This window comes from Rhinoderma darwinii, unplaced genomic scaffold (genome assembly GCF_050947455.1).
Source record: "Rhinoderma darwinii isolate aRhiDar2 unplaced genomic scaffold, aRhiDar2.hap1 Scaffold_4293, whole genome shotgun sequence".
NCBI lineage: Eukaryota > Metazoa > Chordata > Amphibia > Anura > Rhinodermatidae > Rhinoderma > Rhinoderma darwinii.
The window spans coordinates 1-109,609 of record NW_027463813.1 but is presented as its reverse complement, the minus strand read 5'-3'; the positions used below and the strand labels follow the sequence as shown (position 1 = coordinate 109,609).

General features: G+C 42.0%; 1 protein-coding gene across 1 annotated transcript; it reads right to left on the bottom strand.

The window, feature by feature from the left end:
* Positions 1 to 29,495: 29,495 nt before the first annotated feature.
* Positions 29,496 to 94,679, bottom strand: LOC142711562 (uncharacterized; the record flags this gene model as incomplete). The annotated part of the gene is made up of 5 exons (XM_075848587.1): positions 29,496 to 29,672; positions 30,673 to 30,888; positions 40,604 to 40,651; positions 69,420 to 69,650; positions 94,563 to 94,679. Coding segments are annotated over 5 exons (789 nt in total), but the record flags the coding sequence as incomplete, so codon positions are not given.
* Positions 94,680 to 109,609: the final 14,930 nt, after the last annotated feature.

The window sequence follows — 109,609 nt, the reverse complement described above, 5'->3', positions numbered from 1 at the left end:
TGTGTATAATGAGTAGAGTAGAAGCAGCAGGGTATATGTGTATAATGAGTAGAGTAGAAGCAGCAGGGTATATGTGTATAATGAGTAGAGTAGAAGCAGCAGGGTATATGTGTATAATGAGTAGAATAGAAGCAGCAGGGTATATGTGTATAATGAGTAGAGTAGAAGCAGCAGGGTATATGTGTATAATGAGTAGAGTAGAAGCAGCAGGGTATATGTGTATAATGAGTAGAATAGAAGCAGCAGGGTATATGTGTATAATGAGTAGAGTAGAAGCAGCAGGATATATGTGTATAATGAGTAGAGTAGAAGCAGCAGGGTATATGTGTATAATGAGTAGAATAGAAGCAGCAGGATATATGTGTATAATGAGTAGAGTAGAAGCAGCAGGATATATGTGTATAATGAGTATAGTAGAAGCAGCAGGGTATATGTGTATAATGAGTAGAATAGAAGCAGCAGGGTATATGTGTATAATGAGTAGAGTAGAAGCAGCAGGATATATGTGTATAATGAGTATAGTAGAAGCAGCAGGATATATGTGTATAATGAGTAGAATAGAAGCAGCAGGGTATATGTGTATAATGAGTAGAGTAGAAGCAGCAGGGTATATGTGTATAATGAGTAGAATAGAAGCAGCAGGGTATATGTGTATAATGAGTAGAGTAGAAGCAGCAGGGTATATGTGTATAATGAGTAGAATAGAAGCAGCAGGATATATGTGTATAATGAGTAGAGTAGAAGCAGCAGGGTATATGTGTATAATGAGTAGAATAGAAGCAGCAGGGTATATGTGTATAATGAGTAGAGTAGAAGCAGCAGGGTATATGTGTATAATGAGTAGAATAGAAGCAGCAGGATATATGTGTATAATGAGTAGAGTAGAAGCAGCAGGGTATATGTGTATAATGAGTAGAGTAGAAGCAGCAGGGTATATGTGTATAATGAGTAGAATAGAAGCAGCAGGATATATGTGTATAATGAGTAGAGTAGAAGCAGCAGGGTATATGTGTATAATGAGTAGAGTAGAAGCAGCAGGATATATGTGTATAATGAGTAGAGTAGAAGCAGCAGGGTATATGTGTATAATGAGTAGAGTAGAAGCAGCAGGGTATATGTGTATAATGAGTAGAGTAGAAGCAGCAGGATATATGTGTATAATGAGTAGAGTAGAAGCAGCAGGATATATGTGTATAATGAGTAGAATAGAAGCAGCAGGGTATATGTGTATAATGAGTAGAATAGAAGCAGCAGGGTATATGTGTATAATGAGTAGAGTAGAAGCAGCAGGGTATATGTGTATAATGAGTAGAGTAGAAGCAGCAGGGTATATGTGTATAATGAGTAGAGTAGAAGCAGCAGGATATATGTGTATAATGAGTAGAATAGAAGCAGCAGGATATATGTGTATAATGAGTAGAATAGAAGCAGCAGGATATATGTGTATAATGAGTAGAAGCAGCAGGGTATATGTGTATAATGAGTAGAATAGAAGCAGCAGGGTATATGTGTATAATGAGTAGAATAGAAGCAGCAGGGTATATGTGTATAATGAGTAGAGTAGAAGCAGCAGGGTATATGTGTATAATGAGTAGAATAGAAGCAGCAGGATATATGTGTATAATGAGTAGAATAGAAGCAGCAGGGTATATGTGTATAATGAGTAGAGTAGAAGCAGCAGGATATATGTGTATAATGAGTAGAGTAGAAGCAGCAGGGTATATGTGTATAATGAGTAGAGTAGAAGCAGCAGGGTATATGTGTATAATGAGTAGAATAGAAGCAGCAGGGTATATGTGTATAATGAGTAGAGTAGAAGCAGCAGGGTATATGTGTATAATGAGTAGAGTAGAAGCAGCAGGGTATATGTGTATAATGAGTAGAGTAGAAGCAGCAGGATATATGTGTATAATGAGTAGAGTAGAAGCAGCAGGGTATATGTGTATAATGAGTAGAATAGAAGCAGCAGGGTATATGTGTATAATGAGTAGAATAGAAGCAGCAGGATATATGTGTATAATGAGTAGAATAGAAGCAGCAGGGTATATGTGTATAATGAGTAGAGTAGAAGCAGCAGGATATATGTGTATAATGAGTAGAGTAGAAGCAGCAGGGTATATGTGTATAATGAGTAGAATAGAAGCAGCAGGGTATATGTGTATAATGAGTAGAGTAGAAGCAGCAGGATATATGTGTATAATGAGTAGAGTAGAAGCAGCAGGGTATATGTGTATAATGAGTAGAGTAGAAGCAGCAGGGTATATGTGTATAATGAGTAGAGTAGAAGCAGCAGGGTATATGTGTATAATGAGTAGAATAGAAGCAGCAGGATATATGTGTATAATGAGTAGAGTAGAAGCAGCAGGGTATATGTGTATAATGAGTAGAGTAGAAGCAGCAGGGTATATGTGTATAATGAGTAGAAGCAGCAGGGTATATGTGTATAATGAGTAGAATAGAAGCAGCAGGGTATATGTGTATAATGAGTAGAATAGAAGCAGCAGGATATATGTGTATAATGAGTAGAATAGAAGCAGCAGGATATATGTGTATAATGAGTAGAATAGAAGCAGCAGGGTATATGTGTATAATGAGTAGAATAGAAGCAGCAGGATATATGTGTATAATGAGTAGAATAGAAGCAGCAGGGTATATGTGTATAATGAGTAGAGTAGAAGCAGCAGGGTATATGTGTATAATGAGTAGAGTAGAAGCAGCAGGGTATATGTGTATAATGAGTAGAATAGAAGCAGCAGGGTATATGTGTATAATGAGTAGAGTAGAAGCAGCAGGGTATATGTGTATAATGAGTAGAGTAGAAGCAGCAGGGTATATGTGTATAATGAGTAGAATAGAAGCAGCAGGGTATATGTGTATAATGAGTAGAGTAGAAGCAGCAGGATATATGTGTATAATGAGTAGAAGCAGCAGGGTATATGTGTATAATGAGTAGAGTAGAAGCAGCAGGGTATATGTGTATAATGAGTAGAGTAGAAGCAGCAGGATATATGTGTATAATGAGTAGAGTAGAAGCAGCAGGGTATATGTGTATAATGAGTAGAATAGAAGCAGCAGGATATATGTGTATAATGAGTAGAGTAGAAGCAGCAGGATATATGTGTATAATGAGTAGAGTAGAAGCAGCAGGATATATGTGTATAATGAGTAGAGTAGAAGCAGCAGGGTATATGTGTATAATGAGTAGAGTAGAAGCAGCAGGGTATATGTGTATAATGAGTAGAGTAGAAGCAGCAGGATATATGTGTATAATGAGTAGAATAGAAGCAGCAGGGTATATGTGTATAATGAGTAGAAGCAGCAGGGTATATGTGTATAATGAGTAGAGTAGAAGCAGCAGGGTATATGTGTATAATGAGTAGAGTAGAAGCAGCAGGGTATATGTGTATAATGAGTAGAAGCAGCAGGGTATATGTGTATAATGAGTAGAGTAGAAGCAGCAGGGTATATGTGTATAATGAGTAGAGTAGAAGCAGCAGGATATATGTGTATAATGAGTAGAAGCAGCAGGGTATATGTGTATAATGAGTAGAATAGAAGCAGCAGGGTATATGTGTATAATGAGTAGAGTAGAAGCAGCAGGGTATATGTGTATAATGAGTAGAGTAGAAGCAGCAGGGTATATGTGTATAATGAGTAGAGTAGAAGCAGCAGGGTATATGTGTATAATGAGTAGAGTAGAAGCAGCAGGGTATATGTGTATAATGAGTAGAATAGAAGCAGCAGGGTATATGTGTATAATGAGTAGAGTAGAAGCAGCAGGGTATATGTGTATAATGAGTAGAGTAGAAGCAGCAGGATATATGTGTATAATGAGTAGAGTAGAAGCAGCAGGGTATATGTGTATAATGAGTAGAGTAGAAGCAGCAGGATATATGTGTATAATGAGTAGAATAGAAGCAGCAGGATATATGTGTATAATGAGTAGAGTAGAAGCAGCAGGATATATGTGTATAATGAGTAGAGTAGAAGCAGCAGGGTATATGTGTATAATGAGTAGAGTAGAAGCAGCAGGATATATGTGTATAATGAGTAGAATAGAAGCAGCAGGGTATATGTGTATAATGAGTAGAATAGAAGCAGCAGGGTATATGTGTATAATGAGTAGAGTAGAAGCAGCAGGGTATATGTGTATAATGAGTAGAGTAGAAGCAGCAGGGTATATGTGTATAATGAGTAGAGTAGAAGCAGCAGGGTATATGTGTATAATGAGTAGAGTAGAAGCAGCAGGATATATGTGTATAATGAGTAGAGTAGAAGCAGCAGGATATATGTGTATAATGAGTAGAATAGAAGCAGCAGGGTATATGTGTATAATGAGTAGAGTAGAAGCAGCAGGGTATATGTGTATAATGAGTAGAGTAGAAGCAGCAGGATATATGTGTATAATGAGTAGAGTAGAAGCAGCAGGGTATATGTGTATAATGAGTAGAGTAGAAGCAGCAGGATATATGTGTATAATGAGTAGAATAGAAGCAGCAGGGTATATGTGTATAATGAGTAGAGTAGAAGCAGCAGGGTATATGTGTATAATGAGTAGAGTAGAAGCAGCAGGGTATATGTGTATAATGAGTAGAGTAGAAGCAGCAGGATATATGTGTATAATGAGTAGAGTAGAAGCAGCAGGGTATATGTGTATAATGAGTAGAATAGAAGCAGCAGGATATATGTGTATAATGAGTAGAGTAGAAGCAGCAGGGTATGTGTGTATAATGAGTAGAGTAGAAGCAGCAGGGTATATGTGTATAATGAGTAGAATAGAAGCAGCAGGGTATATGTGTATAATGAGTAGAGTAGAAGCAGCAGGGTATATGTGTATAATGAGTAGAGTAGAAGCAGCAGGGTATATGTGTATAATGAGTAGAATAGAAGCAGCAGGGTATATGTGTATAATGAGTAGAATAGAAGCAGCAGGGTATATGTGTATAATGAGTAGAGTAGAAGCAGCAGGGTATATGTGTATAATGAGTAGAGTAGAAGCAGCAGGGTATATGTGTATAATGAGTAGAGTAGAAGCAGCAGGGTATATGTGTATAATGAGTAGAGTAGAAGCAGCAGGGTATATGTGTATAATGAGTAGAATAGAAGCAGCAGGGTATATGTGTATAATGAGTAGAGTAGAAGCAGCAGGATATATGTGTATAATGAGTAGAGTAGAAGCAGCAGGGTATATGTGTATAATGAGTAGAGTAGAAGCAGCAGGGTATGTGTGTATAATGAGTAGAGTAGAAGCAGCAGGGTATATGTGTATAATGAGTAGAATAGAAGCAGCAGGGTATATGTGTATAATGAGTAGAATAGAAGCAGCAGGGTATATGTGTATAATGAGTAGAGTAGAAGCAGCAGGATATATGTGTATAATGAGTAGAGTAGAAGCAGCAGGATATATGTGTATAATGAGTAGAGTAGAAGCAGCAGGGTATATGTGTATAATGAGTAGAATAGAAGCAGCAGGGTATATGTGTATAATGAGTAGAGTAGAAGCAGCAGGATATATGTGTATAATGAGTAGAGTAGAAGCAGCAGGGTATATGTGTATAATGAGTAGAGTAGAAGCAGCAGGGTATATGTGTATAATGAGTAGAAGCAGCAGGATATATGTGTATAATGAGTAGAGTAGAAGCAGCAGGATATATGTGTATAATGAGTAGAGTAGAAGCAGCAGGGTATATGTGTATAATGAGTAGAATAGAAGCAGCAGGGTATATGTGTATAATGAGTAGAGTAGAAGCAGCAGGGTATATGTGTATAATGAGTAGAATAGAAGCAGCAGGGTATATGTGTATAATGAGTAGAATAGAAGCAGCAGGGTATATGTGTATAATGAGTAGAGTAGAAGCAGCAGGGTATATGTGTATAATGAGTAGAATAGAAGCAGCAGGATATATGTGTATAATGAGTAGAATAGAAGCAGCAGGGTATATGTGTATAATGAGTAGAATAGAAGCAGCAGGGTATATGTGTATAATGAGTAGAGTAGAAGCAGCAGGGTATATGTGTATAATGAGTAGAGTAGAAGCAGCAGGGTATATGTGTATAATGAGTAGAGTAGAAGCAGCAGGGTATATGTGTATAATGAGTAGAATAGAAGCAGCAGGATATATGTGTATAATGAGTAGAAGCAGCAGGGTATATGTGTATAATGAGTAGAGTAGAAGCAGCAGGGTATATGTGTATAATGAGTAGAGTAGAAGCAGCAGGGTATATGTGTATAATGAGTAGAGTAGAAGCAGCAGGATATATGTGTATAATGAGTAGAATAGAAGCAGCAGGGTATATGTGTATAATGAGTAGAGTAGAAGCAGCAGGGTATATGTGTATAATGAGTAGAGTAGAAGCAGCAGGGTATATGTGTATAATGAGTAGAGTAGAAGCAGCAGGATATATGTGTATAATGAGTAGAATAGAAGCAGCAGGATATATGTGTATAATGAGTAGAGTAGAAGCAGCAGGGTATATGTGTATAATGAGTAGAGTAGAAGCAGCAGGATATATGTGTATAATGAGTAGAGTAGAAGCAGCAGGGTATATGTGTATAATGAGTAGAATAGAAGCAGCAGGATATATGTGTATAATGAGTAGAATAGAAGCAGCAGGGTATATGTGTATAATGAGTAGAGTAGAAGCAGCAGGATATATGTGTATAATGAGTAGAGTAGAAGCAGCAGGGTATATGTGTATAATGAGTAGAGTAGAAGCAGCAGGATATATGTGTATAATGAGTAGAGTAGAAGCAGCAGGGTATATGTGTATAATGAGTAGAGTAGAAGCAGCAGGGTATATGTGTATAATGAGTAGAGTAGAAGCAGCAGGATATATGTGTATAATGAGTAGAATAGAAGCAGCAGGATATATGTGTATAATGAGTAGAGTAGAAGCAGCAGGGTATATGTGTATAATGAGTAGAAGCAGCAGGGTATATGTGTATAATGAGTAGAAGCAGCAGGGTATATGTGTATAATGAGTAGAATAGAAGCAGCAGGATATATGTGTATAATGAGTAGAGTAGAAGCAGCAGGGTATATGTGTATAATGAGTAGAGTAGAAGCAGCAGGATATATGTGTATAATGAGTAGAGTAGAAGCAGCAGGATATATGTGTATAATGAGTAGAATAGAAGCAGCAGGGTATATGTGTATAATGAGTAGAGTAGAAGCAGCAGGGTATATGTGTATAATGAGTAGAGTAGAAGCAGCAGGGTATATGTGTATAATGAGTAGAGTAGAAGCAGCAGGATATATGTGTATAATGAGTAGAATAGAAGCAGCAGGGTATATGTGTATAATGAGTAGAGTAGAAGCAGCAGGGTATATGTGTATAATGAGTAGAGTAGAAGCAGCAGGGTATATGTGTATAATGAGTAGAGTAGAAGCAGCAGGATATATGTGTATAATGAGTAGAGTAGAAGCAGCAGGGTATATGTGTATAATGAGTAGAGTAGAAGCAGCAGGATATATGTGTATAATGAGTAGAGTAGAAGCAGCAGGGTATATGTGTATAATGAGTAGAATAGAAGCAGCAGGGTATATGTGTATAATGAGTAGAGTAGAAGCAGCAGGGTATATGTGTATAATGAGTAGAATAGAAGCAGCAGGGTATATGTGTATAATGAGTAGAGTAGAAGCAGCAGGGTATATGTGTATAATGAGTAGAGTAGAAGCAGCAGGGTATATGTGTATAATGAGTAGAATAGAAGCAGCAGGGTATATGTGTATAATGAGTAGAGTAGAAGCAGCAGGGTATATGTGTATAATGAGTAGAGTAGAAGCAGCAGGGTATATGTGTATAATGAGTAGAGTAGAAGCAGCAGGATATATGTGTATAATGAGTAGAATAGAAGCAGCAGGGTATATGTGTATAATGAGTAGAGTAGAAGCAGCAGGATATATGTGTATAATGAGTAGAGTAGAAGCAGCAGGGTATATGTGTATAATGAGTAGAGTAGAAGCAGCAGGATATATGTGTATAATGAGTAGAGTAGAAGCAGCAGGGTATATGTGTATAATGAGTAGAGTAGAAGCAGCAGGATATATGTGTATAATGAGTAGAATAGAAGCAGCAGGATATATGTGTATAATGAGTAGAGTAGAAGCAGCAGGGTATATGTGTATAATGAGTAGAAGCAGCAGGGTATATGTGTATAATGAGTAGAAGCAGCAGGGTATATGTGTATAATGAGTAGAGTAGAAGCAGCAGGGTATATGTGTATAATGAGTAGAGTAGAAGCAGCAGGATATATGTGTATAATGAGTAGAGTAGAAGCAGCAGGGTATATGTGTATAATGAGTAGAGTAGAAGCAGCAGGGTATATGTGTATAATGAGTAGAATAGAAGCAGCAGGGTATATGTGTATAATGAGTAGAAGCAGCAGGGTATATGTGTATAATGAGTAGAATAGAAGCAGCAGGGTATATGTGTATAATGAGTAGAGTAGAAGCAGCAGGGTATATGTGTATAATGAATAGAGTAGAAGCAGCAGGGTATATGTGTATAATGAGTATAATAGAAGTAGCAGGATATATGTGTATAATGAGTAGAGTAGAAGCAGCAGGGTATATGTGTATAATGAGTAGAATAGAAGCAGCAGGATATATGTGTATAATGAGTAGAGTAGAAGCAGCAGGATATATGTGTATAATGAGTAGAATAGAAGCAGCAGGATATATGTGTATAATGAGTAGAGTAGAAGCAGCAGGGTATATGTGTATAATGAGTAGAGTAGAAGCAGCAGGATATATGTGTATAATGAGTAGAGTAGAAGCAGCAGGATATATGTGTATAATGAGTAGAGTAGAAGCAGCAGGATATATGTGTATAATGAGTAGAGTAGAAGCAGCAGGGTATATGTGTATAATGAGTAGAGTAGAAGCAGCAGGGTATATGTGTATAATGAGTAGAATAGAAGCAGCAGGATATATGTGTATAATGAGTAGAGTAGAAGCAGCAGGATATATGTGTATAATGAGTAGAGTAGAAGCAGCAGGGTATATGTGTATAATGAGTAGAGTAGAAGCAGCAGGGTATATGTGTATAATGAGTAGAGTAGAAGCAGCAGGATATATGTGTATAATGAGTAGAGTAGAAGCAGCAGGGTATATGTGTATAATGAGTAGAGTAGAAGCAGCAGGATATATGTGTATAATGAGTAGAGTAGAAGCAGCAGGGTATATGTGTATAATGAGTAGAATAGAAGCAGCAGGATATATGTGTATAATGAGTAGAATAGAAGCAGCAGGGTATATGTGTATAATGAGTAGAGTAGAAGCAGCAGGATATATGTGTATAATGAGTAGAGTAGAAGCAGCAGGGTATATGTGTATAATGAGTAGAGTAGAAGCAGCAGGGTATATGTGTATAATGAGTAGAGTAGAAGCAGCAGGATATATGTGTATAATGAGTAGAATAGAAGCAGCAGGATATATGTGTATAATGAGTAGAGTAGAAGCAGCAGGGTATATGTGTATAATGAGTAGAAGCAGCAGGGTATATGTGTATAATGAGTAGAATAGAAGCAGCAGGATATATGTGTATAATGAGTAGAATAGAAGCAGCAGGGTATATGTGTATAATGAGTAGAGTAGAAGCAGCAGGGTATATGTGTATAATGAGTAGAGTAGAAGCAGCAGGATATATGTGTATAATGAGTAGAGTAGAAGCAGCAGGGTATATGTGTATAATGAGTAGAGTAGAAGCAGCAGGGTATATGTGTATAATGAGTAGAATAGAAGCAGCAGGGTATATGTGTATAATGAGTAGAAGCAGCAGGGTATATGTGTATAATGAGTAGAATAGAAGCAGCAGGGTATATGTGTATAATGAGTAGAGTAGAAGCAGCAGGGTATATGTGTATAATGAGTAGAAGCAGCAGGGTATATGTGTATAATGAGTATAATAGAAGTAGCAGGATATATGTGTATAATGAGTAGAGTAGAAGCAGCAGGGTATATGTGTATAATGAGTAGAATAGAAGCAGCAGGATATATGTGTATAATGAGTAGAGTAGAAGCAGCAGGATATATGTGTATAATGAGTAGAATAGAAGCAGCAGGATATATGTGTATAATGAGTAGAGTAGAAGCAGCAGGGTATATGTGTATAATGAGTAGAGTAGAAGCAGCAGGATATATGTGTATAATGAGTAGAGTAGAAGCAGCAGGATATATGTGTATAATGAGTAAAGTAGAAGCAGCAGGATATATGTGTATAATGAGTAGAGTAGAAGCAGCAGGGTATATGTGTATAATGAGTAGAGTAGAAGCAGCAGGGTATATGTGTATAATGAGTAGAATAGAAGCAGCAGGATATATGTGTATAATGAGTAGAGTAGAAGCAGCAGGATATATGTGTATAATGAGTAGAGTAGAAGCAGCAGGGTATATGTGTATAATGAGTAGAGTAGAAGCAGCAGGGTATATGTGTATAATGAGTAGAGTAGAAGCAGCAGGGTATATGTGTATAATGAGTAGAATAGAAGCAGCAGGATATATGTGTATAATGAGTAAAGTAGAAGCAGCAGGATATATGTGTATAATGAGTAGAATAGAAGCAGCAGGATATATGTGTATAATGAGTAGAGTAGAAGCAGCAGGATATATGTGTATAATGAGTAGAATAGAAGCAGCAGGGTATATGTGTATAATGAGTAGAGTAGAAGCAGCAGGGTATATGTGTATAATGAGTAGAATAGAAGCAGCAGGATATATGTGTATAATGAGTAAAGTAGAAGCAGCAGGATATATGTGTATAATGAGTAGAATAGAAGCAGCAGGATATATGTGTATAATGAGTAGAGTAGAAGCAGCAGGATATATGTGTATAATGAGTAGAATAGAAGCAGCAGGGTATATGTGTATAATGAGTAGAGTAGAAGCAGCAGGGTATATGTGTATAATGAGTAGAGTAGAAGCAGCAGGATATATGTGTATAATGAGTAGAATAGAAGCAGCAGGGTATATGTGTATAATGAGTAGAGTAGAAGCAGCAGGGTATATGTGTATAATGAGTAGAATAGAAGCAGCAGGGTATATGTGTATAATGAGTAGAGTAGAAGCAGCAGGGTATATGTGTATAATGAGTAGAGTAGAAGCAGCAGGGTATATGTGTATAATGAGTAGAATAGAAGCAGCAGGGTATATGTGTATAATGAGTAGAATAGAAGCAGCAGGGTATATGTGTATAATGAGTAGAGTAGAAGCAGCAGGATATATGTGTATAATGAGTAGAGTAGAAGCAGCAGGGTATATGTGTATAATGAGTAGAGTAGAAGCAGCAGGGTATATGTGTATAATGAGTAGAATAGAAGCAGCAGGGTATATGTGTATAATGAGTAGAGTAGAAGCAGCAGGGTATATGTGTATAATGAGTAGAGTAGAAGCAGCAGGGTATATGTGTATAATGAGTAGAGTAGAAGCAGCAGGGTATATGTGTATAATGAGTAGAGTAGAAGCAGCAGGGTATATGTGTATAATGAGTAGAATAGAAGCAGCAGGGTATATGTGTATAATGAGTAGAGTAGAAGCAGCAGGGTATATGTGTATAATGAGTAGAGTAGAAGCAGCAGGGTATATGTGTATAATGAGTAGAGTAGAAGCAGCAGGATATATGTGTATAATGAGTAGAGTAGAAGCAGCAGGGTATATGTGTATAATGAGTAGAGTAGAAGCAGCAGGGTATATGTGTATAATGAGTAGAATAGAAGCAGCAGGATATATGTGTATAATGAGTAGAGTAGAAGCAGCAGGGTATATGTGTATAATGAGTAGAGTAGAAGCAGCAGGATATATGTGTATAATGAGTAGAGTAGAAGCAGCAGGATATATGTGTATAATGAGTAGAGTAGAAGCAGCAGGGTATATGTGTATAATGAGTAGAGTAGAAGCAGCAGGATATATGTGTATAATGAGTAGAGTAGAAGCAGCAGGGTATATGTGTATAATGAGTAGAGTAGAAGCAGCAGGATATATGTGTATAATGAGTAGAGTAGAAGCAGCAGGATATATGTGTATAATGAGTAGAATAGAAGCAGCAGGGTATATGTGTATAATGAGTAGAGTAGAAGCAGCAGGGTATATGTGTATAATGAGTAGAGTAGAAGCAGCAGGGTATATGTGTATAATGAGTAGAGTAGAAGCAGCAGGGTATATGTGTATAATGAGTAGAATAGAAGCAGCAGGGTATATGTGTATAATGAGTAGAGTAGAAGCAGCAGGATATATGTGTATAATGAGTAGAAGCAGCAGGATATATGTGTATAATGAGTAGAATAGAAGCAGCAGGGTATATGTGTATAATGAGTAGAGTAGAAGCAGCAGGATATATGTGTATAATGAATAGAGTAGAAGCAGCAGGATATATGTGTATAATGAGTAGAAGCAGCAGGGTATATGTGTATAATGAGTAGAGTAGAAGCAGCAGGATATATGTGTATAATGAGTAGAGTAGAAGCAGCAGGATATATGTGTATAATGAGTAGAATAGAAGCAGCAGGGTATATGTGTATAATGAGTAGAATAGAAGCAGCAGGGTATATGTGTATAATGAGTAGAATAGAAGCAGCAGGGTATATGTGTATAATGAGTAGAGTAGAAGCAGCAGGGTATATGTGTATAATGAGTAGAGTAGAAGCAGCAGGGTATATGTGTATAATGAGTAGAGTAGAAGCAGCAGGGTATATGTGTATAATGAGTAGAATAGAAGCAGCAGGGTATATGTGTATAATGAGTAGAGTAGAAGCAGCAGGATATATGTGTATAATGAGTAGAGTAGAAGCAGCAGGGTATATGTGTATAATGAGTAGAGTAGAAGCAGCAGGATATATGTGTATAATGAGTAGAGTAGAAGCAGCAGGATATATGTGTATAATGAGTAGAGTAGAAGCAGCAGGATATATGTGTATAATGAGTAGAGTAGAAGCAGCAGGGTATATGTGTATAATGAGTAGAGTAGAAGCAGCAGGGTATATGTGTATAATGAGTAGAGTAGAAGCAGCAGGGTATATGTGTATAATGAGTAGAGTAGAAGCAGCAGGATATATGTGTATAATGAGTAGAATAGAAGCAGCAGGGTATATGTGTATAATGAGTAGAGTAGAAGCAGCAGGGTATATGTGTATAATGAGTAGAGTAGAAGCAGCAGGGTATATGTGTATAATGAGTAGAATAGAAGCAGCAGGATATATGTGTATAATGAGTAGAGTAGAAGCAGCAGGGTATATGTGTATAATGAGTAGAGTAGAAGCAGCAGGGTATGTGTGTATAATGAGTAGAATAGAAGCAGCAGGGTATATGTGTATAATGAGTAGAGTAGAAGCAGCAGGGTATATGTGTATAATGAGTAGAGTAGAAGCAGCAGGGTATATGTGTATAATGAGTAGAATAGAAGCAGCAGGGTATATGTGTATAATGAGTAGAGTAGAAGCAGCAGGGTATATGTGTATAATGAGTAGAGTAGAAGCAGCAGGGTATATGTGTATAATGAGTAGAATAGAAGCAGCAGGATATATGTGTATAATGAGTAGAATAGAAGCAGCAGGATATATGTGTATAATGAGTAGAGTAGAAGCAGCAGGGTATATGTGTATAATGAGTAGAAGCAGCAGGGTATATGTGTATAATGAGTAGAAGCAGCAGGATATATGTGTATAATGAGTAGAATAGAAGCAGCAGGATATATGTGTATAATGAGTAGAATAGAAGCAGCAGGGTATATGTGTATAATGAGTAGAAGCAGCAGGGTATATGTGTATAATGAGTAGAGTAGAAGCAGCAGGGTATATGTGTATAATGAGTAGAGTAGAAGCAGCAGGGTATATGTGTATAATGAGTAGAGTAGAAGCAGCAGGATATATGTGTATAATGAGTAGAGTAGAAGCAGCAGGATATATGTGTATAATGAGTAGAATAGAAGCAGCAGGGTATATGTGTATAATGAGTAGAATAGAAGCAGCAGGGTATATGTGTATAATGAGTAGAGTAGAAGCAGCAGGGTATATGTGTATAATGAGTAGAGTAGAAGCAGCAGGGTATATGTGTATAATGAGTAGAGTAGAAGCAGCAGGGTATATGTGTATAATGAGTAGAGTAGAAGCAGCAGGGTATATGTGTATAATGAGTAGAGTAGAAGCAGCAGGATATATGTGTATAATGAGTAGAGTAGAAGCAGCAGGATATATGTGTATAATGAGTAGAGTAGAAGCAGCAGGGTATATGTGTATAATGAGTAGAGTAGAAGCAGCAGGGTATATGTGTATAATGAGTAGAATAGAAGCAGCAGGGTATATGTGTATAATGAGTAGAGTAGAAGCAGCAGGATATATGTGTATAATGAGTAGAGTAGAAGCAGCAGGATATATGTGTATAATGAGTAGAATAGAAGCAGCAGGATATATGTGTATAATGAGTAGAGTAGAAGCAGCAGGATATATGTGTATAATGAGTAGAGTAGAAGCAGCAGGGTATATGTGTATAATGAGTAGAGTAGAAGCAGCAGGATATATGTGTATAATGAGTAGAGTAGAAGCAGCAGGGTATATGTGTATAATGAGTAGAGTAGAAGCAGCAGGGTATATGTGTATAATGAGTAGAATAGAAGCAGCAGGATATATGTGTATAATGAGTAGAGTAGAAGCAGCAGGATATATGTGTATAATGAGTAGAGTAGAAGCAGCAGGATATATGTGTATAATGAGTAGAGTAGAAGCAGCAGGATATATGTGTATAATGAGTAGAGTAGAAGCAGCAGGATATATGTGTATAATGAGTAGAGTAGAAGCAGCAGGATATATGTGTATAATGAGTAGAGTAGAAGCAGCAGGGTATATGTGTATAATGAGTAGAGTAGAAGCAGCAGGGTATATGTGTATAATGAGTAGAGTAGAAGCAGCAGGATATATGTGTATAATGAGTAGAGTAGAAGCAGCAGGGTATATGTGTATAATGAGTAGAGTAGAAGCAGCAGGATATATGTGTATAATGAGTAGAGTAGAAGCAGCAGGGTATATGTGTATAATGAGTAGAATAGAAGCAGCAGGATATATGTGTATAATGAGTAGAATAGAAGCAGCAGGATATATGTGTATAATGAGTAGAATAGAAGCAGCAGGGTATATGTGTATAATGAGTAGAGTAGAAGCAGCAGGGTATATGTGTATAATGAGTAGAATAGAAGCAGCAGGGTATATGTGTATAATGAGTAGAGTAGAAGCAGCAGGGTATATGTGTATAATGAGTAGAATAGAAGCAGCAGGGTATATGTGTATAATGAGTAGAATAGAAGCAGCAGGGTATATGTGTATAATGAGTAGAGTAGAAGCAGCAGGATATATGTGTATAATGAGTAGAGTAGAAGCAGCAGGGTATATGTGTATAATGAGTAGAGTAGAAGCAGCAGGGTATATGTGTATAATGAGTAGAGTAGAAGCAGCAGGGTATATGTGTATAATGAGTAGAATAGAAGCAGCAGGGTATATGTGTATAATGAGTAGAATAGAAGCAGCAGGGTATATGTGTATAATGAGTAGAATAGAAGCAGCAGGATATATGTGTATAATGAGTAGAGTAGAAGCAGCAGGGTATATGTGTATAATGAGTAGAGTAGAAGCAGCAGGGTATATGTGTATAATGAGTAGAATAGAAGCAGCAGGATATATGTGTATAATGAGTAGAGTAGAAGCAGCAGGGTATATGTGTATAATGAGTAGAATAGAAGCAGCAGGGTATATGTGTATAATGAGTAGAGTAGAAGCAGCAGGGTATATGTGTATAATGAGTAGAGTAGAAGCAGCAGGGTATATGTGTATAATGAGTAGAATAGAAGCAGCAGGATATATGTGTATAATGAGTAGAATAGAAGCAGCAGGATATATGTGTATAATGAGTAGAGTAGAAGCAGCAGGGTATATGTGTATAATGAGTAGAGTAGAAGCAGCAGGGTATATGTGTATAATGAGTAGAGTAGAAGCAGCAGGGTATATGTGTATAATGAGTAGAATAGAAGCAGCAGGGTATATGTGTATAATGAGTAGAGTAGAAGCAGCAGGGTATATGTGTATAATGAGTAGAGTAGAAGCAGCAGGGTATATGTGTATAATGAGTAGAGTAGAAGCAGCAGGGTATATGTGTATAATGAGTAGAGTAGAAGCAGCAGGGTATATGTGTATAATGAGTAGAATAGAAGCAGCAGGGTATATGTGTATAATGAGTAGAGTAGAAGCAGCAGGGTATATGTGTATAATGAGTAGAGTAGAAGCAGCAGGGTATATGTGTATAATGAGTAGAGTAGAAGCAGCAGGGTATATGTGTATAATGAGTAGAGTAGAAGCAGCAGGATATATGTGTATAATGAGTAGAGTAGAAGCAGCAGGGTATATGTGTATAATGAGTAGAAGCAGCAGGGTATATGTGTATAATGAGTAGAGTAGAAGCAGCAGGGTATATGTGTATAATGAGTAGAGTAGAAGCAGCAGGATATATGTGTATAATGAGTAGAGTAGAAGCAGCAGGATATATGTGTATAATGAGTAGAGTAGAAGCAGCAGGATATATGTGTATAATGAGTAGAGTAGAAGCAGCAGGGTATATGTGTATAATGAGTAGAGTAGAAGCAGCAGGGTATATGTGTATAATGAGTAGAGTAGAAGCAGCAGGGTATATGTGTATAATGAGTAGAATAGAAGCAGCAGGATATATGTGTATAATGAGTAGAGTAGAAGCAGCAGGATATATGTGTATAATGAGTAGAGTAGAAGCAGCAGGGTATATGTGTATAATGAGTAGAAGCAGCAGGATATATGTGTATAATGAGTAGAGTAGAAGCAGCAGGGTATATGTGTATAATGAGTAGAGTAGAAGCAGCAGGATATATGTGTATAATGAGTAGAGTAGAAGCAGCAGGGTATATGTGTATAATGAGTAGAATAGAAGCAGCAGGGTATATGTGTATAATGAGTAGAGTAGAAGCAGCAGGGTATATGTGTATAATGAGTAGAATAGAAGCAGCAGGGTATATGTGTATAATGAGTAGAATAGAAGCAGCAGGATATATGTGTATAATGAGTAGAGTAGAAGCAGCAGGGTATATGTGTATAATGAGTAGAGTAGAAGCAGCAGGGTATATGTGTATAATGAGTAGAAGCAGCAGGGTATATGTGTATAATGAGTAGAGTAGAAGCAGCAGGGTATATGTGTATAATGAGTAGAGTAGAAGCAGCAGGATATATGTGTATAATGAGTAGAAGCAGCAGGGTATATGTGTATAATGAGTAGAGTAGAAGCAGCAGGGTATATGTGTATAATGAGTAGAGTAGAAGCAGCAGGATATATGTGTATAATGAGTAGAATAGAAGCAGCAGGGTATATGTGTATAATGAGTAGAAGCAGCAGGGTATATGTGTATAATGAGTAGAATAGAAGCAGCAGGGTATATGTGTATAATGAGTAGAGTAGAAGCAGCAGGGTATATGTGTATAATGAGTAGAGTAGAAGCAGCAGGGTATATGTGTATAATGAGTAGAGTAGAAGCAGCAGGGTATATGTGTATAATGAGTAGAGTAGAAGCAGCAGGGTATATGTGTATAATGAGTAGAGTAGAAGCAGCAGGATATATGTGTATAATGAGTAGAGTAGAAGCAGCAGGATATATGTGTATAATGAGTAGAGTAGAAGCAGCAGGGTATATGTGTATAATGAGTAGAGTAGAAGCAGCAGGGTATATGTGTATAATGAGTAGAATAGAAGCAGCAGGATATATGTGTATAATGAGTAGAGTAGAAGCAGCAGGATATATGTGTATAATGAGTAGAGTAGAAGCAGCAGGGTATATGTGTATAATGAGTAGAGTAGAAGCAGCAGGGTATATGTGTATAATGAGTAGAGTAGAAGCAGCAGGATATATGTGTATAATGAGTAGAGTAGAAGCAGCAGGGTATATGTGTATAATGAGTAGAGTAGAAGCAGCAGGATATATGTGTATAATGAGTAGAGTAGAAGCAGCAGGGTATATGTGTATAATGAGTAGAATAGAAGCAGCAGGATATATGTGTATAATGAGTAGAATAGAAGCAGCAGGGTATATGTGTATAATGAGTAGAGTAGAAGCAGCAGGATATATGTGTATAATGAGTAGAGTAGAAGCAGCAGGGTATATGTGTATAATGAGTAGAGTAGAAGCAGCAGGGTATATGTGTATAATGAGTAGAGTAGAAGCAGCAGGATATATGTGTATAATGAGTAGAATAGAAGCAGCAGGATATATGTGTATAATGAGTAGAGTAGAAGCAGCAGGGTATATGTGTATAATGAGTAGAAGCAGCAGGGTATATGTGTATAATGGGAGTAGAAGCAGCAGGATATATGTGTATAATGAGTAGAATAGAAGCAGCAGGATATATGTGTATAATGAGTAGAATAGAAGCAGCAGGGTATATGTGTATAATGAGTAGAGTAGAAGCAGCAGGATATATGTGTATAATGAGTAGAGTAGAAGCAGCAGGGTATATGTGTATAATGAGTAGAGTAGAAGCAGCAGGGTATATGTGTATAATGAGTAGAATAGAAGCAGCAGGGTATATGTGTATAATGAGTAGAAGCAGCAGGGTATATGTGTATAATGAGTAGAATAGAAGCAGCAGGGTATATGTGTATAATGAGTAGAGTAGAAGCAGCAGGGTATATGTGTATAATGAGTAGAAGCAGCAGGGTATATGTGTATAATGAGTATAATAGAAGTAGCAGGATATATGTGTATAATGAGTAGAGTAGAAGCAGCAGGGTATATGTGTATAATGAGTAGAATAGAAGCAGCAGGATATATGTGTATAATGAGTAGAGTAGAAGCAGCAGGATATATGTGTATAATGAGTAGAATAGAAGCAGCAGGATATATGTGTATAATGAGTAGAGTAGAAGCAGCAGGGTATATGTGTATAATGAGTAGAGTAGAAGCAGCAGGATATATGTGTATAATGAGTAGAGTAGAAGCAGCAGGATATATGTGTATAATGAGTAAAGTAGAAGCAGCAGGATATATGTGTATAATGAGTAGAGTAGAAGCAGCAGGGTATATGTGTATAATGAGTAGAGTAGAAGCAGCAGGGTATATGTGTATAATGAGTAGAATAGAAGCAGCAGGATATATGTGTATAATGAGTAGAGTAGAAGCAGCAGGATATATGTGTATAATGAGTAGAGTAGAAGCAGCAGGGTATATGTGTATAATGAGTAGAGTAGAAGCAGCAGGGTATATGTGTATAATGAGTAGAGTAGAAGCAGCAGGGTATATGTGTATAATGAGTAGAATAGAAGCAGCAGGATATATGTGTATAATGAGTAAAGTAGAAGCAGCAGGATATATGTGTATAATGAGTAGAATAGAAGCAGCAGGATATATGTGTATAATGAGTAGAGTAGAAGCAGCAGGATATATGTGTATAATGAGTAGAATAGAAGCAGCAGGGTATATGTGTATAATGAGTAGAATAGAAGCAGCAGGATATATGTGTATAATGAGTAGAATAGAAGCAGCAGGGTATATGTGTATAATGAGTAGAGTAGAAGCAGCAGGGTATATGTGTATAATGAGTAGAATAGAAGCAGCAGGGTATATGTGTATAATGAGTAGAGTAGAAGCAGCAGGGTATATGTGTATAATGAGTAGAGTAGAAGCAGCAGGGTATATGTGTATAATGAGTAGAATAGAAGCAGCAGGGTATATGTGTATAATGAGTAGAATAGAAGCAGCAGGGTATATGTGTATAATGAGTAGAGTAGAAGCAGCAGGATATATGTGTATAATGAGTAGAGTAGAAGCAGCAGGGTATATGTGTATAATGAGTAGAGTAGAAGCAGCAGGGTATATGTGTATAATGAGTAGAATAGAAGCAGCAGGGTATATGTGTATAATGAGTAGAGTAGAAGCAGCAGGGTATATGTGTATAATGAGTAGAGTAGAAGCAGCAGGGTATATGTGTATAATGAGTAGAGTAGAAGCAGCAGGGTATATGTGTATAATGAGTAGAGTAGAAGCAGCAGGGTATATGTGTATAATGAGTAGAGTAGAAGCAGCAGGGTATATGTGTATAATGAGTAGAATAGAAGCAGCAGGGTATATGTGTATAATGAGTAGAGTAGAAGCAGCAGGGTATATGTGTATAATGAGTAGAGTAGAAGCAGCAGGGTATATGTGTATAATGAGTAGAGTAGAAGCAGCAGGATATATGTGTATAATGAGTAGAGTAGAAGCAGCAGGGTATATGTGTATAATGAGTAGAGTAGAAGCAGCAGGGTATATGTGTATAATGAGTAGAATAGAAGCAGCAGGATATATGTGTATAATGAGTAGAGTAGAAGCAGCAGGGTATATGTGTATAATGAGTAGAGTAGAAGCAGCAGGATATATGTGTATAATGAGTAGAGTAGAAGCAGCAGGATATATGTGTATAATGAGTAGAGTAGAAGCAGCAGGGTATATGTGTATAATGAGTAGAGTAGAAGCAGCAGGATATATGTGTATAATGAGTAGAGTAGAAGCAGCAGGGTATATGTGTATAATGAGTAGAGTAGAAGCAGCAGGATATATGTGTATAATGAGTAGAGTAGAAGCAGCAGGATATATGTGTATAATGAGTAGAATAGAAGCAGCAGGGTATATGTGTATAATGAGTAGAGTAGAAGCAGCAGGGTATATGTGTATAATGAGTAGAGTAGAAGCAGCAGGGTATATGTGTATAATGAGTAGAGTAGAAGCAGCAGGGTATATGTGTATAATGAGTAGAATAGAAGCAGCAGGGTATATGTGTATAATGAGTAGAGTAGAAGCAGCAGGGTATATGTGTATAATGAGTAGAGTAGAAGCAGCAGGGTATATGTGTATAATGAGTAGAAGCAGCAGGATATATGTGTATAATGAGTAGAATAGAAGCAGCAGGGTATATGTGTATAATGAGTAGAGTAGAAGCAGCAGGGTATATGTGTATAATGAGTAGAGTAGAAGCAGCAGGGTATATGTGTATAATGAGTAGAGTAGAAGCAGCAGGATATATGTGTATAATGAGTAGAATAGAAGCAGCAGGGTATATGTGTATAATGAGTAGAGTAGAAGCAGCAGGGTATATGTGTATAATGAGTAGAAGCAGCAGGGTATATGTGTATAATGAGTAGAGTAGAAGCAGCAGGGTATATGTGTATAATGAGTAGAATAGAAGCAGCAGGATATATGTGTATAATGAGTAGAGTAGAAGCAGCAGGGTATATGTGTATAATGAGTAGAATAGAAGCAGCAGGGTATATGTGTATAATGAGTAGAGTAGAAGCAGCAGGATATATGTGTATAATGAGTAGAATAGAAGCAGCAGGGTATATGTGTATAATGAGTAGAGTAGAAGCAGCAGGGTATATGTGTATAATGAGTAGAGTAGAAGCAGCAGGATATATGTGTATAATGAGTAGAATAGAAGCAGCAGGATATATGTGTATAATGAGTAGAGTAGAAGCAGCAGGGTATATGTGTATAATGAGTAGAAGCAGCAGGGTATATGTGTATAATGAGTAGAGTAGAAGCAGCAGGGTATATGTGTATAATGAGTAGAATAGAAGCAGCAGGATATATGTGTATAATGAGTAGAGTAGAAGCAGCAGGATATATGTGTATAATGAGTAGAGTAGAAGCAGCAGGGTATATGTGTATAATGAGTAGAATAGAAGCAGCAGGGTATATGTGTATAATGAGTAGAGTAGAAGCAGCAGGGTATATGTGTATAATGAGTAGAATAGAAGCAGCAGGATATATGTGTATAATGAGTAGAATAGAAGCAGCAGGATATATGTGTATAATGAGTAGAATAGAAGCAGCAGGGTATATGTGTATAATGAGTAGAGTAGAAGCAGCAGGATATATGTGTATAATGAGTAGAATAGAAGCAGCAGGGTATATGTGTATAATGAGTAGAATAGAAGCAGCAGGATATATGTGTATAATGAGTAGAATAGAAGCAGCAGGATATATGTGTATAATGAGTAGAGTAGAAGCAGCAGGGTATATGTGTATAATGAGTAGAGTAGAAGCAGCAGGGTATATGTGTATAATGAGTAGAGTAGAAGCAGCAGGGTATATGTGTATAATGAGTAGAGTAGAAGCAGCAGGGTATATGGGTATATTCCACTGATTCACCACTCTTACAGTAAAGAACCAGCTCTTGATGTTGGTTATTCCACACATTTACAGTTCTTATGGTAAAGCACCAGCTCCTGAGGTCGGCTATTCCACAGATTCAACGTTCTCACAGTAAAGAACCAGCTCCAGGGGTCGGCTATTCCACAGACTCACTGCTCCAACAGTAAAGAACCAGCCCTTGAGGTCGGCTATTCCACACACTCACAGTTCTTATAGTAAAGAACCTGCTCCTGAGGTCTACTACTCCACAGATTCACAGCTGTTACAGTAAACAACCAGCTCCTGAAGCTGGCTATTTCACAGATTCATAGCTCTTACAGTAAAGAACCAGCTCCTGAGGTCGGCTATTCCACAGATTCACTGCTCTTACAGTAAAGAACCAGCTCCTGAGGTCGGCTATTCCGCTGATTACCGCTCTTACAGTAAAGAACCAGCTCCTGGGGTCGGCTATTCCACAATTCACCGATGTTACAGTAAAGAACCAGCTCCTGAGAACGGCTATTCCACAATTCACTGCTCTTACAGTAAAGAACCAGCTCTTGATGTCGGTTATTCCACACATTTACAGTTCTTATGGTAAAGAACCAGCTCCTGAGGTCGGCTATTCCACAGATTCACAGCTCTTACAGTAAAGAACCAGTTACGGAGGTCGGCTATTCCACAGATTCACCGCTCTTACAGCAAAGAAAACTTGTCGCCTCTGGAGATTGAACCTTTTTTCGTCCAGACGGAGGGAGCGCCCCCTTGCTTTTTGAGGGGGTTTTACAAGGATCAGGTACTCATTACATTTCCTGTATGGGGCCCTCGTATATTTATATAGGGTCCTCATGTCCCCCCCCTCAGTCATCTCTTCTCATGGATAAATCTTTTTCATACTTTTCATCTTTCCTCTTCTCTGAGATTCTCTGCGTCTCTTATTAGTTTTACTTCTTTGTATTTTTCCTCCTTTCTATGAACTGGAGTCCTGAACTGACCTGTATATTGTAGATGAGGGGTCACTAATGCTTTATATAGAGGTAATATTATACCCCCCCCCCCCCCCCGAGCCCAGAACTGACCTGTATATTGTAGATGAGGAGTCACTAATGCTTTATATAGAGGTAATATTATATCCCCCCCCCGAGCCCAGAACTGACCTGTATATCGTAGATGAGGAGTCACTAATGCTTTATATAGAGGTAATATTATATCCCCCCCCCCGAGCCCAGAACTGACCTGTATATCGTAGATGAGGAGTCACTAATGCTTTATATAGAGGTAATATTATATCCCCCCCCCCCCCCCGAGCCCAGAACTGACCTGTATATTATAGATGAGGAGTCACTAATGCTTTATATAGAGGTAATATTATATCCCCCCCCCCCCCGGAGCCCAGAACTGACCTGTATATCGTAGATGAGGCGGCACTAATGCTTTATATAGAGGTAATATTATATCCCCCCCCCCCCGAGCCCAGAACTGACCTGTATATTGTAGATGAGGAGTCACTAATGCTTTATATAGAGGTAATATTATATCCCCCCCCCCCCGAGCCCAGAACTGACCTGTATATCGTAGATGAGGAGTCACTAATGCTTTATATAGAGGTAATATTATATCCCCCCCCCCAGAGCCCAGAACTGACCTGTATATTGTAGATGAGGAGTCACTAATGCTTTATATAGAGGTAATATTATATCCCCCCCCCCCCCCCGAGCCCAGAACTGACCTGTATATTGTAGATGAGGGGTCACTAATGCTTTATATAGAGGTAATATTATATCCCCCCCCCAGAGTCCAGAACTGACCTGTATATCGTAGATGAGGAGTCACTAATGCTTTATATAGAGGTAATATTATATCCCCCCCCCCCCAGAGTCCAGAACTGACCTGTATATCGTAGATGAGGAGTCACTAATGCTTTATATAGAGGTAATATTATATCCCCCCCCCCCCCGAGCCCAGAACTGACCTGTATATTGTAGATGAGGAGTCACTAATGCTTTATATAGAGGTAATATTATATCCCCCCCCCGAGCCCAGAACTGACCTGTATATTGTAGATGAGGAGTCACTAATGCTTTATATAAAGGTAATATTATATCCCCCCCCCCTGAGCCCAGAACTGACCTGTATATTGTAGATGAGGAGTCACTACTGCTTTATATAGAGGTAATATTATATCCCCCCCCCCCCCCCCGAGCACAGAACTGACCTGTATATTGTAGATGAGGGGTCACTAATGCTTTATATAGAGGTAATATTATATCCCCCCCCCCCAGAGTCCAGAACTGACCTGTATATTGTAGATGAGGAGTCACTAATGCTTTATAAAGAGGTCATATTATATCCCTGCCCCCGAGTCCCGGACTTTATAATACACCACAATATCCTGCCAGCCTTACAAGCAGCTCATTGACATTGTGCTGCAGTCGATGATCTACAAGTACAACCAGATCCTTCTCAACAAGTGACTCTCCCAGTGTAGCTCCTCTAGGACATATGATCATGCAGATTATTACTCCCAGTGTAGCTCCTCTAGGACATATGATCATGCAGATAATTACTCCCAGTATAGCTCCCCTAGGACATTTGATGCTGCCGATTATTACTCCCAGTGTAGCTCCCCCTAGGACATATGATCCTGCAGATTATTACTCCCAGTGTAGCTCCTCTAGGACATATGATCTTGCAGATTATTACTCCCAGTATAGCTCCTCTAGGACATATGATCCTGCAGATTATTACTCCCAGTACAGCTCCTCTAGGACATATAATCCTGCAGATTATTACTCCCAGTGCAGCTCCTCTAGGACATATGATCCTGCAGATTATTACTCCCAGTATAGCTCCTCTAGGACATATGATCCTGCAGATTATTACTCCCAGTGTAGCTCCTCTAGGACATATGATCCTGCAGACTATTACTCCCAGTGTAGCTCCTCTAGGACATATGATCCTGCAGACTATTACTCCCAGTGTAGCTCCTCTAGGACATATGATCCTGCAGATTATTACTCCCAGTGTAGCTCCTCTAGGACATATGATCCTGCAGATTATTACTCCCAGTGTAGCTCCTCTAGGATTTATGATTCTGCAGATTATTACTCCCAGTATAGCTCCTCTAGTTCATATGATCCTGCAGATTATTACTCCCAGTGTAGCTCCTCTAGGACATATGATCCTGCAGATTATTACTCCCAGTATAGCTCCTCTAGGACAATTGATCCTGCAGATTATTACTCCCAGTGCAGCTCCTCTAGGACATATGATCCTGCAGATTATTACTCCCAGTATAGCTCCTCTAGGACATATGATCCTGCAGACTATTACTCCCAGTGTAGCTCCTCTAGGACATATGATCCTGCAGACTATTACTCCCAGTGTAGCTCCTCTAGGACATATGATCCTGCAGACTATTACTCCCAGTGTAGCTCCTCTAGGACATATGATCCTGCAGATTATTACTCCCAGTGTAGCTCCTCTAGGACATATGATCCCACAGATAATTACTCCCAGTGTAACTCCTCTAGGATTTATGATTCTGCAGATTATTACTCCCAGTGTAGCTCCTCTAGGATTTATGATTCTGCAGATTATTACTCCCAGTGTAGCTCCTCTAGGACATATGATCCTGCAGATTATTACTCCCAGTGTAGCTCCTCTAGGACATATGATCATGCAGATTATTTCTCCCAGTGTAGCTCCTCTAGGATTTATGATTCTGCAGATTATTACTCCCAGTGTAGCTCCTCTAGGACATATGATCCTGCAGATTATTACTCCCGGTATAGGTTCTCTAGGACATATAATCCTGCAGATTATTACTCCCAGTGTAGCTCCTCTAGGATTTATGATTCTGCAGATTATTACTCCCAGTGTAGCTCCTCTAGGACATATGATCCTGCAGATTATTACTCCCGGTATAGCTTCTCTAGGACATATGATCCTGCAGATTATTACTCCCAGTGTAGCTCCTCTAGGACACATGATCCTGCAGATTATTACTCCCAGTGTAGCTCCTCTAGGACATATGATCCTGCAGATTATTACTCCCAGTATAGCTTCTCTAGGACATATGATCCTGCAGATTATTACTCCCAGTGTAGCTCCTCTAGGACATATGATCCTGCAGATTATTAATCCCAGTATAGCTTCTCTAGGACATATGATCCTGCAGATTATTACTCCCAGTGTAGCTCCTCTAGGACATATGATCATGCAGATTATTACTCCCAGTGTAGCTCCTCTAGGACATATGATCCTGCAGATTATTACTCCCAGTGTAGCTCCTCTAGGACATATGATCCTGCAGATAATTACTCCCAGTGTAACTCCTCTAGGATTTATGATTCTGAAGATTATTACTCCCAGTGTAGCTCCTCTAGGATTTATGATTCTGCAGATTATTACACCCAGTGTAGCTCCTCTAGGATTTATGATTCTGCAGATTATTACTCCCAGTGTAGCTCCTCTAGGACATATGATCCTGCAGATTATTACTCCCAGTGTAGCTCCTCTAGGACATATGATCCTGTAGATTATTACTCCCAGTGTAGCTCCTCTAGGATTTATGATTCTGGAGATTATTACTCCCAGTGTAGCTCCTCTAGGACATATGATCCTGCAGATTATTACTCCCGGTATAGCTTCTCTAGGACATATAATCCTGCAGATTATTACTCCCAGTGTAGCTCCTCTAGGATTTATGATTCTGCAGATTATTACTCCCAGTGTAGCTCCTCTAGGACATATGATCCTGCAGATTATTACTCCCGGTATAGCTTCTCTAGGACATATGATCCTGCAGATTATTACTCCCAGTGTAGCTCCTCTAGGACACATGATCCTGCAGATTATTACTCCCAGTGTAGCTCCTCTAGGACATATGATCCTGCAGATTATTACTCCCAGTATAGCTTCTCTAGGACATATGATCCTGCAGATTATTACTCCCAGTGTAGCTCCTCTAGGACATATGATCCTGCAGACTATTACTCCCAGTGTAGCTCCTCTAGGACATATGATCCTGAAGATTATTACTCCCAGTATAGCTCTTCTAGGACATATGATCCTGCAGATTATTACTCCCAGTGTAGCTCCTCTAGGACATATGATCCTGCAGATTATTACTCCCAGTGTAGCTCCTCTAGGACATATGATCCTGCAGATTATTACTCCCAGTGTAGCCCCTCTAGGACATATGATCCTGGAGATTATTATCCAAGTATAGCTCCTCTAGGACATATGATCCTGCAGATTATTACTCCCAGTGTAGCTCCTCTAGGACATATGTTCCTGCAGATTATTACTCCCAGTGTAGCTCCTCTAGGACATATGATCCTGCAGATTATTACTCCTAGTATAGCTCCTCTAGGACATATAGTCCTGCAGATTATTACTCCCAGTATAGCTCCTTTAGGACATATGATCCTGAAGATTATTACTCCCTGTATAGCTCCTCTAGGACACATGATCCTGCAGATTATTACTCCCAGTATAGCTCTTCCAGGAAATTTCTTCCTGCAGATTATTACTCCCAGTGCAGCTCCTCTAGGACATATGATCCTGCAGATTATTACTCCCAGTATAGCTCCTCTAGGACATATGATGCTGCAGATTATTACTCCAAGTGTAGCTCCTCTCGGACATATGATCCTGAAGATTATTACTCCCAGTGTAGCTCCTCTAGGACATATGATCCTGCAGATTATTACTCCCAGTATAGCTCCTCTAGGACATATGACTCTGCAGATTATTACTCCCAGTGTATCTCCTCTAGGACATATGATCCTGCAGACTATTACTCCCAGTGTAGCTGCTTTAGGACATATGATCCTGCAGACTATTACTCCCAGTGTAGCTCCTCTAGGACATATGATCCTGCAGATTATTACTCCCAGTGTAGCTCCTCTAGGACATATGATTCTGCAGATTATTACTCCCAGTGTAGCCCCTCTAGGACATATGATCCTGGAGATTATTACTCCAAGTATGTCTCCTCTAGGACATATGATCCTGCAGATTATTACTCCCAGTGTAGCTCCTCTAGGACATATGTTCCTGCAGATTATTACTCCCAGTGTAGCTCCTCTAGGACATATGATCCTGCAGATTATTACTCCTAGTATAGCTCCTCTAGGACATATGATCCTGCAGATTATTACTCCCAGTATAGCTCCTCTAGGACATATGATGCCTGCAGATTATTACTCCCAGTGTAGCTCCCCTAGGACATATGATGCTGCAGATTATTACTCCCAGTGTAGCGCCCCTAGGACATATGATGCTGCAGATTATTACTCCCAGTGTAGCACCCCTAGGACATATGATGCCTGCAGATTATTACTCCCAGTGTAGCTCCTCCTAGGACATGTGATGCTGCAGATTATTACTCCCAGTGTAGCTCCTCCTAGGACATGTGATGCTGCAGATTATTACTCCCAGTGTAGCTCCTCCTAGGACATATGATGCTGCAGATTATTACTCCCAGTGTAGCTCCCCCTAGGACATATGATGCTGCAGATTATTACTCCCAGTGTAGCGCCCCTAGGAAATATGATGCTGCAGATTATTACTCCCAGTGTAGCGCCCCTAGGACATATGATGCTGCAGATTATTACTCCCAGTATAGCTCCTCTAGGACATATGATGCTGCAGATTATTACTCCCAGTGTAGCTCCTCTAGGACATATGATGCTGAAGATTATTACTCCCAGTGTAGCTCCCGTAGGACATATGATGCTGCAGATTATTACTCCCAGTGTAGCTCCTCTAGGACATATGATGCCTGCAGATTATTACTCCCAGATGAAGAACTTTACATTCATCCATATTACGTGTTTGGGCATCCACTTGGCAAATGATATTCAGAGTGTCTAAGTCATTGTGTAATTTATAAACTATACTACACAGCTTGAGGTCATCAGAACTACATCTCCAAACCTGCGCAGCAATAATGGATAAGGTGAATAATAATAGTGGCCCCAGCACTGAACCCTGGGGTCACCACTTATAATCGGGGACCGTTCAGAGTAGGAATCATTGACAACTCTCTGGATACGTCCCTAAACCAATTTTAAATCCAATTACAAACTCTACTTTTGAAATTTATAGAACTTAATTTACCCATTAGGCATCTTAGGCGCCTAAAAAAGATAAACTATTAAGATATAAGAGATGAGGGCTAGTGGGTTTGGGTTAGAATTGGGGTATGAGGTCTAGGGTATAGAGGTCAGAGTTCGTTGGTTCGGGTTATGATGTAAGGTAGAAGAGGTCAGAATGAATGGATATGATTAGAATATAGAAGGGTTAATAATAAGAGGGTCGTTTACCTTCAGGTTGGCTCCACGGTTTATGGCTTCTCGGAGGGTGTGGAATACTCGTTGAGGATTTTTCAGGTGTCCTTGTTGGTGCAGAGTTTGGAGAGCACATAGAAGATGGGAGCACATCGGCTGCTCAGCCTGGAGAAATGCCGACAACAGGCGCGACTCAAACTCAGAGTATTGCGCCTGCAGCGAGAGAGACGAGGAGGACTGAATGCATGGTGTAAACTCTGCCTCACTATTACAACAAATTGACATCTGTACGGAAGCCCCGACCTTCTGAGCATAATTATGGGTAAAATAGGGACATATCAGAAAAAGAGGGACATGTCATCAGACACATCAATACAGAGCAGGGAAAAATAAGGCAAGAACACCTAAAAAGAGGTAAAACATAGAGAAAAGTAGAAGGTCCCGATGCTGGTAGAATGGTGGTGCCCAGTGGCCGCAGGTAATCTCCAATGTTACATACAAGGAAATCACGAGCCCAAATATTCTTGTGTATGTTACCCTACAATAGTTTACTGCAGTATGGCGGGTCACACAACCAACAATGTCCAGGAGGACGGAAACGTTGCCTTGTAATCTCATATAGGAGTGGATTTGCCTTCAACTTTGATGCTCTAAATAAAAACCATAAGATTACACAAGAATGATATCCTCATATAAACATGGACAACAATGTAACCCAACCTAATACACCTTCTACTCCAACTCCTTCATCTGTGTGTCGTGGGCACTCTTGGATATAGAATTAGGGCAGAGCAGATGGCGTTCACCTCTGAGAGGAGGAGGAGGAGGAGGAGGAAGAGGAAGAAGAAGAAGAGGAAGATAAGTAAAGGAAGCCACCACTTTCTAGAACTGTGTAGCCTTGTGTACTCATGGATACCAGCCATGAGTAAGGACACTGATAGTGTTTGGCATTGGCACATACTATTTGAAACCACCTCGCTACTGCGTCTCTTCATATTTTATCTATTTTTCTATGATAATAAAAGTCGGAACATGGATTCCTTTTTAAACCACCAAACAGTGCTGGATCAAGTCTTCTTTTTCTAGAATTGTGTACGTCAAGCTTTCCTCATGATCAAAAACCTATTGCACTGACTCATAGAACGCAGACATTGGCAGAAATAACATGAACATAATGAATACTGCGGTCAACGTCCAGAGGTGGCTCAGGTACCTCAACTCCGGGGACAACAACGGAGAACCAACTCTGTTCTTGGAACTGCAGAATGAATGCCGGGATCTCTGGGACCTCCGCGCTCCCCGTGCTCTCCATAGGCAGCTCTTCTTCCTTGCATGTTGCTGATGGAGTAGCCCACGGCTTGTCCAAAATGTCTGGAAGTAGAGAGAGTGGAGGAGGTGGTGGAGGAAGATGCACGGACACGGCAGGTTTCTGAAAAATCAAATAAAAAAATGTTGTTACATGAAACAAGTGAAGGATTTGAGAAGATGATTGTGACCTCAAGATCATATATTAATATGAATACAAGAAGGAACAGTTATCAAGTCAGCTAAAAGTATTCAATAAAAGAAGAAGTGAGGCACAACTGTCAACGTCACTGCTGGAGCCTGAAAACCTGACGTACATAAGATCAGACCTGGAAACCCAGGACTCGGAGAGGAAGAAGAAGAAGAAATGTCCAGCAAAAGACACTGAAGCCCTGGGGTCAGCAGTATATAGAGTGTACACTAGACCGCAGATCACCTGAGTGATCAATATCCAGGGAGTAACCGTTCCAGTCCTAAGTACGAGAGGTCACACCTGGAATAACATCAATGCACCCCAAAACTTCCTGATCTTTAGACTTAGATAAAAAGAACATAGTGGAGATGATCAGCATCACATTTCATGCATCAAGAGAACAAATCTCAGTTGTTATCACTAAAAAACACCCAAATGATCGAAAACTGAAAAAGAAGGAATTCTACTCACGCTATTCTTCTTTCCTGGTCGTCCGACGCAGCAGCACAGAAACAAATGGGTTCATTCCCCACTGCTGGCAGGACAGGTGACAAGAAACAATCACATTCTAATTGGGCAGACTATATCCTGGAACCTAAATCCCCTTCCTTGAGTCCTTCAGAAGAACAGCAGAACATAAGTAAACCAAAAGAATACAATGGGAGAGCACAAATAAAGCTGCGCTGCTGCCTGGACCACAGGAAAGAAGAATAACGTACGTATAATTCCATCTTTCCCTGGTCGTCCTGCGCAGCAGCACAGAAACAAATGGGATATAGCGAGATCATACGGGTGCGCAAGATGAAGTTAAAACTGTGCGTCCAAAGGCGGCTTCCTCCGAGACCCCTATGTCCAGTCTATGGCGCTTCGTGAAGGGGCTCGGGTGAGACCACGAGGCTGTGAACGGATCCTCTCTAACGGAAATCTTCCTCTCTCCGCCCACGAAGCTGCCATAGCCCGCGTTGAATGAGCACAAATTCTTTCTGGAGGCGGCTCTCCTCCTAATTTACAGCAAAGGATAATAGTCTCTCTTAGCCGTCTGGCTAGCGTAGCTTTAGACAAATCCTTTCTTCTTTGGGAGGAACATAACAAGTAGATTTTCCACTTTCCTAAAGGATCTGGTCACTTCACATATCGTTGCGGTGCTCCACCTACGTCCAGGCTGGGTAGATTCTGAACTGAAGCTTCCGGGTCTTCAGTCAAGAACGATGGTAAACATATTTCTTGATTAATATTTGCCAATGACGGTTTCTGCGGCCGAAAGGTTTATAGAGTTCTTAGTACTACTCTACCTGGACAAAAAGTAAAATACGGTCCTTTACATGCCAAAGCTTGGATGTCGCTTATTCCTTTCAGATGTAATTGCGGTCAGAAATAACGCCTTGTATGTTGTTCGCATCTTCAGATCCAGATCCTGTAAATTAACAAAATGAGGTCTTGTAATCGCTCTTACGACCAGTGGACGGTGCCAACTAGGCTATGGCTCTAAAACCCTTGGTCTGAGCCTCCTAGTCGCGCTCATGAATCTCTTCACCGGCGATTTTTTTGTCCCAAGATTTTCCGCACCAAGCTGACAACGCTGATATCTGAACTGCTGGGAGCTTGGCTTTAACCCTAGGTCAAATCCAGTCTGAAGAAACGAAAGAATATCAGCAACCGAAGGCTCCTGCTTGGTCTTCCCCTGATTTACCCTCCATTTCTTGAAGGTTTCCACCACTCTTTTGTAGATCTTGGTAGTCACATGTCCTCTGGACAGCATCACGGTTCCTATCACGGAGGCTGGTAAACCGAATTCATTTAATATGGGCTACTCAACTTCCAGGCATAGTCTCTCCTATACCAACAGGTCTGCCCGGTGAGGTCGTTTTCAAACATTGCACCGGGACGTCTGGTTTAATCTGGGAAATTACACCTGTCCTGGCCAAAAAGGTCTGATTGCTATTACAGAGGATTGATCTTGCCGTATCTTTGTTAGCACCCTCCTTATCATAGGGATTTTTGGAAAGATGTATACCAACCTGAAGGTCCATCTGATTGAAAAGGCATCTAGTGCTAGCGGTTTGTCGTGGCGAAACAGGGAACAGAAAACTGGGCATTTCCTGAGGGCATCAGATCTATCACTGGACTCCCCATTTTCCAAACCATTTGGTTGAAATCTTCTGGGCTCAGTTCCCATTCCCCAGGAATAGCTTGGTGACGACTGAGTCTGTCTGCCCAGAAATTGTTGACACCTGATGTGGATCGCCACTAGATCTTGCACATGGATTTCTGCCCATTTCATGATCCGTGCTGTCTCTTCCTGTAATAAGATGGCTCTAGTGCCACCCTATTGGTTCAGATAATTGACTGTTACGATATTGTTCAACTGAACTTTCACTGCTCTGCCTTCTAATAAGGGCTGGAAATGCCTTAACACGTTTGAGACTGCTAACAGCTCTTTTTGCTTTGAAGATAGGCATTTCTCCTGGGGGTTCCAATGACCCTGTGTCCTTTGACCCAGTACGTGGGCTCCCCATCCAGTCCTGGAAGCATCGGTTGTCAAAATCGTCCACCTCAGTGACTTTATTGATCTGTCATTCACCGAGCTCAGCCACCATCTTAAAACCTCCCTGGTCGTGGAAGGTATAACCATGATCTCTTCTAGAGAGCCTATGGATCTGTTCAACAGAGATAGTCGATCCTGCTGGAGATCCCTCATGTGCCCTCTGGCCCATGGGATCGCTTCTACTGCTGAAGCCATAAACCCTAGAGTTCTCATAACCTTGCGAAATGAAAACCACTTTGATTAGCATCAAGTCTGCTATATGGGTGGACAAATTCTGATGTCTCTCCTTCGAGGGAGCAACCGCCATCTCTATGCAATCCAGGATGAATCCTAAAACCCGGCACCTCTGTGCAGGAATTAAATTGGACTTCTTTCTGTTTATGAGACAGCCTAAGTTGACTAAAAATGCTATCACTTCCTGAAGGTGAATCTGCATTAGACTTGCTGTCTTGGCTATCAAGAGCCAGTCGTCCAGTTATGGTACTATCATTATGCCTCTTGTTCTCAGATTCACCATCATGGCCACTACCACCTTTGTGAAGATCCACGTGGCTGAAGATATGCCGAATGGTAGGTTTGTGAACTGGAAGTGTTTCATGACCCCTTCTTCCGGGAAGATAACTCTTAAAAATTTTCTCCAGGACCTCTTCATGGGAATGTGAAGATATGCCTCGCTTATCTCCAATGTGGTCATGAAATCTTCCTCTAGCAAAGCTATTGCCAAATTTATAGTCTCCATATGAAAGTGTTCAGGTTCCTCAAGTCTAATACGAAACTTCCCATCCGGTTTGGGAACAGAAATAGTGGAGAGTAAACTACTCTGCCTCTTGAAGCTTGCGGGACTTCCTCCAATACTCATTTGTGGATGAATTTGTTGATAGAGATTTTGAGAACCACCTTTGCCTTGCAATCTGAGGAAAAATAAGTGACCTGAAACCTTGGTTGAGGAAGGAATTGAAAATCTATTGTGTAGCCTTCTGAAACGAACCCCACTATCCAGGGATCCAAGCCTTGATCCCACCAGACTTAGGTGAAGACTAGAAGTCTTCCCCACTGGTGGGAGACTGGCGTCAGAATCTGTAGGAAGATGAAGATTAATTCGATGTTCCTCTTCCTCGAGACCTACGAAAAGTTCCTCTCTGGGAAATCGGGCCTCTTTCTTCAAAACATAAATTTTCTCTGAGGTTCCCAGAACCTGCCGCTGAACCTCTGCGAGTGAATCTTCTTCTTGGCCTCTTAAAAAAAAAAAAAGAAGGAGAGACTTCCCCTTCTTATCCGAGAGTCTATCCAGGAGTTAGTCTAATTCCTCTCCAAAAAGCCTCCCAGGCTTATATTCCATCGCGCATTATGCGTTCTTGGACTTCCAGTCCGCAACCCAAGGTTTGAGCCATATGGCCCTTCGGCCGGCCACAGACCACGGCATATTTCTTGCCGCTAATCTTATCAATTGGCCAGAGGCGTCAGTAAGAATGTCCGTGGCTAAAGACATGTACCTGAAAGCCTTCAAGAGATCGTCCCTCTGGACTTCGTCTTGTATGTCATCCTGTAGCTGCGCTATCCAACTCTTAAGGCTTTTAATTACTGCTGAACTGGCAATCGCTACCTTGGACTGTGCCACTCCTGAATCATAGGACTTCCTAAAGGCTGAGTCGGCTTTACAATCAAGGGACTCTCTAAGGCTTGCCCCATCCTCTATGGGCACTAGGGTACGGGTGGATAACTCTCTAATCCTCCGGTTCATCTACCCTGACTGGCCGAATCAGTCTGTTTATCTTTTCAATAGCGAACAGAGCCTCCATTGGATCTTCCACTCCCTCTGATGCCGACATGTACACCTCATCCAATACCTGTAGGTCCCCATAGGATAACACAGACGCGTCTCCTCTAGGAGTTCTAGGGTTGAACATCCGATTAGATGACGATTGAGATTGTGAGGCTCCTAGCTCTCTCACAGACTTGGCCACACTCTTTTATGAAAGCTTTCATCTCTCGCGACATCACAGTTGTAGTCCCAGCTTCCTTTTGTAGACAGTCTCTACATAATTTCTCCTGGCAACCATCAGGTAATGGAGTATTACAGTCGCAGCTCTTAAAAGATGATATCTCCTTGAGTCTTCTGAACCTCGACTGGACATCTGATAAAAAAAGAAAAGAATTGAATGTAATACTAGACTACAATACAGAAAATGGGACCACCGCTCCTTGGCAAATTTACTTTAGAAGGGCAAGCAGACAACCCTGCAGCCTATGCGGAAAAAAGCTCTTCACAGGTAGCAATAGACCTCAAACTGAAGCCTTAAATACTCCAGGGGGGAAAAAAACACTCCCAGTGGGAAGATCCTCCTGGAAGGTGACTCCCCTCTCCAGAAACCACCTACCATAGGGAAAATGTAATCCTCTTCCAAGGAATAGAGGAGCTACCAATAGAAAACGTTTCAATTATAGTCTATTTCTTCCCTGCAGAGAGTAGGGAACATACACCAAAAAGATGGCGGCACCCAAGACGCTACCGGACGAAGCCAGAGGCGGCCGACGTCACACACAGCTCCGCCCTTAGCACAGAGCTGACCAATCACGCGGCAGTCAGCGGAACAGGAAGATTAGCCTGGGCTGAGCTGCAAAGCCCGGCTGCAAATCTCCCACATGAAAATGCTACCAATCGAGCTGTCAAACAACAGAAGCTGCGGCCCAGAAGTGTCTAAAAAACTGGAGGAAAAAACGACCCAGCTGTTTGTTGCTGACAGGAAGCCAGAAATAAATGTAAACATTAATTATTCTGAAAAAAGGAACCTGGGAAGGAAAAAAATGGCTTCAACCAGGTAAAAGACAACTTCACCTGCCAGTACCAACGGTAGGAAAAAAAGAGTCAAGGAGGTGGGATTTAGGTGGGGGCTGATGGTCATTACTGTGAGTGGGGGGCTGATGGTCATTACTGTGAGTGGGGGGCTGATGGTTATTACTGTGAGGGGGGCTGATGGTTATTACTGTGAGTGGGGGGCTGATGGTTATTACTGTGAGTGGGGGGCTGATGGTCATTACTGTGAGTGGGGGGCTGATGGTTATTACTGTGAGTGGGGGGCTGATGGTCATTACTGTGAGTGGGGGGCTGATGGTCATTACTGTGAGTGGGGGGCTGATGGTCATTACTGTGAGTGGGGGGCTGATGGTTATTACTGTGAGGGGGGCTGATGGTTATTACTGTGAGTGGGGGGCTGATGGTTATTACTGTGAGTGGGGGGCTGATGGTCATTACTGTGAGTGGGGGGCTGATGGTTATTACTGTGAGTGGGGGGCTGATGGTCATTACTGTGAGTGGGGGGCTGATGGTCATTACTGTGAGTGGGGGGCTGAAGGTTATTACTGTGAGGGGGGCTGATGGTTATTACTGTGAGTGGGGGGCTGATGGTTATTACTGTGAGTGGGGGGCTGATGGTCATTACTGTGAGTGGGGGGCTGATGGTTATTACTGTGAGTGGGGGGCTGATGGTCATTACTGTGAGTGGGGGGCTGATGGTCATTACTGTGAGTGGGGGGCTGATGGTCATTACTGTGAGTGGTGGGCTGATGGTTATTACTATGAGTGGGGGCTGATGGTCATTACTGTGAGTGGGGGGCTGATGGTCATTATTGTGAGTGAGGGGCTGATGGCCATTACTGTGAGTGGGGGCTGATGGTTATTACTATGAGTGGGGGGCTGATGGTCATTACTGTGTGTGGGGGGCTGATGGTTATTACTGTGAGTGGGGGGCTGATGGTCATTACTGTGAGTGGGGGGCTGATGGTCATTACTGTGAGTGGGGGGCTGATGGTTATTTCCCTGTGAGTGGGGGGCTGATGGTCATTACTGTGAGTGGGGGGCTGATGGTTATTTCCCTGTGAGTGGGGGGCTGATGGTCATTACTGTGAGTGGGGGACTGATGGTTATTACTGTGAGTGGGGGGCTGATGGTCATTACTGTGAGTGGGGGGCTGATGGTTATTACTATGAGTGGGGGGCTGATGGTCATTACTGTGAGTGGGGGGCTGATGGTTATTACTGTGAGTGGGGGGCTGATGGTTATTACTGTGAGTGGGGGGCTGATGGTTATTACTGTGAGTGGGGGCTGATGGTCATTACTGTGAGTGGGGGGCTGATGGTCATTACTGTGAGTGGGGGGCTGATGGTTTTTTCCCTGTGAGTGGGGGGGCTGATGGTCATTACTGTGAGTGGGGGGCTGATGGTTATTTCCCTGTGAGTGGGGGGCTGATGGTCATTACTGTGAGTGGGGGGCTGATGGTTATTACTGTGAGTGGGGGGCTGATGGTCATTACTGTGAGTGGGGGGCTGATGGTTATTACTATGAGTGGGGGGCTGATGGTCATTACTGTGAGTGGGGGGCTGATGGTTATTACTGTGAGTGGGGGCTGATGGTTATTACTGTGAGTGGGGGCTGATGGTCATTACTGTGAGTGGGGGCTGATGGTTATTACTGTGAGTGGGGGGGGGCTGATGGTCATTACGGTGAGTGGGGGGCTGATGGCCATTACTGTGAGTGGGGGGCTGATGGTCATTACTGTGAGTGGGGGCTGATGGTTATTACTGTGAGTGGGGGGGGGCTGATGGTCATTACTGTGAGTGGGGGCTGATGGTTATTACTGTGAGTGGGGGGGGGCTGATGGTCATTACGGTGAGTGGGGGGCTGATGGCCATTACTGTGAGTGGGGGGCTGATGGTCATTACTGTGAGTGGGGAGCTGATGGTTATTACTGTGAGTGGGGGCTGATGGTCATTACTGTGAGTGGGGGCTGATGGTTATTACTGTGAGTGGGGGGGGGCTGATGGTCATTACGGTGAGTGGGGGGCTGATGGCAGTAAATTCCTGTGTCGCTCGTTTCTTTTGCTGTGGTTTTTGCTTCAACGTCTTTAAAAAAATACACAAAAAATAAAAGGTCCCACAACGCTGTCAGATGCTGAAGGAATTTTGAGGCAGATTTTTTCTGTCTTGCAAGAAACGCAGTGTGAACAGACCCTACGAGTGCAGTGCTTGTCTTTAGCCGTTTTCTGTTTTTCTGGAAACAATTTTTGCTCGGGGTCCTGAGGAAATGTTATTTTTCCAGTGCTGCCTCGAGTCCGAAAAGGTTGGGAAACTCTGTACTAGGCCACAGGATCATGCCGGCCGACGCAAGGATCCCCGGGTGGAGCAGCTCATTTCGTCGTGGGAACGGGGCCGAGGTGAGTACAATTTTAGTTTTGTTTGGGGGCACTGTCTACAAGGGGGAGTGTGGGGGCAGTATAGCATTGTCTACAAGGGGGAGTGTGGGGGCAGTATAGCATTGTCTACAAGGGGGAGTGTGGGGGCAGTATAGCATTGTCTACAAGGGGGAGTGTGGGGGCAGTATAGCATTGTCTACAAGGGGGAGTGTGGGGGCAGTATAGCATTGTCTACAAGGGGGAGTGTGGGGCAGTATAGCATTGTCTACAAGGGGGAGTGTGGGGGCAGTATAGCATTGTCTACAAGGGGGAGTGTGGGGCAGTATAGCATTGTCTACAAGGGGGAGTGTGGGGGCAGTATAGCATTGTCTACAAGGGGGAGTGTGGGGGCAGTATAGCATTGTCTACAAGGGGGAGTGTGGGGCAGTATAGCATTGTCTACAAGGGGGAGTGGGGGGGGGCTGTATAGCATTGTCTACAAGGGGGAGTGTGGGGGCAGTATAGCATTGTCTACAAGGGGGAGTATGGGGGCTGTATAGCATTGTCTACAAGGGGGAGTGTGGGGGCTGTATAGCATTGTCTACAAGGGGGAGTGTGGGGGCTGTATAGCATTGTCTACAAGGAGGAGTGGGGGGGCTGTATAGCATTCTACAAGGAGGAGCTTTGTGTGGAAGCCAGGGGAGGGGGCAATATACTGTGTAGGGGAACTACAGGGGGCAATATACTGTGTGGGCACAATTAGAGGATACAATTCTGTGTCCTTGAAGGGGTTATAATATATTATTATTATTATTACTATACTGTATGGGGGCACTAAAGGGGCATTATACCGTGGGGAGGCATTATCCTTTTTTACGGGGCATTTCTTTAAGATAGGGTGGGGCGCCGAAAGATAATTTCGCACAGGACGCCATCTATCCTAAGGCCGGCCCTGTACCAGCGATGTGGAGGCAGAGTCATGGAGCAAAGAATGGAATAAAGTGACCCACAATCCAGTGAGGGATCCCCTGCATCCGCACTACGACATTACACATCCCCAAGGGTTTCCACTTGCTACATCCACGTATGTTGTGCTGCTGACGGGACTAAAGTACAACAGATTTACACTCTTAATCCAAATATATATATATACACACACACACACACACACACACACACACACACACACTACACACACACATTACACACACACACACACATTACACACACACACATTTCACACACACACATTTCACACACACACACACACTACACTCACATTACACACACACATTACAGACACATTACACACACGCACACATTACAGACACATTACACTCACATTACACACACACACACACACACACACACACACACACACACACACACACACTACACACACATTTCACACACACACACACACACACACACTACACACACACACACACACACACACACACACACACACACACAGTGTTTCCCTGTATACTTAATAACATATATAACACATGAATGATTGATTATAGAGAGAAAAATATTTTGCAAATTGATGCGTTTACCTAATAAATGAAATGTGATGCTACTTTTGTTCTGCACACAACGGTTCCTAGGAATTCTACTCATTCTGCAAATACAACACCTCAGGTTGCCGGACTGATGAAAATGTAATTTACTAATTGGGTGAAATTGTTTACCGATCTTTGAATCTAAAATCAGCAGCTTCATTATGGGGATACTCTGCAGTAAAGGGACCCCAGTGATGTCCCCACTACAGGCACATGACACAAGAGATCCAATAAGTGACAGTCTCGCACTCTCGGATCACGGTCTCCATAGGTCATGTGACTGGGGGGCTTGTGCTGAGAGGAGTTTCGCACACGAGGATAAGGACTCACGGTTTCACCACAGAGCGGCGGTTTTCCTTCCGATTACCTTTGCTTGAATTGGGTGCAGCCTTGGAATCCGAGACTCACTGGTTTTCTACAACAGAAAGAAATGGTCTATTGAGAGTAAAGTATGTGCCATGATCCGCACACACGGTACAGGCAGGGGTAATGGGAGCGTCTATGGGGGGCTATACTGCGGGTCCGGAGTCTTCCGTCTGCTTCACGGGTTGGACGATTAGTGAGCGACTCTTCTGGGTCAATGTCTGTGAATGGGAAGGATGGGGCTTGGGTTGAGCAGTGATTAGTCATAGAGACACGACAAGACTGAACTTACAGGAAGAAAAGGGGCCACACGGTCACATTTATTACTTGAAAATAACTGGATAAGAAACCTGTTGTCTGTCAGTGAATGAAACAGGCTGGAGGGTGAAGTGTAAACACCGGATTCATCTACTCCCTGCCAACTGCACAGTCCTGTCTACAGTACCCACAAGTTCCAGCACCCTATCTCTGCTGTGTGTCAGTGTATGGAACAGACTGGAGGATGAAGATTACATAGCAGTAAATAATCAAATAATGGATAACAAGCAAAGATTAATGAGAAACCGGTCGTTACTAACCAACGTGCTCGGTTATTATGAGGAGGTAAATGTAAAGGATCTGCCAGGCACTACGTCTGTGGTTACTCCCAGGATTAATCAATCGACACCTGAGGCCGGACCTCTTAGATTGACTCCGGCTCCCACCAATCAGGGTGGCAGGCTCAGGAGTGGGAGAGCCTATCGCGGCCTGGTCAGTCGGAGTTAGCTCCGCCCCCTGTCCATTTATACCTGCCGTTTTCTCTTCCTCATTGCTTGTGATTCTTCCTGGTTTCCTGGCTCTGCTACTGCCTTGCTTCAGCCTTGCTACAGCTTCCGCTTATCCTGCTTCGCTCTGCCCCCGGCTTGCTTCCTGCTCCTTGCTCTGCGTTCGTATACTTCGTGACATCCTGATCCTGACTGGCTCGTTCACCACTCTGGTTTCCTCACGGTGTTCCGTGGGCTACTGCCCCTTCCCTTGCTTGTTCCCTGTTTGTATTCCCGTGCACTTAGTCAGCGTAGGGACCGCCGCCCAGTTGTACCCCGTCGCCTAGGGCGGGTCGTTGCAAGTAGGCAGGGACAGGGCGGTGGGTAGATTAGGGCTCAGTTGTCCCCTTCCCCTCCTTCCTGCCATAACAGTAAATCTGGATGTTGGTCATGCGGCTGATGTATCTGAGCTTTGCAAAAGTATTTTATACTGTTTCACACAGCAGTTTAGTCCTGAAGCTACAAAGGAACGAATTGGGGGACCAGGTGGGTAAAGAATTTGTTAAAAGGAAAGAAGAAAAAGAGATATTATAATAATATATACTAGAAATGGACAGATGTCAGCAGTGGGGTACCATAAAGAACTGTACTGGGAGCAGTGGAGACTACAATGATCTGTACTCGGAGCAGTGGAGACTACAAGGATCTGTACTCGGAGCAGTGGAGACTACAAGGATCTGTACTGGGAGCAGTGGAGACTACAAGGATCTGTACTGGGAGCAGTGGAGACTACAAGGATCTGTACTGGGAGAAGTGGAGATTACAAGGATCTGTACTGGGAGCAGTGGAGACTACAAGGATCTGTACTGGGAGCAGTGGAGACTACAAGGATCTGTACTGGGAGCAGTGGAGACTACAAGGATCTGTACTGGGAGCAGTGGAGACTACAAGGATCTGTACTGGGAGCAGTGGAGACTACAAGGATCTGTACTGGGAGCAGTGGAGACTACAAGGATCTGTACTGGGAGCAGTGGAGATTACAAGGATCTGTACTGGGAGCAGTGGAGACTACAAGGATCTGTACTCGGAGCAGTGGAGACTACAAGGATCTGTACTGGGAGCAGTGGAGATTACAATAATCTGTACTGGGAGAAGTGGAGACTACAAGGATCTGTACTGGGAGCAGTGGAGACTACAAGGATCTGTACTCGGAGCAGTGGAGACTACAAGGATCTGTACTGAGAGCAGTGGAGACTACAAGGATCTGTACAGGGAGCAGTGGAGACTACAATAATCTGTACGGGGAGCAGTGGAGACTACAAGGATCTGTACTGGGAGCAGTGGAGATTACAATAATCTGTACTGGGAGAAGTGGAGACTACAAGGATCTGTACTGGGAGGAGTGGAGATTACAAGGATCTGTACTGGGGGCAGTGGAGACTACAAGGATCTGTACTCGGAGCAGTGGAGACTACAAGGATCTGTACTGAGAGCAGTGGAGACTACAAGGATCTGTACAGGGAGCAGTGGAGACTACAAGGATCTGTACTCGGAGCAGTGGAGATTACAAGGATCAGTACTGGGAGCAGTGGAGACTACAAGGATCTGTACTGGGAGCAGTGGAGATTACAAGGATCCGTACTGGGAGCAGTGGAGACTACAAGGATCTGTACTGGGAGCAGGGGAGACTACAATAATCTGTACGGGGAGCAGTGGAGATTACAAGGATCTGTACTGGGAGCAGTGGAGATTACAAGGATCTGTACTGGGAGCAGTGGAGATTACAAGGATCTGTACTGGGAGCAGTGGAGATTTCAAGGATCTGTACTGGGAGCAGTGGAGACTACAAGGATCTGTACTGGCAGCAGTGGAGACTACAAGGATCTGTACTGGGAGCAGTGGAGACTACAAGGATCTGTACTGGGAGCAGTGGAGACTACAAGGATCTGTACTGGGAGCAGTGGAGAATACAAGGATCTGTACTGGGAGCAGTGGAGACTACAAGGATCTGTACTGGGAGTAGTGGAGACTACAAGGATCTGTACTGGGAGCAGTGGAGATTACAAGGATCTGTACTGGGAGCAGTGGAGACTACAAGGATCTGTACTGGGAGCAGTGGAGATTACAAGGATCTGTACTGGGAGCAGTGGAGACTACAAGGATCTGTACTGGGAGCAGTGGAGACTACAAGGATCTGTACTGGGAGCAGTGGAGACTACAATGACCTGTACTGGGAGCAGTGGAGACTACAAGGATCTGTACTGGGAGCAGTGGAGATTACAAGGATCTGTACTGGGAGCAGTGGAGATTACAAGGATCTGTTCAGGGAGCAGTGGAGACTACAAGGATCTGTACTCGGAGCAGTGGAGACAACAAGGATCTGTACTGGGAGCAGTGGAGATTACAAGGATCTGTACTGGGAGCAGTGGAGATTACAAGGATCTGTACTGGGAGCAGTGGAGATTACAAGGATCTGTTCAGGGAGCAGTGGAGACTACAAGGATCTGTACTCGGAGCAGTGGAGACAACAAGGATCTGTACTGGGAGCAGTCGAGATTACAAGGATCTGTACTGGGAGCAGTGGAGATTACAAGGATCTGTACTGGGAGCAGTGGAGATTACAAGGATCTGTACTGGGAGCAGCAGAGATTACAAGGATCTGTACTGGGAGCAGTGGAGACTACAAGGATCTGTACTGGGTGCAGTGGAGACTACAAGGATCAGTACTGGGAGCAGTGGATACTACAAGGATCTGTACTGAGAGCAGTGGGGACTACAAGGATCTGTACTGGGAGCAGTGGAGACTACGAGGATCTGTACTGGGAGCAGTGGAGACTACAAGGATCTGTACTGGGAGCAGTGGAGACTACAAGGATCTGTACTGGGAGCAGTGGAGACTACAAGGATCTGTACTGGGAGCAGTGGAGATTACAAGGATCTGTACTGGGAGCAGTGGAGACCACAAGGATCTGTACTGGGAGCAGTGGAGACTACAAGGATCTGTACTGGGAGCAGTGGAGACTACAAGGATCAGTACTGGGAGCAGTGGACACTACAAGGATCTGTACTGGGAGCAGTGGAGACTACAATGATCTGTACTGGGAGCAGTAGAGATTACAAGTATCTGTACTGGGAGCAGTGGAGATTACAAGGATCTGTACTGGGTGCAGTGGAGACTACAAGGATCTGTACTGGGAGCAGTGGAGACTACAAGGATCTGTACTGGGAGCAGTGGAGACTACAAGGATCTGTACTGGGAGCAGTGGAGACTACAAGGATCTGTACTGGGAGCAGTGGAGACTACAAGGATCTGTACTGGGAGCAGTGGAGACTACAAGGATCTGTACTGGGAGCAGTGGAGATTACAAGGATCTGTACTGGGAGCAGTGGAGACTACAAGGATCTGTACTCGGAGCAGTGGAGACTACAAGGATCTGTACTGGGAGCAGTGGAGATTACAATAATCTGTACTGGGAGAAGTGGAGACTACAAGGATCTGTACTGGGAGCAGTGGAGACTACAAGGATCTGTACTCGGAGCAGTGGAGACTACAAGGATCTGTACTGAGAGCAGTGGAGACTACAAGGATCTGTACAGGGAGCAGTGGAGACTACAATAATCTGTACGGGGAGCAGTGGAGACTACAAGGATCTGTACTGGGAGCAGTGGAGATTACAATAATCTGTACTGGGAGAAGTGGAGACTACAAGGATCTGTACTGGGAGGAGTGGAGATTACAAGGATCTGTACTGGGGGCAGTGGAGACTACAAGGATCTGTACTCGGAGCAGTGGAGACTACAAGGATCTGTACTGAGAGCAGTGGAGACTACAAGGATCTGTACAGGGAGCAGTGGAGACTACAAGGATCTGTACTCGGAGCAGTGGAGATTACAAGGATCAGTACTGGGAGCAGTGGAGACTACAAGGATCTGTACTGGGAGCAGTGGAGATTACAAGGATCCGTACTGGGAGCAGTGGAGACTACAAGGATCTGTACTGGGAGCAGGGGAGACTACAATAATCTGTACGGGGAGCAGTGGAGATTACAAGGATCTGTACTGGGAGCAGTGGAGATTACAAGGATCTGTACTGGGAGCAGTGGAGATTACAAGGATCTGTACTGGGAGCAGTGGAGATTTCAAGGATCTGTACTGGGAGCAGTGGAGACTACAAGGATCTGTACTGGCAGCAGTGGAGACTACAAGGATCTGTACTGGGAGCAGTGGAGACTACAAGGATCTGTACTGGGAGCAGTGGAGACTACAAGGATCTGTACTGGGAGCAGTGGAGAATACAAGGATCTGTACTGGGAGCAGTGGAGACTACAAGGATCTGTACTGGGAGTAGTGGAGACTACAAGGATCTGTACTGGGAGCAGTGGAGATTACAAGGATCTGTACTGGGAGCAGTGGAGACTACAAGGATCTGTACTGGGAGCAGTGGAGATTACAAGGATCTGTACTGGGAGCAGTGGAGACTACAAGGATCTGTACTGGGAGCAGTGGAGACTACAAGGATCTGTACTGGGAGCAGTGGAGACTACAATGACCTGTACTGGGAGCAGTGGAGACTACAAGGATCTGTACTGGGAGCAGTGGAGATTACAAGGATCTGTACTGGGAGCAGTGGAGATTACAAGGATCTGTTCAGGGAGCAGTGGAGACTACAAGGATCTGTACTCGGAGCAGTGGAGACAACAAGGATCTGTACTGGGAGCAGTGGAGATTACAAGGATCTGTACTGGGAGCAGTGGAGATTACAAGGATCTGTACTGGGAGCAGTGGAGATTACAAGGATCTGTTCAGGGAGCAGTGGAGACTACAAGGATCTGTACTCGGAGCAGTGGAGACAACAAGGATCTGTACTGGGAGCAGTCGAGATTACAAGGATCTGTACTGGGAGCAGTGGAGATTACAAGGATCTGTACTGGGAGCAGTGGAGATTACAAGGATCTGTACTGGGAGCAGTAGAGATTACAAGGATCTGTACTGGGAGCAGTGGAGACTACAAGGATCTGTACTGGGTGCAGTGGAGACTACAAGGATCAGTACTGGGTGCAGTGGAGACTACAAGGATCAGTACTGAGAGCAGTGGGGACTACAAGGATCTGTACTGGGAGCAGTGGAGACTACGAGGATCTGTACTGGGAGCAGTGGAGACTACAAGGATCTGTACTGGGAGCAGTGGAGACTACAAGGATCTGTACTGGGAGCAGTGGAGACTACAAGGATCTGTACTGGGAGCAGTGGAGATTACAAGGATCTGTACTGGGAGCAGTGGAGACCACAAGGATCTGTACTGGGAGCAGTGGAGACTACAAGGATCTGTACTGGGAGCAGTGGAGACTACAAGGATCAGTACTGGGAGCAGTGGACACTACAAGGATCTGTACTGGGAGCAGTGGAGACTACAATGATCTGTACTGGGAGCAGTAGAGATTACAAGTATCTGTACTGGGAGCAGTGGAGATTACAAGGATCTGTACTGGGTGCAGTGGAGACTACAAGGATCTGTACTGGGAGCAGTGGAGACTACAAGGATCTGTACTGGGAGCAGTGGAGACTACAAGGATCTGTACTGGGAGCAGTGGAGACTACAAGGATCTGTACTGGGAGCAGTGGAGATTACAAGGATCTGTACTGGGAGCAGTGGAGACTACAAGGATCTGTACTCGGAGCAGTGGAGACTACAAGGATCTGTACTGGGAGCAGTGGAGATTACAATAATCTGTACTGGGAGAAGTGGAGACTACAAGGATCTGTACTGGGAGCAGTAGAGACTACAAGGATCTGTACTGGGAGGAGTGGAGATTACAAGGATCTGTACTGGGAGCAGTGGAGACTACAAGGATCTGTACTGGGAGCAGTGGAGACTACAAGGATCTGTACTGAGAGCAGTGGAGACTACAAGGATCTGTACAGGGAGCAGTGGAGACTACAAGGATCTGTACTCGGAGCAGTGGAGATTACAAGGATCAGTACTGGGAGCAGTGGAGACTACAAGGATCTGTACTGGGAGCAGTGGAGATTACAAGGATCAGTACTGGGAGCAGTGGAGACTACAAGGATCTGTACTGGGAGCAGGGGAGACTACAATAATCTGTACGGGGAGCAGTGGAGACTACAAGGATCTGTACTGGGAGCAGTGGAGATTACAATAATCTGTACTGGGAGAAGTGGAGACTACAAGGATCTGTACTGGGAGCAGTGGAGACTACAAGGATCTGTACTGGGAGGAGTGGAGATTACAAGGATCTGTACTGGGGGCAGTGGAGACTACAAGGATCTGTACTCGGAGCAGTGGAGACTACAAGGATCTGTACTGAGAGCAGTGGAGACTACAAGGATCTGTACAGGGAGCAGTGGAGACTACAAGGATCTGTACTCGGAGCAGTGGAGATTACAAGGATCAGTACTGGGAGCAGTGGAGACTACAAGGATCTGTACTGGGAGCAGTGGAGATTACAAGGATCTGTACTGGGAGCAGTGGAGATTACAAGGATCTGTACTGGGAGCAGTGGAGATTTCAAGGATCTGTACTGGGAGCAGTGGAGACTACAAGGATCTGTACTGGCAGCAGTGGAGACTACAAGGATCTGTACTGGGAGCAGTGGAGACTACAAGGATCTGTACTGGGAGCAGTGGAGATTACAAGGATCTGTACTGGGAGCAGTGGAGACTACAAGGATCTGTACTGGGAGCAGTGGAGAATACAAGGATCTGTACTGGGAGCAGTGGAGACTACAAGGATCTGTACTGGGAGTAGTGGAGACTACAAGGATCTGTACTGGGAGCAGTGGAGATTACAAGGATCTGTACTGGGAGCAGTGGAGACTACAAGGATCTGTACTGGGAGCAGTGGAGATTACAAGGATCTGTACTGGGAGCAGTGGAGACTACAAGGATCTGTACTGGGAGCAGTGGAGACTACAAGGATCTGTACTGGGAGCAGTGGAGACTACAATGACCTGTACTGGGAGCAGTGGAGACTACAAGGATCTGTACTGGGAGCAGTGGAGATTACAAGGATCTCTACTGGGAGCAGTGGAGATTACAAGGATCTGTTCAGGGAGCAGTGGAGACTACAAGGATCTGTACTCGGAGCAGTGGAGACAACAAGGATCTGTACTGGGAGCAGTGGAGATTACAAGGATCTGTACTGGGAGCAGTGGAGATTACAAGGATCTGTACTGGGAGCAGTGGAGATTACAAGGATCTGTTCAGGGAGCAGTGGAGACTACAAGGATCTGTACTCGGAGCAGTGGAGACAACAAGGATCTGTACTGGGAGCAGTGGAGATTACAAGGATCTGTACTGGGAGCAGTGGAGATTACAAGGATCTGTACTGGGAGCAGTGGAGATTACAAGGATCTGTACTGGGAGCAGTAGAGATTACAAGGATCTGTACTGGGAGCAGTGGAGACTACAAGGATCTGTACTGGGTGCAGTGGAGACTACAAGGATCAGTACTGGGAGCAGTGGATACTACAAGGATCTGTACTGAGAGCAGTGGGGACTACAAGGATCTGTACTGGGAGCAGTGGAGACTACGAGGATCTGTACTGGGAGCAGTGGAAACTACAAGGATCTGTACTGGGAGCAGTGGAGACTACAAGGATCTGTACTGGGAGCAGTGGAGATTACAAGGATCTGTACTGGGAGCAGTGGAGACCACAAGGATCTGTACTGGGAGCAGTGGAGACTACAAGGATCTGTACTGGGAGCAGTGGAGACTACAAGGATCAGTACTGGGAGCAGTGGACACTACAAGGATCTGTACTGGGAGCAGTGGAGACTACAATGATCTGTACTGGGAGCAGTAGAGATTACAAGTATCTGTACTGGGAGCAGTGGAGATTACAAGGATCTGTACTGGGTGCAGTGGAGACTACAAGGATCTGTACTGGGAGCAGTGGAGACTACAAGGATCTGTACTGGGAGCAGTGAAGACTACAAGGATCTGTACTGGGAGCAGTGGAGATTACAAGGATCTGTACTGGGAGCAGTGGAGACAACAAGGATCTGTACTCGGAGCAGTGGAGACTACAAGGATCTGTACTGGGAGCAGTGGAGACTACAAGGATCTGTACTGGGAGCAGTGGAGACTACAAGGATCTGTACTGGGAGCAGTGGAGACTACAAGGATCTGTACTGGGAGCAGTGGAGACTACAAGGATCTGTAACGGGAGCAGTGGAGATTACAAGGATCTGTACTGGGTGCAGTGGAGACTACAAGGATCTGTACAGGGAGAAGTGGAGACTACAAGGATCTGTACTGGGAGCAGTGGAGACTACAAGGATCTGTACTGGGAGCAGTGGAGACTACAAGGATCTGTACTGGGAGCAGTGGAGACTACAATTACCTGTACTGGGAGCAGTGGAGACTACAAGGTTACTATAGCCTTAGAGGACATTCACTACATGTGGAGTGAAGGCTTTTCAGACATCAGTATAGTAAATGGTTCTTTACAGTAAGAGTAGTTTAACTATGGAATGCCGACCCCAAGAGGTAGTAATGGCAGATACTAGGTCAGCATTCAAATAAAGCCTAGATGACAAATGACGCAGAGGCTTTTCATTTATCTAGCAATGAATGACATATAATTGATGTGGGAAGGGTTACACTTGATGGATCGGAGTCTTCTTTTGACCCAAGTAACTATGTGACTTTAAACGCAGGGATAGAGCTGGTGATCAGAGATGTGAGCGTTTATCAGGCCTTAGCCATGGTGGGGTGTACAGGCTTTAAAGGACGGGTCTCGAGAAAAAAATATTTTTTAGATCAATTTGCTTTTAGTGTTTTATTAAAAAATGTTTTATTTATTTGTGTGTTTGTGTTTTACTTTTTTCTATTTTTGCACTTTTTCTTGTCTATGGAGGCTGCCATTTTTTCTTCCATCTCTGTATGTGTCGATTAACGACACATACAGACATGGAATACGGCACATACAGCCCCATAGAGAATTCAAACGGGGCCCGTTCCATTCACTATAGCGTACGCCGTCTGTGTGGGAACGGTGAATGCGCCGCTCCCACACAGTCCAAATTGAAGGTCTTCGGCCGAGCGACGTCCGCCGCCATTTTCTTGTGGACCGGAAGCCGCGGCCGGACAGTAAGATTACTACTTCCGGTCGCGGCTTCCGGACTTGTGTTCTAAAGCAAGCACTTGGAGTGGAGGGAGCGGACGGACCGAAGGGAGCGGCGGCGGCAGGAGCAGGTAAGTTATTTCTGTGTATGTACGTGTTTTACTGTGTGTTTACTAGTGTATGTTAACCTACTAGACTGTGTGTTAGCTCAAAAAATGGCGGCACACAGTGTAGGAGGTTTGACCGTTCAATCCCCTCGTTTTTTCCCGGCAGTAGCCAGGATAAAGGAGGGGGGTCCTGAGAGCTCACTAGAGCGAGTGAGTCTTGTCAAATTTTGCAGCATAAAGCAATGTGGTTGCTTTACCACATGCCAATGCTGCAATTTTGGGTATTGCTCCCTCTAGTGACCAGCACTGGGAAATGTTGTAAATTAGAATCTAATTTATAATATTTCCTGACTCGTGAAAAAATTTAAAAAATTAGAACAATGTTTAATCATTTATACACTAACTGTTTAACTAAAAAAAAATAAAAAAAAATTTTCTACCGACACATTCCCTTTAAGAACTCACACACGTGGTCTGCTCCCTGCCGATAATGACAACAACAGACCCCACATTAACTGAATCTGCGGGGGTCTCAGCTTCTGGTCCTATACCAATCACAATGTTTCAAATTGACAAGCCATAATTGGTGAAAAGAAAACAAACCTTAAACTGTGTATGTATGTACTGTGTGTGTATGTATGTATGTATGTATGTATGTATGTATGTACTGTGTGTGTATGTATGTATGTATGTATGTATGTATGTATGTATGTATGTATGTGTGTATGTATGTACTGTGTATGTATGTGTAAAGGATCTGCCAGGCACAACTTCTGTGTATACGCCCATAGATAATCAGTCTGCACCTGCTTCTATGTCTGTGAGACTGACTCCATCTACCACCACTCAGGATGGCAGGCTTAGGAGTGGGAGAGCCTATCACAGCCTGGCCAGACGGAGCTAGCTCCCGCCCTCTGTCTATTTATACCTGCCTTTCTTGTTCCTCCTTTTCTTGTGATTCTTCTCGTGTGGTTTCCTGGCCCAGCTACAGCTTCTAACTATTTGATAATGCTCCATACTGACCCTGGCTTGCTGACTACTCTCCTGCTCTGCGTTTGGTGCCTCGTTCCCTCCTGGTTTGACTCGGCTCGTTCACCAATCTTGTTGCTCACGGTGTTGCCGTGGGCAACTGCCCCATTTCCCTTGGCTTTGTGTACCCTTGTCTGTTTGTCTCGTGCACTTGCTGAGCGTGGGGACCGCCGCCCAGTTGTACCCCGTCGCCTAGGGCGGGTCGTTGCAAGTAGGCAGGGACAGAGTGGCGGGTAGATTAGGGCTCACTTGTCCGTTTCCCTACCCCCATCATTACATAATGTATGTATGTATGTATGTATGTATGTATGTATGTATGTACTAATGTGTGTGTGTGTGTGTGTGTATGTATGTATGTATGTATGTATGTATGTACTGTGTGTGCATGTACTGTTTGTGTGTGTGTGTGTGTGTGTGTGTATGTATGTACTATGTATGTTTGTATGTATGTAAGTACTGTGTATGTATGTACTGTGTGTGTGTGTGTGTGTGTGTGTGTGTGTGTGTGTGTGTGTGTGTGTGTGTGTATGTATGTATCTATGTACTGTGTATGTATGTACTGTGTATGTATGTATGTACTTGGTATGTATCTATGTATGCACTATGTATGTATGTACTATGTATGTATGTAGTGTGCGTGTGTATGTATGTATGTATGTATGTACTGTGTGTGTATGTACTGTTTGTGTGTGTGTGTGTGTGTGTGTGTGTGTGTGTATGTATGTACTATGTATGTTTGTATGTATGTAAGTACTGTGTATGTATGTACTGTGTGTGTGTGTGTGTGTGTGTGTGTGTGTGTATGTATGTATCTATGTACTGTGTATGTATGTACTGTGTATGTATGTATGTACTTGGTATGTATCTATGTATGTACTATGTATGTATGTACTGTGTGTGTGTATGTATGTATGTATGTATGTATGTACTATGTATGTATGTAGTGTGCGTGTGTATGTATGTATGTATGTATGTAGTGTGTGTGTGTGTGTATGTATGTATGTATGTATGTAGTGTGTGTGTGTGTATGTATGTATGTATGTAGTGTGTGTGTGTGTGTGTGTGTGTGTGTATGTATGTAGTGTGTGTGTGTATGTATGTATGTATGTATGTACTGTGTGTGTATGTATGTTTGTGTATATGTGTGTATGTATGTATGTATATATATATATATATATATATATATATATATATATATACACTACCGTTCAAAAGTTTGGGGTCACCCAGACAATTTAGTGTTTTCCATGAAGTCTCACACTTCTATTTATCAAATGAGTTGCAAAATGACTAGAAAATATAGTCCAGACATTGACAAGGTTAGAAATAATAATTTTCTCCTTCAGACTTTGCTTTGGTCGCTCCATTTGCAGCAATTCCAGCATTGCAGACCTTTGGCATTCGAGCTGTTAATTTGCTGAGGGAATCGGGAGACATTTCCCCCCATGCTTCCAGAAGCCCCTCCCACAAGTTGGATTGGCTTGATGGGCACTTCTTGCGTACCATACGGTCAAGCTCCTCCCACAACAGCTCTATGGGGTTGAGATCTGGTGACTGCGCTGGCCACTCCATTACAGATAGAATACCGGCTGCCGGCTTCTTCCCTAAATAGTTCTTGCATCATTTGGAGGTGCTTTGGGTCATTGTCCTGTTGTAGGATGAAATTGGCTCCAATCAAGCGCTGTCCACAGGGTATGGCATGGCGTTGCGGAGTGATCGCCTTCCTTATTCACAATCCCTTTTACCTTGTACAAATCTCCCCCTTTACCCCAGACCATCACATGACCTCCACCATGCTTGACAGATGGCGTCAGGCACTCTTCCAGCATCTTTTCAGTTGTTCTGCGTCTCACAAATGTTCTTCTGTGTGATCCAAACACCTCAAACTTCCATTCGTCCGTCCATAACACTTTTTTCCAATCTTCCTCTGTCCAATGTCTGAGCTTTTGCCCATATTAATCTTTTCCTTTTATTAGCCAGTCTCACATATGGCTTTTTCTTTGCCACTCTGCCCTGAAGGCCAGCATCCCGGAGTCGCCTCTTCACTGTAGACGTTGACACTGGCGTTTTGCGGGTACTATTTAATGAAGCTGCCAGTTGAGGCCCTGTGAGGTGTCTATTTCTAAAACTAGAGACTCTAATGTACTTGTCTTGTTGCTCAGTTGTGCAGCGGGGCCTCCCACTTCTCTTTCTACTCTGGTTAGAGCCTGTGTGTGCGGTCCTCTGAAGGGAGTAGTACACACAGTTGTAGCAAATCTTCAGTTTCTTGGCAATTTCTCGCATGGAATAGCCTTCATTTCTAAGAACAAGAATAGACTGTCGAGTTTCACATGAAAGCTCTCTTTTTCTAGCCATTTTGAGAGTTTAATCGAACCCACAAATGTAATGCTCCAGATTCTCAACTAGCTCAAAGGAAGGTCAGCAAAACTGTTTACAGCGGTGCTAACATAATTGCACAAGGGTTTTCAAGTGTTTTCTAATCATCCATTAGCCTTCTAACACAGTTAGCAAACACAATGTACCATTAGAACACTGGAGTGATGGTTGCTGGAAATGGGCCTCTATACACCTATGTAGATATTGCATTAAAGACCAGACGTTTGCAGCTAGAATAGTCATTTACCACATTAACAATGTATAGAGTGGATTTCTGATTAATGTCATGTTATCTTCATTGAAAAAAACTGTGCTTTTCTTAAGGACATTTCTAAGTCACCCTAAACTTTTGAACGGTAGTGTATGTATGTAATGTGTATGTATGTACTGTGTATGTATGTACTGTGTATGTATGTACTGTGTATGTATGTACTGTGTATGTATGTACTGTGTGTGTGTATGTATGTACTATGTATGTACTATGTATGTATGTACTGTGTGTATGTATGTACTGTGTATGTATGTATGTATGTACTGTGTATGTATGCATGTATGTACTATATGTATGTATTTATGTACTATGTATGTATGTATGTATGTATGTATGTACTGTGTGTGTATGTATGTATGTATGTATGTATGTGTGTATGTATGTACTGTGTATGTATGTATGTACTGTGTATGTATGTACTGTGTATGTGTGTATGTATGTACTGTGTATGTATGTATGTATCTATCTACTGTGTATGTATGTACTGTGTATGTATGTATGTATGTATGTATGTATGTACTATGTATGTATGTACTGTGTATGTATGTACTATGTATGTACTGTGTATGTATGTACTGTGTATGTATATACTGTGTATGTGTGTGTGTATGAATGTACTGTGTATGTATGTACTGTGTATGTATGTATGTATGTATGTATGTATGTACTATGTATGTATGTATGTATGTACACTACCGTTCAAAAGTTTAGGGTCAGTTTTTTTCAATGAAGATAACATGAAATGAATCAGAAATCCACTCTATACATTGTTAATGTGCTAAATGACTATTCTAGCTGCAAACATCTGGTTTTTAATGCAATATCTACATATGTGTATAGAGGCCCATTTCCAGCAACCATCACTCCAGTGTTCTAATGGTACATTGTGTTTGCTGACTGTGTTAGACGGCTAATAGATGATTAGAAAACACTTGAAAACCCTTGTGCAATTATGTTAGCACCGCTGTAAACAGTTTTGCTGTTTAGAGGAGCTATAAAACTGACCTTCCTTTGAGCTAGTTGAGAATCTGGAGCATTACATTTGTGGGTTCGATTAAACTCTCAAAATGGCTAGAAAAAGAGAGCTTTCATGTGAAACTCGACAGTCTATTCTTGTTCTTAGAAATTAAGGCTATTCCATGCGAGAAATTGCCAAGAAACTGAAGATTTCCTACAACGGTGTGTACTACTCCCTTCAGAGGACAGCACACACAGGCTCTAACCAGAGTAGAAAGAGAAGTGGGAGGCCCCGCTGCACAACTGAGCAACAAAACAAGTACATTAGAGTCTCTAGTGTGAGAAATAGACGCCTCACAGGTCCTCAACTGGCAGCTTCATTAAATAGTACCCACAAAACGCCAGTGTCAACATCTACAGTGAAGAGGCGACTCCGGGATGCTGGCCTTCAGGGCAGAGTGGCAAAGAAAGCGCCATATGTGAGACTGGCTAATAAAAGGGAAAGATTAATATGGGCAAAAGCCACAGACATTGGACAGAGGAAGATTGGAAAAAAGTGTTATGGACGGACGAATGGAAGTTTGAGGTGTTTGGATCACACAGAAGAACATTTGTGAGACGCAGAACAACTGAAAAGATGCTGGAAGAGTGCCTGACGCCATCTGTCAAGCATGGTGGAGGTCATGTGATGGTCTGGGGTAAAGTGGGAGATTTGTACAAGGTAAAAGGGATTGTGAATAAGGAAGGCGATCACTCCGCAACGCCATGCCATACCCTGTGGACAGCGCTTGATTGGAGCCAATTTCATCCTACAACAGGGCAATGACCCAAAGCACCTCCAAATGATGCAAGAACTATTTAGGGAAGAAGCCGGCAGCCGGTATTCTATCTGTAATGGAGTGGCCAGCGCAGTCACCAGATCTCAACCCCATAGAGCTGTTGTGGGAGGAGCTTGACCGTATGGTGCGCAAGAAGTGCCCATCAAGCCAATCCAACTTGTGGGAGGGGCTTCTGGAAGCATGGGGGGAAATGTCTCCCGATGACCTCAGCAAATTAACAGCTCGAATGCCAAAGGTCTGCAATGCTGGAATTGATGCAAATGGAGCGACGAAAGCAAAGTCTGAAGGAGAAAATTATTATTTCTAACCTTGTCAATGTCTAGACTGGATTTTCTAGTCATTTTGCAACTCATTTGATAAATACAAGTGTGAGTTTTCATGGAAAACACAAAATTGTCTGGGTGACCCCAAACTTTTGAACGGTAGTGTATGTATGTATGTATGTATGTATGTATGTATGTACTGTGTGTGTGTGTGTGTGTGTGTGTGTGTGTGTGTGTGTGCACTATGTATGTACTGTGTATGTACTGTGTATGTATGTATGTACTATGTATGTACTGTGTATGTATATACTATGTATGTATGTATGTATGTACTGTGTATGTATGTATTTACTGTGTGTGTATGTATGTACTGTGTATGTATGTACTGTGTATGTATGTATGTATGTATGTACTGTGTATGTATGTATGTACTGTGTATTTGTGTATGTATGTACTGTGTATGTGTGTATGTATGTACTGTGTATGTATGTACTGTGTATGTATGTATGTATGTATGTATGTATGTATGTATGTATCTATTGTTATGGAATAAATATATGTATAATGTATCTGGGACCTCAATGAGTGCAATGGTGAAGAGAAGAACATGTATTAGAATATATGTTGGGTATTATTGAAAGGTAATGGAATAGATTTGCAGACATTCTGTAGATAGTAGAAATTGGGGCCCGTACAAGGACTTACCAGACACAAAGGAGTCTGTTTATATGATGTTTGAGTTCTGTGCATACAGCCAAGATAGATAAGGACCAGACACCAGATTAACAACTAGATGTAAGAGATAAGAACTATGTACATAGAGACATAAATCACGAGGGAAGAAACCACAAGAATGTAAATGATTCATGTGTGTCTGCACGTAGTTATGTGATATTTGTACTATATAAACTCTGTGTCTCTGCAAATAAAGTCAGAAGGATTTTTACTTTGAGAAACGTCTCAGTGTGTCTTTGCTTCTCCGAGCTCGCACCCCCCCCCCACCTGATTTGAACCTGCATGGAGATCAAGGCGTAACGTGACCTCATTGCGATCACAGAAATTGGCGCCCGAACCAGGGACTTGACCAGAAGGACGGCACCCCACCTAGGGGATCTCCCGGGACTAGAGTGGCGACCACCCGGACGAAGGAACGTGCAGACCACTGCTGCAGCAAGGTAAGAAGACTTAATTCTTACAAACTCTGCTCTGCACCTTCCTGTCTGGTAGGTCACCTTCCCGGTAGTACTCCTGAGGGATAGAGGGGCCACATGAGGGTGTTTTTAGTGTAAAAATCTGGTCAAGTCTATATGTAATCCTACCCTCAGGATAAAGTGCCTGATCTCCATGACAGTATTTGTATGAATGTTGTAGAAACCCAGTTTTGTGTCACAAATGCATTTTAGAATAAGGAAATTGTTTTTTGGAAAAAAACTTCCGATAATCCGGCAAATTACCAGAAACATGTGTACATGCTTCAGGTGACTATGGGGATTATGATAGGCTAAATTTTAGCCCGGAAATCGAAAATTTTGTGCAATCTGATAATCCGGCAAAATACCGAAAATGTGTGTACAGCATTGAGGTACTTGCGGGGATTATCATGCACTGATTTTCAGCTCAAAATTCCAGAATTTTCTGCAATCCGATAATCCGGCATGTCAAATGAACAGCTTGATTTTACGTTTGCCTTATTATTTGGATCAGGAATATTTGTCATATTACTGTTATGGTGTGGAGGATATCTCCTTCAGTGGTGTTTAAAGTGAATAAGAAGAAAGTAAGCTAGTTATAAAAGGAATTTAATTCTCTGGCCAGAGTAGAAGAAGGTTTAAAAGGGTTTTGAGGGGATAAGTAACTGTATAAAATAGGTGAGAAAGGTAGTGTGGGACTTTCCCTAACAGCCAATAGCCATAGTGTTTGTTAGTGAAGATAAAAACTGAGAGAGAAGGGTAAGAGTCCCCTCCATCATAGCAGGGCTATGGGAAACAGTCACGGCAAACGAGAGTTTGAGGTATGGCATATGGGTGAGCAAGCACCTGTTAAAAGGGTGTAAGCTTACTAGGGGATCGTAAATCCAGAAATTCACCTATCAGGAAAACTACCCCCTACATAACTTAGGGTCTGCCTATAGGCGACCACTTATAACTAGACAATGGGGAACTGGTGTCCCTATTAAAGGAACAGTGTCATCACAAATATTTTATTAATATGTTAAAGATGTTAGTGCCTTAATATAAACGTTTATTTTCATTTGTGTGTTTGTGTTTTACTGTTTCTTTTTTTCACACTTTTTTTTCCCTATGGGGGCTGCCATTTTTTGTTCCATTTCTGTGTGTGTCGATTAACGACACACACAGACATGGAATACGGCAGCCACAGTCCCATAGGGACTGCGAACGGCTCCCGTCCCATTGACTGCCGTGTACGGCGTCTGTGTGGGAACTGCGCATGCGCCGCTCCCACACAGTCCTATTCGAAATTGGCGCCGTCCGGCGCCATTTTCCTGTGGACCGGAAGTCGCGGCCGGACAGTAATATTACTACTTCCGGTCGCGGCTTCCGGACAAGTGCACATGGAACAGCGGCAGCAAAGGGAGCGGACGGGCCGCGGCGGCAGGAGCAGGTAAGCGATTTCAATGTATGTTAGTGTTTGTGTGTGTTTACTACTGCATGTAAACCTACTACACTGTGGGTTACCTCAAAAAATGGCGACGCACAGTGTAGCAGGTTAAACCTTTCAAACCCCTCGTTTATCCCGGCACTAGCCAGGATAAAGGAGGGGGGGATGCTGAGCGCTCACTAGAGCGATAGCTTTTAACCCAATGTTGCAATGCTGCAATTTTGGGAACTAGCTCCAAACAGCTCCATCTAGTGACCAAAAATGGGTAGTATTATAAATTTGAAAAAATTTATAATATTTCCTGACTCGCGAAAAAAATAAAAAAAATTTGAACAATGTTTTATCACCCACACACTAAATGTTTAAATTTTAAAAAAAAAACATGTTTTTGGGGCGACACCATGCCTTTAAGTACGGAGACTAGAAACTGTCTAAAACAGATGAGAATGGAATTCGTCTGTCAGCTAAAATCTGTAACAGGAGTAAGTACGGAAACTAGAAACTGTATAAAACAGATGAGAATGGAATTCATCTGTCAGTAGCTAGAATCTGTAACAAGAGTATGAGATGAGCACCCCAAAGGACAAACCGCCAAACAGGTAGTAGCAGAAAGAGAAGGTAAAAAGGCAACGCAGGGAACAAAATAATAAATAAATAAATAAAAAAAAAAAAAAAAAAAAATTAAATTAATGAAAGCATGTGGTCTAGAATCCCATGGACGGTTAGACGCAGAAAAATGGAATGAATGTTGTGACACAAAACGTGGATGGTTGAAAGATAAAAAGTTACAGGGGAAAGCAGAAGCATTGAGAAAAGTGTCAGAAGAAGTAGTACGAGGAGGTTGTCAGAGGAAATTCATATTTTATAAAGTAAAGTTTAAAGCAAAGGGAGGTATAGAAGTAGTAGCTGTTTTAAAGTTGCAAATGACCTTATAGTAAATTCCCATATGGTATAATTTAGAATCAACTAGTGTGATAAGAGAAGGGGGAGGTGAAGAACAGCTGCTGGTGAGATAAGAAATGTAATCTTGTTCTTGAAATGAATGGACACAACATTAAATGCTGATATAGATATTTTGTATGACTTTGTGTCATTTTGTAGATTGAATCAGGAAAAGTGATAAATGTAATAATGTATAAGCAGTCCTTCACAGCCAAACCACCAGACACCTCTGTCTTATATGATGAGACCCTTGATCCTGGCATACATTCTGCACAGAGTGCAGAATTGCTTGCCCTGATCAAGGCATGAAAACTGGCAGAGGGAAAAAGAGGAGGGCGGCTCCAAGCCGCAGATTGGGCAAAAGGTATTCTGGAGAACAAAGGGAAGTTGGAAGGTAGAAAGTTGATGGAAAGTGCTTTAGAGGGATTTGCAGAAGAGGAAGTTAGGAATAAGAAATGTATTGTATGTATTAGAAAACAGGACCAGCCGACGCCCGGTAATGGCGTCCGTACCTCATGTTGAGTGTGTCCTCATTGTTGGTGGGAAACCCCCTGCGCACTGTTTCCAATGGGAGAGGCTGCCCCCCCCCTGCCCCTGATGTGGCCACGCCCAGCCCATCCAAATCAGTATGAAATAATCACCTTGTTAATTTTGTCATTTGTAGTGTCTTTTCTATTTACAGAAGTTCCAGTCTAGTTCACTGATGAAACAACACGTCATCATAATATAGAGATGGTGGCCGACAGATTGTACGGTTAAACATTAACGTAGATAATTCCTATACAATGGTGTGATGAATGATTGCAGATACGTATGTTGTTTTGCCGGCATTGAAAGTGTTAAGTTGTGAGAAGTTGTGAGAAGCTGTGAGTGTGTGACCCCCCTCCCTCCCCCCTAAAGTGTGCTGTGTTTGGGAGGAGGAGGAGGGGGGCTGACTGGGTGCAGTCTCCAGGGCTGATGAGACAAAGGGATCTCAATATGCACTGCTGAGATATATATATGTCAGTAATGTCTACAAACTGAAATAAATTTCTTCTCTTTTGCGCAAGCGCTGTTGGTTATAAAAGTTACGATATTTATGTGTTATGATGTGATCAGATTTCATGTGTTTTGATAATTCAGACGTATTAAACTACAGATACTGTGAGACACGGGGGGGTTTTGAAAATGTATGTGACCCCACCGTTATACTGTTTATTGGTTTGCAGTAATTAATGTGATCAGAGATAATATTTTCTGTTTTATTGAATAACTAACTACAATTGTTTTGTTTTTGATTTCACACATGAGTTATGTCATTGTAAAGATCAAATGTTTGTCAGGAAAAAGTCATTTTTGTTTCAGGCTGTTGTACATTACAGGAGGTTAAATTAGTGTTATGTTGAGATGTAGTTGTGAACTCTGCTACATCACTCTCGCAGAGTCTACAAAGGGGGGAAGGGTGAAGGAACTGATCAGGTACAATTGTGGTTTATGTGTAAGAGACCATCCCCCTCCAGCAAAGTTACACAGGAGGCGATGTGACGTCACTCACACGAGTCTTTATGGATTTAGATGAGGGAGAAGGCAAAACAAAACTTGTCTGGACATTGTTAATTTGATGAAAAGTTTTTGGGAATGTTTTATTTTTATTTGTTTTTGTATTAATCAAGTATTTGCAGAACCTGATAGAAGTGAGATTCTCAAAGTATTTTGGATTATCAGCTGAATGAGGAGGAGTTGTGTTTGGTAGCGGCTTGTGACACCAATCCATGGAGTACCTCTACGCAAGCATATACTTTGTACTGGACTGAACAAAATGGACATGACACTGCGGTTCTCACACAAAGTCATGGACCACAGCAGAGCCCGATAGCATGTTATTCAGCTAGACTAGACCCTGTGGCCCGAGGTTCCCCATCATGTGTGAGAGCTATCATTGCTGTAAATTCAATGTTAAACAAGGCCTCAGATTTGGTCCTGGCATTTCCACCACATGATATTACTGCTATTCTAACTCAAGTACAACCTAAGCATTTGTCCACTGCAAGACATTTGAGATTAACCTGTGCTCTTCTTCTTCCTGAGCAGGTTACTTTACACCGCTGTACTACATTGAACCCAGCTGCCTTACTGCCTTTGGAGCAAGGGGGAGAAGACGTAGGTAAAGTATGGTCACAATTTTTGTCTGAAACTGATGAACATGATTGTATGGCCCTTATGGCCCAGGAAACAGTGGGCTTTGCACATGTGAAAGATACCCCACTCCAAAACCCAGACCCAATACTCTTTGTGGATGGTTCAAGGTATTGTGTAGAAGGATCTTTTCTTGCAGGATATGCAGTAACCACCGAAGATGTAGTCCTAGAAGCAGCCTCCTTACCAGCGTCCCGCTCAGCACAAGAAGCGGAGCTTAAGGCCCTGGCAGCAGCATGCCAACATGCAGAAGGAAAGACAGCAAATATATACACTGACTCTCGATATGCTTTTGGGATTGCACACGATTATGGCCCCATATGGAAGGCTAGACAGTTTTTGACCTCTGCAGGTACACCTGTAAAGAATGCAGACTTTGTAAAATACTTGATGGAGACCCTGATGTTACCCACAGAAGTAGCAGTAGTAAACATTAAAAGCTCACACTAAGGTGAGTTCACCAGAGACAAAAGGAAATGCCCTGGCAGACGAAGCGGCAAAGCAAGCAGCACAGAAGCTACCCGTGTTAGCAGCCGTATGTCAGATAAAAGATCCAGAGGAAACAAGACCAGCTGTAAGCCCGGAACTACGGCAAAAACTTCAAGGACAAGCAACAGAAGAAGAAAAAGACAAGTGGACGGCCCAAGGAGCAACGCTACGAAAAGATGGCCTCTGGCAGTGCCAGAATAAACTGTGCCTGCCTAAGACAATGTTCCCAATGATGGCCCAGATAACACATGGAGCGACTCACCAATCAAAAACGGCAATGATGGACTTGGTAAACAAGGTGTGGTATGCCCCAGGGTTTAGTGTGATGGCCAGCAGTTTTACACAAGGATGCATGATCTGTGCAACACATAATATTGGAAGAACTGTAAAAGTACCACAGAAGCACACACCCAGACCTATATATCCGTTCCAGAGACTACAGATAGACTATATTCAACTACCCAAAGTCGGTACCTATGAGTATGTGCTTGTTTGTATTGATCTCTTTTCAGGATGGCCAGAAGCTTTTCCAGTAACCAAAGCTACAGCCGTAGCCCCAGCAAAGAAACTGATCAACGAGGTGGTGTGCAGATATGGAGTTCCAGAGATGATCGAGAGCGACAGAGGAACTCATTTTACGGGTGAAATCATGAACTATGTGTTGTCAGCTCTAGGCATAAGTCAAGCCCTACATACACCATACCATCCACAAAGTAGTGGGAAGGTTGAGAGACTAAATGGGACTCTCAAATTGAAAATCCAAAAAGCAATGGTAGAAACCGGGAAACCATGGACCGAGTGTCTACCATTAGCCTTGTTCTCAGTAAGATACACGCCCACAAAAAGAACAGGTCTCAGCCCATATGAGATCTTATTTGGGTCGGCTCCCAGATTAGGATGTTATTTTCCACAGGTGCTCCAAATGCAGTATGGTAGACTAACAGATTATGTATAAACGCTGAACAAACAATTGACCAAGGTGTATGCACAAGTCTTTGCTTCCATTCCAGGTCCTGATTCAGTTGACGTATAAGCTAGAACCAGGAGATTGGGTCATTGTCAAAAGACACGTGAGAAAGAGCCTTGAGCCAAGGTTTGATGGTCCTTTTCAAGTTTTGCTCGTTACAAGCACCTCAGTGAAGCTCGAAGGAAAGGCAAGCTGGATTCACGCCAGTCATTGTAAAAAGGTTCTTCAGCCAGAAGAATGAAGATCTTTGCGGTTGTTGCGGCGGTTGTTGCGTGTGCTCTTATACAAAAAGGCAGAACTGCTACTCCTGTACACGTAATCAGTACAGAATCACTGGAACAGTTCAGGACAGGGTGGGCGAATGCCACAGTGGATAGAAAGCAGGGTAACTACACCTGTAAGGCCAATGCCCCGTGTTATACTACAAATGTGACTACAACCGAAGGGACTTGGAGAAAAGGACCACATGGAGGGACTGTGTACCTTCACATAGACAAAACAGCCAACATTAGCATACAAGAAGAGACGGCTGTTGTTTTGTTGTTATGAACCAGATGTACAGTATCTATAGAAATATACAACCAGTAAAAATAGAAACGAAATGATAAATAAGACTTATGAAAGATGCAACAAGGAGAGGCTCAACTCTATGATTGTAATAAAAGAAACTGATGGGATGATATTATGTATGAATAATAGCCAAATAAGAAATAGAAGATATTTTGTATTCTTGATAACAATTTTAAGAGATAGTTTTAAGCCACATATAAGAGTCATGTTAGGCAATGGACAGACATTCTGCCCATAGGAGAGAGAAATGATACGTGGTTATTGTTCCAGCCTGAGTATACTGAGTGTACACCTAGATGGTGCGCAGGAAGACTAATAGCATTTCATGTGAAAAATCCTACTCTATTATGCAAATTTATTGTTATGCCAATGGTAATGATTGATCCGGTGACATTATTAGGACAATATTGTATCCTGGAAATGAAAGGAACACACATAGATTCTCAAAATAAGACGAGGAATATAGATTTGTGCCAATTAACAGAGCAAGGATATGTATGTAATCAGCAGTCAGGGATATATGAACCCTGTCTAATGCAGCAGCAGGATAATGTATGCGCACTCACTATAATCCCAGAAGATAACCTACAGGTTTATATTGAAGTAGGTCCACAGCATGTATGTCTAATAACTAACAACAAGCAGACCCTTAGCCAGTTTAATCTCATAGGACCATTTTCAGGATGTCTATACAATGTGACGCATTTGACTTGGGGGAACCAAACTATAGTGTTCCTGCCTACTTTAGAAGAAATAATGTCCACTGTATGGGTACCTGAACCTTTGCCCTATGGAAATTTTAGTTTGCCACTGGAAGAGTTAAAACAAGTGTTACAAAAGTCTAAAGACGTAAAGAAATTGATAGCAGCCCATAATGTAACTCTAAGTAAAGTGAAAATATTGGCTACAATAGCAGCTAGGGAAGTAATAAATTTATCGTCAGCAATAAAAGATGCCAGTGCCCATCATTGGTATGACATATTTACAGGATTTTCACCCACTGCCACTAAGATACTGCATGTGCTTTTCCAACCATTGATTTGTTTAATGATATTATTTGTATTGCTTACATGTTTTAATTGTTATGTATTTTGCAAAATAAGGGAAGCATTCAATCAGAGGCCTATACATTATGATGAAAGAGTGTTGTGAGATTACCCCACCTACATACCTGTGTGAATCAAGTGAAGAAATGGATCGAAGCCTTGCTATCAGGAGATAGAAGTAGCATTGGAATTTAGGTGTTGGTAAAATCACAAAAGGAGGGATTGTTATGGAATAAATATATGTATAATGTATCTGGGACCTCAATGAGTGCAATGCTGAAGAGAAGAACATGTATTAGAATATATGTTGGGTATTATTGAAAGGTAATGGAATAGATTTGCAGACATTCTGTAGATAGTAGAAATTGGGGCCCGTACAAGGACTTACCAGACACAAAGGAGTCTGTTTATATGATGTTTGAGTTCTGTGCATACAGCCAAGATAGATAAGGACCAGACACCAGATTAACAACTAGATGTAAGAGATAAGAACTATGTACATAGAGACATAAATCACAAGGGAAGAAACCACAAGAATGTAAATGATTAATGTGTGTCTGCACGTAGTTATGTGATATTTGTACTATATAAACTCTGTGTCTCTGCAAATAAAGTCAGAAGTATTTTTGCCTTGAGAAACGTCTCAGTGTGTCTTTGCTTCTCCGAGCTCGCACCCCCCCCCCACCTGATTTGAACCTGCATGGAGATCAAGGCGTAACGTGACCTCATTGCGATCACACTATCTACTGTGTATGTATGTACTGTGTATGTACTATGTATGTGTGTATGTATGTACTGTGTATGTACTGTGTATGTATGTATGTATGTATGTACTGTGTATGTATGTACTGTTTATGTATATACTGTGTATGTGTGTGTGTATGTATGTATGTACTATGTATGTATGTATGTATGTATGTACTGTGTATGTATGTACGGTGCATGTATATACTGTGTATGTATGTACTGTGTGTGTATGTATGTACTGTGTATGTATGTACTGTGTATGTGTGTATGTATGTACTGTGTATGTACTTGTGTATGTATCTGCTGTGTATGTATGTACTGTGTATGTATGTACTGTGTATGTATGTATGTATGTATGTATGTACTTACTGTGTATGTATATACTGTGTGTGTATGTATATATGTATGTACTGTGTATGTATGTATATGTGTATGTATGTATGTACTGTGTATGTATGTAATGTGTATGTATGTACTGTGTATGTATGTACTATGTATGTAAATATGTATGTAATGTGTATGTATGTACTGTGTATGTATGTACTATGTATGTAAATATGTATGTACTGTGTATGTAATGTGTATGTATATATGTATGTATGTACTGTGTATGTATATACTGTGTATGTATGTACTATGTATGTATGTATTTACTGTGTGTGTGTGTGTGTGTGTGTGTGTGTATGTATGTATGTATGTACTGTGTATGTATGTACTGTGTATGTATGTACTGTGTATGTATGTATGTATGTATGTACTGTGTATGTGTGTATGTATGTACTGTGTATGTGTGTATGTATGTACTGTGTATGTATGTACTGTGTATGTATGTATCTATCTACTGTGTATGTATGTACTGTGTATGTACTATGTATGTATGTATGTACTGTGTATGTATGTACTGTGTGTGTATGTATGTATGTACTGTGTATGTATGTACTGTTTATGTATATACTGTGTATGTGTGTATGTATGTATGTACTGTGTATGTATGTATGTACTGTGTGTGTATGTATGTACGATGCATGTATATACTGTGTATGTATGTACTGTGTATGTGTGTATGTATGTATGTACTGTGTATGTACTTGAATATGTATGTACTGTGTATGTATCTGCTGTGTATGTATGTACTGTGTATGTATGTACTGTGTATGTATGTACTGTGTATGTATGTATGTATGTATTGTGTATGTAAGTACTGTGTATGTGTGTATGTATGTACTGTGTATGTATATACTGTGTGTGTATGTATGTATGTGTGTATGTATGTATGTATGTACTGTGTATGTATGTATGTACTGTCTATGTATGTACTGTGTATATACAGTATGTATGTATGTACTGTGTATGTATGTACTGTGTATGTATATATGTATGTACTGTGTATGTATGTACTGTGTATGTATGTATATATGTATGTACTGTGTATGTATGTATATATGTATGTATGTACTGTGTATGTATGTACTGTGTATGTAAATATGTATGTACTGTGTATGTATGTACTGTGTATGTAATGTGTATGTATGTATGTATGTATGTACTGTGTATGTATGTACTGTGTATGTATGTACTGTGTATGTATATACTGTGTGTGTATGTGTGTGTGTGTATGTATGTATGTACTGTGTATGTGTGTATGTATGTACTGTGCATGTATATACTGTGTATGTATGTACTGTGTGTGTATGTATGTACTGTGTATGTAATGTGTATGTATATATGTATGTATGTACGGTGTATGTATATACTGTGTATGTGTGTGTGTGTGTGTATGTATGTATGTACTGTGTGTATGTATGTACTGTGCATGTATATACTGTGTATGTATGTATGTATGTATGTATGTATCTATCTATCCATCTATCTATCTATCTATCTATGTATGTATGTACTGTGTATGTATGTACTGTGTGTGTGTGTGTGTGTGTGTGTGTGTGTGTGTGTGTGTATGTATGTACTGTGTATGTATGTATGTACTGTGTGTGTGTGTGTGTGTGTGTGTGTGTGTGTGTGTATCTACTGTGTATGTATGTACTGTGTATGTATGTACTGTGTATGTATGTATGTATATATGTATGTACTGTGTATGTATGTACTGTGTATGTATGTATGTATATACGTATGTACTGTGTGTGTATGTATGTATATATGTATGTACTGTGTGTGTATGTATGTAATGTGTATGTATGTACTGTGTATGTGTGTATGTATGTATATATGTATGTACTGTGTGTGTATGTATGTACTGTGTATGTATGTACTGTGTATGTATATACTGTGTATGTGTGTATCTACTGTGTATGTATGTACTGTGTATGTATGTACTGTGTGTATGTATGTATGTACTGTGTATGTATGTACTGTGTATATATGTATGTACTGTGTATGTATGTACTGTGTATGCATGTATATATGTATGTACATGTATGTACTGTGTATGCATGTATATATGTATGTACTGTGCATGTATGTACTGTGTATGTATGTACTGTGTATGTATGTATATATGTATGTACTGTGTATGTATGTATATATGTATGCACTGTGTATGTATGTACTATGTATGTATGTACTGTGTGTGTATGTAATGTGTATGTAAATATGTATGTACTGTGTATGTATGTATGTATGTATGTACTGTGTGTGTATGTAATGTGTATGTATGTATGTATGTATGTGTGTACTGTGTATGTCCGTCTGGCAGAAATATGTATAATGACCATACAGTGCCACACACCGTCCAGGTACATCGTGCATACAGTAATATGGTGCCCAGATGGTGTCTGATACATAGTGTATGCTTTATTTAGATAATGCCACATAGTGCTGAGACAGTGGCACGCAGAACCCAGAAAATGACAAATTCTTCATGAGTGTTACTTGATTATCTTATATAAAGTTTTTTTATGATCTTCTCTCCTGCCACGGCCACAGGTCACCTCTCTGCTCCTTCCTCTCAATCCCTCTGCAGCCGGTCATAATGTGGATCACCAACTTCATCAGAGCTTGTCCTCCCATGGACGAGGCAATGGCTGGTTTTCCTCCTATCTATCTAGCTGCTAATTTACTATTCTTTTGTAAGTCGTACCTCGCAATCCTCTACCAGTCGGGGTGTCTCGTGGCTCCGCACTGGACCTGTTTCTGTTCTCAATCTACACGTCTCCCCTTGGCAAGTTGATCAATGATTGACCGACTACTTTTCTCACCTCTGCGTTGCTGACTCAGACCGCCACATCTCTTCTCCGCACCTCTCTCCTGGCTCATACAGAGAATATCACACTTTCTCCCTGCTGATTCCTCCATGATTTCCCCCAATCTTAAATGTAATGTGGAGACCCCTAGGAAGTAATGGGTGACAGACAGGAGTGCGATGCGTCTGTAGTGTGCGGGCTGCGTAGAGGGCTGCTCAGGACCCCAGGGCCACACATGTTCCTTATTATAGAGCCTTATGTTTTATGGAGATGGGATTTACATTCTGTCAGTGTATATGAAGAGCCCGTGCAGTCAACTCCACATGACATGACAATGTGCAAACCATATGGAAATGTTCAGCCTTCTATGCCTGTATATTTCACCTGGGACTCTCACCTGCGTGTGGATTTGGGCAGGTGACTGAGGAGGAGCTGAACTTGTCTCCGGTGCAGGAGCTGACACTTGTTTTGCAGTCACAGCGGTGATGATGTCCTGGAGGAGGGACGGTATTTTATCTCTGTCATCAGTCTCATCAGGAATCTCCCCAGTTGTATCTTCAGTTTCATTATTTATTTTCTCTTTTTTCACTTGAAGAATTCTCTCAGATGATTCCACAGCTCGAATACACTAAAGACACAAGAGAAGCAATGTAAAAGTAGGGAGCCGCACTCACTGCCACGGCCGCCGTCACGGACCGCGACCTCCACTTACCTGCCTCCCGCAGATCTTCCTATTCCTGCCGGCGTCTCCCTCCCCGGAGACGCTGGCACATGCGTCCACTCTGTCCCGTAGTGATCACTAGAGGACGAGCACTGGTTCCCAGCCTTAAAGGGCCAGCGCGCGCATATGTAAATGATTAATTCATTATTCCCAAGGGCCCTGCCCTTCTGATCGTTGTTAGTTAATCCCATGTTAGTCTTGCACAAGTTTTCTTAGTGTTGTCCCGTTCCAGTGTTCCCGTGCCCTGTATCCTGTATCCTGTGCTGTGTTATTGTTCCTGAGCCTGTTTAGTGATTGGAGTCGTGTCCGGCTACACCCGTTGTAATACGCAACATCTGGCGCAACCTGCTGCACCTACTACGGTACCATCCATGCCAGAGCCCCTGCCACAATCTGGACTATTTCAGGTACCCTTGTGCTACAAACTTGCATAGACTTTTGCATAGACTGTAACTCGGCCAGCTGCTTCTCCGTAACGGCGGAGCGGCCTAGTGGGTCCAAATACCCCTAGATCTTGACCCTCACTATCCCTCAAATGTCCCATAATCAGCGACATAAACACTGACCTATACCTTCTGAACCATGATCACCAACACATGACCACTGACCCGTAACTACCGACACATAATCACTGACCCGTAATCACCGACCCGTAACCACCGACACATAATCACTGACCCGTAACCACCGACACATAATCACTGACCCGTAACCACCGACACATAATCACTGACCCGTAACCACCGACACATAATCACTGACCCGTAACCACCGACACATAATCACTGACCCGTAATCACCGACCCGTAACCACCGACACATAATCACTGACCCGTAACTACCGACACATAATCACTGACCCGTAACTACCGACACATAATCACTGACCCGTAACTACCGACACATAATCACTGACCCGTAACCACCGACACATAATCACTGACCCGTAACTACCGACACATAATCACTGACCCGTAACCACCGACACATAATCACTGACCCGTAACTACCGACACATAATCACTGACCCGTAACCACCGACACATAATCACTGACCCGTAACTACCGACACATAATCACTGACCCGTAACTACCGACACATAATCACTGACCCGTAACCACCAACACATAATCACTGACCCGTAACTACCGACACATAATCACTGACCCGTAACCACCGACCCGTAACCACCAACACATAACCACTGACCCGTAACTACCGACACATAATCACTGACCCGTAATCACCGACCCGTAACCACCGACACATAATCACTGACCCGTAATCACCGACCCGTAACCACCGACACATAATCACTGACCCGTAACCACCGACCCGTAATCACCGACACATAATCACTGACCCGTAACCACCGACCCGTAATCACCGACACATAATCACTGACCCGTAACCACCGACCTGTAATCACCGACACATAATCACTGACCCGTAACCACCGACCCGTAATCACCGACACATAATCACTGACCCGTAACCACCGACACATAATCACTGACCAATAATCACCGACACATAATCACTGACCCGTAACCACCGACACATAATCACTGACCAATAATCACCGACACATAATCACTGACCTGTAACCACCAACACATAATCACTGACCTGTAATCACCAACACATTATCACATAATCACTGACCTGTAATCACCAACACATAATCACTGACCCGTAACCACCAACACATAATCACTGACCTGTAATCACCAACACATAATCACTGACCCGTAACCACCAACACATAATCACTGACCAATAATCACCAACACTTAATCACTAACCCGTAATCACCGACACATAATCACCGACCCGTAACCACCAACACATAATCACTGACCCGTAACCACCAACACATAATCACTGACCCGTAATCACCGACACATAATCACTGACCCATAACCACCGACCCGTAATCACGACACATAATCACTGACCCGTAACCACCGACCCGTAATCACCGACACATAATCACTGACCCGTAACCACCGACCTGTAATCACCGACACATAATCACTGACCCGTAACCACCGACCCGTAATCACCGACACATAATCACTGACCCGTAACCACCGACACATAATCACTGACCAATAATCACCGACACATAACCACTGACCTGTAACCACCAACACATAATCACTGACCTGTAATCACCAACACATAATCACATAATCACTGACCTGTAATCACCAACACATAATCACTGACCCGTAATCGCCGACACATAATCACCGACCCGTAACCACCAACACATAATCACTGACCCGTAACCACCAACACATAATCACTGACCCGTAATCACCGACACATAATCACTGACCCATAACCACCGACCCGTAATCACGACACATAATCACTGACCCGTAACCACCGACCCGTAATCACCGACACATAATCACTGACCCGTAACCACCGACCTGTAATCACCGACACATAATCACTGACCCGTAACCACCGACCCGTAATCACCGACACATAATCACTGACCCGTAACCACCGACACATAATCACTGACCAATAATCACCGACACATAACCACTGACCTGTAACCACCAACACATAATCACTGACCTGTAATCACCAACACATAATCACATAATCACTGACCTGTAATCACCAACACATAATCACTGACCCGTAATCGCCGACACATAATCACTGACCCGTAACCACCGACACATAATCACAGACCAATAATCACCAACACATAATCACTGACCCGTAACCGCCAACACATAATCACTGACCCGTAATCACCAACACATAATCACTGACCCGTAACCACCAACACATAATCACTGACCCGTAACCACCAACACATAATCACTGCCCCGTAACCACCAACACATAATCACTGACCCGTAACCACCAACACATAATCACTGACCCGTAACTACCGACACATAATCACTGACCAATAATCACCAACACATAATCACTGACCCGTAATTACCAACACATAATCACTGACCAGTAATCACCAATACATAATCACTGACCCGTAACCACCAACACATAATCACTGACCCGTAACCACCAACACATAATCACTGACCCGTAACCACCAACACATAATCACTGACCCGTAACCACCAACACATAATCACTGACCCGTAACCACCGACACATAATCACTGACCTGTAACCACCAACACATAACCACTGACCAATAATCACCAACACATAATCACTGACCCGTAACCACCAACACATAATCACTGACCAGTAATTACCAACACATAATCACTGACCAGTAATCACCAATACATAATCACTGACCCGTAACCACCAACACATAATCACTGACCCGTAACCACCAACACATAATCACTGACCCGTAACCACCAACACATAATCACTGACCCATAACCACCAACACATAATCACTGACCAGTAATTACCAACACATAATCACTAACCAGTAATCACCAATACATAATCACTGACCCGTAACCACCAACACATAATCACTGACCCGTAACCACCGACACATAATCACTGACCTGTAACCACCAACACATAACCACTGACCAATAATCACCAACACATAATCACTGACCCGTAATCACCGACACATAATCACTGACCCGTAACTACCGACACATAATCACTGACCTGTAATCCCCAACACATAATCACTGACCTGTAATCACCAACACATAATCACTGACCTGTAATCACCAACACATAATCACTGAACTGTAATCACCAACACATAACCACTGACCTGTAACCACCAACACATAATCACTGACCTGTAACCCCCGACACATAATCACTGACCTGTAATCACCAACACATAATCACTGACCCGTAACCACCAACACATAATCACTGACCTGTAACCACCGACACATAATCACTGACCTGTAATCACCAACACATAATCACTGACCCGTAACCACCAACACATAATCCCTGACCCGTAATCACCAACACATAATCACTGACCCGTAACCACCGACCCGTAATCACCGACCTGTAATCACCAACACATAATCACTGACCTGTAACCACCAACACATAATCCCTGACCTGTAATCACCAACATATAATCACTGACCAATAACCACCAACACATAATCACTGACCTGTAATCACCAACACATAATCACTGACCAATAACCACCAACACATAATCACTGACCCGTAATCACCAACACATAATCACTGACCCGTAACCACCGACCCGTAATCACCGACCTGTAATCACCAACACATAATCACTGACCTGTAACGACCAACACATAATCCCTGACCTATAATCACCAACACATAATCACTGACCAATAACCACCAACACATAATCACTGACACGTAACCACCAACACATAATCACTGACCTGTAATCACCAACACATAACCACTGACCTGTAATCACCAACACATAATCCCTGACCTATAATCACCAACACATAATCACTGACCAATAACCACCAACACATAATCACTGACACGTAACCACCAACACATAATCACTGACCTGTAATCACCAACACATAACCACTGACCTGTAATCACCAACACATAATCACTGACCTGTAATCACCAACACATAACCACTGACCAATAATCACCGACACATAATCACTGACCAATAATCATCAATGTTAAGGATCTGCCAGGCACAGCTTCTGTATCTACGCCCATAGGTAATCAGTCTGCACCTGCTTCTATGTCTGTGAGACTGACTCCATCTTCCACCACTCAGGCTGGCAGGCTTAGGAGTGGGAGAGCCTATCACAGCCTGGCCAGACGGAGCTAGCTCCCGCCCTCTGTCTATTTATACCTGCCTTTCCTGTTCCTCCTTGCTTGTGATTCTTCTCGTTTGGTTTCCTGGCCCTGCTGCAGCTTCTTGTACCATTTGACCACCCTGCTTAATACTGACCCTGGCTTACTGACTAATCTCCTGCTCTGCGTTTGGTACCTCGTACACTCCTGGTTTGACTCGGCTTGTTCACTACTCTCCTGCTCTGCGTTTGGTACCTCGTACACTCCTGGTTTGACTCGGCTTGTTCACTACTCTCCTGCTCTGCGTTTGGTACCTCATACACTCCTGGTTTGACTCGGCTCTTTCACCACTCTTGTTGCTCTCGGTGTTGCCGTGGGCAACGGCCCCTTTTCCCTTGCTTCTGTGTACCCTTGTCTGTTTGTCTGTCGTGCACTTATTGAGCGTAGGGACTGTCGCCCAGTTGTACCCCGTCGCCTAGGGCGGGTCGTTGCAAGTAGGCAGGGACGGAGTGGCGGGTAGATTAGGGCTCACTTGTCTGTTTCCTTACCCCCGTCATTACATAATCACAAGCCCATATACCTAGTCTACCCTGGTCCCTCACACTACTATGGACCCCCTTGAGACCCTGGCTCAGCAAATGCAGGGTCTCTCCTTACAGGTCCAGGCCCTGGCTCAGAGGGTCAACCAGCCTGATGCTACCATGGTAGTGCCCCTCACCTCACCTCACCTCTAGAACCCCACCTCAAGTTGACTGACCGGTTCTCAGGGGACCGGAAGACTTTTCTCTCCTTTCGGGAGAGTTGTAGGCTCTATTTTCGCTTAAAGCCTCATTCCTCAGGTTCTGAGAGCCAGCGGGTGGGTATAATTATGTCCCGGCTCCAGGAAGGGCCCCAAAAATTGGCCTTCTCCTTAGCTCCTGACGCCCCTGAACTTTCCTCCGTTGATCTTTTCTTTTCTGCTCTCGGACTCATTTATGACGAGACTGACAGGACTGCCTTTGCCGAGAGTCAGCTGGTGACCTTACGTCAGGGTAAGAGACCTGTTGAGGAGTATTGCTCTGACTTTAGGAAGTGGTGCGTAGCTTCTCGGTGGAATAACCCTGCCTTAAGGTGCCAGTTTAGGTTGGGTCTGTCGAACGCCCTGAAAGACCTGCTAGTTAGCTATCCCTCTTCTGACTCCCTAGACCAGGTTATGGCTTTAGCGGTACGACTTGACCGACGTCTCAGGGAACGACAACGTGAACGTTTTTGTGTTTTCTCCTCTGACTCCCCCATGATGCCTCCCGAGGTTCCGTTGCTTCGTTCTTCCACGGAAGACTCTGAGGTACCTATGCAACTCGGGGCCTCCGTGTCCCCCCAACAACGTAGAGAGTTCCGCAGGAAGAATGGTCTCTGCTTCTATTGTGGGGATGACAAGCATCAAGTGAACACCTGTCCTAGGCGTAAGAATAAGCAGCCGGAAAACTTCCGCGCCTAAGTGATCATCGGGGAGGTCACTTGGGCGCACAGGTATTTCCCGTAAATATGAAACGTAATAAAATCTTGCTTTCCTTTCAGGTCTCTTTTGGTGGTAGGTCTGCTACCGGCAGTGCCTTCGTGGATTCAGGGTCGTCTGCTAATATCATGTCTGTGGAATTTGCTACGTCTCTAACTATGCCTTTGATTGATTTGCGTAAACCTGTCCCGGTAGTGGGTATCGACTCCACTCCTCTTGCTAATGGTTATTTTACACAGCATACCCCTGTTTTTGAACTCCTCGTTGGCTCCATGCATTTGGAGCAGTGCTCTGTACTGTTGATGCAGGGATTATCGTCCGATTTGGTTTTAGGCCTTCCCTGGTTGCAGTTGCATAATCCCACGTTTGACTGGAATACTGGGGATCTTACCAAATGGGGTAATGAATGCTTGACGTCATGTTTTTTCTGTTAATTCTATTTCTCCCCCTGAGGAGGTGAACACGCTACCTGAGTTTGTTCAGGACTTCGCTGATGTTTTCTCTAAGGAGGCGTCCGAAGTGTTACCTCCTCATAGAGAATACGATTGCGCTATCGATTTAGTACCAGGAGCTAAGCTCCCTAAGGGTAGGATATTTAATCTCTCTTGTCCCGAACGTGAAGCCATGAGAGAGTATATCCAGGAATGCCTGGCCAAGGGTTACATTCGCCCCTCTACTTCTCCGGTAGGTGCTGGCTTCTTCTTCGTAGGGAAGAAGGACGGTGGTCTTAGGCCATGCATTGACTACCGTAACTTGAATAAGGTCACTGTAAGGAACCAGTATCCCCTTCCTTTGATTCCTGATCTCTTTAATCAGGTTCAGGGGGCCCAATGGATCTCTAAGTTTGATCTACTGGGGGCGTATTTAACCTTATCCGCATCAAAGAGGGGGATGAGTGGAAGACTGCGTTTAACACGCCCGAAGGTCATTTCGAATACCTCGTCATGCCCTTTGGGTTGTGTAATGCTCCCGCGGTCTTACAGAATTTCCTAAATTAGATTTTAAGAGATTACCTGGGGGTATTTCTTGTAGTGTACCTTGATGACATACTTGTGTTTTCCAAGGACTGGTCCTCCCACATTGAGCATGTCAGGAAGGTGCTCCAGGTCCTTCGGGAAAACAAACTGTTTCCGAAGACCGAAAAATGTGTGTTTGGGGTGCAGGAGATACCATTTTTGGGTCAAATCCTCACTCCTCATGAATTCCGCATGGATCCCGCCAAGGTCCAGGCTGTGGTGGAATGGGTCCAACCTGCCTCCCTGAAGGCGTTACAGTGCTTCTTGGGGTTCGCTAATTATTACAGGAGATTTATTGCTAACTTCTCGGTCATCGCTAAGCCTCTTACGGATCTCACTCGCAAGGGTGCTGATCTCCTCCGCTGGCCTCCTGAGGCTGTCCAGGCTTTTGAGGTCCTTAAGAAGTGCTTTATCTCGGCCCCGGTGTTGGTTCAGCCCAACCAAATGGAGCCATTTATCGTGGAGGTTGACGCGTCCGAGGTGGGAGTGGGGGCTGTCTTGTCCCAGGGTACCAGGTCCCTCACCCATCTCGTCCCTGTGCCTACTTCTCCAGGAAGTTTTCGCCCACTGAGAGTAACTATGATATTGGCAACCGCAAACTCTTAGCCATTAAATGGGCATTTGAAGAGTGGCGCCACTTCCTGGAGGGGGCTAGGCACCAGGTAACGGTCCTTACCGACCACAAGAATCTGGTTTTCCTAGAATCTGCCCGGAGGCTAAACCCGAGACAAGCTCGATGGGCGTTATTTTTTACCAGATTCAACTTTTTGGTTACCTATAGGGCTGGGTCTAAAAATATTAAGGCTGATGCACTGTCGCGTAGCTTCATGGCCAGCCCTCCTTCGGAGGAAGATCCTGCTTGTATTTTGCCTCCAGGTATAATCATTTCCTCTATTGATTCTGATTTAGTCTCTGATATTGCTGCTGATCAAGGTTCAGCTCCCGGGAACCTTCCTGAGAACAAGCGGTTTGTTCCCCTGCAATTCCGGCTAAGGGTACTTAGGGAAAATCATGACTCCGCACTATCTGGTCATCCAGGCATCCTGGGTACCAAGCACCTCATTGCCAGAAACTATTGGTGGCCTGGGTTGCCTAAGGACGTTAAGGCCTACATCGCCGCTTGTGAGGTTTGTGCTAGGCCCAAGACTCCCAGGTCCAGACCAGCGGGCTTACTACGTTCTTTGCCCATTCCCCAAAGACCTTGGACCCATATCTCCATGGATTTTATCACCGATTTGCCTCCATCTCAAGGCAAGTCGGTGGTGTGGATTGTAGTAGACCACTTCAGTAAGATGTGCCACTTTGTGCCCCTCAAAAAACTACCCAATGCTAAGACGTTAGCTACCTTGTTTGTCAAACACATCCTGCGTCTCCATGGGGTCCTGTCATGGACACTGGGTTTGTGGACCCACTAGGCCGCTCCGCCGTAGCGGGGAGGCGGCTGACCAGGTCACAGTCTATGTGAAAGTAAGATGGCAGACAGTAATGCTTAGGTACCTGAAATAGTCCAGGCGGTGGCTGTGGCTTCAGCACGGATGGCGGCAGGTGAAAGTGGTGCCAGACGTGGCGGGCAGTATCCGATGAGCAGATGGCACTTGACGTGGCAGAAGACACTTGACGTGGCAGTTGGCACTTGACGTGGCAGATGGCACTTGATGTGGCAGATGACACTTGACGTGGCAGTTGGCACTTGACGTGGCAGATGGCACTTGATGTGGCAGATGACACTTGACGTGGCAGATGGCACTTGACGTGGCAGATGGCACTTGACGTGGCAGATGACACTTGACGTGGCAGATGACACTTGAACACGGGTAGGCACAGGAACAATGCGGAATACAGGAACGGTAACAGGGCACGGGTAACAGCAGGAACGGGAGACACTAAGGGACCATTTGCGAGACAGACTGGGAAAGACTAACAACGCTCAGGCAAGGATCAGAAGGGCTGGGGCATTCTTATAGGGCAGGAAATCATGTGGGTTAATGAACATTGTTTTCATGTGCGCGCGCTGGCCCTTTAAGAGCGGGCGCGAGCGTGCGCGCGCACCCTACGGGACCCAGCCGGACGGAGCGGAAGTGAGCTCTGGCATCTCCTAGGAGGGAGACGGAGGCCAGCGCTCACAGATCCATGGCTGCGGGCGTCGGGAGGTGAGTGAACCCGACGGCCCGCGGCCATGGGCGCTACAGTATCCCCCCTCTTACGCCCCCTCTTCTTGGGACCAGAGTGAGAGAGGAACTTTTTAATAAGAGTAGGGGCGCTGAGGTTCTCTTCTGGCTCCCAGGACCTCTCCTCAGGACCAAACCCTCTCCAGTACACCAGATAGAAAGTCCTTCCTCCAACCCTCTTGCGGTCCAGGATCTCCTTTACCTCGAATATATCAGAAGGACCGCTGGAAGCAACTGTGGAACTAGAGGTCTTGCTGTAGCGGTTCAGGACCACTGGTTTCAGGAGGGACACATGGAAGGAGTTAGGGATTCTGAGGGTAGGAGGCAGCCGCAGCTTATAGGAAACAGGGTTAATTTGTTGCAGGATCTCGAAGGGACCAAGGAACCTGGGAGCAAACTTGTATGAAAGCACCCTCAAGCGAATGTTTCGAGAGGACAGCCAGACTTTAGTCCCAGGAAGATACTGAGGCGGCTCTCTTCTTTTGGTATCTGCCTTACGCTTCATGCGATCTACCGCCTGCAAAATAGAGGACCGGGTCTGTTGCCAGATTTGCAGGAAGTCCCCATATGCAGAGTCAGCAGCGGGTACCTGAGATGAAGTCGACACTGGAAGAGGAACTCTGGGATGTTGACTGTACACGATGTGAAACGGAATGGAGGTGGTGGACTCACTTGTGTGGTTATTATATGAAAACTCCGCCCATGGTAGAAGCTGTTATCGTGCTGTGAAGAGATGAAGTGGCGGAGATAATTTTCCATGATCTGGTTGATCCTCTCAACTTGCCCATTGGACTGGGGGTGATAGGCAGAGGAAAAGTCCAAACTCACATCCAGGAGTTTACAGAGGGCTCTCCAGAACTTGGAGGTAAACTGAACCCCCCAGTCGGACACAATGTGAAGAGGCAAGCCATGCAAGCGGAAGATGTGCTGAATGAAGAAGTTCGCCAGTCGAGGAGCAGAGGGTAGGCCGGTCAGCGGGATAAAATGTGCCATCTTAGAGAACCGGTCCACCACCACCCAGATGGTGTTGCATCCTGCTGAGAGAGGAAGGTCCGTGACGAAGGCAATAGCGATGTGCTGCCAGGGGGCACTGGGTACAGGCAGGGGTTGAAGCAGGCCGGCAGGCTTGCTGTGAGCCACCTTGTTAGAGGCACACACCGTGCAAGCAGAGACAAATTCCAGAACATCCTTAGGTAGCGTGGGCCACCAGAAGTGAAGAGTGATCAGGTCTTGGGTTTTACGGACACCAGCGTGCCCAGCTAGTTTAGAACTGTGTCCCCAGCGGAGAATTCTTTTTCTGTCTGCCAACCAAACAAAAGTTCTCCCTGGAGGGATATTTCTAAGCTGCAGAGGATTGGCGGTGACAACGCAGGATGGGTCTATGATCGTCTGAAGGGACTCCACCGTGTCTTCCGTTTCGAATGATCTGGACAGGGCATCGGCCCTCACGTTCTTGTCAGCGGGACGGTAGTGGAGCAGAAATTGGAAACGGGTGAAGAACAGTGACCACCTGGCTTGACGAGGATTCAGTCTTTGAGCGGACTAAAGGTAAGTGAGATTCTTGTGGTCGATGAAGATCAGGATGGGGTGAGCAGCGCCCTCCAGAAGATGTCTCCACTCCTCCAGGGCCAATTTGGTGGCCAGCAGCTCCCGATCTCCAATGGAATAATTGCGCTCAGCAGAGGAAAACAGTCTTGAGTAGTAGCCACACACTACTGCCTTTCCTTTGGAGCTCCTCTGGAACAGAAGTGCGCCTGCACCAACAGAGGAAGCGTCCACTTCCAGTGAGAAGTGCCGAGATATGTCAGGGTGATGGAGGATCGAAGCTGAAGTGAAGGCTTTCTTGAGGCTAATGAATGCGGACTCTGCCTCCGGAGTCCACACCTTGGCGTTCACACCCTTCTTGGTAAGGGTAAAGATGGGGGCCGTCAGAGAAGAAAAGTTCGGAATAAACTGCCGGTACAAATTGGCGAAACCCAGGAACCGCTGTATGGCCCTTAGGCCTTGAGGACGTGGCCATTCCAGGACAGACTTTAACTTCTCAGGGTCCATCTTAAGGCCTTGATCCGAGATGACATAGCCCAGGAAGGGCAGAGACCTCTTTTCAAAGGTGCATTTCTCTAACTTGGCATACAAGCGATTCTCACTTAGTCACAGAAGAACTTGACGAACGTGCCTCCGATGAGTCATCAGATCTGGGGAGAAGATTAGAATATCATCGAGATAAACGACAACACATGTATAGAGGAGATCTCGGAAGATGTCATTAACGAACTCCTGAAATACTGCGGGAGCATTACACAGTCCGAAGGGTATCACTCGGTATTCGTAGTGCCCATCGCGGGTGTTAAATGCCGTCTTCCATTCGTCACCCCGGCGAATCCGGATTAGATTATAGGCCCCTCGCAGATCTAGCTTGGAAAATTTTTTGGCTCCTCGTATGCAATCAAACAGCTCGGAAATGAGTGGCAACAGGTATTTGTTCTTGACCGTGATCTGATTGAGGCCACGGTAGTCAATGCAGGGTCGGAGAGATCCATCTTTCTTTTTAACGAAGAAGAATCCTGCCCCGGCTGGGGAGGAAGATTTTCGAATAAAACCCCTCTCCAAGTTCTCCTTGATATAGGCTGACATCGATAAAGTCTCTGGCAAGGAGAGAGGATATACTCGTCCACGGGGAAGAGAAGCATTGGGAACCAGTTCAATGGGACAGTCATAATTCCGATGTGGAGTCAACGTCTCAGCCTCTCGTTTGCAGAAGACATCCGCAAAACTGGCATACTGAGAAGGTAGATTGGAGAGTGACTGAGGCAGAGGGGGCACAACAGGACGGACTTGTGACAGGCAATGGCTACGGCATCTGGAGCCCCATTGAAGAACCTCTCCAGAACTCCAGTCGAGTGTCGGGGCGTGTAGACGGAGCCATGGCAGACCCAGCAGGATAGGATTGATAGCCTTGGGTAGTACCAGGAAGGAGATCTGTTCTGAGTGAAGAGCTCCGACCCGTAATGTCACCGGCTCAGTGATGAGCATGATTGGATCAGGCAGCGGTAGACCATTCACAGAGGCAACTGCCAGGGGTCTCTCCAGACGGACTGTGGGTAGTTGAAACCGATCCACTAAATCTTGGTGGATAAAATTAGCAGCCGCTCCAGAGTCAAGATAGGCGGAGGAAGGATGTGAAGTCTGTCCGGCGACGATGGCCACAGGTATCGATAATTTAGAAGAGGTTTTAACGTTTGGAGACGTTCCACCTAGAGTTGCCTCTCCAACCAACCCTAGGTACTGGAGTTTCCCGGTTTCTGTGGGCATTGACGCACAAAATGACCCTTGAGGCCGCAATACATGCAAAGTCCAGAGGAGCGTCTGCGCTGCTTCTCCTGTTCAGATAACCGGACTCTGTCTACCTGCATGGGTTCCTCAGGTAGCGCACTAGGAGTGGGCAATAGTGGTCTCTGGGCAGGGGGTGCTGGTCTGTGGGCCCGGCTCTCCTGACGAACCTCTTGAGAGCGCTCCCGGATTCTCATATCAACCCGGGTGGCTAACAGGATGAGGGCATCCAAGGTAGAAGGAAGGTCGCGGGCTGCCAGTTCGTCCTTGATGTGAGAGGACAGTCCCTGCCAGAAGGTCGCCACCAGTGCCTCATTATTCCATGCTAGCTCGGCTGCTAGGGTACGGAAGGAGATCGCATACTCCCCTACTGTGGAGCCTTCTTGCTTGAGTGTCAACAGAGTGGCTGCGGCAGAGGATGTTCGACCCGGCTCCTCGAACACGGCACGAAAGGACTGCAGGAACAAGGCTAGGTCTAAGGATACAGGTACCTGTTGCTCCAAGATTGGGTTCGCCCATGCGAGGGCCTTGCCAGCGAGGAGGGAGATAATGAATGCTACTTTAGCCTCCTCGGAGGGGAAGAGATGAGGCCGTAGCCTAAAATGCACCGTGCATTGATTAAGAAATCCTCTGCATGCTCTGGGGTCACCGTTGTAGCGAGGAGGAAGAGGCAGAGGAACTGAGGATCCGGAACAAACAGGGGGAGCAACAGGCAGTGGCACGGCAACAGCCTCTGGAGGAAGAACCGGGGGTGGAACAGCGAGTAGATCCAGGCGGACCAGAATAGAATTCACCGCCTCAAGGAGTTGATCCTGACGAGTGTGTAGGTCATGCATCTCTGTCTGAATCTTCTGTACTGGGGTCTTGGGCTGGCCAGCGGGTTCCATGGCCTGAGCGTACTGTCACGGACACTGGGTTTGTGGACCCACTAGGCCGCTCCACGGTAGCGGGGAGGCAGCTGACCAGGTCACAGTCTATGTGAAAGTAAGATGGCAGACAGTAATGCTTAGGTACCTGAAATAGTCCGGGCGGTGGCTGTGGCTTCAGCACGGATGGCGGCAGGTGCGGAAAGTGGCGCCAGACGTGGCGGGCAGTATCCGATGAGCAGATGGCACTTGACGTGGTAGAAGACACTTGACGTGGCAGTTGGCACTTGACGTGGCAGATGGCACTTGATGTGGCAGATGACACTTGACGTGGCAGATGACACTTGACGTGGCAGATGGCACTTGACGTGGCAGATGGCACTTGACGTGGCAGATGACACTTGACGTGGCAGATGGCACTTGAACACGGGTGGGCACAGGAACAATGCGGAATACAGGAACGGTAACAGGGCACGGGTAACAGCAGGAACGGGAGACACTAAGGGACCATTTGCGAGACAGACTGGGAAAGACTAACAACTCTCAGGCAAGGATCAGAAGGGCTGGGGCATTCTTATAGGGCAGGAAATCATGTGGGTTAATGAACATTGTTTTCATGTGCGCGCGCTGGCCCTTTAAGAGCGGGCACGAGCGTGCGCGCGCACCCTACGGGACCCAGCCGAACGGAGCGGAAGTGAGCGCTGGCATCTCCTAGGAGGGAGACGGAGGCCAGCGCTCACAGATCCATGGCTGCGGGCGTCGGGAGGTGAGTGAACCCGACGGCCCGCGGCCATGGGCGCTACAGGTCCCTGTCAATATTGTTTCTGACAGAGGGGTACAATTTGTTTCTTTGTTTTGGAGAGCCTTCTGTAAAAAGTTGGAGATTGATCTGTCCTTCTCCTCGCCCTTCCATCCTGAAACTAATGGCCAAACCGAGAGGACTAATCAATCTCTAGAACAATATTTAAGGTGTTTTATCTCTGACTGTCAATATGATTGGGTCTCATTCATTCCCCTCACCGAATTTTCTCTTAATAACCGGGTCAGCAACTCGTCAGGGGTCTCCCCCTTTTTCTGTAATTTTGGGTTTAATCCACGGTTCTCCTCCGTTTCACCTGGTAGTTTCAACAATCCCGAGGTAGAGGTCGTTCATCGGGAACTGTGCACAGTCTGGGCCCAGGTTCAGAAGAACCTAGAGGCGTCCCAGAGCGTACAAAAAACTCAGGCAGATAGAAGACGTTCTGCTAACCCCTTGTTTATGGTCGGGGATCTGGTGTGGCTATCGTCTAAGAACTTGCGCCTTAAAGTCCAGTCCAAGAAGTTTGCTCCCCGGTTTATAGGGCCGTACAAGGTTAGTGAAGTCTTCAATCCTGTCCCCTTCCGACTGGAGTTGCCCCCATCTTTTCGAGTACACGACGTGTTTCATGCCTCCCTCCTTAAACGCTGCTCTCCGTCCTTGGCTCCCTCGAGGAGACCTCCTGTTCCCGTTCTCACCCCTGAGGGGGTAGAATTCGAGGTGGCCAAGATTGTGGACAGCAAGATGGTCCAAGGCTCCCTCCAGTACCTGGTCCATTGGAGAGGATACGGGCCTGAGGAGAGGACTTGGGTACCCGCCCGGGATGTTCACGCTGGGGTATTGGTCAGGAGGTTCCACCTTCGTTTCCCCAATAAACCAGGTCCATCTAGAAAGGGTCCGGTGGCCCCTCATAAAAGGGGGGGTACTGTTAAGGATCTGCCAGGCACAGCTTCTGTATCTACGCCCATAGGTAATCAGTCTGCACCTGCTTCTATGTCTGTGAGACTGACTCCATCTTCCACCACTCAGGATGGCAGGCTTAGGAGTGGGAGAGCCTATCACAGCCTGGCCAGACGGAGCTAGCTCCCGCCCTCTGTTTATTTATACCTGCCTTTCCCGTTCCTCCTTGCTTGTGATTCCTCTCCTTTGGTTTCCTGGCCCTGCTGCAGCTTATTGATCTATTTGACCCTGCTTCATACTGACCCTGGCTTACTGACTACTCTCCTGCTCTGCGTTTGGTACCTCGTACACTCCTGGTTTGACTCGGCTTGTTCACTACTCTCCTGCTCTGCGTTTGGTACCTCGTACACTCCTGGTTTGACTCGGCTCGTTCACCACTCTTGTTGCTCTCGGTGTTGCCGTAGGCAACGGCCCCTTTTCCCTTGCTTCTGTGTACCCTTTTCTGTTTGTCTGTCGTGCACTTATTGAACGTAGGGACTGTCTCCCAGTTGTACCCCGTCGCCTAGGGCGGGTCATTGCAAGTAGGCAGGGACGGAGTGGCGGGTAGATTAGGGCTCACTTGTCTGTTTCCTTACCCCCGTCATTACAACCAACACATAATCACTGACCTGTAACCACCAACACATAATCACTGACCCATAATCACCGACACATAATCACTGACCCGTAATCACCAACACATAATCACTGACCCGTAACCACCAACACATAATCACTGACCAATAACCACCAACACATAATCACTGACCTGTAACCACCAAAAAACATAATCACTGACCAGTAATCACCAACGCATAATCACTGACCTGTAATCACCAACACATAACCACTGACCTGTAACTAGTAAAACATAATCATTGACCCTCTGGCCCTCGCATCCCAGTAAAAGTTTTCATACACTCCAATACCAAGCAGATGTTACAGTGATAATAGGTACAAATAAGACCGTAGAGCCTAATAATGATCATTAAAGTGTCAGAATAGCAACAACAATGTGACAATAGCAGATGATCTGCCACAACGGCAAAAAGTCCAACGTTCCAGACTCATCCGGGACGTAGTAACACGACATTTTCAGCAGCACTGTAGAGATAGATAGATAGATAGATAGATAGATAGATAGATATTTATATAATTAAAAAATATATATATTAAAAACCATAACACATAAGACTCCTATTTATATGGTAACCGGGGGTGCAGGGGGAATAGCAATGAATAGAGCAGTCTCGGGGCCCTCACAGTATTTCAGATCTGTTATTACTTCCCCCGCCAGTGATGTACAATGATAAATATTAGTAAATGGAACGTAATAGTCCTCGTGTAGTGACCATCAGCCTTTCTGAAGATTAGTCTTTGGCTGGGTTCATACGAGCACATTAACGTCCGTAATGGACGGACGTATTTCGGCCGGAAGTCCCGGACCGAACTCAGTGCAGGGAGCCGGGCTCCAAGCATCATAGTTATATACGATGCTAGGAGTCCCTGCCTCTCCGTGGAAGTACTGTCCCGGACTGAAAACATGATTACAGTACGGGACAGTTGTCCTGCAGAGAGGCAGGGACTCCTAGCGTCGTACATAACTATGATGCTAGGAGCCCGGCTCCCTGCACTGAGTTCGGTCCGGGACTTTCGGCCGAAATACGTCCGTCCATTACGGACGTTAATGTACTCGTGTGAACCCAGCCTTTAACTGAGACCAGATGACCGAGAATTCCCGGATGCAAGAATCCGCAGCTGGGGCATCAGAGACAGGTAGAGGGGAAGGCGCGGATGATGGCCATAGTTGATGAAGAATGGGGATTCGAGGAACAGATTATGTGCAAACTCCGCCCACGGTAAGAGGTCTACCCAGTTGTCTGGAGCTGGATAGAGGTGGAGTCTTATACAGTTCTCAAGCTCTTAGTTTACCCTCTCTGTCAGTCCATTGGACTGTGGGTGGTAGGTGGTGGAGAAATTGAGCTTAACTCCCATTATTTTACAGAGAGCTCGCCAGAACTGTAACGTAAATTGAGACGCTCGGTAGGAAACAATCTCAAGCCATGGTGCCAAAATGTCTCCGATAAAAATAGAAGCCAGGACAGCCGATGAGGGCAAGCCTTTCAAAGGGGTGGAATGAGCTATTTTGGAGAATCGGTCTACCACAACCCAGATGGTATTGTAGAAGGTGGGAGATCCATTGAGATGTGGGTCCATGGTTTTTCCGGTACTGGGAGTGGATGAAGTAAACCAATAGGGTGCATGGGTAAGATTTTATGCTGGGCGCATGTCTGACAGGCTGACACAAAGTCTCTGACATCCCGGGAGAGAATGGGCCACCACTAATCGCTGGATAGTAGCTCGAACGTCTTCTTGACTCCTGCATGTCTGGAGAATCGGGAACTGTGTGCCCAAGAGAGAAATTTAGGCTGAACCTTAGAAGGCACAATGGCTCTACCAGGAGGAGGAGTTGGCAGCACCCTTGATGTGGCTGCCAAGACAATCCTTTTGGGGTCAATTATGAGCTCCGACACACAATATACCTCCCGGTCTGAGGCATCAGAGGAGCAGGAGAATGCATCCGCCTTGACGTTCTTGGAACCCAGGCGATAAGTGATGAGTAGATTGAACCGTGAGAAAAACAACAACCATCTGGTTGACGGGGGTTCAGATGTCGAGCAGAGTGTAGGTGCCGGAGATTCTTATTATTGGTATAAATCATAACAGGATATGAGGCCTGTCGGCCTGCAGTAGGTGCCTCCATTCCTCCAAAGCAAGATTGATGGCTAGGAGATCTTTGTCCCCGATCCCATAGTACTTTTCCGCGAAAGAGAACCTTCTGGAAAAGGACTCACCGGGTTGCATTCTTCTCAAGACCTGCTGTTGGGACAGAACAGCTCTCACAGCGAAGGAGGAGGCATCCACTTCCAGGAAGAAGAGAAGAGACGTGTCAGGCTGGTTGAGGATTGGAGCGGAGAGGAACTCTGCTTTCAACTGAATGAAGGCTTGATTGGCCTTTGGAGTGCACGGTTTGGGATGGGCTGACTTACAAGTGAGGGCTGTAATCAGGGCTATTCAAGGAGGAGAATCCCTTAATAAACCACCGGTAATAGTTGGCGAACCCCACAAACCTCTGAACGGAGTTTAGCTCAGTGGGTTGCGGCCAGTCTTGAATAGTCGTCCAGATAAATTACAAAATCTCATTTATGAAACTCTGGAGTAATGCGGGCGCATTACTCAGGCCGAAGAGCATGACTAAGTACTTGTAATGGCCATCCCTGGTGGTAAAGGCTGTCTTACATTCATTGCCAGGCCTGATGCGGATGAGGTTGTAAGCACCTCGCACATCAAGCTTAGTAAATACCGTTGCACCGCGTATATGGTCAAATAACTCGGAGATCAGAGGAAGCGGGTATTTATTCTCGACCGTGATCTTGTTCAATCCTCGATAGTCAAAACATGGACATAGACCACCGTGCACAAGCAGAAGAGGATAAACCCCCGTTCATGATAGTCCTGGATATATTCAGACATTGCTTGAGTTTCTGGTAGTGAGAGAGGTTAGGTCCGCTCACGAGGAGGAGTTCTATTGGGTAGACGTCGATAGCGCAGTCCCAGGGATGATGGGGAGGAAGCTTCTCTGCTTGAGACTTGCTAAAGACATCCATGAAGGTAGAGTACTGTGAGGGATGATACCCTCGAACTTAGAGGTGCACAGAGGAATCAGTTCTCTGAGAGGTCTCACCTTCTTCACACAGGATGAGTGACACTTAGAGCTCCAATATACAATTTCCCCTGTCTGCTAATCGATATGTGGGGCGTGACTTGCAACTATGGTAATCCCAAGATAACTGGACTGATGGTTTTAGAGACCACAAAAAAAGTCAATAAATTCCTGATGCAGGAACCTGACATTCATGAAGAGTGATTTGGTGCGGGCCTGGATAGCCCTATCTGGCTTGGAGCCAACTTGAAACTGAAAGGTCTAGATCTCCGCATCTCAATAGCTCGCTCTCGGAAACAGATATCCACTTTGTTACATAGTGAAATCAAGTCGTCCAATGACGGACGTAGTTCACAAGAGGACAATTCATCCTTAATCGGATCGGACAACCCCTGCCAGAAAACTGCCGCGAGAGCCTCATTGTTCCACTTCAGTTCAGAGGCTCAAGTCCGAAACCGGACCACATACTGGGCAATGGTCATGGAGTTCTGACGGAGACGTAGCAAGGAGGCTGTGGCAGATGACACTCTCCCAGTTTGTCAAAAATCTTCCGGGTGGTGTCCAGAGGTCTGACAGTCGTATAATACAGGGTCTTTCTGTTCCCACAAAGGAGAGGCCCACGCCAAGGCCTGCACAGAAAGCAGGGAGATCATGAAGGCCACTTTGACTTTGTCAGAGACAAAATTTCCCAGGACTAAGTCAAAATGTATAGAACACTGGTTCAGGAACTCTCTGTAATTTCTGGGGTCACCAGTATACTGGAAGGAAGAGGGACCCGAAGCTGATGACTGGTTACTGCGGTGGGCAGCGGTAGAACGGGAGGAAGCTGCACTGTCAGCTGAGGCTGTAGCGTATCCAAGCGTGCGGAGGTTTTGTAGACACTGGAGAAGCTGTTGCTAATCAACTCGCCCAACTGGGTGCTGCAGAAGCTCAGTGGGTGATGGTTCTCTGGCAGAATCAATTTTTGCAGGCCAGAGTATTCTGTCACGAACCTGGCAGGGAGGATGGGATTCCGTTTCGCCAGTTTCTAGTAGTGCTTTTAAGGTACCACTAGATACCCCGGTATTCACCAGGGACCGCAGCAAGGCGATTTGGACTTCGCTGCGGGGAATCTGCAGATCTTGTCCCTTGAACCGTGCAGATGTTACCACTAATGCAGTACAGGATCCGTATACAGTAGCGTGGGCAGGAATAGCAGAGGTCACAGGGGCAGAGGTCAAAGATACAAGAAGAAGCCCTTACACAGGAAGTCAGATCAGATACGGTACAAGGCTGGAGACAGGTAGAAATGACCGGATACTCTGCCACCTGTTGGGGCTCAGAGAGGGGCTTATATGGGCTGTCCTATAGTTAGGCGTCATGTGACGTCAGGGGAAGTTCACCAAAATTGTAGGTAATCCCATGTACTAGCCACTAGAGGGCGTTCCAGATTGTATTTTGCATTCCAGCCACTAGAAGGAGCTCCTGCCTCGTCACTAAAACAGTCTGCCCAGGTAAGTACGGACTGAGAGCTGTTCTGTGACACTTGTCATATGTCTTGTGGTCTGTCTGTCATATGTCTTGTGGTCTGTCTGTCATATGTCTTGTGGTCTGTCTGTCATATGACTCGTGGTCTGTCTGTGATATGTCTTGTGGTCTGTCTGTGATATGGCTTGTGGTCTGTCTGTCATATGTCTTGTGGTCTGTCTGTCATATGTCTTGTGGTCTGTCTGTCATATGTCTTGTCGTCTGTCTGTGATATGTCTTGTGGTCTGTCTGTGATATGGCTTGTGGTCTGTCTGTCATATGGCTTGTGGTCTGTCTGTCATATGTCTTGTGGTCTGACTGTCATATGACTCGTGGTCTGTCTGTCATACGGCTCGTGGTCTGTCTGTCATACGGCTCGTGGTCTGTCTGTCATATGTCTTGTGGTCTGTCTGTCATATGTCTTGTGGTCTGTCTGTCATACGGCTCGTGGTCTGTCTGTCATATGTCTTCTGGTCTGTCTGTCATATGTCTTGTGGTCTGTCTGTGATATGACTCGTGGTCTGTCTGTGATATGTCTTCTGGTCTGTCATATGTCTTGTGGTCTGTCTGTGATATGTCTTGTGGTCTGTCTGCCATATGTCTTGTGGTCTGTCTGTCATACGTCTTGTGTTCTGTCTGTCATATGTCTTGTGGTCTGTCTGTCATATGTCTTGTGGTCTGTCTGTCATATGACTCGTGGTCAGTCTGTGATATGTCTTGTGGTCTGTCTGTCATATGTCTTGTGGTGTGTCTGTCCTATGTGTTGTGGTGTGTCTGTCCTATGTCTTGTGGTGTGTCATATGTCTTGTGGTCTGTCTGTCATATGTCTTGTGGTCTGTCTGTCATACGTCTTGTGGTCTGTCTGTCATACGTCTTGTGGTCTGTCTGTCATATGGCTTGTGGTCTGTCTGTCATATGGCTTGTGGTCTGCCTGTCATATGTCTTGTGGTCTGTCATATGTCTTGTGGTCTGTCTGTCATATGTCTTGTGGTCTGTCTGTCATATGTCTTGTGGTCTGTCTGTCATACGTCTTGTGGTCTGTCCGTCATATGTCTTGTGGTCTGTCTGTCATATGTCTTGTAGTCTGTCTGTCATATGTCTTGTGGTCTGTCTGTCATATGGCTTGTGGTCTGTCTGTCATATGGCTTGTGGTCTGTCTGTCATACGGCTTGTGGTCTGTCTGTGATATGACTCGTGGTCTGTCTGTCATATGTCTTGTGGTCTGTCTGTCATATGTCTTGTGGTCTGTCTGTCATATGGCTTGTGGTCTGTCTGTCATATGTCTTGTGGTCTGTCTGTCATATGGCTTGTGGTCTGTCTGTCATATGGCTTGTGGTCTGTCTGTCATATGGCTTGTGGTCTGTCTGTCATATGTCTTGTGGTCTGTCTGTCATATGGCTTGTGGTGTCTGTGATATGTCTTGTGGTCTGTCTGTCATATGGCTTGTGGTCTGTCTGTCATATGTCTTGTGGCCTGTCTGTCTGTCATATGGCTTGTGGTCTGTCTGTCATATGTCTTGTGGTCTGTCTGTCATATGGCTTGTGGTCTGTCTGTGATATGTCTTGTGGTCTGTCTGTCATATGGCTTGTGGTCTGTCTGTCATATGGCTTGTGGTCTGTCTGTCTGTCATATGGCTTGTGGTCTGTCTGTCTGTCTGTCTGTCATATGGCTTGTGGTCTGTCTGTCTGTCATATGTCTTGTAGTCTGTCTGTCATACGTCTTGTGGTCTGTCTGTCATACGTCTTGTGGTCTGTCTGTCATATGGCTTGTGGTCTGTCTGTCATATGTCTTGTGGTCTGTCTGTCATACGTCTTGTGGTCTGTCTGTCATACGTCTTGTGGTCTGTCTGTCATATGTCTTGTGGTCTGTCTGTCATATGTCTTGTGGTCTGTCTGTCATATGACTCGTGGTCTGTCTGTCAATGTCTTGTGGTCTGTCTGTCATATGTCTTGTGGTCTGTCTGTCATATGTCTTGTCGTCTGTCTGTGATATGTCTTGTGGTCTGTCTGTGATATGGCTTGTGGTCTGTCTGTCATATGGCTTGTGGTCTGTCTGTCATATGTCTTGTGGTCTGACTGTCATATGACTCGTGGTCTGTCTGTCATACGGCTCGTGGTCTGTCTGTCATACGGCTCGTGGTCTGTCTGTCATATGTCTTGTGGTCTGTCTGTCATATGTCTTGTGGTCTGTCTGTCATACGGCTCGTGGTCTGTCTGTCATATGTCTTCTGGTCTGTCTGTCATATGTCTTGTGGTCTGTCTGTCATATGTCCTGTGGTCTGTCTGTCATATGGCTTGTGGTCTGCCTGTCATATGTCTTGTGGTCTGTCATATGTCTTGTGGTCTGTCTGTCATATGTCTTGTGGTCTGTCTGTCATATGTCTTGTGGTCTGTCTGTCATACGTCTTGTGGTCTGTCCGTCATATGTCTTGTGGTCTGTCTGTCATATGTCTTGTAGTCTGTATGTCATATGTCTTGTGGTCTGTCTGTCATATGTCTTGTGGTCTGTCTGTCATATGGCTTGTGGTGTCTGTGATATGTTTTGTGGTCTGTCTGTCATATGGCTTGTGGTCTGTCTGTCATATGTCTTGTGGCCTGTCTGTCTGTCTGTCATATAGCTTGTGGTCTGTCTGTCATATGTCTTGTGGTCTGTCTGTCATATGGCTTGTGGTCTGTCTGTGATATGTCTTGTGGTCTGTCTGTCATATGGCTTGTGGTCTGTCTGTCATATGGCTTGTGGTCTGTCTGTCTGTCTGTCTGTCATATGGCTTGTGGTCTGTCTGTCTGTCTGTCATATGGCTTGTGGTCTGTCTGTCTGTCATATGTCTTGTGGTCTGTCTGTCATACGTCTTGTGGTCTGTCTGTCATATGGCTTGTGGTCTGTCTGTCATATGGCTTGTGGTCTGTCTGTCTGTCTGTCTGTCATATGGCTTGTGGTCTGTCTGTCTGTCTGTCATATGGCTTGTGGTCTGTCTGTCTGTCATATGTCTTGTGGTCTGTCTGTCATACGTCTTGTGGTCTGTCTGTCATACGTCTTGTGGTCTGTCTGTCATATGGCTTGTGGTCTGTGTGTCATACGTCTTGTGGTCTGTCTGTCATACGTCTTGTGGTCTGTCTGTCATACGTCTTGTGGTCTGTCTGTCATATGTCTTGTGGTCTGTCTGTCATATGTCTTGTGGTCTGTCTGTCATATGTCTTGTGGTCTGTTTGTCTGTCTGTCATATGTCTTGTGGTCTGTCTGTCTGTCATATGTCTTGTGGTCTGTCTGTCATACGTCTTGTGGTCTGTCTGTCATACGTCTTGTGGTCTGTCTGTCATATGTCTTGTGGTCTGTCTGTCATATGTCTTGTGGTCTGTCTGTCATACGTCTTGTGGTCTGTCTGTCATACGTCTCGTGGTCTGTCTGTCATATGTCTTGTGGTCTGTCTGTCATATGTCTTGTGGTCTGTCTGTCATATGTCTTGTGGTCTGTTTGTCTGTCTGTCATATGGCTTGTGGTCTGTCTGTCACTCTTCCTATAAGACACTGTTGCACTATATGTCCAGTTTTAGTGGCTGTGAACATCTTTGGATTATTCGCACTACAGGTCCCAGCGAGCCTGGATCATTTTTACAGGACGTGAATGTGTTTCTGCCTCCCTTTCTGGGGGTCAGTGCGGAGTCTCCACCAGCTGTATATGGGGCAGTGGGACTTTCTATGGTTCCAGCGCTGAAGCAGGACAAGGACGGTGTCTTTCAGCGGCAGAGAGAGGTTTTGACCATGTATAATTGAATATTAGAAACAACAATGTGACTAATAAGATGAAGAGCGATGCGCTTTACAGGATTATTAGTGTCACGGGCTGACCCTCACATACAGGACCATCTCCTCCAGGGATGAATCCTCACATCTCCATAGGACTTTTCATCCCATTTACGTATAATTATACAACTGTCCCGGCTCCGGAGTCCATCGAGTTACAGTTACTAGTCTGTTGCCGCTGATCTGACTGCGGAACCGGCCACTCGTCTTACATGGACAACAATGCCCAGAAGTTCTCCACCCCTCCCCCGCACCTGAGTGTGAACATGACCCTGACCGAGAACTGCTCTGGAGATGGGTCAGATGAGCAGAACAAGAACACAAAAGGTGGAAGTGATAAGTCTGTAGATGAATGCACAATATTCCATAATGTAAGGCCTGATCTCCACATTCATCATCCTCATGCACTGGACAGAAACTCACTTTACTCTGCTGCTGATTTCTTCTTTTTAGTGGTCTGAGGTCGTCCCCAAGTTTCATCGGCCAAAGAAACTGCAGAAGAGCAGAGTTTGGAACAAAACCAGCAGCTAAAACCGAAGTCTGGAAACAAAAGAGAGAGAAGTCATTACAGCAGCGGAAGAGGTTACCCCCTACACCCTATACTGGGATCCACTCTAAGGTTATACAAGAGCGAGAGTATATAAATGTATATAGTATAAAGAGTGAGATACAAGAGTGAGTATATAAATGTATATAGTATAAAGAGTGAGATACAAGAGTGAGTATATAAATGTATATAGTATAAAGAGTGAGATACAAGAGTGAGAGTATATAAATGTATATAGTATAAAGAGTGAGATACAGGAGTGAGAGTATATAAATGTATATAGTATAAAGAGTGAGATACAGGAGTGAGAGTATATAAATGTATATAGTATAAAGAGTGAAATACAGGAGTGAGAGTATATAAATGTATATAGTATAAAGAGTGAGATACAGAGTGAGAGTATATAAATGTATATAGTATAAAGAGTGAGATACAAGAGTGAGAGTATATAAATGTATATATTATAAAGAGTGAGATACAGGAGTGAGAGTATATAAATGTATATAGTATAAAGAGTGAGATACAGGAGTGAGTGTATATAAATGTATATAGTATAAAGAGTGAGATACAAGAGTGAGAGTATATAAATGTATATAGTATAAAGAGTGAGAGTATATAAATGTATATAGTATAAAGAATGAGATACAAGAGTGAGAGTATATAAATGTATATAGTATAAAGAGTGAAATACAGGAGTGAGAGTATATAAATGTATATAGTATAAAGAGTGAAATACAGGAGTGAGAGTATATAAATGTATATAGTATAAAGAGTGAGATACAAGAATGAGAGTATATAAATGTATATAGTATAAAGAGTGAGATACAGGAGTGAGAGTATATAAATGTATATAGTATAAAGCGTGAGATACAGGAGTGAGAGTATATAAATGTATATAGTATAAAGAGTGAGATACAGGAGTGAGAGTATATAAATGTATATAGTATAAAGAGTGAAATACAGGAGTGAGAGTATATAAATGTATATAGTATAAAGAGTGAAATACATGAGTGAGTCTATATAAATGTATATAGTATAAAGAGTGAAATACAGGAGTGAGAGTATATAAATGTATATAGTATAAAGAGTGAGATACAGGAGTGAGAGTATATAAATGTATATAGTATAAAGAGTGAGATACAAGAGTGAGAGTATATAAATGTATATAGTATAAAGAGTGAGATACAAGAGTGAGAGTATATAAATGTATATAGTATAAAGAGTGAGATACAAGAGTGAGAGTATATAAATGTATATAGTATAAAGAGTGAGATACAGGAGTGAGAGTATATAAATGTATATAGTATAAAGAGTGAGATACAGGACTGAGAGTATATAAATGTATATAGTATAAAGAGTGAGATACAGGAGTGAGAGTATATAAATGTATATAGTATAAAGAGTGAGATACAGGACTGAGAGTATATAAATGTATATAGTATAAAGAGTGAGATACAGGAGTGAGAGTATATAAATGTATATAGTATAAAGAGTGAGAGTATATAAATGTATATAGTATAAAGAGTGAAATACAAGAGTGAGAGAATATAAATGTATATAGTATAAAGAGTGAGAGTATATAAATGTATATAGTATAAAGAGTGAGAGTATATAAATGTATATAGTATAAAGAGTGAGATACAGGAGTGCGAGTATATAAATGTATATAGTATAAAGAGTGAGATACAGGAGTGAGAGTATATAAATGTATATAGTATAAAGAGTGAGATACAAGAGTGAGAGCATATAAATGTATATATTATAAAGAGTGAGATACAAGAGTGAGAGTATATAAATGTATATAGTATAAAGAGTGAGAGTATATAAATGTATATAGTATAAAGAGTGAGATACAAGAGTGAGTGTATATAAATGTATATATTATAAAGAGTGAGATACAAGAGTGAGTGTATATAAATGTATATATTATAAAGAGTGAGATACAGGAGTGAGAGTATATAAATGTATATAGTATAAAGAGTGAGATACAGGAGTGAGAGTATATAAATGTATATAGTATAAAGAGTGAGATACAAGAGTGAGAGTATATAAATGTATATAGTATAAAGAGTGAGATACAAGAGTGAGAGTATATAAATGTATATAGTATAAAGAGTGAGATACAGGAGTGAGAGTATATAAATGTATATAGTATAAAGAGTGAGATACAGGAGTGAGTGTATATAAATGTATATAGTATAAAGAGTGAGATACAGGAGTGAGAGTATATAAATGTATATAGTATAAAGAGTGAGATACAGGACTGAGAGTATATAAATGTATATAGTATAAAGAGTGAAATACAAGAGTGAGAGTATATAAATGTATATAGTATAAAGAGTGAGATACAGGACTGAGTGTATATAAATGTATATAGTATAAAGAGTGAGATACAGGAGTGAGAGTATATAAATGTATATAGTATAAAGAGTGAGATACAGGAGTGAGAGTATATAAATGTATATAGTATAAAGAGTGAGATACAGGAGTGAGAGTATATAAATGTATATAGTATAAAGAGTGAGATACAGGAGTGAGAGTATATAAATATATATAGTATAAAGAGTGAGATACAAGAGTGAGAGTATATAAATGTATATAGTATAAAGAGTGAGATACAGAGTGAGTGTATATAAATGTATATAGTATAAAGAGTGAGATACAGGAGTGAGAGTATATAAATGTATATAGTATAAAGAGTGAGATACAGGAGTGAGAGTATATAAATGTATATAGTATAAAGCGTGAGATACAGGAGTGAGAGTATATAAATGTATATAGTATAAAGAGTGAGATACAGGAGTGAGAGTATATAAATGTATATAGTATAAAGAGTGAGATACAGGAGTGAGAGTATATAAATGTATATAGTATAAAGAGTGAGATACAAGAGTGAGTGTATATAAATGTATATAGTATAAAGAGTGAGATACAGGAGTGAGTGTATATAAATGTATATAGTATAAAGAGTGCGATACAGGAGTGAGAGTATATAAATGTATATAGTATAAAGAGTGAGATACAAGAGTGAGAGTATATAAATGTATATAGTATAAAGAGTGAGATACAGGAGTGAGAGTATATAAATGTATATAGTATAAAGAGTGAGATACAGGAGTGAGAGTATATAAATGTATATAGTATAAAGAGTGAGAGTATATAAATGTATATAGTATAAAGAGTGAGATACAGGAGTGAGAGTATATAAATGTATATAGTATAAAGAGTGAGATACAGAGTGAGTGTATATAAATGTATATAGTATAAAGAGTGAGATACAGGAGTGAGAGTATATAAATGTATATAGTATAAAGAGTGAGATACAGGAGTGAGAGTATATAAATGTATATAGTATAAAGAGTGAGATACAGGAGTGAGAGTATATAAATATATATAGTATAAGGGCGGGTTCACACATGGCGGAATTGCACTTAAATTCCGCTGCGGACACTCCGCAGCGTTAATCCGCAGCGGAGCCGTTTCTACATTGACTTTCACTTTAATTTAGCAGTGTTCGTTTACACGATGCGTACAATTCCGCTGCGGAGCATAGGCTGCGGAGCGGAATTTGGTGTCCGCAGCATGCTCTGTCTGTTGCGGAGCAGTGGCGGACTCATGGCGGAATTTCTCCATTGACTTCAATGGAGATTCTAAGTTCCGCAATGAAGTCCGCAGCTGTCATGCACATGTCATGTGTGCTGCGGATGCGTCTTGCTTTTTTTACTTGACATTTCTTCATTCTGGCTGGACCTATGTATTTCTAGGTCTACAGCCAGACTGAGGAAGTCAATGGGGCTCCCGTAATGACGGGAGCGTTGCTAGGAGACGTCAGTAAATAGTCACTGTCCAGGGTGCTGAAAGAGTTAAGCGATCGGCAGTAACTGTTTCTGCACCCGGGACAGTGACTACCGATCCCAATATACATGTATCTGTAAAAAAAAATGAAGTTCGTACTTACCGAGAACTCCCTGTTTCTGTCTCCAGTCCGGCCTCCCAGGATGACGTTTCAGTGTAAGTGACGGCTGCAGCCAATCACAGGCCAAGCACAGGCTGCAGCGGTCACATGGACTGGCGCGTCATCCAGGGAGGTCGGGCTGGATGCCGAAGGAGGGACGCGTCATAAAGACAACGGGCGGTAAGTATGAATTTCGTTTACTTTCACTAGGGAAAGTGCTGTCCCTTCTCTCTATCCTGCACTGATAGGGAGAAGGGAAGCACTTTTCCCGCAGTCCGCAGCAGCTAGTCCGCATCAATTTTCTGCACATTTTGTGCAGATCCGCAGCCGTAATCCGCAACCCGGATTAGGTGCGGCATTGATGCGGACAGTTGCGGAGGAATTCCGCCATGTGTGGTCATGCCCGAAAGAGTGAGATACAAGAGTGAGAGTATATAAATGTATATAGTATAAAGAGTGAGATACAGAGTGAGTGTATATAAATGTATATAGTATAAAGAGTGAGATACAGGAGTGAGAGTATATAAATGTATATAGTATAAAGAGTGAGATACAGGAGTGAGAGTATATAAATGTATATAGTATAAAGAGTGAGAGTATATAAATGTATATAGTATAAAGAGTGAGATACAGGAGTGAGAGTATATAAATGTATATAGTATAAAGAGTGAGATACAGGAGTGAGAGTATATAAATGTATATAGTATAAAGAGTGAGATACAGGAGTGAGAGTATATAAATATATATAGTATAAAGAGTGAGATACAGGAGTGAGAGTATATAAATGTATATAGTATAAAGAGTGAGATACTGGAGTGAGAGTATATAAATGTATATAGTATAAAGATTAAAATACAAGAGTGAGAGTATATAAATGTATATAGTATAAAGAGTGAAATACAGGAGTGAGAGTATATAAATGTATATAGTATAAAGAGTGAGATACAGGAGTGAGAGTATATAAATGTATATAGTATAAAGAGTGATATACAGGAGTGAGAGTATATAAATGTATATTGTATAAAGAGTGAGATACAGGAGTGAGAGTATATAAATGTATATAGTATAAAGAGTGAGATACAGGAGTAAGAGTATATAAATGTATATAGTATAAAGCGTGAGATACAGGAGTGAGAGTATATAAATGTATATAGTATAAAGAGTGAGATACAGGAGTGCGAGTATATAAATGTATATAGTATAAAGAGTGAGATACATGAGTGAGAGTATATAAATGTATATAGTATAAAGAGTGAGATACAAGAGCGAGAGTATATAAATGTATATAGTATAAAGAGTGAAATACAGGAGTAAGAGTATATAAATGTATATAGTATAAAGAGTGAGATACAGGACTGAGAGTATATAAATGTATATAGTATAAAGCGTGAGATACAGGAGTGAGAGTATATAAATGGATATAGTATAAAGAGTGAGATACAGGAGTGAGAGTATATAAATGTATATAGTATAAAGAGTAAAATACAGGAGTGAGAGTATATAAATGTATATAGTATAAAGAGTGAGATACAGGAGTGAGAGTATATAAATGTATATAGTATAAAGAGTGAGATACAAGAGTGAGTGTATATAAATGTATATAGTATAGAGAGTGAGATACAGGAGTGAGAGTATATAAATGTATATAGTATAAAGAGTGAGATACAGGAGTGAGAGTATATAAATTTATATAGTATAAAGAGTGAGATACAGGAGTGAGAGTATATAAATGTATATAGTATAAAGAGTGAGATACAGGAGTGAGAGTATATAAATGTATATAGTATAAAGAGTGAGATACAAGAGTGAGTGTATATAAATGTATATAGTATAGAGAGTGAGATACAGGAGTGAGAGTATATAAATGTATATAGTATAAAGAGTGAGATACAGGAGTGAGTGTATATAAATGTATATAGTATAAAGCGTGAGATACAGGAGTGAGAGTATATAAATGTATATAGTATAAAGAGTGAGATACAGGAGTGAGAGTATATAAATGTATATAGTATAAAGAGTGAGATACAGGAGTGAGAGTATATAAATGTATATAGTATAAAGAGTGAGATACAAGAGTGAGAGTATATAAATGTATATAGTATAAAGAGTGAAATACAAGAGTGAGATACAGGAGTGAGAGTATATAAATGTATATAGTATAAAGAGTGAGATACAGGACTGAGTATATAAATGTATATAGTATAAAGAGTGAGATACAGGAGTGAGAGTATATAAATGTATATAGTATAAAGAGTGAGATACAGGAGTGAGAGTATATAAATGTATATAGTATAAAGAGTGAGATACAGGACTGAGTGTATATAAATGTATATAGTATAAAGAGTGAGATACAGGAGTGAGAGTATATAAATGTATATAGTATAAAGAGTGAGATACAGGAGTGAGAGTATATAAATGTATATAGTATAAAGAGTGAGATACAGGAGTGAGAGTATATAAATGTATATAGTATAAAGAGTGAGATACAGGAGTGAGAGTATATAAATGTATATAGTATAAAGAGTGAGATACAGGACTGAGTGTATATAAATGTATATAGTATAAAGAGTGAGATACAGGAGTGAGAGTATATAAATGTATATAGTATAAAGAGTGAGATACAGGACTGAGTGTATAAATGTATATAGTATAAAGAGTGAAATACAGGAGTGAGAGTATATAATGTATATAGTATAAAGAGTGAGATACAGGAGTGAGAGTATATAAATGTATATAGTATAAGAGTGAAATACAGGAGTGAGAGTATATAAATGTATATAGTATAAAGAGTGAGATACAGGAGTGAGAGTATATAAATGTATATAGTATAAAGAGTGAGATACAAGAGTGAGAGTATATAAATGTATATAGTATAAAGCGTGAGATACAAGAGTGAGAGTATATAAATGTATATAGTATAAAGAGTGAGATACAGGACTGAGTGTATATAAATGTATATAGTATAAAGAGTGAGATACAGGAGTGAGAGTATATAAATGTATATAGTATAAAGCGTGAGATACAAGAGTGAGAGTATATAAATGTATATAGTATAAAGAGTGAGATACAGGAGTGAGAGTATATAAATGTATATAGTATAAAGAGTGAGATACAGGAGTGAGAGTATATAAATGTATATAGTATAAAGAGTGAGATACAGGAGTGAGAGTATATAAATGTATATAGTATAAAGAGTGAGATACAGGAGTGAGAGTATATAAATGTATATAGTATAAAGAGTGAGATACAAGAGTGAGAGTATATAAATGTATATAGTATAAAGAGTGAGATACAGGACTGAGAGTATATAAATGTATATAGTATAAAGAGTGAGATACAGGAGTGAGAGTATATAAATGTATATAGTATAAAGAGTGAGATACAGGAGTGAGAGTATATAAATGTATATAATATAAAGAGTGAGATACAGGAGTGAGAGTATATAAATGTATATAGTATAAAGAGTGAGATACATGAGTGAGAGTATATAAATATATATAGTATAAAGAGTGAGATACAGGAGTGAGAGTATATAAATGTATATAGTAAAAAGAGTGAGAGTATATAAATGTATATAGTATAAAGAGTGAGATACAGGAGTGAGAGTATATAAATGTATATAGTATAAAGAGTGAGATACATGAGTGAGAGTATATAAATGTATATAGTATAAAGAGTGAAATACAGGCGTGAGAGTATATAAATGTATATAGTATAAAGAGTGAGATACAGGAGTGAGAGTATATAAATGTATATAGTATAAAGAGTGAGATACAGGAGTGAGAGTATATAAATGTATATAGTATAAAGAGTGAGATACAAGAGTGAGAGTATATAAATGTATATAGTATAAAGAGTGAGATACAGGACTGAGTGTATATAAATGTATATAGTATAAAGAGTGAGATACAGGAGTGAGACTATATAAATGTATATAGTATAAAGAGTGAGATACAGGAGTGAGAGTATATAAATGTATATAGTATAGAGAGTGAAATACAGGAGTGAGAGTATATAAATGTATATAGTATAAAGAGTGAGATACAGGAGTGAGAGTATATAAATGTATATAGTATAAAGAGTGAAATACAGGAGTGAGAGTATATAAATGTATATAGTATAAAGAGTGAGATACAGGAGTGAGAGTATATAAATGTATATAGTATAAAGAGTGAGATACATGAGTGAGAGTATATAAATATATATAGTATAAAGAGTGAGATACAGGAGTGAGAGTATATAAATGTATATAGTAAAAAGAGTGAGAGTATATAAATGTATATAGTATAAAGAGTGAGATACATGAGTGAGAGTATATAAATGTATATAGTATAAAGAGTGAAATACAGGCGTGAGAGTATATAAATGTATATAGTATAAAGAGTGAGATACAGGAGTGAGAGTATATAAATGTATATAGTATAAAGAGTGAGATACAAGAGTGAGAGTATATAAATGTATATAGTATAAAGAGTGAGATACAAGAGTGAGAGTATATAAATGTATATAGTATAAAGAGTGAGATACAGGACTGAGTGTATATAAATGTATATAGTATAAAGAGTGAGATACAGGAGTGAGAGTATATAAATGTATATAGTATAAAGAGTGAGATACAGGAGTGAGAGTATATAAATGTATATAGTATAGAGAGTGAAATACAGGAGTGAGAGTATATAAATGTATATAGTATAAAGAGTGAGATACAGGAGTGAGAGTATATAAATGTATATAGTATAAAGAGTGAGATACAAGAGTGAGAGTATATAAATGTATATAGTATAAAGAGTGAGATACATGAGTGAGAGTATATAAATGTATATAGTATAAAGAGTGAGAGTATATAAATGTATATAGTATAAAGAGTGAGATTATATAAATGTATATAGTATAAAGAGTGAGATACAAGAGTGAGTCTATATAAATGTATATAGTATAAAGAGTGAGATACAGGAGTGAGTGTATATAAATGTATATAGTATAAAGAGTGAGATACAGGAGTGAGTCTATATAAATGTATATAGTATAAAGAGTGAGATACAGGAGTGAGTGTATATAAATGTATATAGTATAAAGAGTGAGATACAGGAGTGAGAGTATATAAATGTATATAGTATAAAGAGTGAGATACAGGAGTGAGAGTATATAAATGTATATAGTATAAAGAGTGAGATACAGGAGTGAGAGTATATAAATGTATATAGTATAGAGAGTGAAATACAGGAGTGAGAGTATATAAATGTATATAGTATAAAGAGTGAGATACAGGAGTGAGAGTATATAAATGTATATAGTATAAAGAGTGAGATACAGGAGTGAGAGTATATAAATGTATATAGTATAGAGAGTGAAATACAGGAGTGAGAGTATATAAATGTATATAGTATAAAGAGTGAGATACAGGAGTGAGAGTATATAAATGTATATAGTATAAAGAGTGAGATACAAGAGTGAGAGTATATAAATGTATATAGTATAAAGAGTGAGATACATGAGTGAGAGTATATAAATGTATATAGTATAAAGAGTGAGAGTATATAAATGTATATAGTATAAAGAGTGAGAGTATATAAATGTATATAGTATAAAGAGTGAGATACAAGAGTGAGTGTATATAAATGTATATAGTATAGAGAGTGAGATACAGGAGTGAGAGTATATAAATGTATATAGTATAAAGAGTGAGATACAGGAGTGAGAGTATATAAATGTATATAGTATAAAGAGTGAGATACAGGAGTGAGAGTATATAAATGTATATAGTATAAAGAGTGAGATACAGGAGTGAGAGTATATAAATGTATATAGTATAAAGAGTGAAATACAGGAGTGAGAGTATATAAATGTATATTGTATAAAGAGTGAGATACAGGAGTGAGAGTATATAAATGTATATAGTATAAAGAGTGAGATACAGGAGTGAGAGTATATAAATGTATATAGTATAAAGAGTGAGATACAAGAGTGAGTGTATATAAATGTATATAGTATAAAGAGTGAGATACAGGAGTGAGAGTATATAAATGTATATAGTATAAAGAGTGAGATACAGGAGTGAGAGTATATAAATGTATATAGTATAAAGAGTGAGATACAGGAGTGAGAGTATATAAATGTATATAGTATAAAAGAGTAAAATACAGGAGTGAGAGTATATAAATGTATATAGTATAAAGAGTGAGATACAGGAGTGAGAGTATATAAATGTATATAGTATAAAGAGTAAAATACAGGAGTGAGAGTATATAAATGTATATAGTATAAAGAGTGATATACAGGAGTGAGAGTATATAAATGTATATAGTATAAAGAGTGAGATACAGGAGTGAGAGTATATAAATGTATATAGTATAAAGAGTAAAATACAGGAGTGAGAGTATATAAATGTATATAGTATAAAGAGTGAGATACAAGAGTGAGAGTATATAAATGTATATAGTATAGAGAGTGAAATACAGGAGTGAGAGTATATAAATGTATATAGTATAAAGAGTGAGATACAGGAGTGAGAGTATATAAATGTATATAGTATAAAGAGTAAAATACAGGAGTGAGAGTATATAAATTGTATATAGTATAAAGAGTGAGATACACGAGTGAGAGTATATAAATGTATATAGTATAAAGAGTGAGATACAAGAGTGAGAGTGTATAAATGTATATAGTATAAGAGTGAGATACAGGAGTGAGAGTATATAAATGTATATAGTATAAAGAGTGAGATACAGGAGTGAGAGTATATAAATGTATATAGTATAAAGAGTGAGATACAGGAGTGAGAGTATATAAATGTATATAGTATAAAGAGTGAGATACAGGAGTGAGAGTATATAAATGTATATAGTATAAAGAGTGAAATACAGGAGTGAGAGTATATAAATGTATATAGTATAAAGAGTGAGAGTATATAAATGTATATAGTATAAAGAGTGAAATACAGGAGTGAGAGTATATAAATGTATATAGTATAAAGAGTGAGAGTATATAAATGTATATAGTATAAAGAGTGAGATACAGGAGTGAGAGTATATAAATGTATATAGTATAAAGAGTGAGATACAGGAGTGAGAGTATATAAATGTATATAGTATAAAGAGTGAGATACAGGAGTGAGAGTATATAAATGTATATAGTATAAAGAGTGAAATACAGGAGTGAGAGTATATAAATGTATATAGTATAAAGAGTGAGAGTATATAAATGTATATAGTATAAAGAGTGAGATACAGGAGTGAGTCTATATAAATGTATATAGTATTAAAGAGTGAGATACAGGAGTGAGAGTATATAAATGTATATAGTATAAAGAGTGAGATACAAGAGTGAGAGTATATAAATGTATATAGTATAAAGAGTGAGATACAGGAGTGAGTCTATATAAATGTATATAGTATAAAGAGTGAGATACAGGACTGAGTGTATATAAATGTATATAGTATAAAGAGTGAGATACAAGAGTGAGAGTATATAAATGTATATAGTATAAAGAGTGAGATACAGGAGTGAGAGTATATAAATGTATATAGTATAAAGAGTGAGATACAGGAGTGAGAGTATATAAATGTATATAGTATAAAGAGTGAGATACAGGAGTGAGAGTATATAAATGTATATAGTATAAAGAGTGAGATACAGGACTGAGAGTATATAAATGTATATTGTATAAAGAGTGAGATACAGGAGTGAGAGTATATAAATGTATATAGTATAAAGAGTGAGATACAGGAGTGAGAGTATATAAATGTATATAGTATAAAGAGTGAGATACAGGAGTGAGAGTATATAAATGTATATAGTATAAAGAGTGAGATACAGGAGTGAGAGTATATAAATGTATATAGTATAAAGAGTGAGATACAGGAGTGAGAGTATATAAATGTATATAGTATAAAGAGTGAGATACAGGAGTGAGTATATAAATGTATATAGTATAAAGAGTGAGATACAGGAGTGAGAGTATATAAATGTATATAGTATAAAGAGTGAGATACAGGAGTGAGTGTATATAAATGTATATAGTATAAAGAGTGAGATACAGGAGTGAGAGTATATAAATGTATATAGTATAAAGAGTGAGATACAGGAGTGAGAGTATATAAATGTATATAGTATAAAGAGTGAGATATAGGAGTGAGAGTATATAAATGTATATAGTATAAAGAGTGAGATACAGGAGTGAGTGTATATAAATGTATATAGTATAAAGAGTGAGATACAGGAGTGAGAGTATATAAATGTATATAGTATAAAGAGTGAGATACAGGAGTGAGAGTATATAAATGTATATAGTATAAAGAGTGAGATACAGGAGTGAGAGTATATAAATGTATATAGTATAAAGAGTGAGATACAGGAGTGAGAGTATATAAATGTATATAGTATAAAGAGTGAGATACAGGAGTGAGAGTATATAAATGTATATAGTATAAAGAGTGAGATACAGGAGTGAGTGTATATAAATGTATATAGTATAAAAAATGAGATACAGGAGTGAGAGTATATAAATGTATATAGTATAAAGCGTGAGATACAGGAGTGAGAGTATATAAATGTATATAGTATAAAGAGTGAGATATAGGAGTGAGAGTATATAAATGTATATAGTATAAAGAGTGAGATACAGGAGTGAGTGTATATAAATGTATATAGTATAAAGAGTGAGATACAGGAGTGAGTGTATATAAATGTATATAGTATAAAGAGTGAGATACAGGAGTGAGAGTATATAAATGTATATAGTATAAAGAGTGAGATACAGGAGTGAGAGTATATAAATGTATATAGTATAAAGAGTGAGATACAGGAGTGAGAGTATATAAATGTATATAGTATAGAGAGTGAAATACAGGAGTGAGAGTATATAAATGTATATAGTATAAAGAGTGAGATACAGGAGTGAGAGTATATAAATGTATATAGTATAAAGAGTGAGATACAAGAGTGAGAGTATATAAATGTATATAGTATAAAGAGTGAGATACATGAGTGAGAGTATATAAATGTATATAGTATAAAGAGTGAGAGTATATAAATGTATATAGTATAAAGAGTGAGAGTATATAAATGTATATAGTATAAAGAGTGAGATACAAGAGTGAGTGTATATAAATGTATATAGTATAGAGAGTGAGATACAGGAGTGAGAGTATATAAATGTATATAGTATAAAGAGTGAGATACAGGAGTGAGAGTATATAAATGTATATAGTATAAAGAGTGAGATACAGGAGTGAGAGTATATAAATGTATATAGTATAAAGAGTGAGATACAGGAGTGAGAGTATATAAATGTATATAGTATAAAGAGTGAGATACAAGAGTGAGTGTATATAAATGTATATAGTATAAAGAGTGAGATACAGGAGTGAGAGTATATAAATGTATATAGTATAAAGAGTGAGATACAGGAGTGAGAGTATATAAATGTATATAGTATAAAGAGTGAGATACAGGAGTGAGAGTATATAAATGTATATAGTATAAAAGAGTAAAATACAGGAGTGAGAGTATATAAATGTATATAGTATAAAGAGTGAGATACAGGAGTGAGAGTATATAAATGTATATAGTATAAAGAGTGAGATACAGGAGTGAGAGTATATAAATGTATATAGTATAAAGAGTAAAATACAGGAGTGAGAGTATATAAATGTATATAGTATAAAGAGTGAGATACAAGAGTGAGAGTATATAAATGTATATAGTATAGAGAGTGAAATACAGGAGTGAGAGTATATAAATGTATATAGTATAAAGAGTGAGATACAGGAGTGAGAGTATATAAATGTATATAGTATAAAGAGTAAAATACAGGAGTGAGAGTATATAAATGTATATAGTATAAAGAGTGAGATACACGAGTGAGAGTATATAAATGTATATAGTATAGAGAGTGAGATACAGGAGTGAGAGTATATAAATGTATATAGTATAAAGAGTGAGATACAAGAGTGAGAGTGTATAAATGTATATAGTATAAAGAGTGAGATACAGGAGTGAGAGTATATAAATGTATATAGTATAAAGAGTGAGATACAGGAGTGAGAGTATATAAATGTATATAGTATAAAGAGTGAAATACAGGAGTGAGAGTATATAAATGCATATAGTATAAAGAGTGAGAGTATATAAATGTATATAGTATAAAGAGTGAAATACAGGAGTGAGAGTATATAAATGTATATAGTATAAAGGAGTGAGAGTATATAAATGTATATAGTATAAAGAGTGAGATACAGGAGTGAGAGTATATAAATGTATATAGTATAAAGAGTGAGATACAGGAGTGAGAGTATATGAATGTATATAGTATAAAGAGTGAGATACAGGAGTGAGAGTATATAAATGTATATAGTATAAAGAGTGAAATACAGGAGTGAGAGTATATAAATGTATATAGTATAAAGAGTGAGAGTATATAAATGTATATAGTATAAAGAGTGAGATACAGGAGTGAGTCTATATAAATGTATATAGTATAAAGAGTGAGATACAGGAGTGAGAGTATATAAATGTATATAGTATAAAGAGTGAGATACAAGAGTGAGAGTATATAAATGTATATAGTATAAAGAGTGAGATACAGGAGTGAGTCTATATAAATGTATATAGTATAAAGAGTGAGATACAGGACTGAGTGTATATAAATGTATATAGTATAAAGAGTGAGATACAAGAGTGAGAGTATATAAATGTATATAGTATAAAGAGTGAGATACAGGAGTGAGAGTATATAAATGTATATAGTATAAAGAGTGAGATACAGGAGTGAGAGTATATAAATGTATATAGTATAAAGAGTGAGATACAGGAGTGAGAGTATATAAATGTATATAGTATAAAGAGTGAGATACAGGACTGAGAGTATATAAATGTATATTGTATAAAGAGTGAGATACAGGAGTGAGAGTATATAAATGTATATAGTATAAAGAGTGAGATACAGGAGTGAGAGTATATAAATGTATA